The 106,528-nt window shown below is 41.7% G+C and overlaps 1 protein-coding gene across 2 annotated transcripts; it reads right to left on the reverse strand.

Moving 5' to 3' along the window:
• Nucleotides 1-1,314: 1,314 nt before the first annotated feature.
• ipo8 (importin 8) lies at nt 1,315-97,820 on the reverse strand. Of its 2 annotated transcripts, XM_067999890.1 has the most exons (26): nt 97,634-97,716; nt 77,632-77,720; nt 76,586-76,667; nt 75,383-75,539; nt 70,200-70,358; nt 68,351-68,507; nt 65,890-65,979; nt 62,885-62,979; nt 60,786-60,870; nt 53,935-54,069; nt 48,990-49,089; nt 48,656-48,732; nt 47,333-47,449; nt 45,896-45,985; nt 35,652-35,817; nt 34,216-34,376; nt 30,524-30,649; nt 25,524-25,590; nt 24,132-24,257; nt 16,853-16,950; nt 15,470-15,565; nt 11,609-11,829; nt 10,321-10,526; nt 5,416-5,631; nt 4,529-4,645; nt 1,315-2,299 (listed from the first exon to the last, which is right to left on the reverse strand). In XM_067999890.1, the coding sequence occupies exons 2-26, from the start codon at nt 77,650-77,652 to the stop codon at nt 2,202-2,204; spliced, it is 3,063 nt and encodes a 1,020-aa protein (XP_067855991.1). In that variant the 5' UTR covers nt 77,653-77,720; nt 97,634-97,716; the 3' UTR covers nt 1,315-2,201. The 2 variants fall into 2 exon arrangements, with proteins under 2 accessions (XP_067855991.1, XP_067855990.1); XM_067999889.1 differs by lacking the exon at nt 77,632-77,720 and having other exon boundaries at nt 97,634-97,820.
• Nucleotides 97,821-106,528: the final 8,708 nt, after the last annotated feature.

Below are 106,528 nucleotides of genomic sequence, written 5' to 3' on the forward strand. Positions count from 1 at the left end.
ATATAGTCTAAAAGCTCTTGCACTTCAGTATGTTCAATTCACCATAATGAAGAGGAAAGGGTAACTGGTGGATAATTTATGTCACACTGTATAGTATTTATATATCCTATACCTAGTATTTTGCTTCCACTTTATGCTGTTTTCAATCCAGGCTACTGCAGACGATTACTCTCCGTCAGACCTAATCAACTTTATAAAAAGTGCTTTTCTCATTAAACCCCAATTCCTGCTTGTTAAATGACCCAGAAGAAAATCCAACTGGTCTCTGGACTCAGTGCCTGTTAGTCTCCTGACCACGGACCAACTTTCACTGGTCCCCTGACCCCTGCTGGTCTCTGGAAACAGCCTAGACTTTCCTGAAAGCTTTTGTGGCTAATGGAAGCGCAAATAATGGAGGTTCCAATGTATTGCACAAACACAACGGATAATACTGTTTAATTATAAAACACATAAAAGTAAAGATAGAATGAAAACACAAAACATGAAGTCACATCATATGATAAAACTCATCACCTACATTTAACATGTTGACAATGATACCCAACACAAGCAGTGAAAGATCATCTGAAGAAGTGGATGCTGCATCACACAACTACATATCGTGGATCTCGAACTATGGATGTTTGACTTTCAACTCTTCACATCTAGATGCTTAACCCAAGGCAGATAAGTGATGTCATCGGAAAAAATAGTGCAAACTTCAATCACTGCAACAAATCTGTAAGATTTGTCAACTAAATCCAAAAGTTCGGCACAAGTTGATTAATCCTCAATGTGTCTGGTTTCAGCTCTGATGTCCTTATGAATAATCTGTTGACGTAACTTCTTCCAGGACCAGCACTCTTCTGAAGCAGAATTTTGTCCCACCATACAAGAGTAATTTAACTTTTTTTCCTCATTATTTCCAAGATCAGCACTCTTGTCCACTATTTCTGTACTGGCTTCCTTCACCACCTGGATTTTCTTTTCCCAATTAGTTTCCCAGTTGATCGTTGCTGATTACTTTCTAAAATTCTGGAAGCTAATGTTAACTTTCAAATTATTCTATTACCTTGAAAGTTCTGGCCTAAACTGTTGTCACTGGTATGGCTTCCTGCATAACCAGTCTAGTGGTGATTTCCTTGTTTATGTTGTGCACCTCCAGATCTCTGCCCTCATCGTCACCCTTGCTCTGTTGAACCTTCATAATGTCCTTCATAATGTCCTTCATAATGTGGGCCTTGACCCCTCATCTAGGTGTCTCAATTTAAACTAAAACGGTCAAGTTTTCAATCCCCTTAGGCTTCATCAAAACAAAATGCATTCAGACAAAAACGTGCTCAACCAAAGGCTTTATTGAGGCACCTAATAGCTGAGAATGAAAACTCACAAGCTCTCTCAAAGAACCAATGTAAAAGTACAGTAACCGGCCATGACAATTCTTGTTTTACCCAGATGGGCATTTGATGCCTTGTAACATAAACAAGAAAATAATTCATGTCCCAAAGTCTAAAACTCTCCTGACTGCCATTCAACAGCTAAACATACTGCCAGAAAATTGATATTTTTCGACTGTGCACGGTTATTAAAATTTGTCTCCCTTTCAGAAAAAAGGAAGCATGATTGTCCTCCAAGACAGACTTGTGAATTTCCACGTAATCTTATACGGAGTTGCAACTTATTTCTTCCTAGGCTACCACTGCGCTCACAGATCACAGAAACCGACAGGTTTTACCAAGGATAATATTTTAAATGTTAAAACAGTTACCACACGGAAATTTAAAAATAGCAGAGCTGCAATTAACAGGTTTTTTTAATCTCTGGTAAATATTTTTTAAAAAAACATGGTTAAAGTATTTTTTTAAATCATGCTACTTCTTTCCAAACTAAAATCTGAGGCAATCCACGTGCGACAGAAGGCACTATGTATCCGTATTAACCCGTCAAATGCCTGTATATTGGGAACCTGAGAGGTGGTGGTTAACCAAACCTTTCCCCGTAGTGCCTGTGGAGGGTTGGGGGAGGGCAGATGATTTTCACTCAGTCCGTTTGAGGAAAAAAAAAGAAATACCGACAAAACCCTCAAATGATAATCGGGTTACGATCCAGCACTGGAAGGGTTCGACACCAGTCCCGAAGGTCTACCGACAGCTTCAGTAATGCTGATGGATGGAAGATTTTTTTCATGATGCCCTGAAGTTTAATAAAATGCCAGCTGCAGTTCAGTTGCCCCCTGGAGTTGCTCCAAAATTGAATGTTGTTGGAACTGGTGCAGTCATGTCAAACTTATAGCCACCCTGTCCTTCAATTTTCTTGGATTCTAAGAAAACAAAAGAGAACTCAAAATTAAACAGAACTCAAATGTAAAACAAGCATGGCCTAGATAATACAAGTTCCAGCAAACTATGTCTTTCAAAAATCCATTTCGGGATAATCTCAATGCTGCGTCAGCTTAAATCTTGTTCTTAGATTTAAGGGACATTGGACATGGATAAAGGAGTCACGTCTGCACCAGATTTCACGGTTTGATTCATTCTTTTTCATCACCACTCCCAATGCTTCATTAATGACAAATCAATTTGATTCAGTTCAGTCTATAAGTGGCTCTCCTACATTGCATGTCAATATAGCAATTGCCCCCTTGTATTCAGGCAGTTTGACCTTGGATATAAACAGTGCATAATCAAAAATACCAGCACTGAATATCTTCTTAAAAATTGGGTAATTTAAAGCATTGTGAAGACTAATCCCAGACAGCAAAGAAAATCTGCCAGCCACTTCCAATAAAGTTTTTCAGACTCTCGCCACTCATTTTCTTTTAATTTGACATTCTAATTTGAGTTAATTGGGCTCTTTCTCAAATCTTCATTCTTGAAGATTGAAAGTACATCACATCTTTAAACTTTCATCTTAAAATTTGAAAATGCCCATTTTTCTACAATTCTCAAGGCTACTGGTCTGGGATGTTCAGAGAGAAAAGGGTGGAATCATGGAATGGAACCCCCAGGACACCAGTAAACATTCCAAAATCCCAAGCAATTAAAACAGTGGCCCGGATGATTTCTAGAATTGGATGGGTGGTCAGGGTGGGTGTCATTTTACTGTAGGAAACAGGATTTAATGTACAAAAAATTTAAAGGACTTGCAGACGAGTCATCGACCTGAAACATTAACTCGGTTTCTTTCTCCACAGATGTTGCCTGATTTGCCGAGTATTTCCAGCAATTTCTTTTTATTTCAGATTTCCAGCATCCGCAGTATTTTGCTTTTGAGTTATTAAAGGGCATTTGCATAAACCTTCTGGAGGCCACATAGAAAGCAGGGGAAGAGGTGTGGCAGGAGATTCCTGGCTGTTTTCCCACTTGGATCACACACTTCCTGCAGCATGAGGGGTTTGTTTTTCTTGCCGCGAAAATCACATGGGACAAACCTTTCACATCAAAACATCCTTATCCCCATGACATTGAGGATACAATAGGTATTCAGGAGTGAATGCTTATCAACGTGGTGATGTTTTGCATAAACACATATGGCCAGAGAAACAAAAATATCCTGACCAGAATTCCAATGAAAAGCATAAGAATGCCAGTGAATTGTACTATCCACATCAGTCCTTTATTCAGAAAAACTCTAATCCAAAAAGAGCATTTACAAGAAAACTGGTTCAGCATTACAGAAATTCAGCAGCATAATGCATAACTATTATTAATTTCACCTGAGTGCCAGCTCTGCTTTGTAGACCATTTCTGCATTGAAGAGCTTGTTCAGCTTGTCGAACACACACATCTTATTTCATGATGTGGAGATGCCGGGGATAATCTCCGAAAGCTTGTGATTTTAAAATAAATTTGTTGGACTATAACCTGGTGTTGTAAGATTCCTTACATCTTATTTCACACATCTACAGTAACTTTTTTATGTAACACTGCAATCGTTCATAGAGCAGACTTGATTTGAAGTCACACAAATTCAAATTAGACTGACAATGGGATAAAATTTCCCTATGAAACTTGCTGCCGCATAGAGTAGTTGAGGTGAATAGCATAGATGCATAGATGAATTGAAGGGGAAGCTAGGTAAGTACAAGAGGGAGAAAGGAATAGAAGGATTATGCTGATAGGGTTTGACAGAGTAGGGTGGGAGGTGGCTTATGTGGAGCATAAATACCGGCACAGACCTGTTGGGCCGAACGGCCTGTTTCTGTACGACAAATTCTATGTAAGATTTCCCTTCTGTAAAATCGTAAAGCCATTTATAAAGTATTCACAATTTTGCTACATATTCTATTAATGCTGCCTAATCCCAAAAGCTCTTCCAATGCTGAGAGGCAAGCTTATAATTTTTTTTATTTTAAGCAAGTCCACTAGTGACATCAGCAGGTGAACAACGGTACTGCAGAAACTTATTTTTTGTTAACTAAAAGAAGTGCATGTTTCAAAGCTTGGAGTGGGTGGGGATGAAAGGGAGAGTGGAGAATGCCCAAAATCTAAACATGCCCACCACTGCCAGTTCCACTTTTAAAAAAAAAATTCCTGTGTTCAGCACTAACCTGCTGCGTTTTTCCTCTGTTCAGTCAGTGTAAAGATCTCCTGCAACTGCTTCTTCTGGTCCTCGCTCAAAGGGGCAGTAAGAGTCTGGTACCAGGCAGCATCCATACTCTGTACCCCTGTAACAAAAATAACCCCAGAACATAGAGCACAGAAATCTCTCATGTCAATAACTGCATATCTCTCAGTCTGTAATGCAGATCATATTGATTTAATGCTAATTGTATCAGTACAGAGATACCTTCCAAGTTTCAAAAAGAGAACTCACAATTATTGGAGCTATTGAAGTTTAAGTTGCTCTTTTTCCTTCCGCTCTCCCACCCCTCTCAAATGTCGAAGTGGTTGCGGCAGAAGTGTGGCTTTCTACAGAACTAGGGAAGCGGCTCATTTTGCTGACTTAGGACTGCCCCCTCCCCCCCCCCCCCCCCGCCCCACAATTCTCTCAATGGCGCTGCTCAGTGACAGGATGCCCCAATCAAAAATGCGCGGTTGGGAGATATGATTGCGATGCTCAAAAGGACTCGCTGCTGCAACTCCCTTCTCTCCGGGTCGATATGTGTCTGCAGTTAAACAATTAGAATATCTCAGTATCACCAAAAACAGGTGAAAATGTATTGAAACACAGCAAGCATTTTCTTGAGAACACATTTTGGGCCACTTCAGTGCTTGTAACACTTCAGTCACCGCACCTGAAGACAATCCATGCAGTGCACGTGTTTTACTTGGGAGTGTAAAGCTGTGCTGCACTGATTGGAATCGTGACCCATGAAAATAATCACTAATTTCTCAGAAATCATCGCTCTCGTTAAACCACATTTAGTTAAATGGTTAAAGGAACTACAACTTCACACATCCAGATGCCAATATTGAATTGTCTGAAAACACATACTTAAGAGTGCTGATGTAAAAATCTGATATTCATCAACACTGTTGTCTTCATCCAGAGGTGTAGAGAACCCTTCCAGAGCAGTTTCTTCCAACCCATCTTCATCCCAATCATCGTCATCATCCTCCTCCTCATCTTCCTGCACCTGGTGCTGCTCCAGCATCTCCAGGTACTGCTGCCCTGCCTCACGAATGTCATCTTCATCACTTGGGATCTCTTCTGCAAATTGAAAAGTACTTTTTAGAAAGAAAACCTATACCCTTCCTTGAATACTGGCAAGGGCAGATTAAGGGATAAGTAAGGGCAAAGAGCTCTGTTGATAAAGGCAGTGAGAGTTCAACTGAAGGCTCAGCCAGTTTATCAAGGAAGATCCTAATTTCTATCCCCAGTCTGTGCTGAGTTATCTGATTTCAGCCAGGATGGTTGGTGGGACACTACAGTGGCAAATGTAACCCCACTATTTAAAAAAGGAGGGAGAGAGAAAACAGAGAACTACAGACCGGTTAGCCTAACATCAGTAGTAGGGAAAATGCTAGAGTCTATTATAAAAGATGTGAAAACAGGACACATAGAAAATATCAACGGGATTAGACAAAGTCAACATGGATTTATGAAAAGGAAATAGTGTTTGACAAACCTACTGGAGTTTTTTGAGGATGTAACTGGTAGACTAGGTAAGGGAGAACCAGTGGATGTGGTTTATTTGGTTTTCAGAAGGCCTTTGATAAAGTCCCACATAAGAGGTTAGTGTGCAAAATTAAAGCACTTGAGATTGGTGGTAATATACTGGCATGGATTGAAAATTGGTTAACAGACAGGAACAGAGAGTAGGAATAAATGGGTCTTTTTCGGGGTGGCAGGCAGTGACTAGTGGGGTACCGCAGGGATCAGTGAGTGGGCCTCAGCTAGTCACAATATATAACAATGATTTGGATGAGGGAACCAAATGTAATATTTCCAAGTTTGCTGACGACACAAAACTAGGTGGGATCGTGAGTTGTGAGGAGGATGCAAAGAGGCTTCAAGGCGATTTAGACAAATTGAGTGAGTGGGCAAATACATAGCAGATGCAGTATAATGTGGATAAAAGTGAAGTTATCCACTTCAGAAGGAAAAACAGAAAGGCAGAGTATTATTAAATGGTAATGGATTGGGAAATATTGACGTACAAAGGGACCTGGGTGTCCTTGTACACCAGTCACTGAAAGCAAACATGCAGGTGCAGCAAGCAGTTAGGAAGGCAATGAAGTCCAACATACCATTTGCAAGAGGATTTGAGTACAGGAGCAAGGATGTCTTACTGCAGTTATACAGGGCCTTGGTGAGACCACACTTGGAGTATTGTGTGCAGTTTTGGTCTCCTTACCTAGGAAAGGATATACTTGCCATAGAGGGAGTGCAGCGAAGGTTCACCAGACTGATTCTTGGGATGACAGGACTGTCATATGAGGAGAGATTGGGTCGACTAGGCCTGTATTCACTAGAGTTAGAAGAATGAGAAGGGATCTCATTTGAAACATATAAAATTCTGACAGGGCTAGACAGATTGGATGCAGGGAGGGTGTTTCCCCTGGCTGGGGGGGGGGGGTCCAGAACGAGGGGTCACAGTCTCAGGATACGGGGTAGGACATTTAGGTCTGAGATGAGGAGAAATTTCTTCACTCAAAGGGTGGTGAACCTGTGGAATTCTCTACCACAGAAGGCTGTGGAGGCCAAGTCACTGAATATATTTAAGAAGGACATAGAAAGATTTCTAGACACAAAAGGCATCAAGGGGTATGGGGAGAGAGTGGGCGTATGGTATTGAGATAGAGGATCAGCCATGATCATATTGAATGGCGGAGCAGGCTCGAAGGGCCGAATGGCCTACTCCTGCTCCTATTTTCTATGTTAGCATCATCGCCCCTGAATTCCTATTTTTGATCATTTTTACAGGGACCCATGCTGAAAATATGCATGTGTGAATGTCATGCAAGGACAGGATTGGTTGTGATCTGCCAAACCCTCACGTCCCCAGGATTGAACGTTCTGCTGCGACCCATCATCAAGGATTAATCATGAATAATGGCCACTTGGGCACGATACTGGGAAGTCAATTGGCACCTGTAGAACTCAGAGGGTGGTGAATCTTTGGAATTCTCTACCCCAGAGGGCTGTGGAGTTTCAGTCACTGAGTACATTCAAAACAGAGATTGATAGATTTCTGGATATTAAAGGCATCAAGGGATATGGGGATGATACAGGAAAATGGTGTTGAGGTAGAAGATCATGTTGAATGGCGGAGCTATTCAACATGATCTCGAGGGGCTGGATGGCCTACTCCTGCTCCTATTTCTTATGTTCTCATGTTCTAACCTTACTCCAGCAAGGAATCAACACCTTTAGGAGAGAATGAAAAGGGGGAAAAATAGCAGAATATCATCAAGAAAAAAAGAATAGTGTGTAACTAAGCCACAATGACCAGTAGATTGCAGATTTGATTCCTGGTCTGTGTTGATTTAGCCGATACAAAACTTATGAGAAGGAGGTGAGAACAGACTATTATGCCCGTCAATGCTCGCCCTATCCGCTGGACAATTTCCAACCACTGGTGACGCTAGGAGAAACGAAAAGAAAAGAAACTGGCCAATTTCAAGGAAATTCCTTCTCAATACCATAAAGCAATCAAGGAAGCTTCAGGAGATCATGGTTACCAATGACATAATACTAGGGATACTTAACTAACTCACAACCTCCCTCCCTGCCAATATGTCCTCATTCCTCAAGAACTTCTCAAGTGCCTTAGAATCATAGAATTTTACGGGACAGATGGAAATCTTGTGCTGGTCCTTCTTAAAGGATTGTAGCATACCCATATTTACCATATATATTAGTAACCTGTTTCACAGATTAGCAACCTTATCAGAAAATATATTTTTTGGCATCTAATCTGACATTTTTCTTGTTTAATTGGGATGTCCTTTAGTCCTACTATCATTATCTACTTCAAATGTGTTATCCAAATCTGCTACTTCCAATTATTTCATAATTTTAAAAACCTCAATCCTACCTCCCCTGAGCCCAGGTTTCTCCAAAAATGAATAACCCTAACTCTCTAAACCTATCCTTCTAATTAAGGGATCCAACTTGAAGCGTCATCCTAGTTGCCGTCTTTTGAAACCTCAATACCCATCACCAGATGTGGGAAGTAAAACTGGACACAATGTTCCAATGTGGCGTACCAAACCCTATATAAGCCAAAATTTGTACTTTATTTTCCCAGCAATACTTTCTAGAACCTTGGTTTCCCCATAACTACTTCACATTGACTATGAATCTCCAGTGACTGGTCAATGACTACCAGTAAGTCCTGCTCAATTACTTTCTAATGTATTCCCTACAACTGAAGTGAAGGTCACCAGCCTATTGTTCCCGGGACCCAATTTCTTGCCCCATTTAACTAACAGGACCACATGAGCTACTCATTAATCTTCAGGAACCATCCTAGACCACGATGATCTTAATATTGATTATCACCTCACTTCCTTTTACACTCCTGGATAAACTGAATCAGATTCTGCAGCACTATCAAATGTAAGCCCATTAACTTTGGCCAACATCACCTCAAATGTTATTTCTACTTATTTTCCTAAAACATCTAAGCCAGAGTTCGACAAATGGTTCCAGTGAGCCCAGCACGTGTGATAATCAGCCAGGGTTCCTGCTCCCAGTTGCTATTCAGTGACCCTTCCTGGAAGCTTGTAGTTGTGGACATTGGCTGAGTGCAGGCTCACAATTGACCATGTAAAGAGCCTTGGGACATTTTACTACATAAAAGGCACTATATAAATGCAACTTTTTGTTCTTGCATTGACACCCCCCCCCCCCACCAAACAATGGTCAGAATTCATTATGACCAAACAGATGCCCATACTCGCACAGAGAATGGTTATTATGCGGTACCTGCACATTTTCATTAAAATATCAAAAAAAAACTTTGCTCAGTCTATCATTGTACTCTATAAAAATAAAGTGGGAGATCACGGAGTAAAAAGTACTACCCCATTACTTTTAATACCCGTTAATTACTCTCCAAAAAACACAGTGCAAGACAGCTGGGAGGACAGGTCCATTATAGTTAATGATTACTCAAATGTTGGTGCAGAACTTTTTAATTTTAGTGTATGGTTATATAATGTTTCTCAAACCAGTAGTAAAATGACTTTAAATGGTAATCGGGGTGTCACAAATGGCCTCAGCAATCCTTTGTGGGGGGGGGGGGGGGGAGAAAAAAAGAGAAAATCAGCCGACCCCCACTCCTAATAGTTTTCCAGCAACCCTGGATGGAAAATGCACATGTGGGTATCGGGTAGCTATTGTGTTCAATTTGGTTGAATCTCTAACCTCCTCCAGCCCGCAACCCTCCAATCTCTCTGCGTTCCTCCAATTCTGGCCTCTTGTACATTCCCGCTTTCCTTCGCCCCACCATTGGTGGCCGTGCCTTCAGCAGTCTAGGCCCTAAGCTCTGGAATTTCCTCCCTAAACCTCTCCATCGCTCTCCTCCTTTAAGATGCTCCTTAAAACCTACCTCACCTGTCCTAATATTTCCTTATGCGGCTCGGTGTCAAATTTTGTTTGATAACGATCCTGTGAAGAGTCTTGGGGCGTTTTACTACGTAAAAGGCGCTTTGTTGTTGTATTGACACCCCAAAAACAACGGTCAAATAACCCGCTGACTCTCACACTAATGGTCAACTGGAGAAGGTACCAGATGGCAACCAGGACATATAGATCCATAACCCAGCGAAGAGTCAACGTCTCGGAGAGAGAAGAAATTTGATGAGGAAATTTAACAAACTGCATAACACACACCACAGAACAAGCATCCATGTTCATTAGAAAAGTAAATGCATAACAAAAAAAAGGAACCATTTTCTTCAGCGTTCTCATTTTCCTCTTCTCCATTCTCGTTCTGGTCATTGGGAGCTCTGCTCGCATACGCTCGCTTCAGCCCAAGAAAGAGGAGCAGCAACGAAGGCAGAATCTGAGCAGCCACGGCATCCACAGCTTCTGGTCTATTTTGCATTTCCATTAGCGTGCTCAGACCAATGATACAGACCTTCCGATCATGAAGCCTGGCAACAAAAGTAATTATAATCGAGGCATTAAACTGCAGTCAGAACAATTACCAAATCCAGTACAATCAGATAATCTTGTTCTCAGTTGAATCATTTTCTTTTAAAACATTTAAAAATAATGAAAATAAATGAAGCATGTAATGATGAATTCGTTAATGGTATAATCATTGTAAAACCTTTTGATCATCTTTCTTGCTAATGTACCACTACTACTGCAATTACCATGGATTACTATTGTCAAACAGGAACAAAACAAATGACAAAATATTGTAAATTCAGAGTAAAATTATTTCCATGCTGTGTGCCAAAGAGCAATTCAATTACTATTTCTGCTGCAATATTTAATTTTTCCATATTCTTCTCTTACAGTGGAACCTCTACTATGTGGAGCAGATCTCAGCTAAGTGGATAATGGAAAATGGTGGATAATCAAGACCCCACGCTGTCCTGTTTTTTTGCATCTGATTGGTGTATTTAAATTACCTAATCAAATTGCCAGCATGTGCAGACCCACATTAACCCATTTCAAAAATGGGACACTCAAAAAACAGGCTAGAAGTCCTGACCCGGAGCCCAGGGGATCGGTGGGAGCCCCTGACCCAAAGCCCAGGCTGCCACCGACTCCCCAACCGAAGGAAATGGTCTTTCCCTATTCACTCTAGCAAAACTCTTCATAATTTTAAAACCTGTATTAAATCATCTCTTGGCCTTCTCTGCTCCAGTGCAAACAGTCCCAGTATCTCATGTCTCTTCTCATAGTAACCGTTTCTCAACCTCAATAATCTTGATGAATCTACATTGTACGCAATCTATGAATGATATCAATGTCCTTTCTATAACATAGTGTCGAAAACTGCAGTAACTCTGTACTTCATCTGTGAGCTAACCAGTGTTTTTGTGTAAATACTCCTGCACTCTATGCCCCTATTTACAAAACCCAAAACATTGCTGGCCTTTTTCATGGCTTTACCTACCTGTACTCAACCTTATGTGAAAACCTTATGTTGAGATTTACAGCAGGTGCTGTTATACACTGATGAAGCTTGCAGCTTATATATCTGACCAAAGGATTCACTTACCCAAGGAAACAATCCGTGTCATTCATCCACTGATTAATAAACTGTGCTGTGATTGGCTCTGCACTGTGTGAAAAGCGAATGTTTTCCAGGGTGTTCACAAGCAGCATGGGACTGTAGTAAAGGGCTGCAATGGCCACCTGAAGACACATGGTCCGGAGTTCACTTGTTTTAACTCCACGCGTCAATCGTTCCAGGACTGCTTCAACAAACAATGGAATACACTAATGAGACAGAGGGAAAAAAAACTTTTAGAATATTCAGGCTGTATGTTAGCTGCTGTTCCTCTTAAAAGCAATCTTCTCCCCTTCTCACCCACACAGACTGTCCAGTAACTCGTGCCCTTCACATGTGAGCCTAGACAGTGAGTGCTTGCCAGCTATTCAACTGCATCTTTCCCATCCTAATCATGTCCTCAGCCAATATCCACACATACACTTTTCAGAAGAGATCACTGAATGGTGATCAGGAGTGGGATCACTGGTTGATTCTTCCCTTCCCTAGAGCAGGGATCCTGAGGCCAACTGTCACAACCAATTCCTGCTTTGGCTCAGACAGGCTAACTTAGCAGAGAATGGGAATCGAACCTGAGACCTTTATCTAAAGCTCAATATCATGCCACTTGGTCCCATGCACAGTCTCCAGCCTGTACTGAGTTAGCTGATCTAAGTTTACTCCACAGTAGGGAAGCTACAATTGGGTGATGGAGAGCAAAACTGATCAGGGATCCCCCTCCTGGTCTCCATCTAGTGACTCATGCTGGAAAGTGCAGAAATCTGGTGAAGGCAGGACCAGGACTTGTCTGCCACAGTTGAATAGCACGCCAATGCTTATTGTCTGGGTTAATAAGTGAAAAACAGCCACTTGAGCAAAGTACCTTAGGGAGCTTTGCGTCTGTAGAACCATACCCTCAGCAAGAGACAGCACATTCAGGACAGGAAGGCAGAAAACTGAGGGATTGGAGGGTTGGGGGGGAGGTGGGGGAGGCGGGGAAGGGAAAATGTTTTTTTAAAGTTAGCTAAAAATAAATGAAATCAGATGCTAGAAAATGCTCAAAGTAAACATTCCAGTAACAACTGTACATTAAGAGGTGTCAATAGTACCAAAATTAAAGCATGCAATTCCTTTTTAATTTTTTTTTAAACAGCAGCAGCAAGAAAACCCAAGTTTCCTTGTAAATCCTTATGCTGTTCCTGCACTTAATCTTGTTGACTGTCTGAAAGGATGGTGGGAGCAGATTCAATAGTAACTTTGAAAAGTGAATTGGAAAAATACTTGAAAAAGGAAAAGTATGTAGGGCTATGGAGAAAGAGCAGGAGAGTGGGACTAATTGGATAGCTCTTTCAAAGAGCCGGCACAGGCACGATGGGCCGAATGGCCTCCTTCTGCGCTGTAAGATTCTATGACTCTCTTGAGGACTCCAAAAAGATATTTTCATTCAATGTTACATAATACGAGATTGGAAGTGTCCATTTATTATAGTGCACGCTGAATATAAGACACATGCCATGCGTTTGATATGCACAATATGACATAAAATATATTATTGTAAGCTGTCATTGGGCAAATTTCTAAGCAGAACATAAGAACAAAAGAAATAGGAGCAGGAGTAGAACATCAGGCCCCTCGAGCCTACTCCGCCATTCAACAAGATCATGGCTGATCTTCTACCTCAACACCATTTTCCTGCACCATCCCCATATCCCTTGATGCCTTTCATATCTAGAAATCTATCAATCTCTGTTTTGAATGTACTCAATGACTGAGCCTCCACAGCCCTCTGGGGTACAGAATTCCCAAGATTCACCACTCTAAAAACACTCATTTTTATTAAAAAAAGGTGGAGGAAAAAAATATAATCATTTTCATTCTATAGTGAACATTTCTGTTAACTTTAAATCCAAGAAATATGTGAAATCAACTTAGTGGCTTTTTTAAAAAAAACAAGCATGTAGCATTTGCACAACCTTAAGGGAAGCTGCAAGGCATCGTGTGTCTATGAGGACAGACCACAGTGGAGCATAGGGATGATGAAAAATGACACACTGACAAAAAAGTGATATGGGGTGGCGGATCACAACTCTGCGATTCAACCAAATTATGAGCTCCCATTATAAGGATGGTTCAGTGGGTAAATGCACTGACTGGTGTGACACTGAGCAATACAGACAGAGAAAGTCACCAATTCGATTCCTGGTCTGCTGAGTTAGCCCGTTCAGCGGTGGGAGCACCGTTGGTCTCAGTATCCCTGCACTAAGGAGGGAGATAAATCACCTAGGGTTCCTACTCCTGATCTCTGTCCCTGCTGGAAAAAGTGTGTAAATGTCATACGAGAGGAGGATTGGGTTTGGCTGTAATTCCCCTCGCAGTCAAACATTTTGCTGATGCTGTCTAGCCTTGCACATGATAAACCAGCCACTTGGGTCAGGTGCCAAAGGGCTGCAGGCACTCAAGTAACTGCCCCAAATATGAATCAGTGCCAACGTAGATCGAAAAATAAACTACAAAAAAAATAACAAGGATAAAACCACAGGGAAGCACAGTGCAGCGCCACTGAGTATTTCATTTCTGAAACCCTCTGGTCGCAGTTACTGATCCCAGAAGTGTTTGTTACAGAGATTAGAGGGCACACTTCCCTAGGTCAATTACATTGCACCACTCAGCAGAAATGCTGTCACTCTGTCAGGGATGGTGTGTAGTGCAGGGAGCCTCAACTGGAGGAAGAAAATAAGTATAAAAATAAATACTCTCAGGAATTAAGTGAAGCCTTCCAATACTTGGCACAAATTTCAGTGTGTAAATGGAGTCTTATTTCAATAGCTAATAATTGTGGACACAGGGATGAGACTTGTGCATTGGTAAAAACTATTTTCCAACTGATAGACTGACATAAAAATTGCAAACCAATGCATTACAGTTTATGGTACGTCACAAGTAAACAGTTGCAAGATATGGGCCCACAAACTGAGGGAAAAAAGTGAGGACTTTAGCCAAAAAAATGGCATGACCAGACCACAACAACTCTAAAAGCCCATCTGCATAGCCTGTTGAAGTCATAAGTCTTCAAAAATGACTCTCTAACTATTCAAAGGCAGAACAATGAATTTTGCAGAACATAATAAGAATTATGATAACACCACAGGGTGTGTAGACTGTCACAGCCAAAAGCCACCATTAGCTTGTTAACTGACACCAAATCCAAAACATAGCCTTGAATCAGGTGCAGTTAGCAAGCTAATGGTTGTTTCAGACAGCACTGCATCCTATGTTTACAAGCGAAAGATGCCCATTTACAAGAGAAAACAGGTTAAGCTTGATTCAAGCCAGCAGGCAGGACCTATTGTGTTACCATCAATTTAAGCATATAATGCATGAGTCAGGACATTTGTGAATACATTACGACAGCCGGATCAGACACTGTACAAAACTGAGGTCCCCAGATAGTCCTCTGCAATACTGAATGCTGGGAGTGCGTGGAGAAATGGAATATTTTGGGTACGAGGATACAACTGAATTACAATAACTAAAACAAAAACTAAAATGGTTCCTTGGTCACCCAGTTGGTGGAGATTCTACACATCAGCCACAGAATTCTGCTGAACAAACTGATCCAACACTTCCTCGTGAACTGCACGTTCAGCATGTTACACATAAATACGCTGACCTTGTGCTGAACAAACCCATGGCTTAATTAATCATCTCCATAAGTTATAGGAGGTTCAATTACAGCCAGAAAGTGTTGATCAAGCCTCTGCAATAGGATGCTCCGCCTGCCCGGTCACAATGTGACCTCCTGCTTTTGTTGTGGAAATCGGAGTTAGAGGTTTTATCCTGAGGTGTGTGCATGTGGATCCATCGCGTTACCTGGTCAATGCCCTTCCCTTGACATTGAAGGATGATCACCTCTAGCAGCTTCGCAGCATGGCACTCTGCATCTTCTCCTGCATCCCCGGTCAGGACCTGAGAATACATCACCGAGTTACAGGTTTGCTGAGTGAAGGACCAGAGATTTACTTGGTAACAGCTGCAAAAGGGCAAAATAAGTAGCTCACAAAAATAAACACGTGCTTTCTTTTAAACCTATTAAAATATAGGCAAGTGACTGAGTAGGCAGCAATGATGAAAGGTGAAGACAGAGAGATCTTCTGTGAATGAGAGGCGATCTTATTGAAACATATAAGATTGTGAAGGGGCTTGATCGGGTGGATGCGGTAAGGATGTTCCCAAGGATGGGTGAAACTAGAACGAGGGGGCATAATCTTATAATAAGGGGCTGCTCTTTCAAAACTGAGATGAGGAGAAACTTCTTCACTCAGAGGGTAGTAGGTCTGTGGAATTTACTGCCCCAGGAAGCTGTGGAAGCTACATCATTGAATAAATTTAAAACAGAAATAGACAGTTTCCTAGAAGTAAAGGGAATTAGGGGTTACGGGGAGCGGGCAGGAAATTGGACATGAATTTAGATTTGAGGTTAGGATCAGATCAGCCATGATCTTATTGAATGGCGGAGCAGGCTCGAGGGGCTAATTGGCCTACTCCTGCTCCTATTTCTTATGTTCTTATGTTCCTATTTCTGTATAGCCCTCCTCCCCCCACCCCCCACCCCCAAACGACACTCTATTCCTCTAACTCTGGCCTCTTGTGCATGCCTCTCCCTTCAACCCATCATTAGCAGTCATGTCTTCAGCCACCTAGGCTCCATTCTCTGCAATTCCCTCCCCATCCTCCACCTATTTGTCTTCCTTTAAGGCCCTCCTTAGCTTTTGGTCACGCCTAATATCTCCTTCTTTGGTTCAGTTCTTATGACTGCGCCTCTGAGAAGTACTTTGGGGCGTTAAAGGTGCTATATAAATACAAGTTGTTGTTGATACTCCAGTGTAGTACTAAGCAACGGCTGCGTTGTTGGAGCGCAGTCTTTCAGGTGACACGTTAAGCCTGTTCAGGTGAACGTAAAAGATCCTATGGCACTATTCAAAAAGCACAGAAGCTCTCCTGGTGTACTGATCAACATTTATCCCTTAACCAACACCACCAAAGCAGATTAAAGGGTCATTTGTCTCACTGCTGTTTGTGGGTCCTGGCTGAGTGCAAATTGGCTATTGTGTTTCCCTACATTACAACAGTGTCTAAACTTCAAAAGTAATTCATTTGCTGTGAAGCACTTTGTGATATCTTCAGGATATGAAAAGTGGTATATCAATGCAAGATCTTTCTTTCTTTAGATATCACCTGACTTTAATAACTTACCTTTTTACTCAAGTTGTAAATGATCTCTACATTTTTCGGATTAGATAGAAATGCATCTGTGTCTACGGTCACATAATTGTGCAAAAGAGGCATCATATCTGAAAGACAAAAGGAATAGGACTGCTATGACATAAACATTTTACATAATTGCCAACGTTACACACTTTTTACATCTCACTATAATGTACGATGACTGATCAATGCACTGTAGCGTTGCCGGCTGTCTTCAGTTCTCATCTGAAGACATAACATTCTTCTGCATCTGGATATTTTCAAACACCTGGTGAACTGCAAATTTCCCTCACCAAAGAACAATTAAACACTGATTCACCTCAGGACCTTCCCCATAGGAAGAGCTCATGCGGTCAGCTTAAAAGGACAGTCCCGGTTAGCAGATGAACGTCACAATCATCCTCCAGAGATTTCTAATCACACAGCTCTCCACTTTTTTTTTGTCACCTGTGAAGAAATATGCTTTTTTGTGTGGATAGATTGGTCTATCTGACTACTTATTTATAAAAATGAGGCAGTTCATTAAAGTTCAGGCAACCCATGGCTATATTTCAATCGTGATTTTCAACCACATAGAGATTCCAAGTTTCATTCTTGTGACAATCAATCAAAGCCTGCTCAAAACCTCTTATAATAGAAATCAAAAACTTCAGTATATTCTGAGAATGTCCTGTAAGAAATTGCAAATTTGAATGGCCTCTAATCAAATAGTGGCTGAGTGCAATAGTTCTGCAGTTGCTTTTGCTAGCAGTCTGACAGAAAACAGCCAATCACAATACACCTGTAATAATGTCCTTTCACACTTCTCAAGTAGCTAAATTGCTGCTTAACTGGTATAACTGATAAAAGGCTGAGAAGTGCACTTGGCACGTTATGGCTCCACAAAAATGGAGACAATGCCAATTTGCCTGTAAGGCTCATTTTTCCTGAAATTGAAGACCCCAGTTCTGAAAGAAGTTGTGTGTTCTTCCAATCTGCCTATCAGAGAGCAGGATATAGTTCCCTTCTTAAATCACAGAAAAACTCGGCAGAACCAGTGATGCACATATTATAGCTTTTCAATAACGTCAAATCTACAACTCTAAATATCATAAGTTTATTTTAAAATGAGAGTCAACAAGAGTGATTCCCCAGCCTGAGAACAGACAGCTATGAAGACAGACTTGATGCCTTGAGTTTGTACATCCTCGAAAGATGGGGACTTAGAGGGGATCTGAACCATGCATTTAAGTTTATTGAAGACACATCATGTAAAAAGATGGCTTTTCTGCGGCCGCAAACGTGACTCCAGGATGGTATGTTGCCTCCCTGGTGCTAGGGTCAAGGATGTCAGGGAGCGGCTGCAGGACTTTCTGGAGGGAGAGGGTGAACAGCCAGTAGTTGTGGTCCATATCGGTACCAACGACGTAGGTAAAAAAAGGGATGAGGTCCTGCAAGGTGAATTTAAGGAGTTAGGAGATAAATTAAAAAGCAGGACTTCAAAGGTAGTGATCTCAGGATTACTACCAGTGCCACATGCTAGTGAGTATAGGAACAGGAGAATAGACCGGATGAATGCGTGGCTGCAGGGATGGTGTAGGAGGGAGGGATTTAGATTCCTGGGACATTGGGACTGGTTGTGGGGAAGGTGGGACCTGTACAAGCGGGACGGGTTACACCCAAGCAGGACCGGGACCAATTTCCTTGCGGGGGTGTTTGCTAATGCTGTTGGGGAAGGTTTTAAACGAGAGTGGCAGGGGGATGGGAACCTGAGCAGGGAGTCAGAAGGGAGTAAAGTTGAGAGCAGCAAGAGAGGGGAAGACCCAGGGGAAATTTACAATACAAATAGTACAAACAGTTGTTCAAGAACAAGTGAAAGGGAAAAGCGTACAGCAGCAGAAAGAAAGTGTACTTTAGACACTGCAGATAAAGTGAAAACTAGAAAGCGTAAGGCGATTAACCCAGCATCAAAGCTGAAGGTCAGGCTAGGGTGTGTGGCCCAACTAAGAGTTCTATATACAAATGCACAGAGTATAAGGAATAAATTAAATGAACTACAGGTTCAAATTCAAATTGGAGGGTATGACATGATAGCTATTACTGAGACATGGCTGCAGGATGGTCAGGATTGGGAACTAAATATACCGGGTTATAAGGTCTACAGGAGAGATAGGGAAAATGGAAGAGGGGGAGGAATAGCCTTAATGATTAGAGATTAAATCACTTCAATGATAAAGGAGGATATAACGAGAGGTAAGCAGCCAACAGAGACCTTCTGGGTTGAATGGAGAAATACGAAAGGAGAGATAGGGAAAATGGAAGAGGGGGAGGAATAGCCTTAATGATTAGAGATTAAATCACTTCAATGATAAAGGAGGATATGACGAGAGGTAAGCAGCCAACAGAGACCTTCTGGGTTGAATGGAGAAATACGAAAGGATCTAAGACTATAGTGGGAGTTGTGTATAGGACCCTGGCAGCAGCACTGAAGTGCTAGATTGTATAAATGCAGAGATTAGACAAGCGTGTAGCAAAGGCATGTTGGTCTTAATGGGGAACTTTAACCTTCACATAGATTGGGAAAAGCAGATTCGCAACTGTCAGAAAGGTAGTGAATTTCTTGAGTGCATCCGGGATAGTTTTTTACAGCAGTATGTCCGAGAGGCAACAAGGGGGCAAGCCATTCTAGATTTAGTAATGAGTCATGAACCAGATTTAGTTAACAGCTTAACTGTGCGTGAACATCTATCCAATAGCGATCATAACATGATCGAGTTCAATGTAGTGTTTGTAAAGGGAAAAAAGTGAATCAGCTGCTAAGATTCTAGACTTGGGTCAGGACGACTTCAATGGGATGAGACAGAGACTGTCCACAGTAAACTGGGCAAATCTGTTAATGGGTAAAACGACTGATGATCAGTGAGAAATGTTTAAAGAAACATTCAACGTGATACAGAATCGGTTTATACCCCGAGGGGCAAGATCTCTACTTGCCAAAAAAAACAGCCATGGACAACTAAAGAGGTAAGGGACAGTATAAGACATAAGGAAAGGGCATACAAAAAGGCAAAAAATGGCACAGATCCTGGCGAATGGGAAAGATACAAAGATCAACAAAGGGTCACAAAACAGATAGTAAGAGCTACAAAAAGAGAGTATGAAAAGAAACTTGCAAGGGATATCAAAACCAATACAAGAACTTTTATAGTTACATTAGGAAAAAGAGGGTGGTCAGGAGCAGTGTTGGCCCCTTAAAAACTGAAAGTGGGTTAGGGTTAGGGTTAGGGTTAGGGTTAGGGAAAGGGCGGACATGTTGAACAACTACTTTGCGTCAATATTTACAGTAGAAATAGATAGCATGCAGGAAATCCCAAGAACACTAATACTGAATCGGGGACAGGGACTCGATAAAAGCAACAGTAATGAAGAAAATAATAGCACTAAAGAGTGACAAATCCCCAGGACCAGATGGTTTCCATCCCAGGGTTTTAAAGGAAGTAGGTGAGCACATTGCAGATGCCCTAACTATAATCTTTCAAAGTTCTCTAGATTCAGGAACTGTCCCTCTAGATTGGAAAATTGCACATGTCACTCCGCTTTTTAAGAAAGGAGGGAGGGAAACCAGGGAATTATAGACCAGTTAGCCTAACATCTGTTGTGGGGAAAATGCTGGAGTCTATAATTAAGGATAGGGTGACTGAACACCTTGAGAATTTTCAGTTAATCAGAGAGAGCCAGCATGGATTTGTGAAAGGTAGGTCGTGCTTGACAAACCTGATTGAATTTTTTGAAGAGGTGACTAAAGTAGTGGACAGGGGAATGTCAATGGATGTTATTTATATGGACTTCCAGAAGGCATTTGATAAGGTCCCACATAAGAGACTGTTAGCTAAGATAGAAGCCCATGGAATCGAGGGAAAAGTACGGACTTGGTTAGGAAGTTGGCTGAGCGAAAGGCGACAGAGAGTAGGGATAATGGGTAGGTACTCACATTGGCAGGATGTGACTCGTGGAGTCCCGCAGGGATCTGTCTTGGGGCCTCAATTATTCACAATATTTATTAACGACTTAGATGAAGGCATAGAAAGTCTCATATCTAAGTTTGCCGATGACACAAAGATTGGTGGCATTGCAAGCAGTGTAGACGAAAACATAAAATTACAAAGTGATATTGATAGATTAGGTGAATGGGCAAAACTGTGGCAAATGGAATTCAATGTAGACAAATGTGAGGTCATCCACTTTGGATCAAAAAAGGATAGAACAGGGTACTTTCCAAATGGTAAAAAGTTAAAAACAGTGGATGTCCAAAGGGACTCAGGGGTTCAGGTACATAGATGATTGACGTGTCATGAACAGGTGCAGAAAATAGTCAATAAGGCAAATGGAATGCTGGCCTTTATATCTAGAGGACTAGAGTACAAGGGGGCAGAAGTTATGCTGCAGCTATACAAAACCCTGGTTAGACCGCACCTGGAGTACTGTGAGCAGTTCTGGGCACCGCACCTTCGGAAGGACATATTGGTCTTGGAGGGAGTGCAGCGCAGGTTTACTAGAATGATACCCAGACTTCAAGGGTTGTTACGAGGAGAGATTACACAAATTTTGGGGTTGTATTCTCTGGAGTTTCGAAGGTTAAGGGGTGATCTGATCGAAGTTTATAAGATAGTAAGGGGAACAGATAGGGTGGATAGAGAGAAACTATTTCCACTGGTTGGGGATTCTAGGAGTAGGGGGCATAGTCTAAAAATTAGAGCCAGACCTTTCAGGAGCGAGATTAGAAAACATTTCTACACACAAAGGGTGGTAGAAGTTTGGAACTCTCTTCTGCAAACAGCAATTGATACTAGCTCAATTGCTAAATTTAAATCTGAGATAGATAGCTTTTTGGCAACCAAAGGTATTAAGGGATATGGGGTTAGATCACAGATCAGCCATGATCTAATTGAATGGTGGAGCAGGCACGAGGGGCTGAATGGCCTACTCCTGTTCCTATGTTCTTATGATGGGGTTCGGTAGAACTAGGGAGCACTGAGGAAGCAGTGGGTGAGGCTGGATGTCTGGAAGTTTTGCTTTTTCCAGAGGATGATGGACCTGTGAACAGGATACCGTAGGATGTAGTGAAGACTGTTTCATTACAGTTCTTCAACGAGGTCTTACTTCGATGGATTTCTAGTCATATGATTATCACTTTATATCATAAGAGTAAATAATTCCTGGATAATAGTTAGCAGGTCCGCTGATTCCTGGGGTTGGTTTCATTGCCTATGAGGAGTTGGAGAGGAATTCTTGTCAGTAAATTCCTGGTCTCTGTTTTCTTCCCTCCCCTAGGAGGTGGGGAGGGAGGGATGGTTGTTGCATGGAGATACAGTTAGCCTGTGGACTGGGGGAGATGCCCAATGGCCTTTACTTGGTTTGGATACATAAACATAAGAGGCTCCTTGAGCTGATACAGAAGAGACAATCTCGGGAGCTAGATTATAACAGTAAGAATAAACACTACAAGGTAATCAGAAATTAATTTTTCAATTTTTTAATTTAAATCTATTGAACAATTAAATTGTAAGAATAACAAATTCTCCTTTAATTGGATTTCTGTGCATATTATTTTACTATTAGCGCTGGCCTATCATACATTTTCACACTCATTCACAATTAAGTAACAATCAAAGCACACGTTTAAGATGTAGTAGTAGATCCGTGCTGGGACCTAGGTGTGACATCCAAGGGGAGCCATGGAGCCGAACAGCGCTCAAATCCATTTGTAACTTGTAAGCATGGGAGGCGGTTGGGGTCAAGATCGAGGTCAGGATGGCCACAATGAAATGAGTATAGGATTGGGCGGGTTTGGTTTACTGTAAGCTCCCCTGGTTGGCCGTTACACTTCCATACAGAGAAGCAGAAATATGATGGGACTACGCCTAGACTTCACCTGGAGAACTGCCTTCTACTGGTATATTTAAGTATATAGTCATCAGAAGTTGGCTACGATCATGGATTAGCGAATGGGCCTGAATGCAAGGCAAAGAAATGGGGAACAAGAGCCAAAAGAAGAAATTAAACTGCAGGCAAACAGGAAATTGAGTCCCAGGTGCCAGAAACAAAGATAGGCCTCCTGACAGAAAATAAATGGTAGCAGAAAATCGTCAAATAACTTTGAGGGAAATGTACCGGCAAGTTTAATAATTTTAGGTGCTACTATGCATTTGTAAGTTAAAAATGTTATTAATGCAGCTACATCTTCCGGTAGGTTAGAAATTAAAAAGGCAGCCACAACTATTTTGAAAAAATTAATTTAGGTATGTAATTGGTTAAAATTGCAATCTTTCAAAATGGGTTTCTTTCTGTGGGGTTTGCCGCTCAGCCAAGAGGTACGGTTTTACCACTCAGTCAATCAGTATAGTTTTATGTTTCAGCGAGTCAGTATGGTTTTACCGTTCAGCCAATCGGTATGGTTATGGTGCTTATTTCAACCGAGAAAAGCGTGACACTATTTTCTTTGCTGTGGACAGAATGAAGTGCCACTCAGAATTACTGTTCCACTTGCTTTACACAAGATATAATTTGTAACAGATGCTAAATGCTGTTACGATTGCACAATCTATTACAAACAATTCTAGACTTAGTCAAATGAGAAGGACTTGAACTGCACAGGAAATTCACAATGTATTAATTGATCAGCTATCTGTTTTTGCTGGTTACACATCCTAATTATTAAAACACAACAATCATTATTGATGGCATATTATTACACAGCTCATTAAACTCTCTTCTGGGATATCCTGCGTATAACTCGCTCCCATTCAGTTGGGGCCTCACTTTTCACTGACATCCACACGACACAATTCCAGATGATTTTCTCAGGATAGGTCTTTAACAAACCCTTCACGGTCCTCAGCTAAGCCTAAACACGCAACGTTATTTTTCTGACACCCATTTTAGTCTGTGAACAGAACTCAGAGTGGCAATAATAATGGCCTGAAAGTCTTGCTTACCTATTTGCTCACATCTGCTTTCTCATTCAAATTAGCTCCCATGGGGAAGTACGCCCCACTATCATAAAAGAGGATTTCAATCAGGTTAAAAAACATAGGTGAACCGAATGGATTGTGTCAAATTTAGCAGCATGGGATTACTAGAAATTTGAATCCCCTACTGTACAGATTCACTGTTGCTAGGTAATTTTAAAGTATATATTTATCAAAGACAAAGTACATGTTTGGAGCTAAACCGTGCATTATTGCAACTTTTTTTTTTAAGGTACATGCAAAGGAATAACTGGGAATACCTGTGAAATATTCAAAGCAGTCTTGCTGAAGGACTTCATACAAAACACCTAGGAGTTGCCACATATTAGGAGAGATTACTTGGCACGTTAAGCTGTATGCTAGGGACAGAACCTCTTCATAGAATTCTGGAGCGGGAAGAAAGCAGAAATTATTGTTTAAGAAAGCTCATACGAAGGAAGAAGAGTTATTACATATTAATCTAACTACCGATAAAATATTCCAACATCAGAATAAAAACACAGCAAGATTACAGGAAATTTTATTCTAACAGTACAGTACTATGAAAGAAAATACATATGGCCCAACAGTCACTTAACACAGAGGTGTCAGATAAGCATAAAATATTGAGGAATGGCAGAAGCTAATATTATCAGCCGTTGCTTAGTGGTAGCAACAATAACTTGCATTTATATCGCCTTTAACGTAGTAAAACGTCCCAAGGCACTTCACAGGAGCGTTATCAAACAAAATTTGACACTGAGCTACATAAGGATATATTAGGACAGGTGACTTAAAGCTTGGTCAAAGAGGTAGGTTTTAAGGAGTGTCTTAAAGGAGGAGAGAGGTAGAGAGGTTTAGGGAGGGAATTCCAGAGCTTCGGGCCTAGGCAGTTGAAGGCACAGCCACCAATGGTGGAGCGATTAAAACCGGAGATGCGCAAGAGACCAGAATTGGAGGAGCGCAGAGATCTCGAAGGCTTGTAAGGCTGGAGGAGGTTACAGAGATAGGGAGGGGCAAGTCAATGGAGGTATTTGAAAGCAAGGGTTAGAATTTTAAAATCTAGGCATTGCCAGACCTGGAGCCAATGTAGGTCAGCGACCACAGCGGTGATGGCACTCTCATCTGAGCCAAAAGGTTTTGGGTTTGAGTCCCACTCCAGAGACTTGAGCACATAATCTAGGCCAACACTTCAGTGCAGCACTGAGGGAGTGCTGCACTGTCAGAGGTGCTGTCTTTCGGATGAGATGTTAAACCGAGGCCTTGGCTGCCCTCACAAGTGGACGTAAAAGATCCCATTGCACTATTCAAAGAACAGCTGGGGCGTTCTCAGTATCCTTGATAATATTTATCCCCCAAACAACGCCTAAAACAGATTATCTAGTTAGGTATTTCATTACTGTTTGTAGGATGTTGCTGTGTGCAAATTGGCTGCTGCCTTTCCCTAAATTACAACAGTGACTACGCTTCAAAAAGTACTTAATTAGCTGTGACACGCTTTGGGACATCCTGAGGCAGTGAAAGGCACTATAAAAATACAAGTTCTTTCTTAAATATTCTAAGTTAGGTGTCCGTGTACAGACAATTACAAAATGCTAACATCTGGACAACAGTGCCAGGGCCATATTGCGCTTTTAATAGTAAAAGGTCAAACAACAGAGTTTTGACTGTACCTATTACGTGTTTCTGTAGTACCAGTCCAATGACCTGCAAACAGATGCCCTCGAGCTGCTGTGTAATCTGGGGATTGGGGAGGAAATGGAGGAGAGAAAAGATGCATAGTGTTACTCTGGGGTGAAAAGGTAGCAGTCCAAACAAGCAAGCAACAGAAAGTCCTATTTACTCAATATAGCTGCCAGAGGTTTAACCTTTTCTTATATCTGATTGAAGTCACAACTTTGCAAAAACAGGGATCAAGTATCTCAGAATTAGGGGTGCAATGCAGCACCTTCCTTTAGCACTTGAAGCCCTGGATAAGTTATTTAAAATAAAGAACCAAAGCCTCCTCTGCCACTGGAGGGTGCAGCACCTGACTACAGAGTCTGCTGTACCACCCAGCACTAATTAACTGATAAGAACTTAAGAAATAGGAGCAGGAGTAGGCCATACGACCCCTCGAGCCTGCTCCATCATTCAATCAGATCATGGCTGATCTTCAACCTCAACTCCACTTTCCCGCCCGATCCCCATATCCCTTGATTTCCCTAGGGTCCAAAAATCTATCCATCTCAGCCTTGAATATATTCAATGACTCAGCATCCACAGCCCTCTGGGGTAGAGAATTCCAAAGATTCACAACCCTCCGCATGAAGAAATTCCTCCTCATTTCAGTCTTGAATGGCTGACCCCTTATCCTGAGACTATGCCCCCTAGTTCTAGACTCTCTAGCCAGGGGAAACAATCTTTCAGCATCTACCCTATCAAGCCCCCTAATAATCTTATGTGTTTCAATGAGATCACCTATCATTCTTCTAAACTCCAGGGAGAATAGGCCCATTCTACTCAACCTCTCCTTATAGGAGAAACCTCTCATCCCAGGAATCAATCTAGTGAATCTTTGTTGCACCGCCTCCAAGGCAAGTATATCCTTCCTTAGATAAGGAGACCAAAACTGTACGCATGATGGAACCTCCTGCAATGTCACCTTTGCAGCACATCTTTTTAAAAATTACAAAAACTGTAAAATTAAATTGGTCACTATGAGCAACAAGTACTCAGCAAGACAAATGGAGTTAAAAGTAACTGAAGGAAATTGTGAGGGTTGTTTTAAAAAAAAACAAATGCTCAGTCAAGAAAAGGGAAAAAAAAACCCTGACTACAATGTCCATTAACTTATAAGAAAAGTTAGGGACAAGAAAAGGCCATTCAGCCTAGCAAAACTCATCACTCAATAGAACACAGAAAAGCTTTTCTGTTTAACATTAGATTTTATTTCTCTCTGTTTTGTGAGGTCCTTTCTGGGCCTTGTGCTGCAAATGGGCTAGTCTGGACCACCAGCAGGGTGGCATTCTAGCCGACACCACCCTACAAACGCAACTCAACTAAGTGGAGCTTGGTGGTGGGGGGAGGGATGAGAAAGAGACTGAACATCCTACCACTCTGGCACAAAGGACTCTAATAAATATATCAAACGGGAATTGGCAACCGAAAGACATCTGCTGCAGAGAATAACAGTGCTGCAGTGAATCCAATTGTGCTTTTGGCTTGAAGACAAGCTGGCACAGACTGGTAAGAGCTTGAGCACATAGGCTGTGGGAATTAGGTGCAGTGGGGAAAGGAGGTGCTCAGTGATTTATACCGAAGAACTATAGACTAAGACTGAGCAGAGCATAAAGGGAGCTGCACGAGGAATCAAAATTCAAGAAAATTTTTTTTAAAAGTCACAAGACAAGGAGAGTGCCGAGGGCAAGTCAGTAAATATTCAGTTCATTGGTTAGTGTTTTTAGTGGTTGCTGTGGATAAAAGCAGCGGGACTAATGACCGAGAGCACAGCACATAAAGCTGGGACCAACTCAAACACAGGCAGAAATTTGAAAGAGTGACATCAGAGGACAGCTGGTTGGTGAGTAATACATTGTTTTGTTCTCTAAGCTAGGGGAGTCGTTTAAACTAGGAACCTATAACTTGCTAACACTTTATTAAATTAATAACCTAAATCAGTTAAATTAATTAGTTTTTTAAAAAAACTAAATAAACCAAGTGAATTAATTACATAAAAACTTTAATGAAGTAAATAAATACAAGAAGGTTGGATAGAGAGGGCAGTGCAGGTGGTGTACCGTGACTGCAGCACGTGAGAGTTTGTGGAGAGCAGCGTGATCCCAGGCAACCACATCTGCAGTAAGTGTCTACAACGCGAGGAACTTCGGCTCAGAGTTGTTGAGCTGGAGTCAGAGGTGCAGACATTGCGTTGCATCAAGGGGGAAGAGTTACCTGGGCACTTTGACCCAAGAGGCAGTCACACCCTTTAGGTTAGGTAGTGGTTTTGATTTGGTTAGTGGTCAGGGACAGAAGGATGTGACTGAGAGTCAGGCAGGTAAGGGGACTCCAGATGCAGCGATGGAGGAGCCTCAGCCTTTGCCCTCGTCTAACAGGTACGAGGTACTTGCTACATGTGTGGATGAGAATAAAGACTTCAGGGAAGATGGGCAAACTGACTGTGGCACTGTGGTACAGGAGGCCATTCAAGTGGGGGAGCGAAAGGGAATGTGGTAGTGTTAGGGGATAGTATAGTCAGGGTAATAGATACTGTTCTCTGCAGCCTCGACCGGGAGACCCGAAGGCTATGTTGCCTGACCGGTGCCAGGGTTAAGGATATCTCCTCGCGGTTGGAGAAGAACTTGGAGGAGGAGGGGGGGAGGATCCAGTCGTTGTGGTCCACTAGGAATCAATGACATAGGTAGAACTAGGAATGAGGTTCTGCTGATGGAGTTTGAGGAGCTAGGGTCAAAATTAAAAAGCAGAACCTCAAAAAGGTAATAATCTCTGTATTACTACCTGAGCCACGTGCAAATTGGCATAGGGACAAACAGATTAGATAGTTAAATGTGTGGCTGAAAGAGTTGCAGGTTGACCAAGGCTGGGAACTAAATATTCCAGGGTACTTCACTTTTAGAAGAGATAGGCAAAATGGAGAAGTAGGGGGGTAGTCCTGATAATAAAGGAGGACATAAAGGCAGTAATGAGAAAGGATCTTAGCTCAGAAAATCAGGAAGTAGAATCAGTATGGGTGGAGCTAAGAAATAACAAGGGGCAGAAAACACTGGTGGGAGTAGTTTATAGGACCCTAACGGTATTCATGGTGTTGGACAAGAGTATAAATCATGAAATTAGAGGAGCATGTAACAAGGGTAATGCAATAATCGTGGGGGACTTTAATCTTCATGTAGACTGGGCAAATCAAATTGGCAAAAGTAGTTTGGAGGACGAGTTCATGGAATGCATTCAAAACAGTTTTATAGAACAAGGAACCAACTAGGGAACAGGCTATTTTAGATCTCGTATTGTGCAATGAGACAGGGTTAATTAGTAATCTTATAGTTGAGGATCCTCTGGGAGAAGAATGATCATAATATGATTGAGTTTGAGAGTGAAGCAGTTAAATCCGAAACGACGGTCTTAAATTTAAACAAAGCCAATTATATAGGTATGAGGAGGCGAGATGTCCAAGGTAGATTGGGAAATTAGATTAAAAGATATGACAGTAGATAAGCAACTGCTAACATTTAAAAGAAATAATTAATAATTCTCAATGAATATACATTCCCTTGAGGAATAAAAACTCCAAGGGAAAAGTGATCCAACTGCAGCTAACTAGAGAAGTTAAGGTTAGATTAAAAGAGGCTTACAATGTTGCCAAAAAGAATAATAAGCCTGAAGACTGGGGAGAGGGAGTTTAGAAATCAGCAAAGGATGACCAAGAAATTGATAAAGAGGAAGAAAATTAATATGAGAGTAAACTAGCAAGAAATATAAGAATAGATTATAAGAGCTTCTACAAGTATGTAAAAAAGGAAGAGATTAGCGAAAGTAAACGTGGGTCCCTCAGAGGTAGAGACAGGAAAAATTATAACGGGGAATAAGGAAATAGCAGAGATGTTAAACAAATACTTTGTATCTGCCTTCACAGTAGAAGACATAAAAAACATACCGGAAATAGTGGGAAACCAAGGATCTAATGAGAGTGAGGAACTTAAAGTAATTAAGATTAGTAAAGAAAAAGTACTAGAGAAATTAACAGGACTAAAAGCCAACAAATCTCCTGGACCTGATGGCCTACATCTAGGGTTTTAAAAGAAGTGGCTGCAGAGGTAGTGGATGTGTTGGTTTTGATCTTCCAGAATTCCCTAGATTCTGGAACGTCCCCGTGGATTAGAAGGTAGCAAATGTAACCCCACTATTCAAGAAGGGAGAGAGAAAACAGGGAACTATAGGCCAGTTAGCTTGACATCAGTAGTAGGGAAAATGCTAGAATCTATTATTAAAGATGTAATAACAAGGCATTTAGAAAATCATATGATTTTCACCACAGGCAATAAATGTACCAAAGTAGCAATGTCAACTGCCTCATTCCCTTCTTCTGGTGCACACACCACTCACCCCCCTCCCTAGGTAGTTAAACTTCTCTTAACCTTCTCACTGTTCCCCTTTCCACTCTACCTCCTTTCCTTTGTTCTGTTTGGTGGACTTCCCACCACTGGTCCACTGCAGACTGCCCTGCAAAATATCCAGTCCCTTCCGAACAAACCCCCAATCCCACCCCATCCATGACCTCATCCTGGGTGCCAACTGGTTCCAGTCCTGCCGTAGCAGTCGATGGAGGATGTTACCAGTGCCTAGTAGCTGCTTCCCATCAAAAAACTGCAAGAGGCATACGAGAGATGCTGCGTGTGAAGCGAAGAATGCTGCCGAGACATCATACAGGAGCACCATTGATACGAACCACAGGAGGACAAGACAAAACACCCTGGTTTGTCCTAGAGACTGGTTTCAACTAACATTTCAGACTGTGTGCGCAGCAGGCTTGTTACTATCGCTGTGAAGATATATCATTACTGACGACGAATAGGTGGTTTTGGGGGCATGGGTTTATGTTCTTTGTACAACGTGATGAACCCAATCATCTCAGAGTAAATGCTCTCAACTAAAACAAGCAAACAAAATGGCTATTGACCTCCTTGTGATCCTCCACTACAGTCAAAATGGTGTCTATTGTGTTCAGGATGCCCATTGCCATCACGGTTTTGTCCTCTATCTCTTCGTAAGCGTCACTCTGAAGTACTTTGCTGAAGGTCATGGCCTGAAGGAAAACAAAAAGCCTTGTATTTACATTCACACACTGACCCCTGCCAAGTTGGTTGGAAACATACCAGGCACTAACATTACTTCACAAAGATCTGACGGAGCACTTTACACTGCACACACTATATATAAAAATCAGAGAGGATAGGTAAGAGGGAGCACTAAAGGCAATAGCAATATCTGAAGCATTAAGAAATCAGTGTAAACTCAAATTTTGTCTCAGTTTATGATGACACCTGATCTGAACACAGTTGTTGCCTTTAGTCCTCCTTCCAGCTATCCACAAGTTAAAACACTGTTGCCAATATGAGATCAGTAGTTACAATATAGGTTCCAGCCTGGCAGTACCACTATAAAATTGTATGGTTCCAATTCAAATTCTCTCGGCTGGGAGAGAGTTTTGTACATGCATAGTACTTACGGTACTAATTTCAAATCCTTCCATGTCCTTGCCCCTCCCTATCTCTAACCTCCTCCAGTCCTACAATCCTTCAAGAACACTCCATTCCTCCAACTCTGACCTCTTGTTCATCCCCCACTTCCTTCGCTCCACCACTTGCAGCCATACCTTCAGCCGTCAAGGCCCTAAGCTCTGGAATTCCCTTCCTACCTCTCTCTACTCCTTTAAGACACTCATTGAAACCTACCACTCCAACCAAGCTTTTGGTCACCTGTTCTAATATCTCCATCTTTGGCTCGGTATCAAATTTTGTCTGATTACGTTCCTGCAAAGCACCTTGAGACATCTTATTATGTTAAAGGCGCTATATATATATATATATATAAAAATGCAAGTTGTTGTTGTAATTTGAAATGCACTGAAAACATTGGTGGGAGTGCCGAAATAGCAAGGTGGTTTACAAAATGATCAGGCGGTTTGAGGGATCCCCCTATGCACTACGTAAAGCTAGTTTGACATTCTACTGAAGCTGGATGTCACAAGCAATGACAGAAATCTAGCCGGCCAATGCAGGGTTTCGAACACTACATTCCAGCTATAATCTATTCCTTAGGGCAGCGACTGACAACCTTTCAGAGCTCACGAGCTTTTAAGAAGAAAAATACCTGGCAAAGAGTTACAAGTTTTCAGGCTGGTTTACATTACAGCTGGGTTACTGGGAAGGTGATATCTAAAGTGTGTCTCTGCTGTCGTCAGTTCTACAGAGGTCAGGCCATTTAAGTTCAGGAGCACTGCTGTCAGTGCGAGAACCGCATGCATTTTGGAATTGATATTTTCAGTGCAACCAAGTTTTCTTGACCCCCTTGTAATCTCTGGTGCCATTCCCTGGTAAGTGTTCATTCCACTCCCTTGAAAACTCCGCTCCCACAGAAAACGGCACTCCCTGCTCAGATTGCAGTGCGTGCTACTGCTGCAGCCGTTCAAACAGACAGCCACAATACCATGAATTATGTTGAACGGTCTAAGCACTGCATGGAGCTCAAGTGTCACGTGTTGACCACCACTACCTTAGGGAGTTCATGGTTATATCTTTAGACTCCAAACATCAAACTGCTCATTGAGTCAGTTGGTGACTGAAGAAATGAATGGTGAGGCCTTTCACATTTATCTAATTCTAGTTTATCCCACAGGAGAAATACTTTTGATAATCGCTCCTATGAAGCGCCTTGGGATGTTTTACTACGTTAAAGGCACTATATAAATGCAAGTTGTTGCTGCAGTTACAAAACAGCTTTTCAATATTGCAATAATTCATTACTCAAAACATTAAACTCTGAATGACTTTGTACAGCAGGAGCTGTTTTCAGCTTGATTCAATTGGTAGCACTCTCACCTCGGAATCCAAATTTTGTGGGTTCAAAACCCACTCCTGGACTTGAGCAGATAATCTAGGCCGACACATTAGTGCAGTTACTGAGGGAGTGCCGCATTGTCAGATGAGGCCTTGCACCGAGTACATTGTGTCTGCCTATTTAGGTAGACATAAGAGATCTGATGGCACTATTAGAAGAGGAACAGGGAGTTCTCCCAGTGTCCTATCCAACATTCCTCCCTCAACCAACTCCACTAGAGATTATTTGGTTATTCATTCATTTGCTGTTTGTGGGATCTTGCTATGCACATATTGACAACTGCCATGTTTGCCTACATAACAACAGTGACTGCACTTCAAAAGGGCTTTGAGACACCCTGAGGATGTGATAAAGGTGCTATATAAATGAAAGTTCTTTCCTTCTTTCTACAATCGTGCAATAATTCCCGTAAGGTGCATAGAAAAAAAACAAATAATTTTCGGCCACTTTTAATTTAATATAGCAACAGGTTTATACAGCTGCTATTCATAAGATAGCTGCATTACCAGAAAATTATAAACCATAATTTCCCTATAAAAGTCACTTAATGTTATAGAACCTCTTAGCTGGGAGGATGAAGAGGTCTCGGCTGGAGGATATATCACAACTGATATCAATGCTGTTCTACAATGTACATTACACTTGCTTCCCTCCCCAACCTCCCCCCTCAAGAGTATGGTGCAGCGTCACATGACTTTTTGGCAACCTAACAGAGAACAAATGAATTTCCCCCTCCTTTTAAAAAGGGAGAAAATTAACTATTTGGTTGGAAGGCAGGAATTTCTTGTTTAAATAACCCCTTCATATTTTCCATCAACGCAGAAGTATATCATTATACAGTGTCTGGATACCTGCAAATCATGCTCCACAAAATTGGAACTGCGGCACTAAAAGAGCACAACTGAGAAGTGATCAATTTTACTCTTCAACTATCAACAGGTCGTCTAATGCTATAAGAAGGAAGATTAGAAGAAACACAGATGGATGTGTGTACTAATTTTGGTTTTGGGTGGGGGGGGGGGTGCAGGAGAAAAAAAGTAAGAGATGCAAGGGTAAGAAAAAGGAAAATGGGAAAGGGAGATCATCTCACCTACCTGCTGTACATGCATTTCACTCATTGACTATGGCACACTTGTGAGCAAAATGCATGCAAGACAGGTACAACGTAATTCAAAATAACCACTAACAAAGAAAACAAGAACTTGCATTTATACAGTGCCTTTCACAACCTCAGGACATCCCAAAGTGCTTTACAACCATTGAAGTACTTTTGAAGTGTCGTCATTGTTGTAATGTAGGAAACGTGGCAGCCATTTTGCACACAGCAAGGTCCCACAAACAGCAATGAGATAATGACCAGATAATCTTTTTGTTTTATAAAAGTGATGTTGGTTGAGAGATAAATATTGGCCAGGACACTGGGGAGAACTCCCCTGCTTTCCTTCAAAATAGTGCCATGGGATCTTTTACACCCACCTGAAAGGGCAGACAGGTCCTCGGTTAAACGTCTCATCCAAAAGACGGCACCTCCAACAGTGCAGCACACCCTCAGTATTACACTGAATGTCGGTCTAGATTGTGTCTCTGGAGTGGGACTTAAACCCAAGACCTTCTAACTCAGAGGCAAGAGTGCTACCACTGAGCCATAGCTGACACAATTGTGAACTTCCCAACAGACAGGATTGTTCAGTGAAAGGGTCAAGTCATTGAATTGCCAACATCACCAACAGCTCCAAGTCTCTAAGTACTTACTAAATGCTGCGTCATGTCAACAGCGATGGTGGTCATCTCCTCACTGTATTCACATATCATCTTCTGAATGACGTTGGTGAGATCATCATTTTCGGTTTCTCGGACAACATGGAGCAGCTCTTGCATCACTGGCCTAACCGATGGCTTTATATATTCCTTAGCTAGGGAGCAAATATCAACATATTAGCTACAAAGTGTTTTCTGAGTTTCTTCTTTTCAGCCTCCCCTCCCCCAAATATTTGTACCTCTGGTAACCTCTCCCACTAAGGCGACCTAGACTGTGTAATCCTCCATAGCCTCAGTTCTCACTGCCCTGTACAAGCAGGAAGAGCGATTTGTGGGCAAGATATGCTTTCCTTAGTTAACCATTTTTTTTTTCTCCCAGTGACACAAGGCCAGCTGAGAACATACACAACACTCACACAAAGGGGAAAACATACTGACGTTTGGCTTGGGTTTGAGGGCTGGCATTTGTCGTTAACAACAGGAAAGATTCCAATTATTGCTCACATGAACAGTAGCCAGCTGAAGATAGACTGCCAAGCTATACCATCCAAGAGGGACATTTCCAGTTGAGAGTCCCCAGTACAGCAGGTATCCTGAGGCTGCTATTTCACCTACACCAGTATCGCCTCTCAGATAAAAGATAGAACACAGCAGAATTGAAATATCCAACTTCAAGGAGACCAGCAATATTGAGACTTCTACTCAGCTCTCCAACTGGTCTCTTGCTCTCCTAGGCTGCTATTACTGATGTATGTGTACGGTGAAAATTGGCCCAATTCCCCAGGTATAAATGCATGGTAGAAGCCATATTACTGTCCAGTACCCGTCTGTGCTCTGGCCCCCAATCCACACACGGAGTGGTCAGCACGAGACCAGGAATGAGAACAGTCAGCACTGTTGATCTCTATGCCATTAGGTTTTAATTTGGCAGGCCCAGCCACACAAGAAACATCAAGTCTCAGTGCTGCTGATGGTGAAACAGGACAGCAAGAGAGCAGAATCTTTATTACATAACCATGTTTTGTAATCATGAACTCGTCTACAGTGGGTTTATAAATGAACTAATAGATGCTATGTCCTTTTGAACTTGAGCAACTTCAATCAATATCATTACTCTGGCCCACACGCACATCCAGTGTTTCTGCACTGGAGGCAACAGTACAGCAAAACTGTCCCAACGCCAAACCAAGATGCCAATAATTATTGCAGTCACCTGGAAATGAACTAATTTAAGAACAGTCCTAATAGAAATCATTTTTATTTAGCTAGAAGAACATAAAAATGTAACCTGTTTTGCATGGAATCCAAATACCTGGTCAAGGACTGGACAGGGTTATCACGTGTCAGACAACATACACTAGTAATGAGCCCAAACAAACAAAGCAAGGATCACAGGTAGAGTCCCAGTGTAAGATCTCTCTTCAACTAACCTTGATCTTGGTTACTTATAAGCGTCTGCAGAGCTATGGCAGCTTCTACTTTCACCGGCATCTCTTTATCTTCAATTAAACTCTTCTTTGTCAACTCGACTGCGTTTCTTAAGTTGAGGTCGTTCGTAAACTTCAGGTTGCAAAATGAATGAAGAACCCAACAAGCCTAAAAATATGAAGTCAGAAGCAATAAACATACTAGCTTTATTTGAGAGCACAGTATTTTAAAAAAACGGCACGTAACAAATACATTTTGTCCATTTTTGGGCAACTGCATGTATGGCAGTCTAAGTGACTGAAAGAGAATGTGGCAGTCAAGAGTTGAAACATTTTAATAATTTACAACAGTGGCTGGACTCTCCCAAAGCAGTCAGAGAATAACTACTAGGGTTACTTCAATCCCCTACCCACAGGTTATCAATATCAAGGATGAGAAAGGAGAAATGCTGTTTCTTACAAATAAGCTTTTCAGAGCTACTCATCTGGTGATGCATCTTCACTTCAACAGAGCATTTAATAGAAACCGAGTTTTCAGTAAAATCTGTCCTTTCAAATATTCATCCAGTTTCTCAGAGTTTCCAAAACTCGGAGATACTGCAAGAAAATGTCGATAGTTGAATTCTACTGGAAAACTTGAACTCTTAAGTATTCAAGTTAGCATCTTAGGCCAATCCAAATCACATCAAGGTGTGCACCATAACAGGTGCATTCAGAAGCAAATCTTCCTAAGGACATCTAATGTTACAATGGTGCACTGTAAAACAGAGCATATCAATCAACCTACAGTGTGTTGAAAGGGTGGGATTTTGGATGGTGTTTTGAGTGGAATGATGGGGGAAGAGCATCGTTCCTATAGAACTATTAAATCAGACGATCTTGCATGGTCTTGCCTCTTTTCAGAATGGCGCTGTTTAATGTTGGGACGCTCCTGCTAAAAGAGGACTGCTCAAAAGCATGACACACTAAACAGCCTCAGTTAGCTGAACAATTTTTGCTACTGTATCTGTAACAAAACAAAAAAAAAATGCTTACATGCGTGGGTTATTCTAACAAATGGAAAGTAAATGCAAAAACAAATTTTAAAAGTCTCAAGAGGTCATGGAGTTATACCAAGATTAGCCAATTTCAAATGCATATATAAGGATTGTCACATAGCAAGGCATAATATTGGACAGCAAAAAATGATTTCCTAAATACTACATCAACACTTTACTTGAACCGTGTAACAAAAGGAATGGCATGGGTTGTAGAAAATATGGCAGCCAGATATTTATTTTATTAGGGTAAGGGAAAAATGCATAATTTAACTGAAGGAAGTTAAAGTTCAAAGAGTGCCTATAGCAAGAAGAATATAAAATCTCTCAGCAAACAACTGAGCAAGCTAATTAAAAATGTGATTTTTTTTCAGACGATTACAAACGAACGTGTCCAATTATAAAAGACCGCCCTCAGGATACTCCACTCAATTACAGCACATTATTTTAAAAAAAAGACCTATTGGCCTGAGCCACACAGACCAGAACAACCAGGTTGTGCTGATTTCAGAGAGGGTGACTGCTGCAGTGCTAAAATTCACTTCTGTGCCTCTGGGCTAGGGGAGGGGTGAGGAAAGGAGGAGTTGAGTTGATCTTGTTCTTATATATACCCCTTCCAGCAGGAGTCAATGGATAGCGATTAACAAGTCCTGATCACTATCCGACTATTTTTGCTCGATCAGGCTTGGCCATCATGCCCTCCATAGTCAAACTGCCTGCTAATATACGCTAGACAGGTGAAAGACCACTTGAGCAAGTTAATGGATGGTGGCTGGTGCTCATGGCTCCATACCCCAGCAAGCAATCAGCACATTCAGTCGAGGAACAGAGAAAAGTGGAGGGAAAAACATTTCCTGACCAAGATTCACTTGAAAACCTCAAGAGATATTAATAACTTTATCAAAGGGCAGGGTTTCCAGCATTAAACTAAAATACGAAGAGTTACAATCTAGCTCAGTACGATAAGTACAAGTTTCTTTTCTTTCTTGCAGTCAGATGACAACATAATTGGGATATAGATTATGAATAAAGGCAATTACATAAGAGTGTTAACAAGTGCCAACACTGCATAACTGCAGCCAATATTACAATGACAACTGGGTAGCCAAACTGGAATTAAAATCGGACGTGCTCCCTGGCTTAGAGGCTCAAGACGCTACCAGGCGTGGTACTGAATTGTAACAGACAAGGAGGCTCCCAGATTAGCTCCTTGGTCTGTGCTGAGCTCGCTGATCTCAGATGGAGTGACAGCTGGTGAGCTACAATTGGCCTCAGCACCTCAGGGTGGGGGGAGAAATGAGCCAGGGTTGTCATTTCTGTGTAAGGAAAGTGCAATGTGCTGATGTGCGTTGAGAATAGGTTAGGGCTCATCTGTGATGGCCTCCACAGTTGAATAGCCTGCCAAACTTCACTGGCTAGTCTCACACATAAAAGAACAGTCACTTGAGCCAGTGATCAAAGGGCTGCAGGTAACCATGGAAGAGTGTCCAGTACGTCACTCTCCTGAAACAGAATAATACTCAGGAGTGTGGCGAGAGTACCTACAAGACGGGAGATAATTGGAGGAATGAACATTCTTCTGCACCCTTATAATCTCGTCCAACGGTATCAACAGGTTTTCCATCCCAATGCCCAATCGGCGAATGAAGAAAGATGTAACTTAAAAAAAGTTCAGAATTTTTCTTTTTTGCATCCTCACAGGCAGTATTGCACCTGGAAGTCAAGCTTTTACCCGAGAGAATTCATAGAATCATAGAATGGTTACAGCACAGGAAGCCCTTCGGCCCATCAAGTACATGGCGGCTTTCTGCAAAAGCAATCCAGCTAGTCGCACTCCCCGGCCCTTTCCCCATAGCCTTGCAAATTTTTCCCTTCAATTGTCCAATTCCCTTTTGAAAGCCACGACTGAGTCTGCCTCCACCACCCCCTCACGCAGTGCATTCCAGATCATAACCACTCGCTGTGTAAAAAAGTTTTTCCTCATGTCACCCGTTTCTTTTGCCAATCACCTTAAATCTATGTCCTCTGGTTCTTATCCCTTCCGCCAATGGGAACAGTTTCTCTCTTATCGACTGTCTAGACCTTTCATGGTTTTGAATACCTCTATCAAATCTCTTCTCAACCTTCTCGGCTCTAAGGAGAACAACCCCTGCTTCTCCAGTCTATCCAAGTAACTGAAGTCCCTCGTTCCTGGAACTATTCCAGGAAATCTTTTCTGCACCCTCTCTAAGGCCTTCACATCCTTCCTAAAGTGCAGTGAATTGGACACAATACTCCAGTTGTGGCCGAACCAGTGTTTTATAAAGGTTCATCATAACTTCCTTGCTTTTGTACTCTATGCCTCTATTTATAAGGCCTAGGTGCCCGTATGCCTTTTTAACTGCTTTCTCAACCTGCCCTACCGCCTTGAAAGATTTGTGCACATTTACCCCCAGGTCTCTCTGATCCTGCACCCCCTATAGAATTGTACCATTTAGTTTATAATTCCTCTCCTCGGTTTTCCTACCAAAATGTATCACTTCGCACTTCTCTGTATTAAATTTCATCTGCCATGTGTCCGCCCAGTCCACCAGCCTGTCTATGTCCTCTTGAAGTCTATCACTATCCTCCTCACTGTTCACCACACTTCCACATTTTGTGTCATCTGCAAATTTGGAAATTGTGCCTTGTACACCCAAGACCAAGTCATTAATATATATCAAGAAAAGCAGTGCTCCTAGTACCAACCCCCTGGGGAACACCACAGTGTACTTTCCTCCAGTCCGAAAAACAACCGTTCACCACTACGCTCTGTTTCCTGTCACTTAGCCAATTTCGTTTCCATGCTGCCACTGCCCCTTTTATTCCGTGGGCTTCAATCTTATCAAACGCCTTTTGGAAGTCTATATACACACATCAACCGCATTGCCCTCATCAACCCTCTCTGTTAATTCCTCAAAACACTCAATCAAGTTAGTTATATACGATTTGCCGTAACAAATCCGTGCTGGCTTTCCTTAATTAATCTACACTTGTTCAAGTGACTATTAATTTTGTTCCGGATTATTGTTTCTAAAAGCTTCCCTACCACCGAGGTTAAGCTGACTGGCCTGTATTTACCGGTTTAATCCTTACACCCTTTTTTTAAAAAAAAACAAGAGTGTCACATTTGCAATTCTCCAATCCTCTGGCACCACCCCCGTATCCAAAGATGTTTGAAAGATTATAGCCAGTACCTCAGCAATTTCCACCCTTACTTCCCTCAACAACCTAGGATGCATTCCATCCAGATCAGGTGACTTATCTACTTTAAGTACAGCCAGCCTTTCTAGTACCTCTTCTTCATCAATTTTTAGCCCATCCAGTATCTCAACTACATCTTCCTTTACTGACACTCTGGCAGCATCCTCTTCCTTGGTAAAGACAGATGCAAAGTACTCATTTAGTGCCTCAACCATGCCCTCTGCCTCTATGCGTAGATCTCCTTTTTGGTCCCTAATCTGCCCCATCCCTCCTCTTACTACCCGTTTACTATTTATACGCCTATAGGTGACTTCTGGATTCCCTTTTACATTAGCCACCAATCTATTCTCATACTGTCTCTTTGCCCCTCTTATTTCCTTTTTCACTTCCCCTCTTTCTTTATTCAGCCTGGTTCTCACTTGTATGATCAACCTGACATCTGTCATACCCCCCCCACCTTTTTTCTGCTTCATCTACTCTCTTTCGTCATCCAGGGAGCTCTGGCTTTAGTTGCCCTATCTTTCTCCCTCATGGGAATGTACCTAGACTGTACCCAAACCATCTCCTCTTTGAAGGCTGCCCATTGATTGATTACAGTTTTGCCTGCCAATATTTGATTCCGGTTTACCCGGGCCAGATCCGTTCTCAACCCACTTAAATTGGCCCTCCTCCAATTGAGTATTTTTACTCTAGAGTGTTTCTTGTCCTTTTCCATAACTAATCGAAATGTTATGATACTATGATCGCTGTTCCCTAAATGTTCCCCCACTGACACTTGCTCCACTAGACCCACCTCATTCCCCAGAACAAAGTCCAGCAATGCCTCCTTCCTTATTGGGCCGGAAACGTACTGGTCAAGAAAGTTCTCCAGAACACACTTCAAAAATTCCTCCCCCTCTTTGCCCTTTGCACTATTACTATCCCAGTCTATATTAGGATAGTTGAAGTCCCCCATTATTACTACTGTATGGCTCTTGCACCTCTGTGTAATTTCCCTGCAGATTTGCTCCTCTACATCCTTCCCACTTGTTGGTGGCCTATCAAATACACCCAGTAGTGTAATGGCTCCTCTATTGTTTACCTCTAACCAAATAGATTCTGTCCTTGACCCCTCCAGGGCATCCTCTCTTTCCAGCACTGCAATATTCTCTTTAATTCCCAAGTATTTAATATTTGACACATGTTCCAAGTAAGCTTAATTAACTTGGATGTTAAATTTACTGTTATCTAGGGACATTTTTGGGGGCATTTTGCATTAGGATGGCTATCCAATAACTATTTGTGGTATTTTGTGACGAATCCTGGCCCTCTTAAACAATAGCCTACCCCATCAAAAAACATCACTGCGCACAGCATCTACCTCAACAGCTGTCCCATACAGAGTGTGCCCACAATAGCCTTTTACTGCTGCACTTGCCAATGAGAACCTCTGCCAACGGCATGTTCAGTTTTTAATCACAAAAGGTAAGAGCTTGTGTCATGTTGATCCCACAAGGGAGGGAAAATAGATTGCTCCTGGTTTTTTTTTGCGTCTGCGGGTGCTTTTAGCTCATTGCTGAGCATTACTATGTTTCAGGAGAGTGACCCCTTTATTAACCTCAGTGCATTGCCCCCATCCCAAACTGTTTTCGATAGGCTGGCAGGAAGCCAGCTGGAAATGCGGATACCAGTTTTTCTGCGCCTATAGAGAACAAGATGACATAATTTCAATCGGTGCACTCTAATTGGGCAACTTTGCCACCTAGGGCATCACGTTGGTATTAGCGCAATGATGCTCTTAACATCAAACACGCTAAAATAGGTCTGTGCACTCCGTGGGCAGACATGGAGCCAGCCAATCTGACGGCAGCCACCAATACCAACCAAAAATTGGGCCTCTGCTGCTGCTGTGTAGGAGCCCACAATGCTCACATGCCTCACAAAACCAACCACCAACCTACCATTTTAGCACATCGCCTTTAGGTACAGCCCCTTATGTACGTCCATTATCAGCTCTCACAAGCCTCCTATTTTGAAATTATTTAGCTGGACATTTATTTGCCTTTCAGATCAGCCAGACAACAAGCTCTCAGATCCAGTTTAAGGTGTTTAATCACAATTGACTGTTGCCACAGCAACAGAGGGTTATGAATTGGATCATCACTCTGTTTCCCCCACTTGTTGGTGGCCCTGCGGCTGGTACGGAGAACCTATAAACCTTCAGGTTTCAGGCTGTAATAACAACAGTGCAGCACAATGTGCTGACAGTCACAGGAGGAGCCATTTAATAGTCTTCAGTATAAAATCTGCCACCGTGTAAAAGTCAGACAGTAACTTTTAAGTTTGCTAGCAAAAAAGTGCTTGGAGCACTGCACAACCCACATCGCAAGTTTGCACATGATAAAAACTGGATGAAGATATAACATATGCAGTGTGCACCAACCAGGTGTGGTTTCAGGAACCCAGCAAAATCTAGGTCTTAAGTGATAGCACACAAGTGCAGTACATATTGGGCATGCTGGTGTAGTGGTTATGTTACTGGATTAGTAATGCAGAGGCTTGGACTAACAATCCAGAGAACGCAAGTTCAAATCCCATTACGGCAGTTTGAGAATTTGAATTCAGTTTAAAAAAAACATCTGGAAAGAAAAAGCTGGTGTCAATAAAAGTGACTGTGAAGCTGGTTTACTAATGTCCTTTAGGGAAGGAAACCTGGCGTCCAACCTATAAGTGACTCCAGTCCCACACCAAGATGGTCGACTCTTAACCACCCTCTGGCCTAGTAAGCCACTCAGTTGTATCAAACACTATCAGCAGTTCAAGAAGGCAGCCCATACCACCCTCTCATGGGAATTAGGGATGGGCAACAAATGCTGCTCTTTCTAGCAACGCCCACATCCAGAAAATGAAAAAACACATGTAGTCTGTCAATCATCACTGTCAAAGCTCATATTAACAGACACTTAGGTAAAATATGAAAGGATGCCACAGAGTGAGTCTACAAACGTTGATGGAAAAAAAAACAAAGTCCACACAAGTGGGATTTTGATAGATTGTAGTTTGTACAGGACAGCTGCCTGGATTTGGCAGGAAAATGGTAGATAGCACCGACTGCCTATCCAAAATAACGGTGACTTCACCAAGGGAAATGACATGGGAATCTGAACTGGATGTGAAGGAAAGGAAACACCACAGATTGGTCCATTTGAGACCAGCAGAATTCTAGTTTTAAATGTGAACCGAACAATAGCTTTGCCATTATGTGCATCACCGTGTAGTTGGAATTGAGAACTCAAGGGATTCAATTATTCCTTAAACTCTAGGCTCATTTTCTCTGTATCTGCAAATTCACAAATGTAGTTGCTTCGCCCAGTAACTGGTGGATAAGCACCGACTACAAATGTGCAATCAACGTAAACCTCCGCACAATGGATCAGCAGTGCGTTTTGTGTTAAACCATTGTTTCAAATGCATTTTCCATCCTACAGCCAAGAGAGAGGAGTCTAATGACCGCACCCTCTGCCCAAAAAATATATCGTTAGGCACAGGCATCCGGTGACCGGGGTGGGGGGTAGAAATTCCATTAGTTAGTGTCACAGTTTGTGAAGATTTCTTTTCAGTATTTCTGGGCAAAAGCATAAGCACATTCTAATTACAACATTGCTGCACAAAGTGAACAGAGTCATTCTTAGAGAGTACACACACTGTTTTTTGAACTATTAGACCTTTCCTATATTCCTGCCAAGACAAATTAACTTTCTAATATCCAGCCGCAACCCAACTTCATGCTTAAAGAAACCCCATCAATTGCACTGTAGTGTCAGTTGTACTCCTACTTTAGGAGCTAATGGAAGGAGCTCTGAAGGTTAGACTTATGCACAAGACTTTACACCAAGTGCTTTGAAACAGCGGAATGAGTTTGATTAAACAGGACATGAACTATATTTGCTACAAGTAAATTAAAATGTTTTCAGGCTGGAATTGTTCAAGTTTACCTTGAGCACTTTCTGGGATATTTGGAGGGGAGGGAAAGAAGAGAAGCATTTACCTTTAAGTCGACAGCAAGTTTGCCCAAAAGTTTTCAAGAGGTTGGAAATTAACCCTTCACATTCAGAATATATCCTTTAACTAGAGGCAAACAAGTATAAAACCCACGAGATCCGATTTGCAACACTCCAGTTGGTGCACTAAACCATTGTGTACAGGAGAATTTAAAAACCGATGACACAAAACTTGGAGGTGTAGTAAACAGTGAGGAGGACATAGACAGGCTGGTGGAATGGCCGGACACATGGCAGATGAAATTTAATGCAGAGAAGTGCGAAATGATAGATTTTGGCAGGAAGAATGAAGAGAGGCAATATAAACTAAATGGTACAATTCTAAAGGAGGTACAGGAACAGAGAGACCTGGGGGTATATGTGCACAAATCTTTGAAGGTGGCAGGGCAGGTTGAGAAAGCAGTTAAAAAAACACACAGAATCCTGGGATTTATAAATAGAGGCACAGAGTACAAAAGTAAGGAAGTTATGTTGAACTTTTATAAAGCACTGGTTCAGCCACAGCTGGAATATTGTGTCCAATTCCGGACATCACACTTTAGGAAGGATGTGAAGGCCTTAGAGAGGGTGCGGAAAAGATTTACTGGAATGGTTCCAGGGATGAGGGACTTCAGTTACGTGGACAGACTGGAGAGGCAGAGGTTGTTTTCCTTAGAGCAGAGAAGGTTAAGAGGAGATTTGATGGAAGTGTTCAAAATCATGAAGGGTTAAGGTAAAGTAAATAAAGAGAAACTGTTCCCATTGGCAGATGGGTCGAGAACCAGAAGACACAGATTTAAAGGGATTGGCAAAAGAACCAAAGGCGACATGAGAAAAAACTTTTTTATGCAGCGCGTAGTTATGATCTGGAATGTGTTGCCTGAAAGGGTGGTGGAAGCAGATTCAATTGTGGCTTTCAAAAAGTAATTGAATACATACATGAAGGGAAAAAAAATCATAGGGCTATGGGGAAACAGCGGACGAATGGGACTAACTGGATTGCTCTTACAAAGAGCCGGCACGGACTCGATGGGCCGAATGGCCGCCTTCTGTGCTGTAACGATTCTATGATTCTATAAATCTGGAATGAACACAGAACGCAATAGATCAGTCAGTACCTGTATAGAAGAAAAACAGGTTGAAGTTTTGGGTAAAACCCCTCTGCAGAACAGAAAACTGAAAAAAATAAGCAAGCATTTTTGTACAGTTAACCCCTCCAGCACCACAACCCTCTAAGAATTCTGCACTTCTTCAATTCTGGTCTCTTGTGCATCCCCAATTCCCTTCGCCCCCACCATTGACAGCTGTGGCTTCAACTGTCTAGGCCTTAAGCTCTATAATTCCCACCCTGAACCTCTTCACATCTCATCCTCCTTAAAGATGCTCCTTAAAACCTACCGCTTTTCGCCACCAGTCCTAACATCTCCTTACGTGGCTCAGTGTCAAATTTTGTCTTGTAACGCTTCTGTGAAGCGCCTTGGGACATTTTACTAAGTTAAAGGAGCGATATAAATGCAAGTTATTGTTGTTAAGTTAAAAAAAAAAGAGGGTGCAGTAAAAAAACTTTTTCATATCATCTAACAACCTCCTGCTTTTCTGTTAATCAGGTTACAGGACATTCAACACATGAACTATTCCCTGTGACTAAGGTATCTTTTTCTCCCTCAGCTCCCTTTTTCCCCCAACTCTACTAAAATGCTCTTATCATTCAGTTCCAAAGAAGGGATTTTCCCTCAAAAGTTAACCTGTCTTTTCTCTTTACGGATGCTGACAAACGTTGCTGCATTTTGTACAGAATTCCTTGGCTATTTTAACTGTTTTTTTTTGTCAGTTTCCCCTGTTTAGACGTGTAGATTACATCATTTCCAAATGCACTTCCAAGAAAACATAAAGCAGGGAGGAAAGAGGACAACAATCTCAGTTAGCGTTATGCTCATCACAAAGTCACGCACATGGTATGTGACCTTACCCTGGCTCGGAGATAGCCCAGCTCAGAGTTAAAGAGTGGAAATACATAATTCTGAAGCATCAACTCCATCTGGCCCTTGTATATGTTTTTCTGTTGGTATAAACATAAATTTAGCTTTAATTCACAGTAAATGATAAAAGAAGAGCGCAACAAAAAGCAAACAATACTTTGAGGTAGCAGTGAGAATAACAATTAATAGACTAGGATTGTTTGGCTCAGAAGGTTTGATATTGACCCCAGACGTCTGAGACTTGGGCTTCAAACCAACTCAGTTGGGGTGAAAGTCCTCACCACTGGCTAGAAAGGATCTACCCAAGATGGGTTTGGGCAATTTTGATCCAGATTCTAGTGAGTATGAATCCGCACCATAAAACACTCGACTAGCCATCAGAGGGGCAATGGGATGTCTGATGTGGGAATTAGGCGCAGTAGCAGGCGCTCTTCCAAGTTTGAGGCTGACACATACATTGCTGGGCAGAGTGCAGGGAGCTTTGCTTTATATTGAATGGCGTTTTACCTGACTTGGGATGCTCGACACTGACCACTCAAGTATTATTTTCAAAATACAGAAAGTGCAGGGAGTGTAATGGTGGAATTCATGCTAAGGGATGCAATATCCTTTCCTACTCCAGATGTCTTTACTGCATTACCCAGGTGCACTAGCGACATTTAGAGGCAGGATTTTGCTTATTCATACCCCTGCTCAAAACTGTTCTATTTTTTTAAATGAAGTAAACTATACAGACCACGAGGCATGATTTTCTCAATCATGGACCAAGAGGTTTTATAAACCTACAAAGGGTCAGGTGCACTGACCAAGGTAGAGATAAGTGCTGGAGGTGTTTGACATTTCTTGATACTACACATCCAAGTCCTACTTCAGAGATAACATTACCAGCTTTTTTTTTTTGAGAACAGATTATCTAGCTTTTTCCTCTTTGACCAATATTTTCCCCTTCTTGCCTGAAAATGCTGACTTCTGCTAGGATTTGGTCACAGAGCCACAGACAACCCTCAGGCAGTTGCCAGTCTACATGAGTGAACCCACACAGTGAGTGTCAACAAGATATTCGATCATGAGGCACATCAACAGCCAAGGCCAGTCCTATCACCACCCAAAATGTGCACATGCCCTCTTTGCAGCAGGTCACCGAATTCATAGAATTTAAGAGCACAGAAGGAGGCCATTCGGCCCGTCATGCCTGTGCCGGCTCTTTGAAAGAGCTATCCATTTAATCACACTCCCCAGCAATTTCCCCATGGCCCTGCAAATTGCTGGATTTTTCTTCTCCTCCCTAACTCTGGGTGCCCAATTGTTGCGCCAACAGAGATCAGCTAACTCAGTTCAAATCTAGGAGCTGCTGACCCCTACAGCTCACATCTAAACTGCCTAAGCCATCATGGGGAGCTTGTGGTAAACATTTCTCATCAACCTACTTTTAGCAAAATATCAGCCAGAGAACCAATTACATGCAGCGCTCCATCCTTCTTTCGAGGATCGCCACTTGGGTCTGTCAAGATCTGGTAACAAAAGCTCATCATCTTCGGCAAAACCTACAGAAGTCAAATCAGTTCAAAGTGATTCTTGCAAAGAAAGTGTGTTACAGAAATAAATAAAAATGATTCAAGTTAATCCTTCTGACTTCAACTCGTTATAGTGGAATCTTCATTAGTCTACAGGGGGGGGAGGGGGGGGGGGGCAATGGGAATTGAACATTGAAACAGGACTTTAGATCAGGCCTTAGGGCATGTTGCAGAACTTAAAAGTTGATGTGTAAGGATCGTAACAAGGTTTTCTCATCAGTAACATGCAAATGCTTGATATTTTTTTTGAGAAGGTAAAATCCCTCCTTCTCTTCACCCCCAGTGATTTTCTCCCATTCTTCTCAGCTAGCTAACGTGGCAGAGTGAGCAGGCAGGTGGCCTGCTCTCAGGCCTCCACCATTCCCATTCTGAATCAGCTGCAGTGAGACAGTCAATGTTGGTGCAGGAATGGCTCTCCTTTCCTTTGGAAAGCATCTGGCCTCCACTCTGTACGCCCCAGGTCGCACAGCCTAGATCAGAAACCAAATTCTCTCGCACCATTCTAAGGCGCAGTGTGATGATGCAGTAACTCATCACCATGTTTTATAATTTTAAGTTGCAAGATATTACGGCTATGATAAACGATGGAATTGTCTTAAAAGATGGGTCAGAAATTGCTAGGAAATCATGCCATTATAATGACGCAATAACGGCACTCGCCATTATTAATTTGTAAAAAATCCAGCAATTTGAGTAAACGAGATATGCCATGAGTTGCGATTCTCCGCAAATTGCTGGACAATTTGCACCTCTCTGCCATTAGCCTCACCAAAGCCAGTAAAATTCCCTTCTCGCCGTGAGGCTCCCCATTGAACTTAACGGCGATGAATTTGCTGGATTTACATTGTTAATGCGAATTATTCCCACCACAGCCATTTAGGGCTGGTAATTAATGTCGTTTAGGACCCTGATTTATGGTCCTGACACGACACTCAACCTCGGAGGCCCAGGAAGAGATCTACCATTGCAGCAATTTCTGGCCCGATAGCTCTAGAGTGTCTAACTTTCACAATATGACCTAAAGCAACGGAAAACTTTCCAGATGCCCACAAGCCAGTGTTATTTTCCCAGAATCAGAAAGGTACTCAAGAACTTCAAGCTGCATTTTGCTGATACTGTAATTTAATGTTTTCATGACTGAATTTTACTTGAACACAGGGGAAGTGGATGTCTCACCTCCTTTCTCTTCTTGGCTGCAGTGTAGAGGAAATTCTGGGCTGCAATGGTTGGAGAGACATGGTCCTCGAATACATCTGAAAAACATTTCAACAATAATACTAGTCAGTGCAACCACAGTTTTCACATATTAGAAATTATTAATATGGCAATCCCAAGTTGATATATGCAGCAACTAGCTGATTTTAATTATCTTGGCTTCAAAATTAAATAAAATTGCCTTCTTGCTGGGACAATGGAGAGGGAATAGAAATTACTGTCAGATTTTCTATGCTTTTAATAACACAGAAGGAAATCTATGACACCAACACCAGAGACATTTTGTGGACCTCACCAAATTTCATCCGAATGTATTCGTATGGATCCTCCTGCCAGAGCTCCTCATCTTCATCTTTGTAACACATCAGTGGGAAGACTACCTCTTCAGAAATGCTCTGTATCAATAATGGGTTTGGTGGGGGGGGGGGGGGAGGGAATGCAAATGAGAGTGGGACAGGGAGAGCAGGAGAGGGAGAGCGAGAAAGAAAGGGGATTAAAAAAAAGAGTCTCAGGGGCCTGCATTAATTTTACTGCATTTCCCAACCCGAAATCATTCATCAGATTGTGATCTACAACCACCAGTGTGCAGTCAAGTTCAAAAATATCATGTAAAAATAAGGAATAGATTTAGGAGGCACACACTGAGAAGAATAAAAGTATTACAATTCTGCCCTGCATAGATATCGTCACACACGATGATCCCCATGAAATGAAGGAACTAACTCTGTATTATGACAAGATTTGTACCTGTAATACAATAATGTAGTGAGCCTCCAGCTTGGAACAATCAAGTATACTAACCAAGTGATATCAAGGTCCAGTCAAATCACAGGACTGGTCCATGCTAGCCTTGGAGCACCATGGACTAATCAGATTGTTCCCTGTTAGACTCCCCTCGTTAATCCTCCACCCCAAGCATTTGACCCACTCTGCCCAGCCGCTGCTTCTCTGGGCCCACTCCAGCTCAGCTCTATCCTTGTCAAATCCACTGTGGCTCCCACGGGACCTGCCCAAATGCTGCAGCTCTGCTCCCTTCCAGCCCCACCCCGATTGCTCAAGCTACAAAACAGTCTCCCATTTCCACCGTTCTTATGGGCTCATCAAAGGAGCTGCATAATAGAGCATGCGGTGCACGATGGGCCTTATCATACATATCAGCCTCTCCTTACCGTCTGGCATCTTTTCCATTCGTCTTAAAATCACCTCATCACCCTCCTTCCTAAACAGACCCATCTCTAATTTGCCCTTTCTGTCCAAGATCTTGAATACATCGCTGCCACTCAAGCATACACTCATTTCTCTCACCACCCTACCTCGGAAATGCAAGAATTGCATGCATGAAGTCTTTCCATATTTACAATGGCGAGAGGACAGAGGTCCTGAAGTCATTTTTTTTAATGCAAGAGTCAAACCAGCTTTACATTTTCAAATAAAATTTTCCCTCCAATGATTTAGTGCAGCCCCAAAACTAATTGACAGCAGGTCACAAGTCAGCTTCCCCAATGTACAAACATGTACAAACAGCTCTCTTGATGCACAACACTGTTTGGCAGCCAGATTAGAACCAGAGCGTACTGACACTCCCTTCATTGCACTCCTATTTTATGGCTGATATTGATCTGAATTGAGGCCAACCAGGTATTAGTGCATACAAGGCTATACAGGTGCATGCAAGACTATACAGGAGCATGATCTAACAGGCTGGGATAATGAACCATACCATTCACAGCATAACCTAATAACTACAGTTTAGCTGAATTTTGTCTCTCTTTTCTCTTACTGCAGTCTCCCTGTCCGAGCCAAGGAGAGAGCAGAACTGCTTTTGAGCTTGGCAGGCAGCTGCTGGGAGGAGTACAGGAGTAGATAAAGATGACTGGTTCTTCTCTCCCTGTGGCAAAGCAGTGGGCCTCACTGCTACAGCAAACCAAGATTCAAAATGTATCTGGAGATTCGCTGTGTCCCATCAGTCTGGTAAGCAGCATGTTCCAGCATCACCATTTCTTATGGAAACGCCACCTTCTTTTGTGACATTTCTATTCCGCATTGTCCTGTACTGGCCACATCTACAAGTGCCTCTACTGCTTGGATACAGTGAAATCGCTCCAGTCCATGGGCGGGCCTTCCAGCATCAGCCCCCACAGTAACTGGTTCAGGATAGCTGACTGCGCACTGCTGTTATATGACAATGCACTGGGGGTTTTAAACTCGGTGCTGCCCTGTGATGCTACCAGTAAGCGCATCATCCAAAATAATTTACCGGTTATTGGTGGAGTCAAGGAACTGGACTCATTGGAGAAACAGCTAGGTGTTCTAATGACAGGATGGTGGCATTGGCGCTTTGGAAGGACGAGATCAAATGGATCAAATATAATCTAGTGAACAAGGTGATTTCTCATCGTCCATTCTCCACGAGTGTGTTTGTTGGTGAGCCCATTTTACCAAGTGTATTAATAAAAAAATTATTAAACTTTGTGACATAACCAAATTAAGAATATTACAAGCTTGATCTCCTCAACTGCTGTCACTGTGTTACTGGACTATATGGTAATGCAAGCTGTACTTTATGCATTTTCAGAATGTAAAATTGAGGAAACACACAGATTACTTATACATCACTATGTATAGACTAGAATTTTAGGTCCCTGTTTGTAGCCTAGAGTTGAGGAAGTTGGGTCATCTATAAATGGGTCAGACCCTCTCAGGTTTCCATCCCAGCAAAACAATCTCCCCAAAGATACATTCCTCCCAGGCACTGCCACCAGCTGTTGCTCCATTCTACACCTCCATCGCTATGATAATTAAATGGCAACTTTCCCTCCTGATCCCTGTCCTAGCTCCCATTCCCAATATAAAAATCAGAAACTGACCAGTAGAGGAGATTTCAAATTGGCAGTAACAGCCTGAACAGAAGTTGCATTTAAATATTAGTGTTGAAGGAGAATAGCAACAATTGATAGGAATGCTCTACTTGATATGGGAAAGAACAGGGGAAAAAAAAAAATGTACTACTGGACACTACCCGACCTGGTGGAGAGAAGCTTTGTAATAGTGGCTCTCATCTTAAAAAAAAAAATCAGGACTTTTGTATGAGTTTGTGGATAGAATTGTTAATAGGCCCTCTTCTAAGTAGGTTCCCTTATAAGTGCGTACATATAGTACGCATGAAGTCTTTCTACATTTGCAGTGGTGAGTAAACAGAGGCACTGTGGTCAGTTCTTACTACAGTTAAAACCAGCGATGCACATACACACACGCCCCTAAAAGTAAAATTAGTGCCTTTAAGATTATGATGATCAGCAACACTATATTGTTGCCATTTGCATGTAATTTGTCTCGAGTTTTATACATTGAAGCATAGCCTGAAGACAACAATGTGGTAATGGGATCTAGTTACACTAATGTTTCTGGCGGCTTTTCATTCTCTTTCACCTGAAGCATTTCCCAAGTCCTAATGCATACATGTTCTGTCTCCCCAAGAAATCAATTATGTGCACTAAAAATTTATAATAGCCCAGTTTATACAACAGCTAAAAGTGGAACTTGACAGCTTTTCTTACTGAGCTCGTATCATATAGCATGTAGGTTAATACTGATTTGAAGTTCTGCAGTGCGAAACTAAGCCTTGTAAGTGGTGGACTGGTACCAAATTCAGTATACAGAAGGTGAGCTCAGAGACTGTTCCAGGTAGCATCAGTTATTGCTGGTATCATTGCCAGTTCATTTGCATTATAAACTGTTCCAGCACTCAATCAATCAGGAACTCTGTTTAGTAATAGTTTAGTGATATCAGACTGCACAGTTGACAGGTAGAGAGAAATGTGTAACGCATGATTTTCGGTATGATGCATCTCATTTCCATGGCAATTCCTGATTCTTGTGTGTGCCCTAGTTCCCTGAATGCACACACATTTGAATCGAACCGAAGGTGAAGAATTCTGAACACAGTAGAATCCAGTTATAGTGATCGACTTGGCTGGTAGCCGAAATGGTTACCATAATCCACTAATCAGTGGGGTCTACTGTGCTGAACGATTCTGACTGAAAATTTGAACAGCTGCTCGCCACCCAACAGTGCTAGTCAAAACACCTTTATATTAACTCTCTGGATTGTCCATCACTTGTACTGATCAGCTGGAACTCCCATTTCTGTTGAACGGATTGCTCAGAACTTCCGCGCTCTTAATATTAAAATCACTGTGCACATCATTCATTTTCATCCGAAAACTAGCACTCACGAGCATTTTTAAAACATTTGAGCTGCTCAGTGTGCCAGCTTTAGGCTGAAAGTGAACAACACAAAAAGAGGACCGACATTAAAAATGCCAATATTCTGAGCAGCTCAACAACAGAGAGGTTGAGCAGCTAATTAACTAGCAGTTTACTGCTCAGTGTTTAAAGTACCAGTGGTGAGTAATGAGGCTCATCTGTTCAATAAACCAGGGGATGCCAGCACAAAACTAACCAGTACAACCCATGGAAGATTCAGAGTTAATATAAATGGGTTTTGGCAAATTCAATTTTAGCACCATATCCACATGATCACCATGCGCCATATAAAGGTTACCAAGGGGACTATTTAAAAATCAAATAGTACATATTAGTGGCTTGCCTATAGTCACATTGTGTTAAAAAAGTATAGAACTAGGCCTTTTCACCAGAATGTGCCAAGTTCAATTTCCAATCTGAGCTGAGTTAGTTGATATTAGCTGAGGTTTCTCCGATTTCCTTGTTACTCACCACTGATCGGTACTTTAAACACTGAGCAGTAAACTGCTGGTTAATCAGCTGCTCGGCCTCTCTCTGTTGATGAGCTGCCTCACCATTGGCGGCCATGCCTTCAGCTGTTTAGGACCCAAGCTCTGGAATCCTCTCCCTGAACCTCTCGACCTCTCGCTCCTCCTTTAAGTCACCTGTCCTAATATCTCATGTGGCTCGGTGTCAAATTTTGTCTGATGACATTCCTGTGAAGTGCCTTGGGATGTTTTACTACGATAAAGTTCCTATATAAATGCAAGTTGTTATTGTTGTTGAGGTAGAAGCTGTGAAACTACAACTAGGCTGAGTGCTCCTAGGCCAGTGAAGAAAAAAAAAAGGATTTCTAACTATTATAGAAACTTTTTAATTGGCAAGAATCAGTTTCTCAGTAATAAGACTCGCACCCTCCACCAGCCAGCTAACAGCACACAGTTGTAACAGAACAAAGAGAAAGCACAGACGTGCAAAGCTCAAGTGGTGCTTACCTGAATGTGCGGCTTCATTTGTTTCCATGTGAGAGAGTGGCTGACACCTTGATTCAGGTAGTTAAGGACCTGCTGCAGCACGCGGGGTGCAACATACTGCTTCTGTCGGTGCTGATCCACCAACTTCAGCAACACCTGGGACAGAAGAACATAACCAATGAAACAAATAATCAATGTACTGTAAGCTACTCAACTGGATCTGGGGCTTCAAAAAAACACAAACTTCTATTTGCACTTCCACCAGAATTTGTGAGACTTGCGTGTTTGATCCTTACTAAATGTAAGGCTCTGTTGCAACATTTTGTGTTAGTTTATTTTTAGTCTCAATTTTTTTTACTCCCTCCGCCTGCAATTTTGCACTGTCGAAAAATTATTTGAATTGTTTTTCTCGCTAGAAAGAGTGGCTACCAAACCTGGGTGAGTAAAGGCACTGCCTGGCATAGCACAAAGTCATACAGACCAGAAAGTCACAGGGCAGACAGTGACCTCAGTTGTCTTGGGTCAGGAAGAGGGAGAAATTGCAGGGGCCTCTGCTCCCGACTGTTAGCCAGGGACCCCCTTCTGGACAGCATACAAGAACAAGTTTGGGCTTGATTATGATTCTCTACAAAGTTGAATAGTTGCAAATGTTAAAGCACCTATTTTGCATCTATGCCAGCGTATCAAAGCCAAACTTTGTGATGGGAGTTTCTCATTCTAATTTGAACAGGGTTCATGAAAAGCATGCCCATGCACTTTGATGGGGTGCGTGAAATCCGACGGCAGCTCTTAAAGGGCTGCACCGTGCCATTAAAGAGGAAGTTGTGGTGGTGGCAGAAAGTAGACTAACACTTCATAATGGAGATATGTAGGTAACACTGCTCCCTTTTGATGCTGAAAGGTTTGAGGTCCTGCTACAGGATGTGCACCAAAGGAGGGCGGTCTGAGGCTGCAAGACGCACGGAGGGAAGTCGCTGACCAAGTCAATGGATTCATCCAGGTCCCTCGTACCTGGCTGCAACTTAGGATCAAGTGTGCTGGTTACCAGTGAGCGTGTGATAGTAAGCGTTCCTTACCTTTGCATACATTTCTCCAGGGACCCATCAAACAGGGCACACAGCACACTTAAAGTTTCACTAAAATACCTTTCCACAATTACAATATTTATAATTACCTGAGCAGATGAGTTCATTTAAACAAGTTACATTTGCCAAGTGCTCTTCATTTAAAAGAACATTTGAGTGTTTTTTTTAAAGCTGAGAATTGTACAATGAACATGGAAAGATGGTTCTAAGAGGCAAGCTTTCAAGAGGATTTTGATGCTAGAATGGGTGATGGCAAGGCAAAGTAGTGAGTGAGTCCAGTTGATCCACCCCATAACTGTGTAGAATAATCGTCTCAAATCTAATTTTATTACAAATTGTAAAGAAGGGGCAGAGTGAACAGTTTTTAAGGACTATAGAATGGTTAACCGTTATAAGTGGGTTAAAGAAGTACAGGTAAAAAGGCTGGTACAGCTACGCAGTGGTAAAGGGCTTATAGTGTGGATTATGATGCTATGAAACAAGTATTTCTTGCTGAACATGATGTAATGCCAAAAGTGTATAGGTGCAAATTTGAAATGTTACGGATAACTCAGGACCACAGTTCTAGAGAGATGGATACAAGAAAGTGTATACATCAATTGATGGTTACAGACAATTTAATGGTTTGGTTGATTGACCAGGAGCGTGGGGCCGAGTCAGATGCCTGCACAAGCCAATCTTTTGCAAAAGAGCTGGGCAGCCAACCTGTGGACGACGAGGTTGGTCTCCCACACTAATTATTGGGCATCTCAACAAATCAGACAATCAGCCAACAGCAGACAGAGTTGGTGCAGCAAGCAAAAAAAAGTGGTAAAATGCAACGTAAAGCAAAGAAATGTTGTTTTGAAAGAGAGCTCAGGACACAGTCCAGGAGACCAAATGTTGCTGCAAGACGTGAGACTTTTGGGTGTGTAGTAACTCAGAATGCAGCTAAGCCCGATCAGGGTAAATTGTTGTCCAACAGAAAGTTCAAATGATACAGGTACACCACCCTATACAGGATCGTCAATGCCTAGAGTGCCAGCATTCACTGTATTGTCAGGCTACATTTTCCAACTTGGATAAGTAGTGGGAGATTGAGCATCCATGCCATTTGATGCTGTTAGGAAATTATTTGAATAGTGTTGAATTTGTAGCCAGCTGAATTGATGGGGAGGAGAGATGAGGAGTGCTGGGAAAAAAAGCCAATCCTATACAAATTGAATTCAGGTGGTGGCAGTTAATGCTGGTATTACTACATAGAATTTACAGCACAGAAACAGGCCGTTTGGTGCAACAGGTCTATGCCCATGTTTATGCTCCATACGAGCCTCCTCGCACCTTACTTCATCTCACCCCATCACCATATCCTTCAAATCCTTTCTCCCTCATGTACTTATGTCGCTTCCCCTTTAATGCATCTGTACTATTCGCCTCAACCACTCCATGTGGTAACGAGTTCCACATTCTAACCACTCTCTGGGTAAAGAAGTTTCTCCTGAATTTCTTAGTGACTTATATTTATGGCCCCTAATTTTGGACTCCCCCACGAGTGGAAACATCTTCTCTACATCTACCTTATCGAACTCCTTCATAATTTTAAAGACCTATATCAGGTCACCTCTCAATCTTCTCTTTTCTAGAGAAAAGAGCCCCAGCCTGTTCAGTTTTTCCTGATATTTGTACTCTCTCAGTTCTGGTATCATCCTTGTAAATCTTTTTTGCACTTTCTCCATTGCTTCTATATCCTTTTTGTAATATTGTGTGGGAGCACAGCTTTACCAAGGTCAAGGGCCAGATTGTCCAGAGGCAAGGCACCCATTGTATTAACTCCAAAAACAATGAATGCATGCAGGGAGGTAGGCACGTCATGCATAGTTTCATTCAGTACATGGCTGCCCAATTGGTGCTCAGTATATAGTAACGCGCACCAAACAGGAACAGTAGAGGTTCAGCATTCTGATCCTACACACGAGAGCTCACGAGGTCAAATTACCCGAAAGCGAGTGATCGGTTCATGCTAGGCATCTGATGCAGTGTAAAAAACAGATCCGACTCCATAGCCTTGTGCGTCATGCCTGCTTGAGAGAGGATGGAAGGAGTTGCATAATTTCTGCACTAGTTAGGGACTGAGAAAATTCATAACAGTCACATTGCCCTATATGTAAATGGTGCTGAAGGTTGGTCAAGCTAGACAGTGGTCAGACAGGTAGAGATAGCAGGGTGCAAAGTCTGGGGAATCTGTAGGTCGTAGGGTCTTTCATTTGAAGATTAGCCAGGAAGCAAAGACCATGTCATAGGACTAAACAAGTTATGTCTCATCAAGAAGTAACTTAGAAATGTGAGGCCTGGGCTAAGTGTAAAAGGCATCTTTGTATATTATTTGATGCATCACTCTGTCTTTGATCTTGCTTGATCGACAGCTGTTTGTCTGGACAGCTACTGTTGCATAAATGTACATTTTTTAGATGTGGAAGAACTGTGGAGGAGTTAGTGACAGGCGGGAGGATCTGCAAGAAAAACAAAAAATGAAGTAGTGATTCAAAATTGCACCGTCAGTGACGGAGACTTAGAAGTGGTGATGGGTTATGTGGTGACTAAGTCAAAGAGCAGCCATGTGTTTGGGTGGGGGAATTGCTGAACAGAGCACGGTTCAGGGACGTATGGGTACATTCAGGTGCAGGTTAAAGTCATCAAGAATGAGGAATCACTCAGTGCAGAGGCTGAGTGAGTATAGTTGGTGCTCGAGAGGAGTGACAAATGATGACAGACTTGAGATCTTTAACAGAAAAAATGTAACCTCGATTCATGATCTCAGGCGTGTTATGTAGATTTATGCACAGTACAATGTAGCGTGTTATCAAAAGTTCCATATTGATTTTTCTATTTTCTTAAGGATCATTCAGTATCTCTTATGTATTAAATGCAAAATAATCAATCCCTCTACAGTACTCCCTTAAGACAACGTCTTCCATTTAGTTGATGAATATGAAGGGATAAAACATCAATAAATGTGCAAAAAGACTGGGAGCCCAGACAACATATTACTCCTACTGCATTACATGGCAGCTCTTCCTATAATCAGCACAGTATATAATGCTGCAGTACATCACAGGATAATACCAATTAAGTACCCGTACATTTCTCATGTGGAAAGACCAAGTCATAAGCTTAGATACAAAGTTAGGACTACAAAAGGTCAACCTTTCTGAAAGCAACACTCTTGGGAGAGGTCAGCAATAGAAAAGGTCAGTTAGAATAAGAACTTCTTTGTATGCAGATTTGCGATTCACTTAACAATGCGAGCAGGGTAGAAAATAAAAGCAGCTTTTACTGTGCAGCTCTGAATTCAGAGAACGGCACCTCCTCGCGCTGCTCTCCTTTTTATATTCTCACCCGGTGCCATCAGACAACAGACAGAAGCAGGGCTGGTGAATCCAGCAGCAGTTCAAAAGGCCAACAGAAAAGCGGCCTTCCGCTGCTGCTGGAACAAGGTTAAGTCGGTGCTTTTACATTTCCCAGTGTCAGCGGTGTTGTGAAAACAGCACGTGCCGTTGATTACACAATGTGAAAGCACTTCACCAACCCAGTTGTGCCATCAGAAAGAGGTTTAACACTTTCCCACAGGGACCCAGTGAAAAAACAGAGGTTTAATTCCTCCAACTGCCTCCACCCAGCAGCAAGCTCGAAAGAAGTACTGGTAGGGTGTTGGCAGCAGATTGCCTGATTGTTCTCCCAACCAGTGAGCGTTTTACCCCTTGAGGGTCAATGAATATTTTGCTCACGAGCTCAGAGGTGTTAGTGCTAAGGAAAGGAACACTTGCCACACTCAGTGTTGGCATCTGGCCGTACTATGCCTAACATGGGAGAGATATAAAGGTCGGTAGGCGGCTATTTTGGGCTGTTATCAATATTTTTCCATATTTGGGGATTAAAGGAAAGGCAATGGTCATTCCCTGTTGATTTTCTTTCCCTTCCAAACACAGATGGAGCAATCCAGTTATTTGCCCAGCCAAGAAATGACAAAACTTATCCATGATTAAACATTTAAGATGCATGAACCCTGACTTCGCATTGATATCAATAGCTTTTAGAGCAAATAGGTAATGTAGAAATAGGCTAACACTGAAGCAAACCTGTAGTTTAAACACACAAGTTGGCCTTCAGGTCTGTGTCTTACTCAAAGCCACTTGACCTCACTTTTTGGGGATGGGGCATGAAGAGTGGGAAGAAATTAGTCAATTCTTGGTGGGGCTGCCCATTGCAATGACATATAAATTCAAAAATGTAAACTTATTTTTGAGGGATGGGAAGGAAATAAAATAGAAAGATGTACAGTGGTAGCTTCCGAGAACAGAAAAGTAAGGAAAGGGAATATAAAATGAAAATAATGCACTATTTAAAGATGACCATTCATCCAAAAGACATACCATGCCTTTTCATCTTCCTTTTTGGACTATCTTTTGCCTGTACTCCACTGGCTGCAGCTCAGGGCCCTTGGCAAGGAGAGGACCCACTACAAATTAAATGAACATGTGAACCAGCTTCCCTGCCCCCACAAACACAATCAAAAGTCAGAGGCAATCACTGCAGCCTAAATCCATATCTTTGATTGCATTGGAAGATCATTTTTCACTTGGGTGACTGACTACATTCAATTGCAGCTGCTAAGTTTTGATTGCAATCGAGAACATTCCTTCAAATGTTTTACTCGCTTTAATACTTCAACCGCAAGTGAAGTGCACTCTGAGCCAAATGATCCGTGGACCCCTTCAGTCAACGAAAGCCGCAGCTGCACTTTAATGAAGTGTCCACAATTTACCAAACATTTAAATTCCAATGTTTATACTTGAAAACCACTTTATATCTTTTCCATACAATATACAATAAACGTCAAGAGAAATGCCATTCAGCTATCAAGAGTTCATCGTTTCAGTGCATTAATGCTTCTTTCACGGTATCTAGTTGTATTTTGTGTAACTCCAATGTTTTTGCCCGATTGGTAGATTATTCTAAACATTTACTATAAGTACATAACTTTTTCTTGACATATAATCCAAATATATCTTTCACCAATTTCCATTTATGTTCTCTGATCCCACTTTCTTAAGGTAATTTATTGCATCTGTATACCATTTAAGATTTTATATGTTTCAATGAAGTATCCTCTAAACTACTCTCTTTCTAGACTGTGAAGTCCTCTAGTTCATCCTCATTACACTTGGCAATCAATCATTCAGCTAGCAGGAATGTTTAAAAAATACCTACGAGCTCCCCAATGGCCTGGTGGGTAAAGGTAGCACCCAGTGTAATACTTGGCTCAATTGCTAGCACACCAGGAGTTGAACACATAATATAAGCTGACACCCCAGTGCAGTACTGAAGGAGTGCTGCACTGTTGGAAGTGCAGTCCTTCAAGTAACACATTAAACCAAGACCCCCATCCGTTTGTTCCCGTGGGAATAATACAAGATCGTACGGCACTATTTGAAGAGCAGGGAGTTCTCTGTGTCCTGGCCAGCAATTCCCCTCACAACTAACACCAGTAAAAGACAGATCAACTGATCATTATCTTATTGCTATTTGTGGGAGATTGCTGATGCAGAATGGCTGCTGTGTTTGCCTACATAACAGCCACTGCACTCCAAAAGTAATTCACTGTGTGAAGCACTTTGGGACATGATGTGGTGCTATGTAAAGGCAAATATTATTTTGTTGTTTAATGCAGATCATGGCTCGATTACTCAGATGTGGACAGTTAATAATAAACATCCCACGTTCACTTCAAGACAATCATTGTGCTCTTACCTGCTGAATACCCACAGCATACGTTTTAAAAAAGAATTCTGAAAACTCATTGTACTCTTTTGTTACATTTCCAGGGCTTCCATATCTGCAAAGAAAGTGATAGAAAAAAAAGGTAACGAAGTCCAAAGGTCAAGTTATAACAAAATACAATTGAAATTAAATAGGTAGCACTCTAAAGGCAAAAACCCTGGAACAAAAATCAGTTTATGCTGTAAATGTATTCAATTAGTGGATTACATTCATACAGGAAACTTCCGAAGCAAGTTTGGCAATAAGCTGCTGTGGAACTAACTCTGAGGTACTGCTGCACGGTCCTGCAGCAGAACCTAAACCTTTTATCATACGACTAACAGAGCACATGCCAGACCTTTTGACAATCTCTCAGTTTTATTAGGTGCTTAACATAATCCCCTTTATTGATTCTAGGTCAGAACCAATATTGGTCAATAATTTCTGCTCTCTATTTCCTGTTCCCATCTCTTCCACTTACTCTGTGCTAGGACTGTGAGCAATTTTTTTTGTTGGGGGGGGGGTTGGGTTGGGGTGGGGGGGTGGAGGGTAAGTGTGTTTCACTGGGTTATCAATTTCATAACGTTCCCTTATCGTCCATGAAACATTCCTCCACCAAGCACATTCTATGATCCGCAGGGGAGGGATATTCTGAGGCCTTTACCAAGGTAAAGGCACGATGGACCAAATGGCCTCCTTCTGTGCTGTATCCTACTATTATATGATACTATGAATGTTGCTCTATAGTCAAATACTGGAAGATGCAGGAGGGAAGCCCATGGCTAACTGGCCCTTTCTCTCTGGTACGAATCACTTAGCCTCTCCTCAGCAGCTTCCCACAGCAACATTTTGGAGATTAGGGACTTAACACATGGGGAATGACCCCATCTTATCATCACTCTCTGGCAAAGCTCACTGGCACTCTAATGCACAATGCCATAGCATCACTCTGCCCAAACTGATTTCATTAATGTGGTGCAGCAGTCATCCTCTCTGGAATGCTAGACATTAACAAATGGCCACTTTCTATGTTATCAAGAAGGTAGCTGTAGATCCGTTTTATTATATTGCAATTTCAACATTGGTGTTAATAATAAAAATATTAAATATTAAAATCAGTATTGCTAAGATAATTAAATATAAAACAAAAAATATCATTCACTCTTTGTACAAGACCTTGGTCAGGTCGCATCTAAATGGTCCCCTCGAATGGTATCAAAGCTCTGGAAAAGATTCAGAGGAGGGGACTCAATTGGTACCTAGTTTAAGGGCCCTTAGTTATCAGGACAGACTTAGGCAGCTGGGCTTTTTTACTTGGAAGACGTTGTAGCTCAAATCCCAGCACTCCTGCTCTCACTTCAGCAAGCCATTGCCATCAGTCAGTGGTCAGGGTTCCCCCCCAAGAGTCAATTGCTTCAGTTGAATCTTCAGTGTGTCCTTGTAGCGCCTTTGTTGTCCGCCCTGCTTTCTATTGCCAGTTTTCCATAAAGCATCTTCTGGAAGTAGCAAACTTCTCTATATATAGATGGTAGGTGGGTCACTGAGGCTAGTGTCATCAGTCACTGTGACTTTCTAGAGCTGGCTGGATCGCCTTTTGGGGGCGGGGGAGAAAAGAGAGGAATTTCAGACGAGTTCTTTTCCTAAATTGATCCACGGTACTTTTCTCACCTCTCCTAGGAGACGGTGACTGCAGGGATGGGGAATGGTGCATTTAAGTTACACTATGGCGGGATGGGATGGGCTGGGCTGGGATGGGCTAGGTGGATCAGCTGGTCCTTTCCCTTTCTTTGTCATACGTTTGCATGAATCAAATTACAGATGTTCTGCTTTCATCTCTTCAAATGAAACCATGACAACAGGACAAAGAAACACAGGTTCAAACTAGCAAAAGGCAAATTTAGGGTTGATATCTGGACATTAACTCAAAATGTAATCAATTCCTAGAATGGACTTTTGGATAGGGTCAGAGGGAAAAATCATGGAATCACTTAACATCAGCTGGATGCTTTGACGGGGATTATCTGATGCATGAGTTTAGATGGGCCGAACGACCTTGCTCATCCGTAACTACTTTGTGAGCTACACGTTACCTTTCAAAAAGTCTTGTAACCAAGTGCAAAGCCCACTTCTTACACTTCCACCATACCAGTTCTGGCCGGTCATCTTCATCCACCTGCAATGTCTCCTGCAAGTTTAAAGAACAGATTGAAAAAGTTACGTATTCAACCTCTTCTACTGCATAGCACACAGCACATTGTAAATCATCAAACCAAAACACAAACGAAGCACTGTACAGTTTCACAGCATTCAATTTTCGTACTTGTGTAAACTTATGTTCTAGTTCAAGAAGCTATTACATGTTTTCTCAATTTTGGTTTAATTTTTTTTTGACTTAGACTCAACTAAGTCTGATGGTTACACCATCACGACATTTTTAGGATTATAATGCAATGCAGTATTGTCACAGGGGTTATTTTATGTTTTGATATCACTGTGCTGCAGGAAATAAAAACATAATTGAACCAGCACCCTTTAATGTTGTGCAACACTCAGAATTCATCACCTCAATTTGCTTTCCATAGTCCGAACCGGTCACTGCCAGTATTTCATTCCAGATGGAACCAAGGCAGGTAAATAGAAAGGAGGTATAGATCAGCCATGATTTAACTGAATGGTGGAACAGGCTCGAGGAGCTAAATGGCCTACTTCTGTTCCTTGAGAGTTAACAGTGTTGAAGAGCTCAAAACACACACTGTAGGCACAACCCAGATCTGGAAAGACAGCGTGTATAACTGTATTGCTAGGTGTTAAAGCCAATAGAGTATAAACATTTCACATGCCCACCATTGCACATTACGCAAACCCCAGTTTGGGAGAGTGGGGAAGATGCCCAATCGGGCAGCTGCATGAAGATTTCACACACTTGCTATTATGAAGTTGTACAATACAAATGGAACTCTTTTATATTGAAATCCTGTTTGTCACAGAAACTCATTGCATCAGGAACCAACTGATTTAGTGTTAGTGAAAGGCAGTTTCATGAAATAGGTTTAAGAGTAAGCTTGAGTCATGCTGTGCTGTCAGCTTGATTCAAAACCGCTGCATATCACACACTGCTTCAAAGATTATCTCATCCAGATCCTGTAGCTGAATTGGATTGAAGCTTTTTTTAAAAACATAAATATAAATCAATTGACACAGTGCTTCGACTTGATGCAGTTTCACTGAACCATCCATTCTGTTTCTTGTGTAGTAATTTGGAACGTTGGAATTGTTTAACCAGAAAACAGTTTCACTGTAAGAATCAACAATTTCTTATTTTCTCAATTCAAAAAAACAGAAATAGCGATGGCCAGCTAAATCTATAAACATATGATGCTCATCAAAATGCATTTTCAATTCATAATACCATCATAAATAATTGATAGACTCAAGAATTTCAATTGTGAAGTCACTTAGTCCACTGTGCCTATGCCAACTCCACCTCAGAGCCATTTACTTGAATCCCATTTCCCTACTCTTACCCCATTTCATTTAATATTTTTTCATCTTCAAACATTTATCTAATTTCCTCTTAAATGTTATCTCTTAGTTGCCATGATTAGCTTGGCTTCAATGGTCACTCATGGTAATATATTCCATATTCTTTGTGTGAAACTATTTCTTCTAACTTCTCTTTATGCATCCAGTGCTAACCTTCAGTCTATGCCTTTATTTACTGATTCACTGACCAGCGGAATTAATCTTCAACTATTCACTCTTTGAAAGTCTCAAAATTTTGAACGCTTCTTAGATTCCCCCCTACCACTCACCCCGATCTTCTCTGCTCCAGAGAATACAGCCCTAGTGGTTCAGGCTCTTATAAAAAATCTCCCGCTAGTCTTGGCATCATTGTTGTGAATCTACGTTGTATTTTTTCCTTGGTTTCATTATCATTACTATAACAGCATGCCTATTTTAAGTAGATAAAATAAGGATAAGGGGAATGAGAGGGGGAGAAATAGTTTTTTTGGGTATTATACAGAGGGGTATAGAGTACAAGGTAATGATAAATTTGTACAAGCCAATGGTGACACTTTGAATACTGTGTGCAGTTTTGGGCATCCATTACAGAAAGGGCATTAAAGCTACAGACAGCATGCAATATAGATTCAACAAAATGATGCCAGAGATGAGAAGAGACTTGAAATACTGGGACTATTTTCAGTAGAGAAATTTAGTAGAAGTTTTTGAAATTATGAAGAGTTTTGATTGGGTGAATAAGGAAAGACTATTTCCTCTGATTAATGGCTCCCACGTCACTGAGACTCTCTTAATGACAATTTTGAGGAAAGGAGGAATTTCTTCATGCAGAGTTTTTAGAGCATGAAATGCTTTGCCACAGGGAGTAGTTGAGGCAGAAACCACTGCATATTTTAAGGGAAGAATAGATAAATGTGTGAGGTGGAGGAAGATATAGGGCTTCTTTGTCAGTATATAATTTTCTTTTCTGGCTCTTTAGTTTTCAAAGGTTGGCCACCCTGATTTAGATCAACAAGGTTAATAGCAATCTATAATGAACAAACATCTTTTGACAGTCCACACTGACATGAACTGCGATGCATCACTTAAGAGTCTGAAGTTCAAAGCAATCCCAGCTAATCTCACTAGTACAGGAAGTTCCTGTATGACTAAAATGTCTGGGATTTTTGCAATCACTCTGATCTCTTATGTTATTCATGGCAAATTACCCAGACAAAAAAATAACTGTTGATCTGTTTTGTGTAAGGACTATGTCAAGAGACAACAGATAGATAGGTCACATTCACACATGAAAGAGGGGTGGGGAAGGGAAGGGAAGAGAGATAGAGATACACACAAATAGAAAGAAAATGAGAGGAGAGACATTTAGAGAATCAGAGAAACAGACACACACAGACAGAGAGGAAAGCAGACAGAGGATGACAGACAGAGAGGAACGCAGACAGACAGAGGCACAGAGAGTAAGAATGGCAGAGACAGACAAGTACACCCATTCACACTCACTGTGTACCAATCTGACCAATTGTAGGTCAACACGTACAATGCAACAAAGTCAACTTTTTTAAAAACTTACAGGAGGAACATCTCGGTCAATGATTGTCCTAAATATCTCCATCCATTGAGTCATGGTTTGTTTATTTACCAGCTGCAGTGGTAGCGCGTACTAGCAAAGGGAAGCAAGAGAGACAACATAGTTTATCAAACCTCTGAAAAAATTAAAAAATGTCAGAAATTGACGGTTATAAATGTAGTCCTTTATGTTAATTTAGTTCATATTTAATATGTAGATGCTTCAGTAACTTTCTAGGATCAGTCACTCACAATGTTAATCATTCAAAAACACTTTGCCTCTGCTTAAGGCCGAAATTAATGAACTGCAACTTAATGATAATGGAGAGGAAAATTGTTTGATGAGGTTTTTTTCCGGCTGCTTTGTAAAATCCCAAGAAAGAGGATACACGAGTGGCCAACACCCGCTCCTCCATGTTAACTCTTCCATTTTCTCTCCCTAATGTGGGGATTCACTTATTTCCATTTGTCTTTCCTTCCTTCCCACCATCATGTTGAGATAACACCACATTATTTGGCTACATAACAGTCACTGTGCTCCAAAAAGTAATTAATTATGTGAAAATCTTTGAAAGATTTTGAAAACATGATAAAGGTTCTATACAAATGCAAGTTTCTTTTTAATAATACTCATCATGAAACAACAGTGGGCATAAGCCTTCTTTCTAACAACTCTTGACACAGGGTACTGGACCTCCCAATACACCTTACTCATGTGTTGGCAAATACATTAGCCACTAGCAACATGTGGCTAAATGGGAATCCAAATGTAGCTAATTGCATTTTTGGTAAGTAAGAAAAAAATGAGTCATTGACACTGTCTATGCATAAGAACATCGGAACAGTAGGCCATTTAGCCCCACGATCCTGTTTCACCATACAATGAGATCATGGCTGATCTGTGACGTAACTCCATATGCCCACCTAAGCCCCATATCCCTTAATACCTTCAGTTAACAGTAATCTATCAATCTCAGATTTAAAATTAACAATTGAGCTAGCATCAACTGCCGTTTGTGGAAGAGAGTTCCAAACTTCTACCACCCTTTACGTGTAGAAGTGTTTCCTAACTTCACTCCTGAAAGTCCTGGCTCTAATTTTTAGGCTCTGTCCCCTAGTCCTAGACTCCCCAACCAGTGGAAATAGTTTCTCTCTATCTACCCTATCAGTTCCCCTTTATATCTTGAAAACTTCAATCAAATCACCCCGTAATCTTCTAAATTTCAGGGAATACAACCTTAGTTTGTGTACTCTCTCCTCGTAACTTAACCCTTGGAATCCAAGTATCATTTTAGTAAATCTGCACTGCACTCCCTCCAAAGCCAATATATCCTTCCTAATGTGAGGTGGCCAGAACTGAACACAGTACTCCCGGGTGTGGTCTAACCAGGGCTTTGTATAGATGTAGCATAACTGCTACCCCCTTGTATTCTAGTCCTTTAGATATAAAGGCCAACATTCCATTAGCCTTATTGATTATTTTCTGTACCTGTTCATGACATTTTAATGATCTATGTACATGGACCCCTAAGTCTCTTTGGTCCTCCAGTTTCGAGCTTTTCACCATTTAGAAATAACTCTGATCTATCCTTTTTAGATCCAAAGTGGATGATCTCACACTTGCCTACAATGAAATCCATTTGCCACAGTTTTGCCCATTCACTTAACCTATTAATATTGCTCTGTAATTTTATGCTTCCATCTACACTGCTTACAATGATGCCTATCTTTGTGTCATTGGCAAACTTGGATATGTGGCTCTCTATCCCACCATCTAAGTTATTAATAAATACCATGAATAGTTGAGACTCCAATTGAAGTAGAATATTCCTTCAAGTTGTCAGAATAAGCAGGCTACTTTTTAAAATGTCATTCTCTGGATGTGAGCGCCACTGGCAAGGCCTGCATTTATTGCCCAACCCTTGCTGCCCTGAGAAAGTGCAGGTGGGCCTTCTTGAACCACTGATAGTGGTTTGGTACAACTGAGTAGCTTACTAGGTCACTTCAGAGGCAGTTAAAAGTCAACCACTTTGGTGTGTGACTGGAGTCACAAACAGGCCAGATTGGGTAAGGACGGCAGGTTTCCTTCCCTAAAGGGCATTAGTGAACCAGTTGAGTTTTTACGACAATCCAACAGCTTCATGATCACTTTTACTGACACTAGCTTTTTATTTTCAGATAAACTGAATTCAAATTCTCAAATTGCCATGGTTGGATTTGTGCTCAAAATTCTCTGGATCATTAGTATTACTCGTCCAGTAACATAACTACTAGACTACCGTACCCTATGAATTTACTACAAGAGTTAGTAAATCCATTTATGTCCCATCCTCTCAATCAGACCTATTTGCACAAAGGTAAGTGATTACCATCCAGATATATAAAATATCAGATCAAATGAAGATGCAGAAGACAGCTCCAATTATTAAGAAATGCCTCTTTACCGTCCCCGCTGTTGTTCATACCTGAACAAGTGCATAGAAGATTTTTAAGATCTGCTTCTGGATCAACACTGAACAATGGGTTGTGTCGGGCAAAAGTTGCACGATTTGCTGCTGAATTCGTGGTAAAAATATCTGCATCGCTGCTATCAGAGGATCGCGTTCCTCTGCCTTCTTGAACCTGGAAAAAGAAATACATTGGGCTTCAGTGACAATATGGGACTGCATCAGCGCGTGTGCATCAAATTAAAAAGAAATGTAGCTTTATAGCACAACCTCAGCATGAATTAAAGAAAAGGCTGCATATAGTGATACCACAAAACCTGGCCAGAATGGAGATGATTGGGTAATTCCCCTGTCAATCACGCCTGTAAGTGACTGGGATTTATTTTACATTTGTATTACTTAACTATCCTTCACTCACCGCATTTTGCTGGAGAAATAATCCTGCTGTACTCGGGAGACTCTTTTCGCTATAGCTTCGGTCATGAGCTGGGAGACTCTGTAAATTAAAATCACAAGTCCCGCCCATCTCCAACTCATTGACTGACACAGTGGTGTCAATATTTACTTCGTAAAGAAAAAGCTGCTCAACAGGCAAGAGTCGTCACTGAAAGGGAACAATCTATGGATCTACTCACCCATCTCAGTGATTTTGTTTTTAAAAAGCTAAGTTAACTTTTGAGTGCTTCAGTCACAATTCACATATCACATTTCAAAGTGTCAAAAGTTAGAAGAGAAAGAGAAAACGACAGGCAGTCATTTCATGCTAAGGTCAACTGCAGGTTACATACTGTCGGTAGGGGGGATAGTTTGCAGATTAACCCCAGTCAGAGAGATTTACAAGCACCTGATAATTTGCAAATTTCCCCCACTAACAGCAGTTAAACTCTAATTCAACCTCAGACTTGTGCTTACTTACAGCAATCAGATTTTGTGGCCTCAAAATGACATTGGTCAGGGCTGGCACAACTCCACCTTCACAGCAGAATAATGCATTGTACATTATGTGGTATAAAATCCATGTTGTTTAAAAACTTAAAGAGCATCTGACTTACCGTTAGCAGTGCCACAGAAGATTCAGGAGCAATATTATAAAAACGGTGTATGTAGCGCACGGTCCATTACACTTCAGAGTGCCCATCACACTATCTGTCTCACAGTTCAGCTTCATTTGCTTAAATTTCATATTTAGAAAATATTAACAAATCCCAATTCAAAAGCATCCCAATCAAAATAACCAATTAGGAACCATTGAGCATTTCACACGAACCCAAACCGACCACTGCCAGTCTGCAAATGCAATTTTCTCAAGCCGCGCAGGCTCCACTATCCCGAGCCCCCGTATGGATGGCTCTTTGAATTTGTTTTACAGCCCACTACCTTTGTCGGGCCAAGCCCCATATCATTGCCACTTTCAATTGTTTTTCCTGCTATGTCTCACCATGAGCAATGCCACGGGAGATCTATCCGTAGTTCTGGATCATTTCTGGGAAAATGCTGTACAATCCTGTCTGTGTGAGACTCACTGTTAGCGTAAAGTTAGGGTCGAAAAAACAAGCACTTCATTGGATGATTTTAAGCACCGGAGTGTTTGTTTTAAAATTAGCCTTTGTCATCGCACATCACTGTTCGATTTTAAAAACAATGAAATTCAAAATAATATTCTGCTGCAAATCAGCAAAAAAACTGACTCCATTATCTACATTCCACAGACACCAACTTAGCTCTTCTTAAATGTGCATCTGCAATAAGGTCCTACAATAGACTTACAATGTTTGATCACTCAATCAGGCCCATCTTCATGTTTTAATTGACTTTAATACTGATTAGTCAGCATACTAACAGAACCCCACACATTGTAGATACTTACTCATAGGTCCTGACCAGTTGGTACAGACACATCAGGCTGCCTAGCCAGCTCACATTATTAGGAGATTGCAGGAAAAAGCCAATTTTGTCCACCACTGCCGTCCAACGTCCTGGGAAGTCATACTTAATGATAGCACGAAGACACACAGCCAGCTGAGACCTTTAAACGTGACATTAACGTGTAAATTAGTCACATATCTGTGATGTAGAAAATTCCTAACTGTACCACTGGATACCTGGCATGCCCAAGGAGCACTATACAACAACTAAGCAGGAAATGAACCAACGAGCCATATAATGAAAGACAGAAAATCTCAACACCTTGTGAAAGTGCTTCATTCTTATTTTGTGTTCATTAAGGGGAAGGATGTTAGTGTTGGGAATAAAACATTTTCTATTCTTGGAAGCTTCCTCATGGGAAATGTGGGGAAAGATTAGTAAATCATCACAAGAGGTTTACTTCAGCCACTCTTGTACCCAGTAAGCTGCTGGCACAGAGTGGCGCTGGAGGTACCGTAGAAACAAGTTGGGCTACTGTCGGCTACTGTGCTGCTTGGAAGTATGTCACTGCCTTTTAAAAGATGAGCATTGCAATTCACATGAACAATGGAGGCAGCCGTTCTGCCAATCTTAGCTCATCAATTTAGAAATAAAAAAGTTCCCTTCCCTCAAAACATTTACCCTTTATATACTATTTAATAATATACATTTCTACATGGCTTCCCCACACCCCTTAGTTGCTATGATAGATCAGAGGCTAGCGATCATTTTTTCAAGACATATATAAAAACTTTAAACATTTCTTGATAGGATTCCATAGCTGGCAAGTGCTGCAGCCATTTTAAAAACTTCTTAAGACCGAGTTCAATATCTGAACCAGAACTCCCTACACCCACGGCTCACAAGAATGTAAACAGTGAGTTTTAATTCCTTTTTACTCTGATGATGGTAATTATATTTGAGAGAATATGCCTGACAGGTAAAATGGAAGTTTTTAAATCATATTATTGTACAGGTAAGTGAGATTAAGACTCAGTCTACTTAGGTATTATAAATAGTTCAGCATGCATCACTGGCCTATTAACGAACCACATAATCTAATCATGATAACCTTAATAAAGACAACACATGTCAACTACCCAGGTGGCTATTGGCATGTCTGTGCCTGTGATATGGACTTTGCTGTCCATTGTTTAACTAAGTGTCCTTCGGGTCTGCTCCCCCATTCAGTTAGATCATGGCTGATCTGATTTGTTCTATATTCCACGATACCCTTACCTAACAAAAATCTATCGATCTCAGTTTTGAAAATTTCAATCCAGCATCTACCCCTTCTCACAAGAGTGTAAAGAGTTCCAGATTTCCACTGTCTCTTGTGTGAAAAAGTGCTTCCTGATTTCACTCCTAAATGGCCTGGCTCTAATTTCATGATAATGCCCTCTTGTTCTGGATTCCCCCACTAGAGGAAACAGTTTCTCTATATCCACCTATCAAATCCCTTAATCATTTTAAACACCTCGATTAGATCACTCCTCAACCTTCTAAACTCAAATATAAGCTAAGTTTATGCAACCTGTCCTCATAATTTAACTCTATTATTCTGATGATTCTGCACTGTAACCCTTCCAAAGCCAATATATCTTTCCTGAGGTTCAGTTCCCAAATCTGAACGCAGTGACCAAGGCTCTTTACAACTGAAGCATCACTTCTTCCTCTTTGTAATCCAACTCTCTTGAGGTAAAGGCCAATATTTCATTAGCCTCTCTGATTACTTTTTGTATCTGTGCACTAGCTTTTAATGATTTGTGTATGCCTAAATCCCTTTGCTCCTCCAAAGCCCCTAGTCTCTCACTGGAATTCAATGAGGGGAAGTGTGAGGTCATCCACTTCGGATCTAAGACATATCATAATATATTTTCTTAACGATAAGTGACTAGAAAAAAAAGTTACTTTTAATTTTTTTTTAAAAAGCAAAATGAATTCTCTTCAAAAGGCACCTATTTGAAAAGGAGCTAATATGTTACGTGGAATTTGCTTTACCCAGACAGTAAAGAATAAGCAATTTGTTAGCGTCTGGGGAATCGAAAAACATCTCACATCCATGTGTTGGAAAATTTTTCAATCCCTGTTGGTCTGGGATAAGAGAGGCAGAGCCACAGGGCGAGAGGTATTTTGAAACAGGATGGCTAGAAGAACAGACACACGTGTTAAAGGGAAAGTTAAAGGGCTTTCACAAAAGTGAAGAGGTCAGAAATACTGGAGGATATTTGGAAGCCATCTGGTTTAAATAAAGTAAGACAACACACTGACATGAGCCATCATGGCGTATTCTTTATTTTGTATTATTACATGCAGATAAGTTGTACAGATGGAATTAAGTGAGTCTGGTTGTAACTGCTGCTCTGTATGTGCACCTTACTAAAAATAAAGCAACATAATGATTTGTATCCGGCCTCATGTCACCAAATGTTTGTTTAGTCTGCCTGGCGAGAGACTGAAGAAGTACGTGTGAAAAAGAAGAATATGTGGTGCAAGTCACAAGGGGTAACGTTACACCCCCAGGTCGCACTAGCATACAATGAGATATAAGGCAACGTGAGTCAACTCCCACAAAATTGAGACGCTCAGACCTGAAGCGACTGAATCCATCGCATCAGAGTAGGTAACTACAGCAGACCCAAATCTGTAACACCTGCAATCTAATTTCTCTCAGGCAAGACTATTTCAAATGGTTTGGTGGATCCAAGAATCCAGCACTTTTGATATACTGGTTAGTTATGGTCTTGACCTAGCCATACAGAGGCAATATGCAGCCGCATAATAGTAGGACGCCAACATAATTCAGAAAAAGACGACATCCACTGGGGATTGGACTGCCACTCCCATTCCAAGAAGCATCAGTCCATCTTTTATAGAAAGATTTGCAAAGAAAGCCGTCAAAGGAACTGAACTGATGGGTTTGTCTGTATAACACTTTATGAACAGGTTCAAAACTGCTATGTATTTATGACTGACTTCAACAGCTCGTTGTTACTGCCTACTTTTGTAAATGACTGGGAATAAACCTGTTTGACAGTTTAGTCTGTCTAAAAAGTATGGGTTAATTGCCTTCAGAAGTGACGTGGGCATGTAGTGGAAATTCTGTGTGTAAATCCAGAGACAGTAAATGGGTCTATTATTCATCCGGGGCACAGTATCTGAGATTACAATATCTTGCTTCAGTTCACAGGGAGCATGAGCTTCACATGGAAATTAGTTTTTGATTTGGACAGGAGAAAAAGTATCCAGAGAAGCCAAAATCCTAATAATTGTTGTCTTTTCTCAAGGCTAAAAATGCCCAGTCTCTCCACATAGAAATTACAACACGAAAACAGGCATTCAGCCCAACCAATTAGTGTTTATCCTTCACATGACCATGAATCCTAATTCCTAATTCTTTATTCCCCTTTCCTCCAACCACATATCTAACTTATTCTTAAAAGTTGACACGGTCTCTACTTCAATCACTAATTCTGTTTGAGAGGGTTGTGAGACCGTGGAATGCACTGTCAAGGTTTCTCTTGCTCTCTGTCCTAAATCTCTTGCATTTAATCTTATATCCATGTCCCCTCATTCTAGACCCCTCAATCACTGGAAACAGTGTGTTTCTATCTACTCTGGCCAATTTTCATAATTTTAAACTCTATCAAATCACCCCATAATCTCCTGTGTTCTAACAAAGACAGCCACAATTTTTCAAATTTTTCTTCCTTTTTCCTCATACAGGTAGCATCATAGTGAATCTGTTCCGTACCCTCTCTATTGTAGACTCAAGGGAAATTTGATCGAGGTTTATAAAATAATGAAGGGACAAGATTCTGTTTACCTGGACAAATTATTTCAACTGGATAGATTAAGGAGGATCAGAGTCATGCTTGCAAGTTATGTAAGGGCAGAACTAGGATGGATGTTAGGCGGTTTTTCTTATCCCCGAGAATAGCAGACCCTGTAGAACAGGTTGCCGGCTCGTGGGGTGAACGTTGATTCACTGTACACCTTCAAGGGATAGCTAGATCGGCTTCTGGTTGTGGCAGAGATCACGTTATACAAGAGGTAGGTACTCTGCAATATAAATCAGGCTCAATGTGGTCTGCTGGACTAGTTTTGATCGCCTAAAGGGGTTGTAGATTTTTTCCCCCTAATTGGCCTGGGTTTTTATCTGGTAATTTGCATCTCCCAAGAGATTACATGGCTCCAGGTGACTAGGGAGTATCTGCATCATGATGCCACAATACGGGACATGCTAGATGGACCAGTTGGTCTTTTCCTATCCAACATTTTCATATGTTCGTATTGCCACAACATCCTTCCTATCGTGCGGAGCCTAAAACTGCACAATACTTCAACTGTTGTCTTACTATGGTTTTATATAGATTCACCATTATTTCTCAACTTTTATATTCTATGCTCCTTACCATGAAATCCAGTATTCCAATAGAATTTTTTAATGGCATTATTCACTTGAGGTGTTACTTTCAATGCAGTGTGAAGCTCAACCCCCAAATCCCTCTGCTCTCCCACATCTCCCAGTTTTCCCCCCCAAAATATAATTATTACTTTTCTTTTTAAGAAAAACCAAAATGTACCACCTCATATTTACTGACATTGAATTCCATCTGTCACCTTTTTGCCCATCCCATGATCTCATCAATATCCCTTTGCAGCTTCTTTTGGTCCACAGAATAATTTACTATGCTTCCTATGTTAGTATTGTCTGCAAATTTGGACATCGGTCTCTCTAGCTCTATATCCAAATCATTGATGTACGCAGCCATCAGAAGCGGTCCCAGAACAAAACCCTGTAGGACACCGCTACCCACTTCAATCCACTCTGAGAAACTGCCCTTTAACTCTTACTCTCTGGTTCCTCTCTGCTAACTAATTTTTAAATCTAATTTGCTGCCCTCCCCCAAATTCCACAATCCTTGATGATCTCCAATAGTATCCTGTGTGATGCTTTGTCAAAGGCTTTCTGAAAACCCATATACACCTCATCCACTGAATTTCCACCGTTCACTTTCCAGGCTCAAGCCACTGACACTGGGGATCATTTTATCTTATTTCTGCCAGCAGGCAGCTTGCTCTTCCACACAAGTAAACACTGGCTTTGAATTTCAGTGATGGCTGTCTCTAACTAGACCGTACCTGATTAGGTCGGGAGACTGAATGATCCCCTCCACAATGTTGTCACGGATTTGCTGGCGATCATTTTCATGTATGTTGAAAGGCAACATAGCTTCCCCAGGAGGCGCATCACGATCCGGCCAATACTGAGTCACCATGTTCTTCATGTAGATAGCCGCTATCCATTAATTAGATAGAAAAACAGGAAGTTCAATTCGAAGAATGGATGCAGCAACAAAATATTTCTCAGTGCATAGTATTTCAAGCCAGGGTTCCTGCTCCGGATCATGTTTCAAACAAAGGGTTATTTGCCACAAATAGCTATTGACACAAGACTATAACATTATTTGACAAGTATTTGAAAGAGAAGAATATACAGAGCAGATAGCTTGAGTTGAACAGCTAGCACTGTACAGGCACGATGGTCACCAAATGGCAACCTCCTTCCGTGCTGTCATTTCTAGGATTCCCTTCCCACGCAGAAGGTCTCTGATCGCAGCTGCAGTGTGGGGAGGTGCACAGCGCAGGCCAGGCTGATCCACGCAGGGAAGAGAGGGCAGGGCAAAAAGCAGAGGGCCAGTAATCTTGATCTCCTCTCCATCTTCACTGTTGCATGTGACAACTCCTCCCCCTCTCCCAACTCCCCCCTCTCCAGCATTGGTACAGGCTCCAGCCCTTTCTCTGTCAGGGAAACAGAAGACTTCCAACACAGTAGAAGGGTGGAAAAATAATGAACCAAGCAACCAACTGGTTTCTATTCAGTCTAATAATCAAACTATTTCTCTGCATTGATACATTGAAACAAAGACCAGCAGCTTTGTTATAATTCCAATCGTTGTCAAAGATACTGCAGCCCTATAAGTCAAGCACAGCCAGTTCATCTTCAGGATTCAAATCTAACCTTGACTGATGGGACCCATTTACTTTCTTTGCCGGCCATATGGCTTCTATCAAAATGAGGTTTGGTGTCATTAACTACAGTGATTGGGTACTCAAGTCCATAGTACATAACTGGTCATAAAGTGGCGGGAAACTAATAACATCACACAGAGAGAAAATAAAGATGGCTGAAGTTAGAGATAAAGCTTATCAGTATCGGAAGAGCATAGGGAATTTTATTCTAAGTCTGGCTGTGCTGTACCTCACCCCAAGAGGGCTCATTGTTAACACTGGATCGCAAAGTGAAAACTGAAAGTATCTTAGAAGAGGATTGCCTAAACTCACCGGCTTGTCTGACTGGAAATTCAACCTGATCAGACACAATGATCTGAAGCAATGTGGGAGCAAAGTTTATGATCTTGTAGGACTGAAAAAAAAACAGAAATTAAGTTCAAGAAGAGCAAATTCAAAACCAAATTTACCACATGCCACTGGAAACAAAAACAGGATTTACAAACCAAAGTCTATGCATCAAATTTCAGTACAGTTCACTCTCATCCTCTTCTGACAGGCCAGACTGAGTCAACTCACCACACAGCCTGATGAGGGATTATTTTACTGTTTGCCTGCTTCCAATGTATGAAAATTCTGACTGTACTTCCAAATGTGCTTTTAGCTACTTCAAATACTTTGTATATTTAAGAAACTATATTCAAAAGCAAGAAAAAAATAAATCTGTTGTCCTTACACTACAGTCACAGTGATGTCCAGTCTTTGCAAATAGCTGCAGCTTCCATCCAGGGCCTTGGCTCAGTGGTTGCACTCTCGCCTTTGAGTCAGAAAATTGTGGGTTCAAGTCCCATTCCAGAGATTTGAGCATATAATCTAGGCTGGCACTTCAGTGTAGTACTGAAGGAGTACTGCTCTGTCGGAGGTGCCATCTTACAGCGGAGACATTAAACCAAAGCCCCGCCTGCCCTCTCAGGTGGACATGAAAGATCCCATGGCACTATTTCGCAGAAGAGCAGGGGGTTTTTCCCCTAGTGTCCAGTCCAATATTTATCCCTCAACCAACACCTAAAACAGATGGTCTGGTCATTTCATTGCTATTTGTGGGAGCTTGCTGTGAGCAAATTGGCTGTCACATTGCCTACATTACAACAGTGGCTACACTTCAAAAGTACTTCATTGGCTGTAAAGCGCTTTGAGACATCCTGAGGTTGTGAAAGTTCCTATCTTTCTCTTTTTCTATCTGATCACAACCTTGACAGCAGGCTATCCTCTATCTTGTTAATTTGTCCCCATTTACCTCCCAACCACAGTCTCAGCCTTTCCTCATCATCTCGGCCTCCAATCCCATTCTCACTCACCACACCTCTGCTGACACTTACTTGTGCAGGTTGAGAAGTCATTCTTGACTAAATTTATCCTGTTTCAAACCTATGTTCTTGTGGGAGGGAAGGGAAGGTAGGAAGGAAGCCTGAAAAAGAAATACAATGGAGGAATGACAAAAGAGTGTGTTTGCAAAGATAAGAGAGAAAGAAATAAGAAGGAGTGGAAAAAAAGGTAGCAGAGCAGCCAACAAGATCAAGCCACATCCTGGTCTCACAAATAAAGCACATAATCTCCCAAGGCAGTCAATTATTTGAGTTTACTTGCCATAGTAAAGTTTCCTGGCTGCACAACTATTAAACATTTCGGTTGGGAGGAGAAGGAGAAACAGAAAGTTAATGCTTCTATTCCTCTGGTACAAACAGACTGCTTTATGCCCCGCTGACATTGCTGAGTGAGGGATAAATCCTTGTTGCAAATACAGTGCTTGGCTCAGCTGACAGCATTCTTGTCCCTGAGTAAGAAGGTCGTGTGCTCAGTACTCGAGCACATTAACTTGGCTGTTGCTCCAGTGCAGTAAAGAGGGCATGCTGTATTATCAGAGGTGCCGTCTTTCAGTTGAAACTTGTCCCTGTCTCCCTATTCCAGTGGTTCAGGTTGGTGCTACAGATTCAAAAGGAGAGCAAGGAGTTCTCCCACTGTCCTGGCCAATGTACCTCTCTTAACTATCATCAAAACATTCATCCAACTTGTGGGATCTTGCTATATGCAAATTGCTGTTGTGTTTGCCTACATAACAGCCACTGCATATGACGTACTTTGGAACATTTCTGAGACACAAGATACAGCACTATATAAATGCACGTTGTTCTTTCTTTTACTGAGGTTATACCTCACAAGAAGTTGGAAAAATATTTTTATTTCAATGAACTGAAAGTAAGGCTTCATAGAGTGGCTGAAGAGGTCCTTGTCGACCTCAAAGCTTCAAATTTAAAATTCCTGTCGTCTTTAAATCCCTCCATGGCCTTGTCCCTCCAACTTCTGCCAACTCTTCATTTCTCTGACTCCTTGCGCATCCCCCACCCTTTGCCTCAACCTAGGAGGCCGTGCCATCAGCTACCTAGGTCCCATTCTCTGAAATTCCTTGCCTAAAGATTTCTGCCTCTCCACCTTCCTCTTACCCATTAAGACCCTCCTTGAAACCCACCTCCTGGACTAAGCTTTTGGTCACTGATCCTAATCTCTTTTTCTACGGCTCAGTGTTTGTTTTCATCACAGCTCTGGGACATCGTATAAATGCAAGTTATTGTTGGTTGATTGTGAGAATATACTCACAAGCTTATATACTGGGAGATAGCGAGGAACGGTAAAGCAAAGCCCAGGGAGTGGGGGGGTGGGGAGCATATCCAATGGCCCACTTGCGCGCACATTTTCGATACAGCTCAGAGTGATAATGACAGAGTCCTGTTTCGCCATAGTGAGGCATGATCTGCAGAAACTGAGGAGGGACAGGGTTGTGAAGAGAAAATAACTGCAAAATTATTTATTACGTGTATGCCCTCATGTACAAAGCAAAGTTTTAGCAAGAGTGAAAGAATAAGAGACAATAATGATGAATCAGGAAGGATATGGCAATGGTGCAATGAGCTGAGACCCCTTGGACAATGTCATTGCCTTGAAATGTACAGGTCCAATATCCCAACTCCACTGAATTCCCAGTGGCCAAGGTGCTGAGCGGAGGTCAGAGGGAAGGACATTCCTCCCCAGCCTTTGGAAGCCAGCTCAGGGTAGCATTAGCGTGGAGCAGGTCACATCTTTCTCACCAAAAGAACTGCGTGAGCCATTGAGATTTCCTACCCTCACAAAAGATAGTATGATGGAATGCCAGCACCACAGCAAATTTCCAATCTCAGTTGAGTCATTGGAGAGAAGCTATTTCAAAGGGAAGAGAGTAAATAGCTTGATGACAATTTAAAATAAATACAACAAATCTGTGGGGAAGCCAAGCCTGGCTATTCTCTCAACTGCTGGCAGCCAAGCGAAAATTGAGATTCAGTGAGGCCTGGGAGCAGGTTGCCTACCAGGCATCCTAGTAAGACAGCAGAACAGATCAGGGAGCCTAAACAAAGAGAGAGAAGATACAAAAATCTTTGCGTAATCAGTAGGGAAAGAAATAGAAGGGGAAATGCAAATACATCAAAAAATGACTGAGGTATTGGGGAGTAGCTAAGTGAACATTCAGTTGAAATTTTAGTTATATAATTGTGTCAGAAATAGAGTCATATCTTGCTTCAACTCTAATATTATATCTCTTTCTTGTGAAAGTTTAGGTAGGTCAATGTATTATGAGTTGAAAATGAAACTTCAACTGCTTTCTGAAAGGAATTCTTTTGCCTTTACATGGGAGTAAGACAGTTGAAGTGATGCACAAATTCTGTCCAAACATAAAGAAAATTTCCATGGGAGCTATCTAGCCAGCAACTCTCATACTGTTCAGTTCATGGCCTTTATTTGCAAACTAATTGCATCAGTAATTGAGTCAGCTCTTTGAAATGTTTACATGTTCTCTCATTGGTACCAAACTACAGGTTCTTTTGAGCTGACTATTTGATATGCAAGTTGGGCATCAGAAGTCGAAACAAAATCCAAAGTCAAATGATTCAGTTAAAAGATTCTGAAAAGAACTCGGACACTTAAATATTTTGATTACAGGTCACAGTTTAAAGTGGTTTGCAAGCCAAATATTGTATTGCTAATTATCCGCTTCTTATCCAATATTCTGTGAAATTAAGTATTATGTAAATAAATTGAACTATCAGTTTTTCGGAAAGGACAGGATGGCATGATAACATCCCGCTTTCAGTGTGAAATAACTCGGCAACAGACTAATTTGTTAATCACATGGTAAACAGCTCCTGTTCACCTCACACATAAAAGGTGCAATCTTGGAAACTGCACTTTGCTGTGCATGATGAACATGAATAGGGAATGTTGGGAGACAGTCTGAATTGTAATACATATTGGCATATTTCATGAGTGGAATGCTTAACAATCCAAGGTTAAGCCACAATTATTTGACAGTTGTAAAATTAAACAATACATTCACTTACTGAACGTCCAAAATTAGACCACAATTGAAGTCTGTAAACATCCCAATAGTTCTGAGGCAAAGTCTCTATTTTTGAGCCATACAGACAGGAAGGCTCCAGGTTTGATCCCTGATGTGGTGAATTAGTATATCTCAGCCAAGACAGTTGTAGGTGCACTACAAGTGATCTCAGTGCCCAGTGGCCAGGGTTGGGAGAAGTAAAAAAAAACTTGCATTTATATAGTGCCTTTCACAACATCAGGATGTCCCAAAGCACTTTACGGCCAACAAAGCACTTTTTGAAGTGCAGTCACTGTTGTAATGTAGGAAACACGGCAGCTAATTTGTGCACACCAAGTCCCACAAACAGCAATATGATAATGACCAGATAATATGTTTTTTTTTAAAGTGATGTTGGTTGAGGGATAAATATTGGCCAGCACACTGGGGAGAACTCATTCCCCCGGTCTTCTTCAAAATAGTGCCATGGTATCTTTTATGTCCACTTGAGGGGGCAGATGGGGCCTCAGTTTAACATCTCATCCAAAAGAGGGCACCTCTGACAGTGCAGCACTCTCTCAGTACTGAAGTGAAGTATTAGCCTACATTTTGTGTCTTGGTTCCCATTCTTGTTTGGCATTCAGTGACCACTGATACATGAACAATAGATGGGGCTCCACTATGATCCTCCACCTCCCTTGAATAGCCTGTCAACACTCACTATTAACAATTACACATGAACAATCAAGGTACTTAGCAAGGTACAGGAGTAGGATTACTACCTATGGAATCATACTCTACTGAGGGTGTCAATACCTTCAATAGGAGAGGAAAGGGGATAAAGTTGTAGGAAAAAAATGGAAAAGCATCTTGGAAAGTTATTTAGAATGTAAAAAAAAAGACACGTCATGTAGCTTTCTAAAAACGCTGATGATTTTTAGAAAGCACATTGTCAACTAGTATGTTGTCACTATTGTGTGAGAAAACTACTTGTTTGGGGGGGGGGCTCTATAAATTTAACTGCTACATTTCAAAAGTTCTTTTCCCCCAGTCTAATATTCTGCTTCAAATCCCTTTTCCTCCCACTTTACCCCCTCACTTTATTGCTGTTTCGTCTCTCCGAGCTCTTTGCCTCACTAAGAAAACTCAGGGACGAGAGAAGGCGACTCAGCCCATCCAAGATCATCCCTTTAGGACATCAACTCTCCCAACATGACAATGAATTGTCTTTTGAATAACCCCAATGTTAGTTTTATTACTTTGCTTTGCAGATGATTCCAAACATTTAGCACTCTGAATAAATCTTTTTTTTCATTTATCTGTTCTAATTTTACTTCGACCTAATTTATGCCCTCTGGTTTTAATTGGCCTTGAAGTAATAATCAGGGTTTACTTTATCTATACTAAATAAGAAAATATAGTTAAGCAACTATTACTTTACTGTCTACCGCATTACTCTGCCTCATTAGTTGTCTCAGTCTCAAATCGTTCTTTTCTTTGCTATCTCCTATTCCTTTCAGTAAGCCAACCAATATTTGAATCATCTGAATAGCTCTCAATCCTGAAATCATTTTTTCCAATCGCCATATAAGAAAATAATAGTTGTGCACATTGTTGCACTCCTCATGGAAAGGACATCTTTCTTTCAACAGATTAACGACATGTGTCAAACCCTGAAAAATAAGTTGGATTTCTATCCAGTGTTTTTGGATTTCTTGGCTCCCTGACTGAATGAGGAAATCCAGGGTGATTACTAACATGGTGAGAAAGAACTACAACCTCCCCCTCAAAATTATTCCATTTTCCAAAATACAGTGAAGATTTAAGTTCTCCCCATCCTTCCTCTTCAGTTAGGTGGACAGGCTGGAGAAGCTGGGGTTATTCTCCTTAGAGCAGAGGAGGCTAAGAGAAGACTTGATGGAAGTGTTCAAAATCATGAAGGGTTTTGAAAGAGTAAATAAAGAGAAACTGTTTCCAGTGGCAGAAGGGTCAGTAACCAGAGGACACAGATTTAAAGGTGATTGGCAAAAGAACCAGAGGCGACATGAGAAAACATTTTTTTTAACCCAGCGAGTTGTTATGATCTGGAAGCAGATTCAATAGTAACTTTTGAAAAGGAATTGGGTAAATATTGAAGGGAAAAATTGTCAGGACAATGGGGAAAGAGCAGGGGAGTGGGACTAATTGGACAGCTCTTTCAAAGAACCAGCACAGGCACAAATGGGCCGAATGGCCTCCTCCTGTGCCGTAACATGCTATGATACTAAGCCTCATTTTCTTCCTGCAGCCATACTTTCCTGAAGACAGTTGCTTATGCTGAGGTACAATTCTATTGGCATCAACCATCCTCTGGTACCATGTCCAAATGGCCATTCTTCAATGATCAATCTGGACAATGCTGGCAAGCTATGTAACTATGGTGGCAACAGAGCAAAGTCTGATTCTGTCCTTTAACAATAACATTGTCTTTTGATCCCTGTTGAAAACAGTGATCAGGAATGGGAACCCTGGTCAATTTTCCCTTCCCTAGCCCAGGCCAACTCTAGAGTCTCACCACTGCCTGACTGAGGCCAGCTGACTCAATGGAAACCCAACCTTCCCTATCAAATCGCTTTATCATTTTAAACACCTCGATTAGACCAACCCTCAGCCGTCTAAACTCAAGGGAACATAAACCAAGTTTATGCAACCTGTCCTCATAATTTAACCCCTTAAGCCCCAGTATCATTCTGGTGAATCTGCCCTGCATCTCCTCCAGGGCCAATGTAACTTTCTGGAGGTGCGGTGCCCACAACTGAACACAGTACTCCAGATGGGGTTTGACCAAGGCTCTGTGCAATTGCTCAAGACCCACAAAATAGGAGTCAAGGGCACTAAATAGTTTAAAAGGACCTTTACACACACCATGAGTTTAATGAACAATAGTGCTTTACACCAGAATTCAATTCCCCTCCACGAAGAATTTACTGGATAGAAGAGCTTCACTTTTTCCTAAATAAGCTGTTTGATTCCAGAGTGTCCCAAATAAGGTATGATTTTGCTTAATAGAGAGACGACTTCAATTTTTCCCTGATGTCACCACGCGTGATGTTCTCCAGTCTCTCTCTAAATTCATACTGGTGAGTGCCCCTCAAATTACCAATACTAGATATTAACTTAAAATCTTAATTTTAAAAAATTCAGAATCAATTGCATTGTACAAATAGATACGGACTGCTAAGTTTATGTTAAATAAACCAGTCTCGTTACAAGCTCAAACCCAGATATGTAGCGTGCACTACTCAGCAATTAGTTTGGAGTCAATTACCAGTCCCTGTTGCATGGCCTGCACCTCGGGATCTAATTACCTATACTGGAAGTGTGTAAACTCAGGCATGTTTGCCACTTGCTCCTGACAAAATAGCCAGTAACTTAGCCAACAGTACAGACTATTTATTCTGTGTACGTTTTACAATGATTTGTGGAGTGTCAGCACTTTAACATGCAATCTGGCATTCGACTACGTATAATCATTAATCCTGTGCCATACAAAGAACTGCAAGCAATTTGCAGCATCAAAGGTTTTCACCAACGAATATCTGGACTGTTCTAGGTCCCTGTCTAACCATAAGGAATCTATTTTGTTGTGTGTGGAATTAGATGTAGTATTGAAGTGCAAGGCATTGTTCTGCAACACAAAACAAGCAGGTTTTTTTTTCCGGCTTATCTCCTGGACATGCCAACTCTTGCTGGGCTGCAGCTCCATAGACACCAATAGCCCTTCAATACCTCGTCCAAGTAACCATTCTTATATATAGGGTTAGAAAGTGAAGTGTCAGGTGTTACTCCACCAAGTCTAATGCTGCCCTCACCAGACATCCACACACGTGTACTGTCCAGCAAAAAGTCGCTGGACAGCAATCAGGAGTTGGAATCCTGGCGGACCTCAGTCCAGAGGTGCTGAGGCCAATTGTAAAGTATCCAGCTGCTGTCCCAGCTAGGGTCTGCTAATTCAGCACAAGATCAAGATTCAACACTCTGGTCTGTGTGGTTTAGTTCTATAACTGGATGTTCCCTTCACCCATTGGAGCACTGGGGGGAACTCAGCAGAAGGCAAGTAGTTATTAGTATTTTGTTTAAGCTCTGTTTTCTTAATTCCTTTATTTCATTTAAAGTGCAGTATTAAACTCTGCTACAACCAATTGCAACTTCTCAGCAATAGGATACTAAGCATTCAGAGGTGGAATTCATTCAAAATGATGGCATCTTCACATTCAAAAGTGAAACGCTATTAATCAGAAGTGTTACAATGAAGCCCTTTTTCTGTTAGGTTGAAATTTTTTTTCAGCCAACACAGAATATTAGTTGGCAAACCACACATTTCAAAAGTACTTCATTGGTTGTAAACAACAACTTGCATTTATATAGCACCTGTAAAATGTCCCAAGTCACTTCACAGGAGGGTTATCAAAACAAAATTTGACACCGAGCCACAAAGGAGATATTGGGACAGGTGAAAGAGGTAGGTTTTAAGGAGCATCTTAAAGGAGAAGAGAGAGTTAGAGAGGCGAAGAGGTTTAGAGAGGGAATTCCAGCGCTTCAGATCTAGGCAGCTGAAGGCATAGCCACCAATGGAGCGATTAAAATCGGGGATGCGTAAGAGGCAAGAATTGGAGGAACACAGAGATCTCGGGGGGTTGTAGGGCTGGAGGAGGATACAGAGATAGGGATGGACGAGGCCAATGGAGGGATTTGAAAACAAGGATGAGAATTTTAAAATCGTGGTGTTCCCGGACCGGTAGCTAATGTAGGTCAGCGAGCACACGAGTGATGGGCGAACGGGACTCGGTGTGAGTTAGGACACGGGCAGCAGAGTTTTGGATGGGCTCAAGTTTATCGAGGTTGGAAGATGGGAGGCCGGCCAGGACAGCATTGGAATAGTCAATAGAGGTAACAAAGGCATGGATGAGGTTTTCAGCAGCAGATGAGCTAAGGCAGGGGCGGAGATGGGCGATACTACGGAGGTGGAAGTAGCCGGTGTTGGTGATGGAATGGATATGTGGTCAGAAGCTCATCTCAAGGGACGTCCTGTGGTCATGAAAGGCGCTATGTAAACACAAGTTCTTTCTTTCCTCCTTTGCTTTATCATCACAATGATGGTCAGCAGTCATCTCTGAAACAATAGAGGTCAACATTTTTTTTCATCCCACAACAGATAGAGAATTTGATTAGGTCAACTCTTTTAGCCCAGGGATAAAATGTAATGGTCCACTCGAATAGCAATTTACTGCTGTTGTATTCAGCATCTTGGGGCAGAAGTCATCAGAAAACCATTCCACTGCAATATTACCATCCAGTGAAAAAAATTAATTACACACAGTCGCACATTATTTCCATCACTCCAAGAGAGAGAGAAATCATCTCTTGAATGCAAGCATATTGAGCCATTACTTCTTTGCCAGAATTAGCTTAGCAGCAGCTGTTCTACAATCAGGAGGCCATGGGTTACATAGAATGACAGAATATACAGCACAGAAACAGGCCATTCAGCCCAACTGGTTTATGCTCCACACGAGCCTCCTCCCACTCTACTTCATCTAACCTTTACTAAAAAGAAAACTAGACATTTGGAGGGCTTTGGTGTTATTAGAGAAAACAAGTAGGGACATCTCCGAAGGAAAATATTACAGTGCAGTTATACCACAGGTACTGGGCTCAAACTAGTATTTGCAAACTGCAGTGCGGGCCTAACTGCCCCATGAACTGCTGCGGGCCTTAATCTGTCCTGTAATAACAGAGTCTTGCGCACGCACTTGTGCGCCAAGCTCTGCTCGCTGGTGATTTAGATTTTATTAGTGGAGCACAGGTGGAAGCATTTGTTCTCTCCTAACACTGCAAGCATTATAAATTTGCATTTAAAGTTCCCAGGCAGTCCAATTGACTTCTACTAGGTATAGTCTCATAGCACTTAACCTTAGTGTCATGAGAAGTTAGATCACCAGCCTGACTACTAAGTTACATAGCACTTTTATGTCAACCATTTTGCATTAACACTAAAGCAGCAGTATAATTACAGGATAAGAGTTATATGTATTATACATATAGGTATAGTAGCAGATCTCTCGTGGCATTGCTCTTTGTCATATGTTTAGTTGCTTTATTATGATAGGTGCATTATACTATGCTTCACAATTTGGGGTTTTTTTTTGCTAGATATTTTCTCAGGTTCAGCAGCACTAGTCACTCCCATAGATGGAACTCACATCCCCATATGATCCAGAGTGCACCCTTTTCTGCCCAATATCTGTAGTTAAACAATAGTGAGATCGAGGAATCAAAGAACCATCTCCCCCCCCCCGCCCAATCCTGCCATGAAGAAACCTTAGGGGTACAGATTTAATCACAGTGTGTTGATCCTCGCAGAACAAAAATTCAGCTCAAGCAACACAGGCAAAATCAAATTTGCCACACTGCAACCTGCAATGTATTATTCTGCTGCTACAGTAGAATGGTGTTTAAATTGGCCTGCCCCTTTACGGTTACAAAGTCTAATTGTAAATATGCACATCCTTAGGTCAGTTACAGGGTAAGTGCTGATGGTGATGTAAGTTTACAGATTCGCAGGTACTCGTAAATTTTCTGCGCCAGGTTAGAAGAAACCAGCATGAAATTACTTCCCTTTCTCCTGTTTAATACCTGACACATTGAAGTGAGACAAACATGCGCTGGACGCTAGTTTTTCCTCCCCTTCTCTCCTGAAGGCAGTGACTTGCTGGGAAGTTCCATAGGCACCAGCAGTCATCTGCTAGCTCGCTAAGTAGACTTTTTCATGCATGAGTTTTGATAGTGTCAGCAAACTAATCAGCCATACAGAGCATCATAGATGAGCCTGATACTGTTCACAGCTGACACTGACACGTGCACAGCTTCCGGCAGAAGTTGCTACATAAGAATAAAGAGCAGGAAACTTGGCTAATTTTCCTCTTCACAGCCCAGAGACAATTATACTACCACTCCCACCTGCTCAGCTGAAAGCAGCTAACTCAGCATAAACTGGGAATTGAGTCCAGGACCTTATGGTCTGTGTGGCTTTGTAAAGATGTGGAGATGCCGGTGATGGACTGGGGTTGACAATTGTAAACAATTTTGCAACACCAAGTTATAGTCCAGCAATTTTATTTTAAATTCACAAGCTTTCGGAGATTTTCTCCTTCCTCAGGCAAATGTTTCAAGAGCTCCTGAAACATTTGCCTGAGGAAGGAGAAAATCTCCGAAAGCTTGTGAATTTAAAATAAAATTGCTGGACTATAACTTGGTGTTGCAAAATTGTTTACAATTGGCTTTGTAAAGGTAGTACCTTTACATCATCAGCACATTCTTGATGTGAAATCAAAGAGGTTGTTGCTTAGACTCAAATTCTTTAAATGGTAGAAATGAATTATTAAATAATGCATAGGATATTGTACAAAGTGTCAGTAAAGCCTATTAATTGGGTCTCCATGGTGTAACTGTAATTATCCTGATCAAATGGAAAAACTCGCTGTAAAAAAAATCATTTGGTGCCTGATAAAGCACCCAACTGTCTCATTAACTGGCATCAACTGTAGAAAGGAACTGTATAGGACACAAATGTTAAGTGAGTCAGTGTTAAATTCGTATATGTTGAGAACAATTACATTACAGAGCAAAACATCCACCAAAAAGCAGACATTTAATTAATAGGATTGAAGTAAAAACCAAAAAAAAAATAGGTTTGCAGTGCCCAACGGAGCTATGTCTAACAAAGTGGAGAGAATTCTTGGATTTTGGACCATCTTAACTTAATTTTTTTTTAAAAACAGGAATTCTACAGTAATACATTTTGTAAGTCAACATGATCTATTATATACAAATTGTAGTCTGCAGTTACATGCAGGGTAACTGTCCTGTAACCTTTCAGTAGTGGATCATAACTGAGACATCAGCTATTCCTCATATTATATATCTTGGTCTTCACACACTCCATGTTTGCTATTTTTACTGCTAGTGTTAATTTTGCAAAAGATGCAGCACAGAGAAGCAATTGAGAGAAAGGCATTTCACTGCCTCTTCAAATGATGCCACACATAGGAAGGAGAAATGGGCAACAAACGTGCTCCACGAATGGTGTTGAAATAGTTGAGGACATTGGAAGAGATCTTGGACTCCTACTATGCTCAAAACTCAACATGCCCAGCAATCAATAAACCCAATCGAGCGTTGAACTATATAGCCAAAACAACAAAATACAAGGCAAAGGAAGCTATGATTAAATTGTACAGTATTCTGGTCAGATCTCACCTGTGTCCGGTTCTCAACGCTGAGACACAGAAGAGACATCCAACACTGGAGGCAGTACAGAAATGAGCCACGAGGTTAATGCCCAATGTCAAAGGCCTGAGTTATGAGTAAAGATTAGAGAAACTTGGACTTCTCAACTGGAAAGGAGGTATCTGCAAGGTAACCTTACAGGCGTATGTGAAACAATTAATGGAACAGACACGTGGAGCAGATTCCCAAAGAAAAGTCGCTGGTCTAGGCTCAGCTAACACCAGTTAAAAGGAAGCTGCACAAAAGTGTGGAGTAGAAGCAGTATTAAACCTCAGAGTTGGATGAAAAATTTTAATTTTCTGCTGATCTGTCCACTGAAATACACACATCCACCTGGCTTGGCTATTTGCTTCCAGGCAAAATTCCATAACTCAGGTCGTAGACAGAACAAGGCAACATTGCATTCTGTAACTGTACCAATGCAAAAATGCACACATCTCATGGGAGAAAGAGTCAACTGGACATATGTGGTTGGGTACTGGAGGCTTCAAAAATGTGCTACTTTCTATTCTGGGTATTCAACAGGAAGGACCCCAGTCAGTAATTTGTGCGGAGAATGTTTTGCAATAAATGCTGCAGAAATTGCTCTGTTGATGATTTTAAGAATTTCCACAGCAGCCGGATTTACTTTTGAAGAACAGTGCGCAACCTCATTATGAAGTCTGTTTGCAACTATTTTGTTAGTGGCAGCACGTTCCCCAGTGGCTGAGAAAGATCCATATAAGTCAGCAGCAAATAAAAATATTGTATTCTTGTCTCTGGTGAGAGTAGCTCTTAAGCCACTCAGCCACAAGCAGACATGTTTTTTTAGCCAACACAACAGCATGGCAGTCTGGCGTTGATGTGGGAGGCTACGTCAGTGCTACCATCAAAGGAATGGCTGAAAAACCATCTCCACTGCTCCGTTGACCGTATATGTTTGCCTCCTGTTTTCAAGAGTGTGGTCAGAGGCAAACTGAAAATAAAAATGGGTGATTAAGAACTCTTGGAAGTGTGAATCTTGTGCATTTAAACACAGCGAGGGGTGACCGGGGGCAGACACTAGCTGTTCTCCTGGCATCAGACGCATTTACAACCTCGTCCAGTATACCCAATTGGTCTTGCTCCTTTCTTGTGAGTCTGCCGTTGAACCCACCTCCTACTCTGGCTTGCTAAATGCATTCAGGAATATTAGCAAGTGTTGACATTGTCCCACAAAGTAGCATCAGGGAGTGGGCAAACCGACCATTAATGCCACCTCGCAGACTTGCCACACCCCGTTCTCCTCGGAAGAAGGTAGCGCCAATTTGGCAATTTCAAGTCGAGGGGAAAAAAAATCATTCGGCTTCACCCTCTTGCAGTCTCTCAGGATGCTGGCTGATTTGGAAGATAGAGACTGTTTGCTAAATCAGACTCAAGTGTGCCTACAGGGCAGTGAGGACACTGGACAATATCAACATATTGCTATCCTCTGGTATTGTACCTATCTTCTTCAAAACAGCTGCTATCAAACCACTCCTCAAAAAACCTACAGTAAACCCATCCATCGTCACCAATTTCTACCCAATTCAAGTCTTATCTTTCCTTTCCCAAGTCTTAGAACTCATCGTTGCCTCACAAATCAAACACACCACTCCCTGTTTCAGATGCTACAGTCTTGTTTCGGTCTCCCCTCCCCCAGCACAGACACTGCTCTGGTCAAAATCACAAATCACATGTTCTGTAACTACGACCACAGCTAACTGTCCCTTTCTCATCCTTTTCAGCCGTCCGCTGCCTTTGACACTTTTGGTCATTCAATCCTCTGCCAACATCTCTCCTCAACAGTCAACTTTTATGACTCTCCTCTCTTCTGGTTTTATGCATACCTAACCCAATGAGGACACTACATGTTCTCCCATGATATCTCATCCTATATCTGCACTGTCACCACCGGTGTACCCCAAGAACCTAATGTTGATACATTCTTCGCCATCTATGCGCTACCCCTTGGTGACATCATCGGGAAACACAAGATCAAGTTCCATACATACACTGATGACATCCAGCTTTAACTCCCCACCTCCACAGCTGTTGCTAGATTGCCCAGCTGCCTGTCTGACACAAAGTCTTCAATGAATCAAAATTACTTCCAGCTTAATGCAAACACAACTGAAGCCATCCCCTTACACTTCTGTCAGATCCTACACACCTCTAAGTTAGCTCCATCAATATCACCAATTGCCGCCTCACGCTAAGTCCGGTAATACAGAACCTTGGCATCCTTCTCGACCTGTCTGCAGCCTTTTGACACGGTTGACCACACCATCCTCCTCCGTTGTCCAGCCAGGTGGGACGGCCCTCGCCTGGTTCCATTCCTATCCAGTCGTAGCCAGAGAATCACCTGCAATGACTTCTCTTCCCGCTCCCGCACCATTACCTCTGGAGTCCCCCAAGGATCTATCCTTGGTCCCTTCCTATTTCTCATCTACATGCTGCACCTTGGAGGTATCATCCAAAATCACATCAGAGTCCACATGTAGGGTGACACTCAGCTCTACCTCACCACCACCTCTGATTTGTCATGCTGCTTGTCAGACATCCAGTATTGGATCAGCAGAAATATCCTCCAATTAAATATTGGGAAGACCGAAGCCATGATCTTCAGTCCCTGCCACAAACTCCGTTCCCTGATCACCGACTCCATCCCTCTCCCGGGCCACTGCCTGAGGCTGAACCAGACTGTTCACAACCTATTTGATCCAGAGATGAGTTTCCGACCACATATCTGCTCCATCACCAAGGCCGCCTACTTCCACCTCCGTAACATCGCCGGTCTCTGCCCTTGCCTCAGCCCATCTGCTGCTGAAATCCTCATCTATGCCTATGTTACCTTTAGACTCAACTATTCCAATGCTCTCCTGGCCGGCCTCCCACCTTACACCCTCCATAAACTTGAGCTCATCCAAAACTCTGCTGCCCGTATCCTAACTCGGACCAAGTTCCGTTCACCCATCCCCCATGTGCTCGCTGACCTACATTGGCTGCTGGTCAGGCAACGCCTCGATTTTAAAATTCACATCCTAGTTTTCAAATTCCCCAATGGCCTCACCCCTCCCCATCTCTGTAACCTCCTCCAGCCCTACAACCTTCCAAGATCTCGGAGCTCCTCCAATTATGGCCTCTTGCACATCCCCGATTTCCATCCCTCCACCATTAACAGCCTTCACATGCCTAGGCCCTATGCTCTGGAATTCCCTCCTTAAATCTCTCCGCCTCTCTCTCCTCCTTTAAGGCGCTCCTTAAAACCTGACTCTTTGCCCAAGCTTTTGGTCACCTGTCCCAATATCTCCTTATATGGCTCAGTGTGAAATTTTGTTTGATAACACTCCTGTGAAGCACCATGGGATTTTTTAATCACGTTAATGGCGCTATATAAATGCAAGTTGTTTTGTTGTTGTTATTGGTTGATCCCAAACTAAATTTCTCACCAGAATCTGTTCCATCGCCAGGACTGCCTTTTTCACTGTTGCTGATATTCTACTCCATGCCTCTATCACGCCACGGTCTGACTTCTTTAATGCTCTCCTGGCCAGCATCCCTGCTTTATTCAGAATGCCACAGCCCATGTCTTTGCCCACTCAAAACCATCACGCCAATTCTCACCAGGCTACACTGGCCGATCGTGCTCCTCTGAATCAACTTCAAATTCTTGTCCTTACTTCCATCTGCCTCCACTACCATACTCTACTCTACTTTAGTGATCTCCTTCAGCTCACATCCTTCGCTCCTCTGACACTGGGCTATTCTATTCCCATCGTCTTTGTCCTTTCAGCCATCAAATTCTGCCCTCCGGAATTTCCTCCCCCTCACTTCCTCTAATCCAACTTTCATAAACCTAATTAAAAACTTTCTCTTCAACCTGCTCTTTCGGCCCTGGCCCCTAACTCCATTCCAGCTGTTCATTCCCTCTCATTCGACATTCATTGTCTTCTCTCTGCAAAGCACTCCAGTGTTTTTCTGTGAAGATTACTATATAAATGCACGGTGTTGGCCCTACATTATACAGCTCAAAAAGCTCTCTCTAGACACAACCCAAATTTATACTAACAGAACCCATAATTGCACTGTCAGACTTTTTCACAGCTCAAGTGGGCACAATACAAAAAATTCACACACCCACAATTATGCTTTAACTGAGCTCCCAAAGGCAAAATTATAAATGTCCTTGTACTGTTCGGAAGCCTACATTAATACACGTTTGTAAAAGGCCACTTGCAGAGGTCTGTATGGAATGCATTCTAGGTTGCTGAGGGAAGGAAGGGTAGAAATTGCACAGGTTCTGGCCATAATGTTCCAAACATCCGTAGATACGGGGGTGGTGCCAGAGGACCGGAAAATTGCAACTGTTAAACCCTTGTTCAAAAAAGGGTGTAACGATTATCCCAGCAACTATAGGCCAGTCAGTTTAACCTCAGTGGTGCGGAAACTTTTAGAAAGGATAATCCGGGACAGAATTAACAGTCACTTGGACGAGGGTGGATTGATTAGGGAAAGCCAGCATGGATTTGTTAAAGGCAAATCGTGTTTAACTAACCAGATAGAGTTTTTTGATGAGGTAACAGAGAGGGTAGATGAGGGCAATGTAGTTGATGTGTTGGTATATGGTCTTTCAAAAGACGTTTGATAAAGTGCCGCACGGTAGGCTTATCATCAAGATTGCGGCCCATGGAATAAAGGGGGCAGTAGCAACATGGATACAGAATTGGCTAAGAGACAGGAAACAGAGAGTAGTGGTGAACGGTTGTTTTTCGGACTGGAGGGAGGTGAACAGTGGTGTTCCCCAGGGGTAAGTGCTGGGACCACTGCTTTTCTTGATATATATTAATGACTTGGGCGAACTGGGCACAATTTCAAAATTTGCAGAAGACACAAAACTTGGAAGGGTAGTAAACAGTGAGGAGGATAGTCATAGACTTCAAGAGGATATAGACAGGCTGGTTGGCATGGGCGGACACATGGCAGATGCAATTTAATGCAGAAAAATGCGAAGTGATACATTTCAAAAGGAAGAACGAGGAGAGGCAATATAAACTAGAGGGCATAACTCTAAAAGGGGTAAAGGAACAGAGAGATCTGGGGGTATATGTGCACAAGGTGGCAGGGCAGGTTGAGAAAGCGGTTAAAAAAGCATACGGGATCCTGGGCTTTATAAATAGAGGCAGAGAGTACAAAAGTATGGAAGTCATGATGAACCTTTATAAAACACACAAGACAGACTGCTCCGCATACTGATTTCTCACACTTGGAAAATGAACACGTGCAAGTGAACAAGAAAACCACACAAGAGGCTGCAGCAGTTAACTGATTCCAACCAGACAATCCTGCACCATAACCAGCACAAGAAGATCGCAACAGGCTTAGTCGCCAGTGCAGACATACCAGTGAATCTGAGCAACTTCTAATCATAAGAAAAACTGTAATGCCAAACAATATAAAATAAAACAGAAGACACACAGAAGAGCAAAGGTTTTCTCAGATGCAGAGTCTACACTAGAAACATCAATCTGTCTTTTCTGTGTGTTTGCTGCGTTTTGTGTGATTTCAGATCGCCAGCCCTTGTAGTTTGCCTTTTCAATGGCCCAGGTTTTCCTGTGACTGAGAGATTGGCGACGTACACTGTAAATTTCACGGTCCACCCTACCAATCTCACCGTTGCTGACTTGCTCCAGATTGTGCTGGTTTTCTCATTGTAATACGCCACAGCGAGCATATCGGCAAATCAGGCACTCTGTGCCGATCAAAGAGCTGAAGTGACGGCACATTCACCATCCAGAGCCACTGGAGGGTTTCAGTGAATGAAACCTACAATTATTTTAAGCTGCAGTGTAGTGTTCTTCTTCGAGTTTGCGTGCAATCTATGAATTCAGGCCACTCTGAGGAGCTACATTACAAAATAATTAATAATTTTGCAATAAAATGATTGACTTTTATTTTCGTGGATTATGAGAGCCAAGCCCGCTAACCTTGAATTTTCAACTTATTGGAAAGTTCTGGGTTTGAGTGAGACTGAAGATTGCAAATCTTTGCGGACAGCAAAACTTTACATAACGACACGCTGACTTTCCTGTAAGTAGATGGACTTGAAATGTTTTTGTGGTTTATGTACATGAATTTACTCATAAATGCTTGAAATAATAGTGATAGTGATAAATAAGCAGATTAGAGTTGTTAAAGATGTTTGTTGTGTTAGTAGCTTTAGTGAGGTAGAGCACCGTGGGTAAACAAGGGATCATTTACATGCTGAAAACAAATTCATAAGTTGAATGGGTGGCGTACATATGGTGTGCTAATATTAAAATTAAAATTCCAGGTGCAGGAAGTGGATACTCAAAGATCCTGGTTATTTAATCTTTGCAATAGTAATACATTGTCAACAACTGGGTGTTTAAACCCGTTCTTGGAGCAATAAATCATGCTGCTGCCAGGCCACTTACAGCCTGTTTTTTTTCTAAGGTGCAGAAATTGCTGGAATGGCACATTTCGTGGTGAGCGACTTGAATTGGGACTTTTTTTCTTCACCCGCACCCAAATCGCACTATGTTTGCACCGCAAATTGCTGGAAATGCGAATAACAGCATGGTGATGTCATCGGGGCCTCGGGGACCTCATGAATGTCATGCCCAATGGTCTATCTCCTCAACCAACGAAACAACAGGATAAAGAAACAGAGCGAATGACAGAGAGGGAAGTAGGGTGAATTAGAATCAAATTAGATACAGAAAGAGAAATAAAAAAGGAGAGTGGATTAGGAGAGAGAGAAAAAGGAGACAAAGGAAAAGTAATTTTTTTTTAAAAGAGCAAGCAGAAGAGGACATTGTAGCCCAGTTGTGTTTGGCATCTGAGGAAGGATATACTTGCCTTAGAGGGGGTGCAACGAAGGTTCAGTACACTGATTCCTGGGATGAGAGGGTTGTCCTATGAGGAGAGATTGAGTAGAATGGGCCTATAATCTCTGCAGTTTAGAAGAATGAGAGGTGATCTCCTTGAAATATACAAGATTCTGAGGGGGCTTGACAGGGTAGATGCTGAGAGGTTGTTCCCCCTGGCTGGAGAGTCTAGAACTAGGGAGCATAGTCTCAGGATAAGGGGTCAGCCATTTAAGACTGAGATAAGGAGGAATTTCTTCACTCAGAGGACGTGAATATTTGGAATTCTTTACCCCCGGAAGGCTGTGGATGCTGAATTGTTGAGTATATTCACGGCTGAGATAGATTTTTGGACTCTAGGGGAATCAAGGGATATGGGGATCGGGGGGGGGGGGGGGGGGGCGGGGGGAAGTGGCGTTGAGGTCAAAGATAAGCCATGATCTTACTGAATAGCGGAGAAGGCTCGAGGGGCCGTATGGCCTACTCCTGCTCCTATTTCTTATGGAATGGTTGTGTTGGTCCTTAAATGAATGGCAGGTCGGAAATGTACAAACATTCTTAATCATACACTATATCCCAAAATTATTTTCTGGAAGAAATCTATCTACTTTGCATCTGAGTGTCAACTTTGCGTCCTGAAAATTATTGCCTTCCGACACTAACAGGAGTGTGGGTGGCAAGTTTGGCAAAAAAATACTGCCAAGGCAGATAGAAAAAAAGTTTAAAAAACCTCGAGGAACAATTCACTACTTGCTGGAGCGAGACTCCACAGCTTCATTCGTTCCCTTTCTGGGCCTCCAAGGTTAGGACCATAAATTGCATCATTAAGAGGGTCCTTTCGACATGAATTACCAGCCCTAATTGGCAGCGGTGAGATTAATTCGCATTTACAGCAGAAATACAGCAATTTCATGACATGCAATTAGTTTCAATGGAGAGGCGGCAATTTTTTCAGTATTGTCGAGGCTAATGTCCATCAATTTGTGGAGAATCAGAACTCATAACGTATCTCTTCTTCACCAAAAATTGCTGGGCTTTTTGCAAACTAATAACGGCGGGCACCGTTAATTCGCCATTACCTTTCCAGCAATTTCTGGGCCCATACGGTAGCAGCACGAAAAGTGTTCTAACTGCAGGAAAATCACCATTGATTTTAATGGGGGGGCGAGGCTGTGATAATTACCTTCTAATTGCTTTCAACCTGGGTTAACGGCAGAGCAGGGCAAAAGTCCCAGGAAGGAAAATTTGCGCCATTCAAGGGTCCCTACGCCATTACGTTGGCACAAGTCCCCAGGAAAATCTCAGCCCATTATGTACTTTCCTGATGTGTGTGTGTGGTTCAGTGCTGCACCAGGTAACCTCATATAACCTCAAAAAGCAATGGCACCTCTCAACATTAGATGAAGACAAAAAAAATCAATGGGAGTTGAAAGGGCTGAAATAAAACTCCTTGCAGCAATTAACCATATTGCCTTCTTCATATTTAAGTGCTGATAAATGTATATTGGGCGTGAATTATCCATTTATAATATGGTGATGTACAATATATTTTTTTAAATGATTTTGTCCCTGCAAAAAGGGCATTCGGTCCCAGGGACCAGGGAGGTGAAAACTCTCCCAAGCCAGTGGCCCGTTTTCCCTCCCCTTCATGGCCGAAGCTCAGAAGCTCTCGACCAGGCCTCGACCACGGCGACGAGCAGAATAAAACCCACGCAACACGAAAGCAGCGAGAGGCAGAGGAGGAACCCGGGGCCTCACCTGATTGAGCTCGGTCTCGGCCGCGATCCTGAGGTTGGGGTCGATGGTGCCTTTAAGCGCCTGAATGATCCGGTTGGGGTCCATTTTCTTCACCCTCCTCGCTCCCTCTCTCTTTGCCCCTTGAGCTAACCCGGGCGGCCGTGCGGGCAACAACGCCACTTGGCGATTGATTGTGTTGTTTTTTTTTTCGCTTTTCCTCCCTCCGCACCCGCACGTCACCCGCGTCACTCAAAGGAGGCGCGAAACACAAAATTTAATCCTCTCTTGCCCGGCGCTGCCGGTCGACGCCAGCCTTGGTCGCCCTGGTAACGCTGCCTCCCGCCGCCATCTTGCTCTTGAAGCCACTGTACGGCAAATTCGGATGACGTCACTGTAGGGCAAATGCCAGGTCTCTGCAGGACAGACTGGTTCTTGTTGGGCTTCACTGGGAAAGGAGAATGTGTTAAGGGTTCAAGAGTTTAACGGCCCGCCGTCGGCACAGTGAATAAATATCTAAACCACTGAGAAATGTGGGCCAGGTAGGTCCGAAATTTGATCTCTAGTTAGCGCTGTTAGCTGCTCTTAACTGGGCAGCTTTGGCTCACTGGCAGCACTCATCTCTGAGTCAGATGGTTGTGGGTTCAAGCCTCACTTTAGAGACTTAAGTTCATACACTTGTGGGGATCCCAAGCAAAGGTGTCATTTTTTGGAAGAGATATTATCCCCCAAATCCCCTCTCAGGTTGATATAAAAGATCCCATGGCATCATTAGAAGACGAGCAGGGGACTTCTCCTGGTGCCTTGGCCAACACCTATCCCTCAATTAATACTGGATGACATTTTCACATATATAGACAACTGCAATCTCTTCAGACCTTAACTTATTTAGATAGAATTAGAAGGCCAGAGAAATATGATTTGGGAATGATGAAGACAGGCAGCATTACAGTTGACTGAACCTCTGGTTTCTGATGTTGGCTAAAATTTGAGCAGGCAGTCAACCTCCTCCCTTCCATAAGAACCCTGTGATTCAATGGGGAATACAGGTATTTGGTGCTCGTGTAAGCGATCTCTTCAGGGCCTCTGCACAATAGTCCTTTAATAAAAACTAGAAATTTAAATCACTTCCAGGACAACTGCAATCTCTTCAGACCTTAACTGAAGACCACCAACGCAAGATTGGCAATCTTTGCATTTATTTACAATTTGTAACATTACAATTAGTCAAGGAGCCAGAAATTTAAACTGGCTCTGTGACCAAAAGAAATTATCGCCCTTTGAATAACAGTATACTCTACATATGTGAGTAAATTGGCCTATCCAAGCAGAAAATGAAGTCACCCGAACTTTGAACCTCTTCGCCAGAACCATATGGCTTATGCTTCCTTGAAGTGCTGTGAACCAGATGTGAATTGAATGTGTCTTAACTCATGTTGTGGGTTGGATTGCGTTGAATTTCCAAAACCACACAATGTCTATTCAAGGTCATCATCAACATCCCATGTGGCCATCTTTCTGACTTTGTATTCACAAGCTGTAAGCATCAGTGGTATTGTTCAGCCGATCACCTTTGTTTGACAGACTGAATTTTGAAACAAGTGCCTGTACTTCAAAGGAATTACTATGAGTATAAAAATACAGAATATTTTTTGTGCTGGGGAATTGGTCAACTTGCCATGGTGCTTGGGCTTTACTGAACTTCTTAAGCTAGCGCCGTTCCTCCAAAGACCGTACTCTGTGTTTACTGAGGAACAAGATTGCATACTTCTTTCTAAGGGGCATTTCATATCAAGAATTGCACGAAGAGGTACACGGAGACTTGCCTGATGAGATTTATTTGGTCAAGCCCTTGCAAACTGTCTCGAGACTCTAGTGCTGTATTGCGCTGTTTAATATCTTGTGTACATTGCTTACTTCTGTAAGTAATTGAATTTGTAAATAAATCTGATCAGTGGATTAGCCTGTTCTGAAAAGAATTCTTGCGTGGCTGATATTATCCATCTTCTGAAGTGACTTGTGACATAATGGAATCCTATGTACTACCTGATAGCAATATTTCTGTAAAAAAGATAGTTGACCGAGGCTTGCTCTAAAATTGTAGGTTCCGGCTGACAGGCAACAAGAGAGCCCCGAATGTTCTCAGTGACCCAAAAAAATTCTTAATCCAGCTCTGTCTATGGAAACTGCAATTTGCTGTGAACATGAATAATGCAGCTTGGGAGAGGGCCATAACATACTGTACAGCAGAAAGATCAAAGTAGTTGTTTCTCATGAAAGTCTGTTTTGCAGATATCCTGCAATGCAACCTGTGTGAAGCCTCGTGAGTTGATGGCACAAAGCAATGGAGTCTATCAATCAGTACATTGAATGTTGTTTGGAAATATGTGAGCCAAATGGTTAAGCTGTATCGGACAACAGTACTAGCTGGAACCTCTCTTCAGTCAATGTAACAGGATAGGGCTTTTATTTGTAGAGGCAGTAGCCTCAGACTAATGAAGTGTTCAGTGGGATAAAGGAACTGTGAACTGTTCAACTAAGTTAATTCTCACATTACTTTGGGTAGCAATATGGGTTGATACAAAAGGACTGGCTGATAAAGGCAGATGGATCACTAAAGCAGGCATAGAGGTTAACTCAACTATCAAATGTTTCAAAAACAACAGATTCAGATCAATGATAAAAATGGGTTGGAAGAGTGGGTACATCAGTTTATGAAGCATCAGATTTAGGGCCAAAGTAAAATTAACAGAGTAAGAGGAAGTTCAATGTATCATACTCCTTTCGTGAATTGGTAGATAAGCAATAATCCCCATTCCAATAAATTAAAATCCCAATCCAGTTACTGCGCACATGCCGATGAAGCTGAGTTTAAGACCTTGTTTGGTAAATCCTCTAGACAATGCAAGACCAAGGCTCCTCACAAGTTAAATGATCCAAACCCTTATTCTGAAACCACAGGACAAGCTTTTCCTTCTCACTGTCCATATTGTGACCCACGAGAAGTTGAGTCCTGCTTCATATTATACAATCTTCTATGTGAAATTTTATCTCAGCGAATGTAGTCTATTCCAGAAAATTCAAAATCTTTTTTTTTTGCACTATAAACACTTTCAATTATCCAATATTTGAATTAAGCAACATAAATATGAGAGTAAAAAATTGAATTATCAGATAATTTGAATGAAGCAACTTTGAATTAAGAGGTGTCGGCTGTATTATGAAGGCTGGATGCAACTCTGTTAGCTGCTCTCTGAAAAGATCTCCTTTGTCTTGGGATCTGAAGGTACAGCAAATACACAACACTGGCTGGAGCAGCTCACAGTATCGAAGGTGATTTATTTGGCCAAATTTCTCATGCTGTAAGCATGCAAATTGACTGACTGAGAAAGCAGACTATGGTCTTCATCTGCAATGGCTAACCCCCAATCAAGGGGACCTCCTGAAAGGAAGGTAGTTATGTCAAAATTAATTCTTGTGATATGAAAGGCTTTGTTTCAAGCCTGACCTAGTTAACAACAGTTAACAACAGTGCTGGGGCTGCACTCCACACCATTATCTACTTGGAAGACAGAAATAATAATATAATTTACCAGCTTGTTGAGAAAGAACCAGGGATTTCTTCAAGGAAAAAAAAACTGAAGGTGTATCTGGACAACAGTCCTAAGATGTTTAATTCGCTCAGTTTAACCGTTTATTTTCTATGCCATGTCAAAGAGACAGCTCCTTGCAGACAGACATGCTCAATATAAAAATCATCAAAAAAAAACTCTTGTTAATTTTGTAAACAGCTTAAATTATTGCTCTAAGTATAGTATTGTTTCTCTGCTGTTTTATTTTGCTTCTGTATAAATTTATTTCCTCATAGTATATCTAATTTGTAGTTTTAGCTTGAACGATGTGGTCTGATAGTGTAGTGTTTTCCCACCTATTGGAGATGTCAGAAATGTATATAACCGGCATCTTGTATGCTAACCCTGAAGCATTTGCTATTCTGATCCACCGCATGCTTCAAATTGTAAGATTCGGCTCACAGGGGATGCAGGTCCGCTTCTGGAAAACGCAATCTGCTGTAAACGTGAGCAGGCCAGAATCGTAACATGTACGTAACAATATTTCCAAACTGGAGACATTGACCCTGAATGGTCAGCTTACCTTTTTTAGTGCATTCACCTTTGTGCTGAGAGAAAAAGTCCATCCTTGACTTGTAAGGGTCAGAAGGATGTGTGTGAGGAATCAGGCTTGAGAATCACCTGTTCTTTTCCTCTTTATCATTCTCGCCTTGAAGATCGGCAGAAACTGGCCAAACTCCACAAAAACCCGCCCTTGCCAGAAAAGCCCAACTGGTACCAAAACAGCAAAAGCATATGTAAAGTTAAGGTCGAGAAAATGCTACTTATCCCATAAAAGCTCATCCCTCCAGGATCAGCTGTGTATTCATACCTGAACCAAACAGGTCTGTGGTTAATCTCATCTATCTATATAGGTTTTGAGAGTGTCCTTCACACTTCAAACTTTAAAACTTCAGCAATATATTTTTAAAAATGTAGAAAGGCAGCCACTTCCTATTGGATTTCCATGTTCCTGAAGAGAGTTATCGTAACTTCTTGTTTCATGCTGATTTCTTCTGAACTCGAGTTGGAAATTTACGAACGCCTTCCAATCTGCAAACCTCTTTCAACAGCAATTAAACTCTAACTGACCTCACGCTTGTGTATATCTATAACAATTTTACTTTGTGGTCTTAAAGACCAATTATATACGGCTCTTGTCTTAGCAGCATAATGTGTATTACAAAGGTACAACACTCCTGCCTTTGTAAAACATCATATCATCCATGTAATATATTAGCATGGATTGAGGATTGGTTAATGGACAGAAAACAGAGATTAGGAATATATAGGCCATTTTCGGGTTGGCAGGTTGTAACTAGTGGGGTGCCGCAAGAATCAGTGCTTGGGCCTCAGCTGTTTACAATATACATCAATGAAGATGAGGGGACCGAGTGTAATGTATCCAATTTTGCTGACGATAAAAAGCTAGGCGGGAAAGTAAGCTGTGAGGGGATATAGCAGGTTAAGTGAGTCAGCGAGAAGGTGGCAGACGGAGTACAATGTTGGGAAATGTGAAGTTATCCACTTCGGTAGGTAGAAAAGCAGAATATTTTTTAAAAGGTAAGAGACTAAGAAATGTTGGTAGTCAGAGGGATTTCAGTGTCCTTGTACACAAATCACAGAAAGTTAACACACAGGTACAGCAAGCAATTAGGAAGGCAAATGGTATGTTAGCCTTTATTGCAAGGGGGTTGGAATATAAGAGGAAGGAGGTCTTGCTGCAATTATATAGAGCTCTGGTGAGACCACACCTGGAGTATTGTGTACAGTTTTGGTCTCCTTACCTAAGGAAGGATATACTTGCCTTAGATGGGGTGCAACGAAGGTTCACTAGATTGATTCCTGGGATGAGAGGGTTGTCCTATGAGAAGAGATTGAGAAGAATTCTCTGGAGTTTAGAAGAATGAGAGGTGATCTCATTGAAACGTATAAAATTCTTAGAGGGCTTGATGTAGATGCTGAGAGGCTGTTTCCTTTGGCTAGAGAGTCTAGAACTAGGGGTCATAGTCTCAGGATAAGAGGTCGGACATTTAGGACCAAGATGAAGAAAAATTTCTTCACTCAGAAGGTTGTGAATCTTTGGAATTCTCTACCCCAGAGGGCTGTGGATGCTCAGTCATTGAGTATATTCAAGATTGAAAGCGGTAGATTTTTGGTCACTAAGGGAATCAAGGGATATGGGGATAGGGCAGGAAAGTGGAGTTGAGGTAGAAGATCAGCCATGTTCTTATTGAATGACAGATCAGGCTCGAGGGGCCATATGGCCTATCCTTCTATTTCTTATATTCTTATGTAAGCAAGGTCAGAGGAGGTCAGTTTGTTTTCATAAAAAGATGTAGGCTACAATCTAGATGTATGATCGTACTCCTTCTGAGTAGGTTTCTCTATTGAGTCTCCTGTGCCTGCCGGTGATGTGAAATAATATTAGTGTCAAGTCTCATATATCAATGCATTGTTTCCATTTCCAGATTGAGTGCCCAGTTACTTGTTTACAAGAAGGACTGACCTGTCTTGGAGTTGGGTGTTGTTGGTAATGTAGTGCCATCCACCACCTTAAACATTCACTCCCTCTCCTACCAGCGTACTGTGGCTGCAGTGTGTACCATCTACAAGATGGACTGCAGCAACTTGCCACGGCTTCTTCAACAGCATCTCCCAAACCTGCGACCTCTACCACTTAGGAGTACAAGGGCAGCAAGCGCATGGGAACACCATCACCTGCACGTTTCCCTCCAAGTCACACACCATCCTGACTTGGAAATATATCGCCATTCCTTCATTGTCACTGGGTCATAATCCTGGAATTCTCTACCTAACAGCATTGTGGGAGTATCTTCAGCATATAGACTGCAGAGGTTCAAGAAGGCGGCTCATCACCACCTTCTCAAGGGCAATTAGGGATGGGCAATAAATGCTGGCCTTGACAGCGACGCTCACATCCCATGAATGAATAAAAAAAAGTTCCAACCAATTTGTGCACCAGGTTCATCAATATATCAGCAGTGCTCATTTCAAGGATTGTTCTTACTTTCCGGGTGGTATCTTCACTGAATCGGGTGCTTAAGATGAACTTGCAGACACCTCATTCTTCAAGGGAGAGAATCTCATTCCCACACTTTTATGAAGAGTCTTCCAGATGGCTCTTTTGTTTTGCCAATGAAGCAAAAGGAAGTTAATTGAGATTTTGACAGGCTTCGTCAGCCTACGCTATTGGTTTTGGAATAGGGATTTGGTGTGAAACCTCGTGTTTTTTGTTGTTTTAGCTTTCCCGAGAAACATTGAGAGAACTTTTTTTTGATGGTGAAAGCCTCAACTAAGGGAAAAGCACCAGATGTGATAACTGGAAGCAGAAAACAGGTTTCTGATTCCAAACACAAAGAAGTAAGCTTCCATAAACCAATTTCGAAGAAAACTTAGAGACTCTATCGAACAAAATGAAGCTCTAGGCGAACTGGTTGAAAGCACAATGCACATTAACACTGCATGGTGCACAATATAGTGTGTCCAATGCCAATGGTGGGAGAAACAGCAGCCGGTGAAGGTATGTATCTGTATTAAGAGTAGGAAGGGAAAAGTCAAGTGCGTTGAGATACATCTCCAATCTTTCTGGTTGGATGAGAAACGTTGGAAAAAGCACAAGCAAAGTTAGACTTCCTCTCTCGTTATATTTTGCAAGCATTAACAATTACACAAAGAGTATAATGAATAAGCAAATTATTCTTTTGGTGGGGGGAGGGAAGAGATAAATTTTCCCCTAATCTGTAACTTCACGGATTTCAAGATGGCAACCTCTGAACAACTATAGGCAGCATTAAAGGTCTCTCCACACCAATAATAGAATTATTGTTGAATGAATTAAATGTTAATAGACTGTTAAATGAATTTTAAAAATATGAAAAAAACCTTAAAGCTAATAAAAAAAGTTATAAATAGAACAACTTCATTGTAAGTGGTCAGCATCACTTGTAAAATATAAATGCAATTTCATAGTTGGCCCCCTCTAGATAAGATTTTTTTTTAACCCTTTTCACTAGCTTCCTATGTTCAATCTGCCCTTCTTAAGCAAGGTGTTTAGGATGGTCATGATTTCTTTACAATGATGTTCTGTCCCAATCATCAGCAGAGGTCGCACTGCCAAACTTAAATGTATTTCAGATGGGAGTACTCGACCACTCAGTCCAGCTGGGAAATCGATTAGTCAACTCTGAAGGAGCACAGAGGATGGAATTCTGACCTGGGCTCCAAGAACTGGGGGCCCAGCACATGAATTGTTAAGCTCCACAGCTTAAGACCAATAAACTTTAACAAAAAAAAACATTGGAAATAGGCTCATTGTTGGCTCTTAAAATGGCACTTTTAATTTAATTAACTGTTCAGTTGTGAGTACTAGTGCAGTTCTGTGCTCTAGATTCACGTGCAGATGAAGAAATCTCTGGAATTGTTGGAGAAGCAGTCACGGGGGCACCGTAAGTTTCTATGGAAGGATAAACTAGATGGGATGAGTGGCCCCTCTCATTGATGAAAACTGTTCGAACTTTCTCACTTGATAGATATACTTGGTAGTCACCAAGGAGAGGAAACTTGGTCACATACCACCCCGTGAGCAACTATTCCTATTCTGAGTGTTTAAAGGCTGTAACCTTAAAATTAGAGCTAGGCCGTTCAGGGGTGATGTCAGGAAGCACTTCTTCACACAAAGGGTAATGGAAATCTGGAAGTCTCTCCCCCAAAAAGCTGTAGAGGCTGGGGGTCAATTGAAAATTTCAATACAGAGATTGATAGATTTTTGTTAGGCAAGGATATTAATGAATATGGAACCAAGGCAGGTAAATGGAGTTACGATGCAGATCAGCCATGATCTAAATGAATGGCAGAACAGTCTCGAGGGGCTGAATGGCCTAATCCTGTTCCTATGTTCCTAATTAAATTTTATATGGAAAAGAATCCCCCAAAATGGCATGCAGATACTTTCACCGGGAAAACTATAGATTTAAACTTGATCATCAGACAATATCCTAGATTATAAAAGGCAATTCATTTTTCGGAGGGCAGTAGATAAAAGAGACAAAAAGAGGGGGTCGCTCTCATTCGAGTGCTTCATTTTGCTACTGCGCCTTATTTTTGAGGGAGTATTTTATTATCTTTTTTAATCATACATTTAATGGCTGTAAACAAAACCAATATACATCCAGAAAACCGTGATTCACCATTTCATGTAAAATCTGAAATGTCTCAACAGCTGAGAAAAACTGCAGTCCCTACATAATGCAAGATTTACACATCTCACATTCAATGCAGATTAAAC

The sequence above is a fragment of the Heptranchias perlo genome, chromosome 18 (genome assembly GCF_035084215.1).
Source record: "Heptranchias perlo isolate sHepPer1 chromosome 18, sHepPer1.hap1, whole genome shotgun sequence".
Lineage (NCBI taxonomy): Eukaryota > Metazoa > Chordata > Chondrichthyes > Hexanchiformes > Hexanchidae > Heptranchias > Heptranchias perlo.

Coding starts and splice junctions, on each gene's coding strand:
- ipo8 (XM_067999889.1), bottom strand. CDS start 97,717: ATGGACCCCAACCGGATCATTCAGGCGCTTAAAGGCACCATCGACCCC. Junction 34,377..35,651: donor TATAAGTAACCAAGATCAAG/GTTAGTTGAAGA, acceptor TTTGCTCCCTAG/CTAAGGAATATATAAAGCCA. Junction 4,646..5,415: donor TTTTACATCAGCACTCTTAA/GTATGTGTTTTC, acceptor TTTTTGTTACAG/GGGTACAGAGTATGGATGCT.